The following is a 132518-nucleotide window of genomic DNA, read 5'->3' on the forward strand; positions in this document are numbered from 1 at the left end:
TTTCATTACTGACTCAAGTGAATACATTCACTTACATTCACTCATGGCTCTATACATCGCTTTGATACAATCAATCAAAAGAAGCACTCGAAGGACTCTGCTCTATTAGAGCTATGTGCGCGCGCGCGTATGTGCGAGCGTGCGCGCGTGGGCGAGCAAGCAAAGCCTATTGACGCGCTGTTCCGATATTTCATCCGTAATCCTGCCCGCCTGTCAAAAGCGCTGACTACTGGGACATGTGACGGGCCTGGTGAACATGGCGGCCTGACCCCATCATTTGTCATTAATGAGGCAGGACGGAGGTTGCTAGGCAGAGTCACCGGTTGAATTATCATATTAATTAGCCCTCGTCTGGCTAGAGAACACAGTGTTATAGGAAGACACACACACACATACACACACACACACACACACACACACACACACACACTGTTATGGCTAGCCCGTTTCACATATTCAGTGCAACACCTTTTCTTCGCTACTAGTCCTGGTGTTTTAAAATCAACAGAAACAACAGTGCCCAGTACATAAGTCATCTCTTTACAATTGGAGATGTCCTCTCAGAACCCAATAATGAGGTGACTCACATTTTCAGTGGACTTTGATGCATATGGTGATGCAGTAGGTATACTGGCTGCTCCTGTGTGATGCTGTGGTCAGCAGAAGTCCACTGAGCCCAGCAGCTGATGAGAGTTACCATGAGATGAGATGAGAGTGATGAGAATGGTTTCTAGATCTTAAGCATGCATCAAGCACTTTCCCATCTGCAGTGCAGTGACATGATGTGACCTGAAGTGGAGAGAAGAAAGTGATGTAAACACTACGTGTGGAATTCCATCCTTACAGGCATACACATTTGTAAGTGTGTGTGTGTGTGTGTGTGTGTGTGTGTGTGTGTGTGTGTGTGTGTGTGTGTGTAATCAGGTGTGTGGGAGGGGAGGATAACCTGAAACCGCGTCTACCTTAATTTACCTTAGTACCTTAGTTTTCTATCCCAGCTAATTACAAATACATTCCCTTGTTTGGGCTTAAGTTCTTTTTGAATCAATATATGACTGTCTCCCTACAGTGTCTGAAAAATTGATCTTTCTTTCTTTCTTAATGATTTTCTTTTTAATAGTTATAGCATATGGTCAGTCTATGACATCATAAACCCCCATACCTAACATGGTCAGTCTATGACATCATAAACCCCCATACCTAACATCGTCAGTCTATGACATCATAAAGCCCCATACCTAACAACGTCAGTCTGGGACATCATAAACCCCGACACCTGACATGGTCAGTCTGGGACATCATAAACCCCCACACCTAACATGGTCAGTCTATGACATCATAAACCCCCATACCTAACATCGTCAGTCTATGACATCATAAAGCCCCACACCTGACATGGTCAGTCTGGGACATCATAAACCCCCATTCCTAACATGGTCAGTCTGTGACATCATAAACCCCCATACCTAACATGGTCAGTCTATGACCTCATAAACCCCCATACCTAACATGGTCAGTCTGTGACATCATAAACCCCCATACCTAACATGGTCAGTCTGTGACATCATAAACCCTGTACTGAACATGGTCAGTCTGTGACATCAAAAACCCTGTACTGAACATGGTCAGTCTGTGACATCATATACCCTCATACCTAACATGGTCAGTCTGTGACATCATAAACCCTGTACTGAACATGGTCAGTCTGTGACATCATAAACCCCCATACCTAACATGGTCAGTCTATGACATCATAAACTCCCATACCTAACATGGTCAGTTGGGGATGAGACAGCCACTAGGGCCTGGGCAAGTGTTCCTGCGCTCATGTGCTTGAACATAGGCGCCTCTTTTGTTGCATGCAGAACTGCCTTGTTCCTGTGTGCGTGTGTGTGTGTGTATGTGCATGCGTGTGCAATAGCAGTGCAAGCTGGAGGCAGAGCCCCAGCTGCTCCTGATCCCGCTGTCACGACACCTGACATACTGCATCAGTGAACAGCAGGGAACACCGTACTTACAAACAGCTCTACCAGCGGATGTGGCGCTGCAGACAGGTTTGAGCTCTGATTTGAAGAGGATTCTGTTGTTGTTGATAATTATGGGTGAATTGCAAATACTAATACTAGATCTGATATGGAGAAAGACTGGTCTTCACTACTATGATTATAGTGGTTGGAGTTCAGTGAGCCAGGCACAAGTAAACAAGTGCCAAAGTGAATCACTTTGCAGATTTGGGCTGGTTGTAGCGTATGTGTGTACGTGTGTGTACAGTCTCTTCTGTTTGTAGTGTCTGCTTGTATGAATCTCATCCAGTTGTTCAAAATATCACACTATAAACCTCATCATGAAGCATTTCCCATTTGCTATTTTCCAACTAGTTCTTTAGCGGAATTGCTGTTTCTCATTGTTTCGTTGTTTCACTGTGCACACCTCATTCTCACTAATCGCTTTAGCACTGAGAAAAATACTGCACCCCTGCAGCTTCTCACGAGCTTGAGAACATTGCAGCGGGACGATTGTTTAAGGCTTTGAAACCCCAGATAAATCTTCCCTTTAGAAATGGACACATATTCTTCTCACAGTCTGCCATATAGTAACTCTATAGAGTCACAGTAAACTTACACATGCACACATGCATTTTACAGTATATATTGTTTTTTGTTAGAATGTGAGTTTTCTGCTTTTTAACAGGTGAAATGTGAAGAGTTTTGAAGGTTTTACCAGTGGCCCCATTGGGCTATGTTCTAACCTAGTTAGATGCGTTAGAGGCAGCATATTACTCTGTACTATAGCTGTCAGGGACGTTGTTTTGTGTGCAATTTATAAATTATGGAATGCAACTGTTTTAATAAGGTAGAAGTTAATACCACAAGCAACATATTCAAACAGAGTGAAACTCATGACAGAATCTTGCAAGGACGTGCATGTTGTCGGGTGTTGGTTTTGGGAATTTTTACAGAATTTTGTAATTTTTTTTTAACAGTCTTTTTCTGCTGCTTTCCCTGGCAATGGCATTCCCCCTCCCCATGGAGCCCTCAGAATGAACGCCTGCCCTGGTGACACGTCACCGCGCTCCCGGTTGTTTCTGCTCTCCTTGCCGCAGAACCTCCTCCGACAGGCGCCAAACTTTGCAACAGCGTGGGCCGCACGGAGGAGGAAAATGACAAATCTCCCCCGGCCGGAGGCTTTTTGATGTTCCACGGAAGGAGGCTTTCACAAGGGGGCGATGCCCTGCATCTGTCCTCTGCCTCGGGAGAGAGGGGAAAGGAACAGGATCGAGCGGGGCGCGAAAGTGCCGCGGAGAGCCCTCTCACAGGAGCGGGCTCGCACACGGCACACGGGCGGTGCGTTCAGCCACGCTCACGCTGCCCAGCCGCAGGGGCTCCGAGTCCGTCTCTGTGCCCCAGGGTGAGGTGCAGGGGAGAGGGATCAGAGAGCCGTGGCGCTTTCACGCTCCTACACTGTCGGCCTTTCAGAAAACAAAAAAAGGAAAAGAAAAACAGGCTGAGCCGCCACGTTCAGGCAAATGGATGTGTTTATTAAACAACAGACGGGGCCAGTGGAAATAAAAACTGCTTGTTTGCTGGTTATTCACCCCATATTCGCTAATTTTCTCTGCTGATTTAACTCTGCTGTAACCTTCTTTCGGCATTCTGAGGAAACAGTTCAAAAGGAGAAGACATGACAGTGACTCCATCAAAAAAAAAAAAAAAAGAAAAAACTTCTAAAGGGAAGGGGGGGGGGGGTTGAGGTGCATGCTGGTAGGGTAGAGGGGAAGACGAGGGGGTGAATGATGAAGAAGATGTGTGGCAGAGAGATCAGGCCCAGGTGTGAGTGGCAGCAGGTAGGGCTCATGGCAATGCCAAATCTGTGCTTGTAAAACATAAACACATTTGCACATAAACATATATACACTGTATATTGCAGAAACATATACATATATATAAGCCAGGTAAACATGATCGTTGACCACTGGACCAAAAATCAGCTCCCTGGCATAGCAGCCAGAACACCCATTTAACCATCTAAAGTAATGGTCTCCGTCACATATATATGCAGGGCTGGCTGTCAACAGAATTGTCTCTGTGTCCCAGTGAGGAGCCTGTGCGATCCACACCCTGCTACAGAGCCCTGTTGGCCCCTGCTACAGAGCCCTGTTGGCCCCTGCTACAGAGCCCTGTTGGCCCCTGCTACAGAGCCCTGGCTCTCCCGCCCTCTGCTCTGGGCTCCCTCTGTGTTTATGAGCTGTTGCTTTAACGGCAGGATGCCGATGCCACTGCCCCCACTCTAGTTCGCCTGCTTCCCATTTCTTACAGATATCGCATATCCTGTGAGTTATTTCGTTCCCACTGCAATCCCCCTGCCCCCCTTCTTACCCCTCTACACCCCTCCATAACCCCACCATTAGGAAGCAGCTCAATCGGTCTGTCCAACCATGTCTCATGAGTTGGGTAAACTTATTTGTTGGGCTTAATAAGAATAAAGTTAAGTATACTAAATCAGCTGCTAACCTGACTGGTGACCTCTTGTAGCCTTGTGTGTGAGTTGGCTTGTGCAAGTGTCTGAATTTGCGTAAGCTGGATGCTATAGGTTAGCAATTCATGGCCACTTGCCGTCTGCAAACTTACAAATATGAATCATGCATTTTGAAGAATGTATGAATTTATTTTAATATGCTCTAAATATCAACATATACTGCACACAAGATGGGGAGAATGTTTCGTGAAAAAAATGTTTCCCAAAAACTTTGTGCACTACATCAACCATAAATGTTACAGCAAAGGCATGTACCATATCTGTAAAATGGCAAGGATCTGGAGGCCCGCACTCTGAAGGGAGGAATGTGCAACTTCCTTTGTTTAGTTGTTTGGTTTAAATCACCTTTACGTTCAGACTTCAGAGTAAGCAGCCTCGCTGATGTCCCCAGTGATCAAAACCAGCTTCGCTCCCCTGTGTGCCTGTGGAAAAGGAAAGCAAGCTGACCTTGGGGCATTGACCTTGATCTCATAAAACACAACCCCTCCACAGTGGAGCTGTGCCCGCTGCTGTCTGAGCAAGACAGGGAATATGTGTGTGTGTGTGTAAGTCTACAAGTTCTGCAACTAAAGAGAACTGTAGTACAAACAAACTACTGTCATTATACAGCAATCCAGTACTGAATCTTTAAACTTTTTGACCAAATAATGTCAACATGCAGGTTTTTGTTCATTTAGAATCTGGGCTAGCTGTCCATGATCCTGATCTCACAGACACTGTTGAAGAGAGTGGATGAAACAGATGTTGTAACCCCAACAGACCGTTTAACAAACTGTGAAATGTATTCTGAAGAATACCAAGCTGTTGCTAAAAGACCTACCACAGGGAACCAGTGCATCTTTGCATCTCTGAAAAGACCCTTACTTCACTTTCTATGAACACTCGCTTACTTCCAGTGGTCTGTAGACACCCAGGTTTGCACAGTAACCTCCTCTTGTGAATTCTCTCTTTCCCACCAATAGCAAAAAAACAATCCTAAGATGGACGTTCGACTCCACATCCTGTAAAAAGGACCTTCAACTCCACATTCTCACAAATATGAAGCCAGTCATTCACTGTTTTGACTTAAAAGTCACTTAAAAACCATAAACAAACCACTAATGCCCATACAGAACACGGTGTATGTGGGTGGGGAGGCCCTAATGAAACCCTGTGTGCCTAAACTCACCTAGAAAGCTATCTTTGGGAAATAAATTACAGGTCTATTTAACCTACAGAGTTGAAAGTGTTGTGCAGAAGATGTGGGGCAGGCGGGGTTGGCGTCTTATCCCACATTCAGTTTTCAGCGTTTGGTCACGGCCTTTGGTTATTTTCAGGAAAGTGCCCCATTTTTGAAGCTCTGCTCCTGGTGGTGCACATTGCTGGTGGCAGGTGACGTTCAGATCTCTATCTCAGGGACTCCAGTCGTCAGGAATCTCCATGACATCTCCGTTTTGTTGTGTTTCAGTTCCTAACATGCCTAAGATAGCTAATTAGCATTCTACAGCCCTCGATTACCTGAGGTGGGAAGACAGAAAAAACGACACAGGCTGGGTGTCCCTAAGGTATGGACTGAAGAGCCCTTCACAATTTAAATTCAGCAGATTAGGCTGCTTATTAGTGCTCAGGAAAACAAAATTAAAAAAACAAAAAACAAACAAAAAACTCACTCACATAAAAACGTGCGTATTGCACGAAGACTACTGAATAATCTGACCTCCTTCATTTGCATTTAAAAAATCTCAGTCTTTGTATGGCCAGTCTAAAAAAAGCACAAGAGATATATTCAATTGTCCTTGTGGCGCTAAATGAGATTTCATGTCACTATTTTCATCTGCTTTACATTTCAAATGACAGCTGAAAAGCCAGGCGGTACGCTTTTGCCGGGCTCAAGCACCTTCATTGCGAGGACAACAGAGCCAGTGCCGTCGCCTAGCAACGGCGGAGAAGCAACTAGAGCGGGAGAGAAGAAAGGGGATCCCTCTCCGGAACGCCGCCTGCGTTCATGCTTATTCATACTGTCGGTCCGTGGGCTATTTTAAGCTCCATAGTCGGGACGTTTCTCTTTATCTCACCAATCCATTTTACTCTGAAAAGCCCAGGTCTTTTTCTTTATTTTTCTATTGCCGACCGTTTTAAACCTTCTCCGTAACCAGGGCGTCTGCTAGCACAATACTGCGTGGGTGTAGCGTGGTGTAATTTCTTGGTGCGGGTGTAAGGTAGCGACTAAAGGGGAGTGGTTTATTTGCATATGGTTTGTCTTAACTTTTCTTTTATGTTCATTGAGCTTATTAAAGGAAAAAAAATCACATGGAGACCTTTTATAAATATTGGTCTGAAGAATAAAGGAAATGATAGTTACCTTCTTACTCCTCACTGGATTTCGCAGCTTTGTATAAATGTGCACCTTCACTGGCCACCTGTTCCTGTGGAGAATACATGCCTTCTCTGGGTACCTGCATCTGCATTTCTGAGCTACACGTACCACACCCCCCCAGGGGCCGACATTTACTCCGCCCACAGTAGCCAATGAAGACCCAACATAGCTCCTCCATAACCCTGCTGAAGCTCCTCCACAGCTACTCCATAGTCCTGCTGTAGTCCCTCCATAGACCTGCAATAGCCCCTTCATAACCCTGCCATAGCCCCTCCATAGCCCTGTCATAGCCCCTCCATAATCCCTCCATAACCCCTCCATAGCCCATCCATAGCCCTGCTGTAACTCCTCCATAAGCCCTCTGTAGTCTCTCCTTAGCCCTGCCATAGCCCCTCCATAGCCCTGTCACAGCCCCTCCATAATCCCTCCATAACCCCTCCATAGCCCATCCATAGCCCTGCTGTAACTCCTCCATAAGCGCTCTGTAGTCTCTCCTTAGCCCTGCCATAGCCCCTCCATAGCCCTGTCACAGCCCTGCCATAATCCCTCCATAACCCCTCCATAGCCCATCCATAGCCCTGCTGTAACTCCTCCATAAGCCCTCTGTAGTCTCTCCTTAGCCCTGCCATAGCCCCTCCATAGCCCTGTCACAGCCCTGCCATAATCCCTCCATAACCCCTCCATAGCCCATCCATAGCCCTGCTGTAACTCCTCCATAAGCCCTCTGTAGTCTCTCCTTAGCCCTGCCATAGCCCCTCCATAGCCCTGTCACAGCCCTGCCATAATCCCTCCATAACCCCTCCATAGCCCATCCATAGCCCTGCTGTAACTCCTCCATAAGCCCTCTGTAGTCTCTCCTTAGCCCTGCCATAGCCCCTCCATAGCCCTGTCACAGCCCTGCCATAATCCCTCCATAACCCCTCCATAGCCCATCCATAGCCCTGCTGTAACTCCTCCATAAGCCCTCTGTAGTCTCTCCTTAGCCCTGCCATAGCCCCTCCATAGCCCTGTCACAGCCCTGCCATAATCCCTCCATAACCCCTCCATAGCCCATCCATAGCCCTGCTGTAACTCCTCCATAAGCCCTCTGTAGTCTCTCCTTAGCCCTGCCATAGCCCCTCCATAGCCCTGTCACAGCCCTGCCATAATCCCTCCATAACCCCTCCATAGCCCATCCATAGCCCTGCTGTAACTCCTCCATAAGCCCTCTGTAGTCTCTCCTTAGCCCTGTCATAGCCCCTCCATAGCCCTGTCACAGCCCTGCCGTAGTGGCTGCACCTCACAAGTCTACTTCATTAGTTTTCCAGGATGCTCCATTTCAGGTAAAAAGGACATGGTTCTTCTCCTGGCTCTGTGCCAGCAGAGAATGCAGACATGGAAAGGAAGCTTCTCTGGTGCCCTCATCTTGCTCCTGACCTCCTGACAGCCCGAGCAGATGATGATAAATGTAGAGGTGGAAAAGCAATTACTGCAAATAGGTGCACTTAGGCTGAAAGCCATCAGAACAAACCAGCATGGAGCTTTGACCACTAATGACCAAATGTGTTGAACTGGGAGCAGTCTGCATCAGTATCTGCCCCCAGCACCACTTTGGAGATGTTTTATGTCCAGTCATATTCGCGGACAAACTAAGTATGAGCCCTGTTATAAAGGCCTGCCCTACCTCCAGAGCTGCTGTGGTGTAGTTCACCACTCTCCGATATGGGGCTATTCATAGCCGCCTCTACACCTGTGGCACCGGTGCTGAGGCAGCCCCATCTGGTTCCGTACTCCGGTACATTTTGTCCCTGCAAGCACCCGTGACATTTCAGAATTTGATATATTTTGCTGCACTTTTATATCCGCTCCTCTTTTACACTTCTATTGAGAAAACACACACACACACACACACACACACACACACACACACACACATCGACAGTGACTGAGTGTTATTCGCAATGCTGCCAGCCCACCTCTGTCTTCTCTGTCCTCCAGTCTCCGGTTGGCCTGGCCTAAATGTGGAGGAGCTATATTGAGACGGCTGCGAGTGTGGGTGTGCGGTGCGAGAGCAGCCCAGGCGGTGAAGTTGCCTACACAGCCCTTCGTTCTGACTCATTCTGCACAGCACTAGGCTGGGAACAAGACAATAAAAAAAATATTCGAAGAGGCTGGAGAGTCAGGCTGAGAAAAACGAATTATGAGCTGTCACCCCTCCCTTCCCTGGACCAAACATTAAACCTCCACTCCAGCCCATCACACCCCTCCTTCTCCTGCTCCACCCCTCTAGATAAGCACACCTGAAACACACCTGTTCTTGTTTAGTCTGCATGGCGGTTGATTATTTTGATACAAAAGGGGAAGTCACTGACTTTTTTCCAAGCCTGACTACTTCTGAGTTTGCTGCCCTGCCTGTAATTGTCTGTTAATGTAAAATTTCATAAATATCTTTGTGTACACTTTGCTGCTCAAAACATGGTCTGAACCAGTGAGGTAACCTTTGCTGTTCTCAGATTTGCCAGTAATCAGTAGTGTTTATCTCTGCGGGACCTGTGTTTTTTTAAAGAATTATGGCAAGTTTATGCTCAATGATCCAATATGTGAATGGTATTGCCTGTGACCCCATTTCACTGGTTGTCTCCATAAAACTCAGCATATGGCGTTTTCAGCATCAAAGTTTACCCTCCCACAAAACATTTACTGATGACCTGTATTGAACCTGGAACTTGCACTGAGAAGTATGAGAAAGTGTGTTCTTTAGTCTCTCTGCCTTTAGGTGTGTGCGAAGTGAAGGTACGGTGTGTGTTTTCCTAACCTGCATGCTCCTGCCCTCTCACTGTTATTGTCAGCACTTCGTCCGTGGGCGCCAGTAAATAAAGCCCAAGCCAGCTAATTCCCTTGACATTTACACAGCTACCTCAGTGAGTCAGACTGGAGGGAGGACATGCATGTGTGTATGAGACAGAGAGACAGAGAGACAGAGAGAATAACTATTAAAATATGAATGAAGTGTTGTGCTTCCCTGTTGAAGTGCATTGGGAATGTTCTTATCCCATGTGATCTGTGTGTGTGTGTGTGTGTGTGTGTGTGTGTGTGTGTGTGTGTGTGTGTGTGATTGTTAAAATGGGGTTCTTTTCCTTGGGTTTAGTTGTCATAATCTCAGATAGAGCATCGCTGTATGAGTAAGTGCGTCATAGGGAGAGAGCAGCACCTCACGGGAGCTTGTGCTGGTATACAGAACACAGCAGTGCCATCTGTCTCACACAGGTCTCAGCAAACCGTCTCCCTGCTTCTCAATGGACTCATTCACATTTCCTTAACGGAAAAATAAATCAGTCAATCAAGATGGAAATGTGCTGGGATGCAGTGTACACTGATCAACTGGAAAATATTTTTCACACTTCCAAGAGCAAAACAGATTTTTTTTTGTCCTATTGTTCTATTCTACTTCAAGGAAACATGTTCAAACAGTCTAGAAAAAATGATTTTGGGACATTCGACGCGCACATGCACACAGAAATACAGCATAAAGACACATGGCATGTGCACATGAGAGTGTTCTGTGTGGCACGTATGAGGCTTTGTGTGTGGTACAGTCTGAAGGAGGTCATGAAGCCCCCCTGGATCCATCTGACTGCTACTGCAGCACCTCCTTCCTAACCCCCCCCCCCCCCCAACACTGACTCCTCTCCCAGCAAGGACATACAGTGCATTGTTGCACTAAAGGAGAAACACTAACAGTTTGAGGCTTGAGGCGATAGCAGACAGTTCGAATATCAGCCACCACAGAGGGTTTGCTTCCTCATTTGCAGAATTACTGCACCTATGTCAGTCTGTGGTGCCTTACTGTGTTTATATTGCGCCGCGTAATACATTTTCTGTGGCAAGCTATATGTAGGAGAATTACTGGAAGAATAATAAGTATGGTACATTCCGTTCAGACACATCATGAAAGGCGACAGCCGAGAGCTTTGCATCATGGCCTGCTGATTCACGTAGCAAACTACAATCTTCTGGTCACAGCAGGTCTATCTTAAGAACAAAACAGTCACTGATCAGTGTGTCTCCAATGAAAACCTTCCAAAACCTTCACAGCTGAGTTCAAATGAATGTCACGTGACACAATGAGAAGTCTTGACAGACTAATCGTATAATACTTTCACCTTTCTGAAATGAAATCTAATAACAACAATTAATAATCGCAATAATCAGCTCTACTGTCAGGATCTTAAAGATGTCTGAGAAACCGTGTTATGTCTAGCTCTCTGCCTTCAACGTCACCCCCAGATATTCAAATGATATTGACAGTGGAATACATTTTCCGGGTGAATTCGCACCAGCAGTGACGTGGCCACCTCCTCCATCTGTTTTCCCCTTTCCTCTCACTCAAGATGTGTTTGATAATGGCTTATTCATTTTGGCGCCTTTATTTGACAGAAAGTAATAATCTTTGACTTTCTAGGCTTGATTACTTTTAATTGCAGTCAATACACCAGCGTGGTTTGGGAGCACAGGGCCGGGGGGGGGGGGGGGGGGGGGTTCTTCACACACTCCTCTCTGCAGCTGCTGTTTATACTCGCACATCAAAGAAGATGATTGAGGCACTGCTCTGAGGTATTAGTGGACAAGGTTGAGTCTAAGAACCAGCCTTGATCCATATAAGTGATGATATACATCTTCTGTTCCGCTTCACATCTGCAGTGATGTTCTCTAAGCTTATTGGCTGTTACTGGGGCTGGATTAATTGGGCTCTGTCACAGTTCAGGCCGGTCAATATCAGGCAATTTTTGTCTGTTGCCATTCCAGCACAAATCTTACAGAAACATCAAAAATGGTTGCAGAATATTTAAACGAAATGCTAAAATGGCATGAGTTATGGGACAGATGCTGAGGCGTTTTTATCACTACAAATACTGAAGCCATTCTGAATCACTATAAATACTGAAGATTTTTTGCTAAGCCCACTATAAGCCTTCTAAGCACAACTACGTGTTCACTGTAGCACAGAGCAGGTCGCTGCCCATGAACGACCCTTCCCTGTGGTCACACAGCAGGGCCAAGTTAACCAGAGATCACGAGTACCTCCTTCTGCTGACCAACACTTACTAAATGTGCTAAGAAGCAGGTGCTCTCATGAGAGTGCCAGACAGGAAAGGTAGCAAAGGTCATTGGAAGCTGAGCTCAGGCAGCGGCGTATCAGCAGCCATCCGCGGCTTCCCCGGTCACCACAGCTGAAGGATGGAGGGTTGAAAGGAGCAGGTCAGACCCTGATGCTGAAGATAACACGGCCAGGCTCAGACAGATAGTTCCGGCTGCTGAGCTGTTTACATCCCATTTGTCATCCAATTTTTTAAGAACAATGATGACATTTAAAAACGTGACTCCAAGGACTTGGTAGCAAGAGAAGCTTAAACAAGAGAAGCTTATAAAAAGGAGATTTATTGTCTGTGTCAAGTGTTGCCTTTGGGGTCCTTGTGTTCACCCTGTTTGTTTCAGACACACCCTGAAGCAAAAACAGACACACAAAGACATACAGTCGAGTGACTGGCTATACAACAAACACTCCCATTATAGAGTATCCAGGAAGTGAACACATAGACACACACTCACAGACCTCACCCCTGACCCTGGTCAGTTTGAACTAAACCTCCCTATGTCCCCCTTCCTTGAAGCCCCGTTTGACAGCTGTGTCAACACGCACAAGGGTCCGACCCTTAAACAAAGCTTCAGGAAAGCCATTGCTCATGTATACCCCCCCTAATATACTGCCATCGTGTTTACACAGACTCTGCTCTCATGACAGCTGCTAAATCTGAAAAACACACTACACGAAGAAGGAGGCTTGCGGGCATATTTAGAGGTGTGAAATTCGTCATCGCCTTCTTTAACTGGGCCTGTCATGTTAAATATATGTGGAATTCATTATTGGTTTTAAAGAACCCGGGGTCAAAGTCATTTCTTTGTTTCAGCCATATTCGCTGAAATTTGTAACTTATTTAAATTAGATTTCCATTTAGAAAGCAAGGCAGTGCTTTCAAAAACTTTTTTTTTGGCTAAAATGTGCATCAGGCATGAAGAGTGGATCACACATTTACAAACAATCTGCATGAAAATGCATGTTGCAATGTTTTATCAATACATTCCAAAATATATATTGCAATATATTCCAACATACCAGATTTCATATGGTAGTTATTGTGTTAAAGCCACAAGATTCCACGTTTAACTTCTATTATAGTATCCATGTACAGGAGCATTCTTAAACTATCATGTTTACCTATGCATGTGACTCAACTTGCCAACTATATTTCTTTTCCTTTATTCATTATCTGGAAAAACATTTCCACTCCAAGCTTTTATTGTTAAAACAAACCTTGTATATTTGTTCGACAGCCACGGAGCCCAGGTTGTTCTAGCTGCTGGATGTTATTACTCTTTTGCGTGTACGTTTTCTCATCTCCGGTTTCTGCTTTGGTGTGTTTTTACAGCGGCGCTGTTGTTTGGTGTCATAACAGACGGGCCTGCTCTGAGGCTCGTTCCGCTCGTCCGCACTCGCTTGTGTGCGGCGCCGCTGGCTGAAGGTGACCGGCTGCGCTGCTCTCGCTCTGTTACACCGTGTTTTTCTTTGCACTGGAATTTCGTCAGGCTGAGAAGGTGTCATGGAAGACAGGGGATATATGGGCTCACTACAATGAGCCCGTATTTGAACTGTTCTGTGTTCCAGAGGCCTGTGAAGATTGATAGCAGCCCGGTTGAGCTGGTGTTAGAATGGCGTTAGAAAGGGGCGGAATGCAGATAATGTGAGGAGAAAGGTGAGGAGGATCGGACCTTCACGCTGATCCAGTGTGGCTATCATTCCCAAACTAGAAGCCCGTTAAATGGGATATTTACGTGGGAATCTTATGCTGAAAGCTCTACAGTACTTATTGCTGCTTTCCCAGGCCAGGACAATAAGGGAGGAGGCTAACGCACATATAGAGCAGCTGACATTCACATAGAAATGAGAGATCCATTTCACTTCTTTGAAAGGCTGGCCATCATTTCAGCATAATCCGCCTTTGTGTCAATTTCTTCTAGAGAGATCTGCTCAGTTACAGCTTCCTCTTGATGCAAAACTCCCATAATTCTTGGCAGGTGCTTTCCAAAATGTGTCTCCCTAACATCATCCTGTGGGATGAAGGGTCTTAGGAAGAGAGAGGGAGGGGATGAGTGGTACACTGAGCCGAGGCTCCATGTGCGCGTGTTCTCGTGCGTACGCTTCCCTGGGCGCGGCGCCGTCGCCCTGGTGATGCAGCGACGGAGGCGCAGCATGGCCGGTGACTCACGCCGTTGGCTGCCGCATTTGCGGGAATGGCGGCTGTCGCCTTGGTGCGGCTCTCTTGGCTGCCAGGCCTGGGAACCTGGCCAACAGCGGTACGGGAGGGAGCTACAGGCACGCGGGGCCTGGCACGCCGACCGTCCTGAGCGGCGTGCCCGTCTGCGTGTGCGTCCGCGCGCTCGATCGCCCGTGTGGGAAACGCTATGAGAGGCACAGCAAACAGAGAGCACCTGCAGGGCAGCTAAAGCGATTTGTGGTGAGCATAAACGGGCTTGCCAGAGAGAAGTGTGACGTAGCGCCAGCGTAAGGGTACTGCCTCCGTCCGCCAGGCTCTGGGCAGAGAAAGTACAGGCGTGTGTTAAATCTCTCCGTAGTTTCCTGACCTGCTTCTATTTTTAGCGTGCTCTAGAACAAAGAACTAGCACTGTGGCTGGATGCTACTTCCTGTTTAACCTTTTGTGTGTGTGTGCATGTGCATGCATCTCCAAGGTCTAGGCCAATAATTCTCTGACACATCAGCCCACTGAGTGTGTAAAAGGCCAGCTGAGAAAATCTCTTGGACAGAAAGAAAACGCAAACCTGATTATGCAAAAACGGGTGCTGTCCCCCAGACCAGAAGCAGAAGCCTTTTGCAGGGAACGCTGACTGAAAGCATTTGCGCTGACCACACAGTGCACGAGTGTTCGGGGCTGACCTTCACACTGTGGGCTGTTGCCTGCCTTGGATAAGCGCACTCTTCAGCCTTCTGAAAGAGCAAGCCATGCGCTGGCCCAGTTCTCAGAGTGCTGCTTTGTGGGATTTGGTGGGCTGAACGCAGAGGCGAGCAGTCAGGCGCAGAGAGGTGAGCGAACACACAGGAACCGCAGCCCTTTTAAACGCCCCTTTGACATGTGCTTGAAAAGAGCTGCACTTTTCCGAGATTTCTCTGCTTCCTGTTGTAGGTTTTGATAGGCTAAAGATGGCTCATGCTATAGCCTATTGTTAGTGTATCTAAGTTCATGGGAACCTTTTTTTTAATATGCATAAAGAGTCTCAAAGTATAATTTTGATATTTATTAAAATATTATGCTAAAATGATGTAAGATAATAAGAATGAAGACTTTTGTTTGATAAGTTAATTCAAGTCAAATTTAATTCAGATTCAATTAGTCAGTGTAATTCAGTGAACTGTACCCACCTCAGAAACCATCTGGTCTTACACTGGTCCACAGAACTAACCTTGTATAATTACAGAGCAAATTGGCGATGGCTAGATCAGCACATTTTCAAGCGTCCTGTGACCGCAACTATTTTTCACCAGATAACCCTGCCACCTCTTTCCCACAATGCACTGGGGTACAGGTCACACTGTAAGTGGGTCGCGCCAGGGAACCGCTGTGTTTACCAAACAAACGCCCCGTGCTGATTAGCTGGCAGTGGGCAGGCCTCTCTCTGTATATGTCTGCTGATGTTTTGGAGGTCCTTTGGAGCGGGTCAAAAGGGACTTTGGTGTGAAACGTAAACAGACATGCTCCCGAGGGCAGGAGTGCGGCAAATACCGACATGATGCCAACGTAAACACGCTGACGAAGCGATGGGGAGGGAGTGAAGTGACAAAACCGAGGCCAAGGAAGCCTTGAAAGGGCGGCTTCCTTAGCCAAAGGTGCAGGCCTCGGTTTAGGGTGGGTTTACTGTACTGTTACTACGCTTTGACAGAATACAGCGGGACATACGGCATTTTCCGCTGAATAAGATGCTGGCCACTAGTACACGGTTCCCAAACGGGTGTCACTTTCATGGCAAGCATGAGTGCTGCCTGACCAACCTTGTCCGCAAGATCAAGCCTTTTAATGACGGTTATCAACTTTTCAGCGTTTCAGTGCAAAACTAGCCCGGGCTCGGGCTGAATAATTAAATATGTGACGGGCACAGAACAAATACTCAGAACTTCAAAATCTCAGCGCACATAAAACCAGAACACTGCACTATATTGGGACATCTCGTTCTGTCCTCCCAAAAATGAGCGAAATGACTCAAATCTCCGAGACGTGAGGAGACGTGACGATATTAGCGCGTGACTCAGAGGATGACACCATTTTTAACAGGAACAAAAAGTTGCAAGAATGAAGACAAGGATGCAGGTTGTCCGAGTCGAGGGTATCGACACTTCGCGCACGGAATAGCCGGGATTACTCGGTACGGCACTGCTTGTTGTACGGTGGACAACAAGTGAAACCCCCCTCACCCAGTGGCGTTTACCCCGCCTTCTTCTGTGCTGTTCCTTCATGCTGCCGGGCTGATGTCCAGCGTGTATGTTCTCTCGGTGATGGGAAATGAATTTGTGTATGGGAACATTGGAGGAAATGAGCCTACTAAAACTGAGCAACTAAGGCGGATTAGCGAACCCCGCGCCTCGACTTAAAGTCCGTTCCAAAGGGTCTTGCGACTTGTAAAATGAGCTCAGCACACTCGTGGCCCGCGCTAGGGCCTGAATTATTCACGTTAGCTTCATCACCTCAATTATTGATGAAATAAATGAAAGATAAGGAAGATAAAAGAATCCTTTTGGGGGGGGGGGGGGGTGAGCAATAAAGATGCAACCTTAGAGAAAGGCACCGTGTGCAACTGTCAACTTGCCCACCCTCAAGTAAAAAGATTCCTGACTGAAAACAGGCTTTAACATAATATCAGAAGTTGTTCTCCCTGAAGATGAGTTGAAGGTCTTAAGCGTGACTTACTGCCGTGATCACCCGGTGACGGGAGCAGGAGCTGTGGAAAAGGTCATACAGGCATCCATGCTGGTCACCTACTTTGGGGCTTGCGTTAGCTGAGCCTGAAGAGATTCTTTGGAGTAGAAGCGGGTGAGTGAACGGAGGGGTCTTACCCAAACCCTCATTGTCTTCGCCTGAATTTCCCCTCTCTTCTGCTGTGCGCGCATGTGCATGTGTGCGTATGCGTGTGTCTGGGTCCAGACACTTGGAACGATTTAGTGAGTATGTCGAGTGTGGGTGGAAAGGAATGCGTGCCCAGATAAAAAAGAAAAGGAGGAGAAGAGAAGCAGATCGGAGAGAAGGGGGGCGGAGACCCGGCCGCGATGGCCACAGACGGATCACGAGAGGGCATCCGAGTGGGGGGGGGGGGGGGGAGAGAGCCGGTGGTGGTGGGTAAAAGGAGCACACGCCACCTGAGATACAGGAACACTTCAGGCTAAGGAATGCCGAGGGTGGGATGGAGCAGTGAGGGTGAACAGGGGGCCACTGAGAAGGGGGGATTGGGGGGGGGGGGGGGGGGCGGAGTAGAGAAAGAGAGAGAAGAAGCGTGAAAAGCCAACAGCCCACTCCTCTAGCTACTGTTCTCCATCAAACAGATCTCCAATGACTTTTCCAGGTCTTGCTTAGGGATAAATCTGGTGCTATTGCAATACAGGCTACACATCTCTCTCTTAAAGCAGGGGGGGGCTCCTAATGATGCAGAAGTGTAAGGTTAGCATGTGCCACATTAAATCCAACATCTCTCCTCCACCCATCTCAGAGGGCCAAGCACAGGGTTCCATTTCATTTCCCATCTCCCCCTCTCTTTCCTACTCCATCTCGCTTTCATTCTCTCCCTTCCTCCCTCCCTCCCTCCCTCCCTCTCTCCACCATTCCCCTCCTCTCCCTATTTATCTTTGTTTTTCCTCAACCCCCATTTATTGACTCCGACCCCTTGCTCTCCTTCTCCTCTCTCTGCATCGCATCGCCTCCCCCCACCTCTCGCTTTACCTCCCTCCCCCATCTTCCTGCCTGCCAAACCCCCCCCCCCTCCCCACCGCACTCACACCCACACACACACACACACACGCACGCACACACTCCGCCTAAAGCCAGTTGGCCCATGTGACTGTGCTCAGTTGGAGTGGCTGCAGTGCTGGGGCTGCCTGCACTGCCAGTGAATTCCACCCGAATACCAATGAGCTCCCAGCTTTTCCGAGGGAGTGTGGCCGTCGAGTGGGTGGACAGCTCGCACGCACACACACACACGCGCGCGCGCACACAGACACACAAGATGTGCTGCTTACTCCATGCGTGTCACAAACGCTGCCTGCATACAAAAGCGTTTTGACGAAGGTGAATGGCCAGGATAGTCCAGTGCAATTCTACGTGCAAGCTGGGATTCTGACATACAGAAATCCGACATGTTCTTCCACGTATTGATTCCAGAACTCAAGTGAGTTTGACTGTTGCACATAGGTCACCATTGATTGTTCACTATTGACTGGATGATCAACTAAAAATATTGCTTGCCTATGGTGACACCTATTTGAAATAAACACATTGCCTATGTAGTGAACCTATATCATCTATAGAAAATGTACTGCAAGCTTGAGGAAACATAACATAGACTTTTAAAGGGAGGCAATTTGAAACCAAAGCATGTTTTGCCAAAGGCAGAGCATGACAGACTGAGTCGATTCTTTAGAATTAGCTACAACCAAAAGAAGGGCAACCTTTCTCAGAGCCCCACCCGTTCAGTTGATCATGGAGGTCATGGTCTATAGTGTTTATGAAAATTGAGGGAAATAAAATTGCAGAACCTTGTCAAATGCATTCTCCAATAGGATACAGAATTGTTTAATCTGAGGTAGTGTTGCAATGGGCTGTGTGGTCTGAAGTGCCCTACCAATCAATCCATTGATTGATCGGTCTCCATGGCAATGGGCAATAAGAGTTTAAAAGGGATTATCTTTCTTTTCCAGGGAGGAATGGGAAGGACCTTTGTCTTCGTGTAAGTGAAAAAGCTCTCACCTCTTCAGAAGATACCGTATAGAGCTCAGTCATTAATCCCAAGAATATTAAACTACCACTGTTGCAGAAACAGCACTGTGGCCATTGTCCATGCTCAGAAGGTGACCGGATCATCTGATCCTCGAGTACACGGCAATGCCTTAGTTCGCTACTCTGGTAGTCTGAGCGCTCCTAACATTTTGGCTGCGATGGGGGCAGTACTGGTGCATCGTGGTGCAGGCATGGCCATAGATGGCATGGAACGACAGTGGGCATGGAGTTGGCGGAGTCGATGCCCATGTCACCGGTGGGGAGCAGCTGGCAGCGTGCTGGCCGGTGAGGGCTGTGTGAGGAAGATGTGCAGCAGGCTGGAAACGGGCTGCAGGGGAACGCGGGCGCAGCCGAACAGCTGCTAACGAGTGTGAGGTTCCAGGTTGAGCTGCAGTCTGACTCTGATGGACTGTGTGAAAAGCCCTCTCCCTGACTCTCTACCTCTCTCCCCATCTCTCTGTTTCTCCCCATCTCTCTCTCTCTCCCTCTCTTCCTCTCACTCTTTTCCTGTCTCTCTTCTACTGTCTCAATCTCTCCCTCACGCTCACTTTTTTTTTTCTCTTCCTCTTTATAGTGCTTCTTTCTCTCCCTCCGTTTCTACTTTTGCAGAGCAAAAACAAACTCGTTTCCATACGAATGGAGTGTGGGTCTGCAGCCAGTGGAATTACAAATATTTCATCTCTTACCTAGAGAGCCTGCTGCTATCTTTGGTCATAGCCCTAGACTTTGCCTCACCTCTCTCTCTCTCTCTCTCTCTCTCTCTCTCTCTCTCTCTCTCTCTCTCTCTCTCTCTCTCTCCCCCCTTCTCTGCTGTGCACACCTGACTGGACCATCCGGGACTGGCAGCTGTGAGGGTTTGAGCAGGCTCCCTGGCATAGCGTGTTCATCATTTGGCACCCCCAAATACTGTCTGCAGGGTTTGGCTAGAGAAGACTTGGGGCATTGGCTATTGCACTGAAGTGGGCACTCAAGCTATCTGTGCTCGCTCTCTCTCTCTCTCTCTCTCTCTCTCTCTCTCTCTCTCTCTCTCTCTCTCTCTCTCTCTCTCTCTCTCTCTCCCCTTCTCCAGCCGCCCACTCTGTTTTTTTCTGTCCAAGCACCTGACATCTTTTTTCTTTTTTTTTCTTTTTTTTTCTTGCATCCTCATTTTATCCCCCGCAAACAAAGCCCAGATTGTTGCTGAGAATGTCCTGTCCTCCAGCCCTGGACAGAGGCTCCAGCATGAAGCGCAACACAGGGCACGGAGAAGTGGCACAGATGGCCAGTGCATAATACAGTTAGTTACAGTTCCCGCCATCAGAGAAGCACACATTACATGATCTAATTCTCCCTTTTCCTCTCTTCCATCTTTTTCCCTCTGTCACTCTTTGTTTTCCTCCTCTCTAGATACACTACCCCCTATTCAGACCCGTTAGGACGGAAATACAAGGGCGGAAAAGACCAAGGACTGCTCCGGGTTTGACTGAGGAAGCCTTATTTTTCCACCAGGAGACTGCAATAAAAATTGAATGAGCAGGATAAATAATTCAGACTTGGTTTCCAGCGAGAAAACGGATTTTTGCAGACGAAAGTGTAGAAATCAATGCTCTCTTTCACCTCCTGTGTGCTCAGCAGAAGGAAGGTGTGTGAATGCGTGTGTGTTTTGAGGAGATTGTGCGTGTAGGTGCATGCAGATGATCGCTAGATTGGTACTGGAAGAATTTAATGGGTTAGTAATATATGTTATATGTTGACCATAGGTAAATAAGGTTTGAAATGAAGAATGTGCCATGAAATTAAGAAAAAAAAAACTTCTTCAGGAAAGCAAAGACAAACAGATATACAGTGATAATAGATCAGTTACGGGAGTATAATTAAATGAGAAAATATTTTTATTTGTATTTAAAATATAGACATTTTTGGGAAGGATTAAAATAACAAGGCATCTAACAAAGGTAGATGGGGAAAATGTGAATATCTGCTAATAACATATTAATAAAATAACATGAAGATAACATGAAATAACAATAAAATAATAAAATAACATGAAGAAAACAAGCTCGTTGATGAGGTGCAGGGTTTTTCATGTTGACTTTATAAGGCGGTAGAACATGCATGACACTGCATGTCATGGAGAAAGTAGGGACTATAGAATTTACTATAACGAGTTAAAAGTCATTGTGAATGTCAGAACACATGTGGAGAGATGAAGCAAGTTCCCACAGAGGGCAAAAACCCCACAGATCCGTGAAAAAGTGCTCCAGACGCTACCATTAGGAAGAACCATTAAAAATTCAGTGACAGCCGAAGCTTTTTCATCGCACTCTATCTTGTGTGTGTGTGTGAGTGTGTGTGAGTGTGTGTATTGGTGAGGTTATAAAAGAGAGTTAAACATTAGTCCCCATAATAGGAAACTTTAAACATTTGGGAAATATTTTGTGAGTGTTCTTTAAGAAGAATGCAACAAAAATTGAGCTTTCACTCGAAAAAGTTACAAGACGTCCTTTTGGTTAATGAGTTTTGTTTTTTTGGTATAAGCTTAGCAGCAATTATCTATAGTGATAAACCATCATAATAAAAACAGGGAGAGAGTCTGTGTGTGTGTGTGTGTGTGTGTATGGTGGGGGTGGCTTTCTGCTTTAAGGATAAGCATTGAATCAGAAAGATAAAACTAGCAGGAGATATATAGCTGTAATAAATATGTCTATCTGAGGAACCCAGGGCAAGGTAATGCAAGGTTAATGAAGCACGCCACCATTTCACTGGCAGAAGTAAACAGTCACTTCTGTTTATTTGCCTTTTTCCAGACTTCTGGGAGAGTGACACAGAACAGGACAGAGGCGTGAAGGGGGGGGGGGGGGGTTGAGAAGAAAGAGAGGACAAATGGATGATGCTCCATTCCCACTCTGACACCCACATTCCCTGTTGAGCCACCACTCCATCTACAGGGGAGAGAGGAGACTGTTGTCTTTTCTGTTGTCTCCCAATCCTTCTCTTTCTCGCTCGTTGGTTTTGTCTCTGCCACTCCACTGCCCACTCTCAGGTTCAGAGGTCATGGCTTTGCCAGAGTTTCATGGTCTAGTTTGTAATTGCAGTCTTCCAGTGATCTGCAGTTATTTTCCGCTACCCAAACCAGGCCTCCATACATTACGAGCAAACTTAGCAGCCTGGTTTCAGGAAAGCATTTTCTGGTTAGCTTCTACACACATATCGCCTGACAGTTCTTTAACTGCCTCCTCCTGTGGCTGCCACCAAAACACTGCCTGATCTGTTTCCATGAAGATTCTACCTCATACCTCCAAGGACTTACACTTCATACGTAGCTACGTCAGCATACAGCACAAATGCAACGCTCCACCATTACACCGTTAGGCATGCGCCCGACTTGGTTAGGTCCAGTAATGACTAAGCCCCCTGGGCAAGCCATATATCTGGATGAGTCATATTGCCAGGTGACTGGTTTGGCAGAGGAACACGGCAGTTTTTTTCTGCTCACATCACAGCCTTTGATCTCCGTTGGTGAAGTGATTACCTGGTAGAGGGGGTGAGCTCTGTCATGCAGTGCATTGTGGGTGCTGAGGAGGACTCTAACCAGCTTCAAAGACTCTGCCAAAGGCCAAACACCAGTTCGGGCCACTGGTGTCATCAGCTGAGAGTGAATCGCATCCCGTTCATTTTTCCTACTTCATTCTGAGTCAACATTATTGAGATGAGAACGCAAACGGCTTCACTAATGACAAAGTCCCAAAATAAGGTGCTACTCCTCTTCAGCCCCCATAGATTTCAAATCAAAAACCAAGCATGCGAGGTCTCAGTGAGACTCCTTTTTAAAAATTTTCCGCACACTCAGATGCTAACGTCTAGTCCCACTGAGGCCTGACATGTCGTAGCGTGTGCAGCAGGAGCGCAGCCCCAGAGGGGGAGTAGGGAGGGGTTAGAAACGGGCAGGTAGAGTGCAGAGCAGCGTACAGGAGGAACCATTTCTCCCACGAGTCAAGGAACCACCTTGTTCTTCCAGACTTCCAGACGCACTGGCCTTCAGCCTGTCTGCACTAACCTCACCCAGGGACTGGGACTCTCTTACTGCAAGCCCAGTCATGACCAGTTCTCCTTCCAGTAATGCATCTCCACCTAAGGCACACAAATAATGGAACGCTCTGCAAATGGGACACACTAACTAGGACGCAATTTAATTTTATGAAACACATAAAGAAGAACATGAGGTGAACTGAATTCATTTAAGGAAGCCTATAAGTAATCAAACTGCTTTCATAGGAGAAACGTGATAACAGAACCAGTCCTACATTTGTTTTGGACCCCCCCCGCCCACACTCCGCACACACTCCACACACACGCCGCACAGCCTGCTCAGATGAGTCCAAGCCCAGGAATAGAGGCCGGATGGGAATAGCGGTAGGTGTAGATCTGTCCTTTGACACCTGTCTCCCTCTCTGCTTTATTACAGGCTCTAGAGGTTTGTATAGCTGCCACTTATCTAATTTCGTCAGCATATCCCAGGATAAACAACTATTTTCACCTCCGTCAGGGAGACATGGTAACCCCACATTAGCACAGATCTCCTGCAAGTTTACACACGCTAACAGGCTTCCAAAGCAAGAGCTGATCTAATTGTGAAGTCTCTTAGAATTTTTTGCTGGTTTGTACTCCAGAACTTTATTATCTCCCAGTAAAAAATAAATAAATAAAAAGAAAGAAAGAAAGAAAGAAAGAAAGAAAGAAAGAAAGAAAGAAAGAAAGAAGAAAAAGAACATATTTCAGCTAAATTTCCTGGAGCTAATTAATACTACCACTTCTAAGAAACTCCGCTTGCAGGTGTAAACAGGCCAGTCTGCAGTGTTGAATAAGGGCCCATTCACAGAGGAAGCTCTGATATTTTCAGACTTCAGGAAAGACAGCCTGCCTATGCCTAGGCTACACATCCCTTTTACGTTAAGCCGAGTGTCATCGGTTAGTTAATCTACGATTTTAATCACTCTAAAAAACAAATATATTGATGTCAGCTCTTTGAAATTGTTTGATATCATTAACCCAAGAACACGGTAGAGCGTGCAGACTTAAAGACGCACCTCCAGTGATTCAGCCTTTATCACCTGGACGCATATTACTGACTTTTATCAGCGCTACGACGGTAGCAACTGCACAACATTTATTGTACAGTCTGATTTCAACAGGCGCAGTGGGTGACATCATGGTCAGGTGTCTTGCTGGACATGGTGTGATGAGTCACTACAAATGCTAAAGGTGAAACTTGCTAAGACGAGACACAAAGATCACCACGGTGCACCTGAGCAACTCGTTTTGCAACTCATCTAGGAATTAGCACACTATACTTCTGATGTGCCATAAGGAAGTGAGTTTTTATGTGTGTGTGTCGTAATGCAGACTTTTCTGGGTGCGAGAGGGAGGAGCGTGCACTTATCAGCGCGCGCACATCTGCTGTGCTCCACTCACTTGTTTTTGTGTCAGACAGACATGCTGAGAGTTCTTGGCACAAAGGCCTATAATAAAAAATAATAAAAAAAAAAAAAAAACCCACACCCAGAAACCCACACAGCACTCAGTAACACCCACCCACACACCGCCGCCCACACACACACACACACACACACACACACAGCCACGTGCACATCCTGTCACCCCTAAAACAGAAATGGACTGACCACAGACTCCCCTCCCCCGCGCTAATAGCTGTGCGTGCAGTTTCCAAGCTCGGAAGAAGCTCTCAGAGAGCTTTGGCTGAGATGGCGCGTGGTAACTCGAACTGCCGCCGCTCGGCCCGTTTTTTTCTTTCCCTTCTTTCTTGGAGGGCGGCCAGTCCCCCGTGCCCCGCCCCTCGTGGAAGCCCTGGATGCACAATGGAGGTGAATGCGTTTTTATTCTGTCCTTAGCCTCCCCCAACGCTGATCAGACAGGGTTACAGATCAAGGCCTCTCCTCGCTGGTGACTAATGCTATAGCAGCACACTTCCACAGTATGACTCACACACACACACACACACACACACACACACACACTTGGAACTACCACTGCCACTCTTCACTCCCTCGACACTTACACTTTTGGCAGCTTACTCACCCTCACGTTCGCCAGAGTTCCTTTTTATGTGCCGGTCTCCTTGGCCATTACCAGCTGCCTGTCATGCTTATTTTAGAGCACAAACACACAGCATGTTCTCTTTCGGTGGGGGAGGGCTTTAAGATCTCTTACATAAATTGTAGCTGAAATATTGCGGTTGAAACCATTCCAGCTGCTGAATTAACTTCACAGTTGAAGCCGATGAGGATGTTTGCTTTTTCAGCAGCCTCTGCTCGAAGTCACTGTCTTCCTGTCATAGCCACATGTGTCACGGCTCATAGTCATGATGTCATCGCCAGCATTCTGCACGGTGCACATTCCTTCAAGCCAGAAGCTTAAACAATGGCCTGTCGTACCAATGGCTGTCTTCCAATGACACGCATGAGCTCAGATATGAAGTCTGTGTTGCATTTAAGAGTATGAAGGGCATCGTTCCACCCTATGGTTGGAATCATGACTGGGCTGAAGACTGCTGACTGTAGCTGTGACCACGGTATGGGCCTGCACTTCCCAGGCGTGCCAGACTCCTCAAGCATCGTCCTTGTCTCACACGGCTTCTCGGATTCTGCCTCAAGATCGCCGAAGGACTCTGGAGGTCAGCGCTAAGTCTTTTTCCAGTAGCCTTCAGCCACTGGCCAAACATGGAATGAGAGGAGTTGGATGTCGTGCCGTCTTTGAAGTTTAAGGCCTTTCCCTCAATCCTTCTTTTCCTTTCTCCTTCATGAGACCACCTCTCCTCTCCGCTTTTCCGCCTAGATCCAGCCGTCGCCCACCCTCCACCGCAACCCCCACCCACCCCGCCCTGCTTTCTTTCCGCCCTCGTGCATCATGGCCCCACCCGTTTCACGGATTCCCTCCCACTCCGACGCCCACCAGCCATGTCCCCAGGGCTTTGAGCGGCCCTCACATTCTTTCACGTCGACGCTCGTTGTTTACACGGACATTGGACAGAGAGCATGCCGAAAACCACAGAAAGCAGCCCCTCCTTCTGCCAGACGGGCGGCACAGTCAGGGTCTTTGTAAGCCGACATTTCAGACATTATACTCCGCTATGGCACATCGCTTATTTGGGCCTGTGCATGCAGGTGAAAATGTCGTGCCTATTTGGAAATCTATACATTTGCATGTAAGCATATAAAAGTTTTTGGAACATCTGATTTATAGTGTATCACACTTTCTTCTCATCTTTAGAAGAACTTGCGTAATTATTGTTACATACTACAATTAGAGACAATTAGAGCATTTTGGTATAAGGGGAAGAAGTAAGTCTGCACAAGCATAAGCAGAGATGTAGAACATGTGAGCAGGTCCTTATTCGAGAAGGTCATCTTTTTCCAGCGCACCTCATCTGCGTACTATCTGCAAGAACACACATCAGCACATTCAAATGTCATTGTCTGGTAGCATGTTGCATAACTTTAACTCTGGCTGAAGACAGCTCAGAGGAGCCCAAGTACTGCTATTTCCTAGCCTGGCCTCGAACAGCTGTGTCCCACTCCTACCTTTACAGTTGTATTTGGATATTATTTGTGATACATCGCTTGAGTATAAAATGAGAAAAAGCTCCTATTTAGACTGTAAGACGACCACTGGCATGTTTTGGCAGACCATGGTTTGACCTACTTGAGTGTCCATATCCAATAGTCTCCAAGCCAGAGTGAGTCTGTGAATGTATTCAGAGGATAAATGTACTTAAACAAACATTCGGCTATTGAGAGGAGGATTGTAAGTACATATACATACTGCTTTGTCCATGTCTCTTTCTGAACCAGACAATCCTGTTGTAGCAGTCGCACAAACACACACACACACACACACACACACACACACACACACACACACACACACACACACTTACTTTCTGGGCTGAACAGCATGTGAATGTGGGCAGGTGGGCAGCTCAGGAGTGGGAGAGAGAAGAAGTGAACAGTCTGCTCCAAGGGGACGAGACTGGGGGTCACATGAATGGCCCTGGTACACACATTGGCTTTTACAAGGCTATGCCCCATGCATCGCCCATGTAACTGCCTGCCCACGCCCTCTGACCCGCACTGAATGCCATGACCCATGCGCCACAGCCGCCTGCCGTGAGAGGTCGTTCCTAACACCGTTGCCTGCTGGCATTGGAGAAGGCGTGGTTCTGTGTCTCAGCAGACACAAAGAGAGTGGACAAGACAGGAAAAAATGGCCATCGAGAATCTGAATTGTGTACTTGATGCTAATCGAGAGCCCAGTGCATGTTTTGTCAGTTTAGTGGAATAAACGGAGATATAAACAAAGTTACGGCAGCTTGTTATGGCAAATTTAACCAGCCATAAAACTCTTAATGGCGAAAGTAGGGAGGAAGGGAAAGTAAAGCAGGTCAACATACTGACTCATACGTGTCTCACTGACAGCGTTGTGAAGTCGGTGAATACATTCACAGGAGCATCCCTGAGAGCATCCCATACCATGAGTGGTTAGTCAGGTTGAAGTGGTCTTCCTCCGTCATGTTTTCCATCAGCAATCCCTTTTCAGCAGATCAGTTACACCTAGTCTATCAGGAACCAGCTAATCAACTAGTCTGTTTGTCTGTTTCAGGAAATCATTTGGAGGGGTGGATGGAGTTTGCAACGGCGACTCCTGGTACCTGTTTGCACAGAAAGAATGGCCTTTCGCTTACCTGTGTCAACAAATGCGTCACTAGCTATGAGGAAAGGCGAACGGCTCCCAGACAGCAGCGTGCAAAGATGGAGAAGAAGAGCGGGCAGCTGTCGGGCCGGGCTGATGTTCACACGCCAAGCAAACATAGCAGGTATGTTCAGGTGCCCTCCTGACCCTGAGAGAAACAGGGGAAAAGCTCAGACATTCATTTGGTGCGTAGATATGGCTATCTACCACTTTTCCCCCTATCTTGGTTGACGTTTGGTCAACGTTAGGCATGAGACAGTGAGTAAATATTGAAAGCTAAGGTGTGGGATGACTCATACTGATGGAAGAGGGAATAGGGTAAAAACACCATCGAAGTCTGGGATCGTAGACGGTCGAACACAATAAATGATGAAAACTCAAGCCCTACGTGGAAGCAGACACATTGGAATTGTTGCCTTTGTGCATAAGCTGCTGCGCCACCCTGTTGCCCGGGTTACCTGTGGCGGGATAGCCTGTGCTCCAGGCCAGCTGCGCGTGATGACGGGTCACTGAGTGTGCTCTGTCACCATCACCTGCCACTGCTTGTGAAAGCTGAGTTCAGATGACGCCTACGCTGAGCTAAACCCCTATATCCTGTATGTGTGGGTGTGTGAGTGTGCGCGCGTGTGTTCAAGGTACTTCCTGTTTGAAACTCACCTGGCTCAAATTCCACACATGATCATTCCTTGATAGTACGAACTCGAGGGTGACATTTACTTCATCATCATCAAAGTGATTTATGAGTACTGTGTTGTGTTATTCACTGATAGTTGCTCATAATCTATTGTTGCATAATGGCCGTATGATGAACAGTGGGTAGGATAGTTCATAGGATAGTTTAGAAAGATAGGGACAGAATAACCAGTTGCAACAATAAACCCTGAGTTACCTTGAACTGAGACTCAAAAGAAATGTTATGTGTTTACAGTGGTTACTTGATTAGTAGTCAGAAGGTTGCCTGTTCACGCCTCACTATTGCCGAGTTGCCACTGTTGGGCCCCTGAGCAAGACCCCTAACCCTCGATTGTATCAATTGTGTCATAATTGTAACTTTCTTTGGCTAAAAGTGTCGGGTAAATGAATTGTGTGATCTATCATAAATTTGGTGTAATATGTTTGCAGTCGTTAACTGTGTTTCATTAGTGACTCGATTGGTTTAGCCTCAGCCACCTCTCTTCTCCTGCTCACCGATAATGTATTGCTGTCATTTCTTGCATTGCTTAGCTATAATGGACCGACTGCTGTGTTTCTCCACTGCTGTGATTTTCAGCGAGCCTGGGACGAATACTGCAGGCCCTCGTCATGTGCGCTGAGAGCACGCGTACTTCAAAACAAAGTGCAGAGCGGGGTGCACAGCAGATATAGGAAACATTTTGTGTGTGGGCTGTCTGTATCTCCAAAACTCTCTAGAATTCCCTCCCCAGTATCCACTCTCCGTAGTCTTCCTGTCTTCGCTGACTTTTTTCTCATTTCTTTTTTCCTTGTTCTCTCTCCCAGTCTCCCTATCTGGCTGTCTATCTGTCTCTGTGTACCCCCCCACACACACACACACACAATCACACACACTCACTCTCACTCTCTCCCCCTCAGTCGCTGCCCTCTGCCCCGGTTCACCCTCCCACTCTGTATCGCATTCTTCTGTGAGTGGGCGGGAGGTCGAACGGGTATGTGGGAGCCCAAGAGAGCAGGCCTGGCTGTGTTGAACTGAGGGAGGGAGCACTCTCAGCTTGGCCAGGGAGAGCCATGTGTGGCGTCAAGGCCTTGGGATGGCAGGACACAGGAGAAATTGCGCCCAGCAGCTGGTCTTAACCAGGGTCAGTTCAAAGAAGAAGAAAAAATGCAGCAGCAGCAGCAGACGCCCGTGCCTGCACCACTCAAACCATCCGCCCCCCGCCACGCACTCCCCGACCCCCTTGGAGTTATCGACCGCTGATCGGTGGGGGACCCCTGCTGGCAGTCCTGCGCTACTGCAGCTCTTACAGAGACGCCAATAGAATGTAGACTGCTTAGACCTTTGTTAGATAATTCGATCATTTTTTAAGAACTTGAATGACCAGATTAATGTTCATTTCAATAAACAATAGACTCACTGAAACAGATCAACTAGGCAGACAGGTTTAACCCCTTGCACCCTGCCAATGTAGTTTGAGAATGAAATGTGATAATGAGGCCTACTCATTAAAGCACCTTGATTTAAAACACGTTGACTATACTGTGAATCTCTCATTTTCAGTAAGGAGATTTATATGATTGTTTGAAGTCTTATGGCCTCAGCAGGCCATATTTCACCCAGGTGCAGAAGTGTTTGTGGTATGTTATCAGTGTTAAAGCCAACTTTTTTTTTTTTTAAAGTACAGGAGGAAAAACAGTGAACAAATGTTTAAACTAAATATTGAATAGTCACAGCAATATTAAAAGAGAAACCAATGGAAAATGGTGGCTTATAGACTTGTAGTCATGTGAATTACTCAGACAGTTCAAACTTCATTGTCTGCTCTAGTAGAGATGAAACACTGACAATGAATTGTTTCCAGTCAGACCCAAGAGGGAAGGACACTATGGCTGTGCTGTTCTCATTATGCCATAATAAAAGGCTAGAAAAACAAGGCGTGATTGTTGGGGCAGACACTTTGATTGCCAAGTGAACAAGACCGTGGTGTTGACTGGTCAGAATGATCGTGTCACGCCTCCATACCTTAACGCTACTGCTGTCCCTGTATGTATAGTTTTGCTATTTGCTTTATTTTCGTTAATAAGCTGCTCTGGCCTCGATATCTGCCTCACAGTGAGCTGTTTGTCTGCGTGGCCCCTCCTCCAATCGGACAGGTTACAGAGGCAGCGCCGATCTTCGAGGATGTGCGTGAGATGGTAGGGCAGGAAAAGGGTGGGCGAGAAGAGAATTGCGTTTCCTCCCGTCTCTTCTTCACTCCCTGGCCTCGGGTCATCGATCTGTGCAGGCCGAGCTAACGCACGCCCACGTTCGCTGATGCAACACGCACGCGAGCTGTTCTTCTCTCTACCTTTGTGTCTTCTTCTAGAGAGCCTGCACCCCGGAGGCCTAGGTTTCATACCCATGACCCACATGCGCTCAGACAAATGTGAGCGTGCGCACATGAGTGCATGTCTGTCTGTCTGTCTGTCTGTCTGTCTCTGTTTTGGGCTGTTGAGTATTTCTTAATTGCTCCAAATCGTTTCGTAATCCTTTCCACCCTGGGGCTCGCTAGCGGCTGCCTCCGTTACATCCCTTGAATGCGTTTAGATAAACGCTGAAACCCATTTACTGACGTCAGACAGCATAGCGAAGAGTTTGCATCCTCTGGACATGCAGCAGGGACAGCAGTCTGTGTGTGTGTGTGGGGTGGGGGTTGATCGTCCAGAAGAAAAGCCCAGAATATTCCCGCCATGCCAATGTCTTTTTAATGGACTTGTACAAATGATGTTTTGGAGGGAGGCAGTGTGGGGAAACTTTGTTCCTCTTTTGCTTCTTGTCAGTCATGCAAGAGCTGCAGTAGGAGGAAGGAGACACTTCCGGCTCTCCACAACTGAAGGGACGGACGTGAAGCCCGTCGGTCCGGCTTCGGTTTTTATTCCTGGTCATTGCTTTTTTGTGGCACAGATTCTGCGATGCTCCTTGAGCAGTCTGTCAGAACATATGTGTGTGCCATGTAAACATGCTTGTGAGACAGATTAACATTATTCGTAATAATGATTTAGGCCTTTGTTGGTGCAATCCTTTGCCATGAAGGTATTAAACATAATCAGAAATTTTACTCTAGTGGTGAAAGGAATGTTTAACATCACTGACTTTCATGTATGTACACATTATCATGCCTGCTGGTTGCTATGGCAGCCGCGTGTCCTGTAAACAGTAGCTCACCTTGAATGAATGTACTGTAAGCCTGTGGGACTCGCAAACCCGCCCTCGGCCATGGGGGTGGAGTGGAAATGCGTCAGTCATGAAGTGTCGGTGCACGCCCATGGCAACGGGTGCTGTTTTGTGTATCAGCCTGCCAGGGCATGGAGGTCCAGGGACAGCAAACAACAGAAAGTCAGCACCTTCTCACTTGCTTCTAGTTACCTACTCCAGCAGAAGTGCTTCCACTGATAGCTCTAATATCCTTAACCCTACAGGGTCTGGTTTTCGAGTCACGTCTTGAAGAAGACATTTTCAGTGTGGATTCCTTATTTGCACTGTAATTTAAGATTAGACTTTATATGGAATGGAGAAACCAGTTGTCTGGTTGTATCTGGTGATAAATGCAGCTTTTTCCAGTCTATAAATGCAAAGCTGAGACAGGAAAGAAAAGACCTTTTCACACACTGCGCCTCACCGAGATTCACCTGCTCTCTGATTTGCACTTTACATTTGGCTGTTTGACATCAGCCCCCTCGCATGTGTGATTTGGAGACGATGTGCCCCCCTGTCCTTCTAAGACAGGTCGTGCTTTCTGGGGGAGGGGACCGTGGCCTGTCTCCATAGCAACGTGCTCATCCTCCCAGCTGGAGAGGTGGGTCTGTAGCCACGGGGCTGGCCGGCTCAGATCAGGCTCGTGGGCTCACGGAGGCCACAGCGATCTGGATTTCCAAGCCGGTTTTTGGCCGCGCTCTCTGAGTACACGCTGTACTCTGAATGCACGCTGGCCTGCAGCCAGCTGGAACGTTTGGAATGGAACAAAGGGCATTCCTCTGAGTGTAAAACACAATTATATATATTTATGTAATATTGTATTGTAGTATGTTTAGTGGCATGGTTTTGCGTGGAGGCCATTTATTTCAACCAGAGCTAAGAGGATGAGAATAATAATGAATTTTATTTATTCAATAATTATAATGACTTTATTTATACAGCACTGTCATTACAGTGGCCCTCTAGGTGCTTAATACATTAGTAAAATATAAAGAAATACAATGCAAAATGTCTAAAAATAAAATAAAACCTAAAACGCAATTACAAATGACAAAAATGCCACAACATCATGATGCTGCAAGCTGTAATGCTCATAACAATAGAGAAAAGTCGTGGATTAGGTGATGAATGCTGTATATGGATGCCAGAATGAAGAAAAGGGAGACTGAGTCACACCGTTGTTGGAACAGGTATTCATGCACACACACATGACTCACATGTAGCCGGTTATATTCTACAGCAATCGTCTTCGTTCTAGCATTACACACATACAATAGCGGATGGCTACAGTGAATAGATTCACTGAAATCACCATCCACAATTAACAGTCATTCCAATCTCCTGAACAAACTTATATTAGTCATATGTTTTGTCTTATTAATTATGTTATAAATGTACTTATATGTTATGACAATAACAGCGTTTACATAATGTGATATGAAAATACTTTTTTTGTGCTGACACTAATCTAGAATTATAATGAACATGTTACTCAAATTAAACTTTAAGCCCTATTAAAGATTTAAACCCACAGAGTGCATGCACACATACACACGCCTACACACATGCACACACGCACGCACACCTGCACGGCTAACGCTGGAAATAAGCACTATCCAGCCGCCTCCGCAGACTGCTTGTAAACACAACCAGAGTGACGATAAACCCATGCCTCGCTTCTTGGGTACTATGCCAAGGATCAATGCAATTTCAATTAACGTTGTATCAGACACAGACATGCACTCTGAGGTTTAAATGGCTGTGAGATTCACAGAGGCGAGGACTGAGCTTTCAGCCCTGCTATGCGTCCGCTGGAGGCTCCTCTGCTCTCTTTACACCAATTTAGCAAGAATCAGCTTAGCAGGTAGTTACCGATCTTTTCATGAGTCCTGTGCTAACTAAGGTATAATAATGCATGGGTGCACTGTGCTTAACAACTATTGATAATTCTTGTTAGTTGAATTGGGCCAAACCTGTTTCTAGAAAACTACATAAAATTGGTGAAAGCACTGAAAAATTACAATGATTTGTAATAGTAATCATATTGTTTTTACCCCCTTTCTATAGTTTTCAAAGAAAAGAAAAAAAGATGCAGTGTAAATAATCAAATCATTTATTTAGTTGTTTATACTCCTATAGTCTACAAGGGCATACGAACTCTTAAGGTTAACATAAAGAGTGCCGGGTTAAATTTAAACGTACTTCTCACCTATATTAAATGATGCATTCAGTACGCCCGGCCCACAGTGATCCTCGTTTATGGTGGCAAAAGAATTTAGACTGTTGTGCTCGGTGTGTGTATGTAAGACGGGCCATTGTCAGGTTTTAAGTGTGCTGTCGTTATCTGACCTGAGAACAGAAGTGGTGCCCATGCATTCAGAGTAGACATCATGACACCAGATAAAGAAATCAGAACAAATTAACCAGAAAACTGTGCAATAGACTCCACGTGATCGACACAATGCAATATACACTGTGAAACATGCATAGACACTAGTCTGTGATAGTGTGAAAATGGACACTGTGCAATACAATGTACTTAAAAGTATGATTATAGTAATAAATAAATCTGGACTGTCCGTGGGCAGCATGGGAATCTGCATGAGTAATAAATAATCGAACCTGTGCACAGGCAGCATGCTGGCAAGGTTTGCTTTACATATGAAAGTGCACCTTCCACAGAGGAGTACACGTGCAGGGGCTCACAGGGTATGGCATAACTATAGCGAACTATAGTGAAGTCTCATAAAGCAATCTAAACGCTGTTAAAATGCTATAGATTTGCTTTGGCTGGATGCATTTTAAGGATGGGTGAGACATTTATGATTCTGTACTTAAGTGCTTGAAAAAAATTAAGTACAGAGATGAGAAAGAAAATGACCCAAATTCATTACCCAAAGGTTCTGCAGCATAGTGGACATGTTTGACTGACTCACCGATGTACTGCGGCAGCAGGAATAATCCAGAATGATAAACCCACTGTGAAAATGCATTTAACCCAAAAATGACTTAATGTCTCAAAACCCAACTGGATATTTTCTCATCGTGGAACAGGACAAAGGCCTAAAACTCTTTGCCATTGTAACGAAAGGTGGGAAAACACTTGATATGTGAGGAGGTCACATGACGGAGATTGTTTGGAAGAGTTAAAACTCCTGGCCCAGGTTGCTGTGTACCTACACTCCCTGCCCCATGACACTAACATTCCATTATTGCGCCCTTTAACTTGTGACACCCAGTTTTGTACAAACAATGAATGAACCGGTGCATTAGTAGAAGGGCATTTTCTCATAGAGTCGTGATCATTTCCATTTCATCACAACATCTCAAAATCAATAAGATAAAAGCAACAGGCCTTCTTGTGAAGATGTGCTACTCTCCCTCACTGCGAAGCAAAATATCAAAACTAGCAGGCAGGCAGGCAGCACTCCCTTCATCTACTGTGAACAAGCAAACACTGTCCTCTACTGTCTGTCTGAGTGCAAGTGCAATAAAATACAATGAACCTGATATAAAATCCAACATTACAGTATGTCAGAGGTCTTAGATGGACAATCTTAGTTGTCTCACATTTTTGAGAAAAATAATCTATTTTAAAATAGTAATAATGATGGTATGTTGATCGCCCACGGTTCATCAATATAGGAGTAAGGGGCAGAGAGAGAAAGTCACCAGAATGGGCTAAATGGAAAACTGTGGTAATGTAGAGGAAGCTGATGAGCGCATGTGTGTGGGAGGTGAACACGAAGGACAGCACTCAGGTTGGTCCTGAGGTTAAGATATTTATAATCTACCGTGTGCTGCACCTCTTCCTTTGCATGCTTTCTGTTGTCTTGTGTAAGATGTGACACCTTTATTTAGGTCACTGCATAGGCTTTCTGTTGAGTGTCTCAGTTAAAGAAGAATTTAACAACAAAAACAACTATTGTGTGTGTCTCTCTCTCTGTGTGTGTGTGTGTGTGTGTGTGTGTGTGTGTGTGTACATATGAGCTGACCTAGAGAGAGCAAGATTTTGTTGTTTTGACTTTATACTTCATATTTGAAATGAAACAGTGACAATCTTTAAAGAACAAAAGCTTTAATTCAATGGTATTTGTAATCGACTCAGTTGTTTCTTGGCCAGTTGAGTGCTACTGTGTTTTCGAACTACTTCATGAACAGCAGAGTTAACAGAAGGTCTAGAACTGACTCTAGATGTGGCATTTGCATCTGAAGTCTGAAGTCTATTGCTGTGGCCTCTTAGAAAGAAGAGCAATATGGCCATGCCAAGGCCTCATGGGTCACTGTAGACATGAGAAATCAGAATCAATCAATTCAAGGCAGAGCCAAAACAATAGGTTCATTACGGTTAATGATCAGGAGCACGTAAAAATCTGGGAAGAAAATATTCTCCCCAACTTCAATGTAAAAAAATGTAATTATACACAGGATAAGATTATACACAGGATAAGAGCTTCACAGAGCGACCAGCCCACTCACTTCATACCAGCCAGCACATCACAGCTGCTGACAAGCGTCATCAGGTAGACGCTGCACTTCATCAGTGTTTAGCTGAATTAAGCCCACGACACCTGTAGAAGGTTCAGCGGAGAAGTCTATATATTTCATGAATAACATGAAGACCAGGTGATACCTGGAGATTTTGTATATCTATATATAATGCATATTCCATCCATCCATCCATCCTGGGATGTTGGAGCCACTCCTCCAGCTTAGGAGTCACAGTCCCACAGACAACCTTGCACATTATTGATCTATTAATTCATAGATAGATATATTCAATAAAATGCAAACCTGTTTGGTCTCTTTTTGACTTTATAGTTTGGATATATCAAACACTGGTCCTATAGTGCACAGACTGGTCGTTTTTGTCGAGGCCAGCACATATTTCTCAGTCCTCTTTCTCAAAGTAAACTGATTTAACTCATCAGTAAATTACCAGGTTTAATGGATGCAAGGAATTTTGTGTGTAGTTGTTACTGTTGCTGTTTACTTTGTTGTGTTTTGTTTAGATTTTTGAACAGGGGGAATCATTATAAACTGCTGGACGCTGTCCCTCTGGGGCTAGATTTTCACGTCTGTTCATTAAAGCCAAAAATGTGAGCTGGATCCTCCGTAGGCCTGCACTTTCCTTTCAACGTTCACTAGATGGCAGTATAGTGAAGGTATAGTAGCGAATGACACTCCCTTCCGTTCATATTCATGAGCGGTTCTTATAAAGTGGCTCCATTTTACATCCAAGCTCTCTCATTCACATTCAGCAGCTGCGTGTGTTGTTGGTTCTCGAGTATATCAGAAAGGTAACCGCTTTTATTTACTTGAAAACGGAGCTTTACGGAATGCGTTCTGTAATTTACATTTTTAATAATATATTTTGTTGTATGTGGATGGTTGTAGTGAGCAATGATAGTTAAAATGGCTAATGGCTTTTTAAAATTCCTAAGCTAGCTATTGCTTTACGGTTGTAGCATTAGCATTCAATGCAGGGATAGCATTGATCAGTATTGGTATAGGTATACTAGGTATACAAATATCTAGTTAACCATAAAATTAGAGATCTTTAGGTAAAGGTTTTTGTATAGAAATCGATTATGGCTATGGCGTTCCTAGATCTCGTTGGGTGGCTGGCTAGCTTGGCTGACTAACGCGAGCTAGCTTGCAGCATTCGTGCTGTGCTTTGTTCTGAAAGATTTGACGACCGATAATCTTTCGGTTTCCTATAGTCTAGTTTCCTGGACTGGGCGAGATTGCATTGAATTTGTGCAGTGTCTCTGGCTTCTTCACGCTGTTAAAATGTCGTCAATCTCGCAATATAACCACTTTTAATAGCGCATAGACGTGTTTGTTCGTCGAAACGGTGGGGCTCCTTTTTGGAAAATGGCTGCGTCACTCCTGGCTGACTAGCTAGCCGGCCTGGCTAACGCGCGTGCAGAAAATGGCGTTTCCTTACGTGGCTAGCTAGCTATGCTAACACGGTTAGCATTGCGAACGCGGGAACTTTCAGTACTCTCTTCTCCCCCTCCTCACGACTGGTTGAGATTCGTTTATTAACAAGAACGGCGTTCAAACTTGTCTAGATTTGTAGCTGCGCAAGTTCAGCGCCTTTCTGCTTTTGCCTGTGTTTTGGCTTTGGGAGCTTTGGCTAACGAATGTTTTTGTTCCCGCTGGTTGTTAAAGATGTCTGACGAGGGGAAGCTCTTCATCGGTGGCCTGAGCTATGAAACCACCGAGCAGTCATTGGAGGATGCTTTTTCCAAGTATGGAACCATCGCCAAAGGTTCGTTAGCCATCTCCAATAACACACATTCCCGTCGTTTACTACTTCATTCTGTAGTTTTTTTTTTAATTCGTTGCCACATCGCACTCTAGTCGACATCATCAGAGATCGTGAGACGGACCGGTCTAGGGGCTTCGGGTTTGTTACGTTTGAAAATCCGGATGACGCCAAGGACGCGATGGCTGCGATGAATGGGAAGGTAAGTTGCTGTGATTCTTCTCTCCGATGCTTTTAAAAAGGGAGTGAAAACCAGTTGGTCATAGACGATGCTATAACATATTTTTGTGTGTTTTGTTTTTTTTTGTACTTTCTTCACCCAGTCTGTCGATGGTCGAATGATTCGCGTTGATGAAGCTGGCAAGTCTGGAGGAAGGTCTGGTGGCTTCAGAGGGTCTGGTGGCGGCCGGGGCTTTTTCAGAGGAGGCAGAGGACGAGGTAGGATTTTCTAAGTGGAGGAACTTTAGAGCTGCGTGAGGCATCCAAAGTTAAGAACTTAAGTGTTGGTGTAGCAAGTGATTTGATTCTGTAACATTTGATGCATTTGTCACTGAGCATAATCTGACTGTTCTGCATATGAAAGTCCAATTGCAAATGCTAATTGGACATTGGTGGGCAAGATGGAGGCAGCATAACTCTGCTAGGTAGCATGGCTACTCCAAAAGGCATTCTCTTGCATCTATGAGTTATGGGGGAATTACTCTTACTCAGAACTTCATCCAGACAGGGTATCATTAGTACTGCTAGAGCCACACATTTTCCTAGAGGGTCATCAATTTAATTACATAAGTCTTTGGAGTATTTAGTTTGTTATATAGTGATTTTATGTGCTTTTATTTAGCAAGATTCCATTCCAATAAACAACAAATTTCGGGGTCGTGGTTTTTTTGGGGTTTTTTTTGTTCAATACAATACACCAAGTTAAGACAATGGGAGGATGTGGTGACTGTCACCCTGTTGAATGTGATGGGGTCACTTCAGGCAGGTTAAACGGGTGTTCTAGCTGCTATGCCAGGGAGCAGGCTTTTTGGTCGTGGTACGTTCCTCTCTGCCCTCCACCATTGCCGCAGATTTATATTGGGTTTATGCCAAGATATTGTTGTACAGAATTGGTGATGCTACATATGGTATCAATATGTGCATAATTTGATATTAATGGCCATATTACTTTGACTCAAGTTGGTATTAAGTTTGATGTCCTTTCTGTCCAGGAGGTGGATATGGCGGTGATAGAGGTTATGGAGGAGACCGTGGCTATGGAGGTGGCGACAGGAGCTATGGGAGTGGGGAAAGGAGCTATGGGAGTGGGGACAGGAGCTATGGGGGTGGCGACAGGAGCTATGGTGGTGACCGCGGCTACGGCGGTGGTGAGCGGAGCTACGGAGGTGGTGAGCGCAGCTATGGCGGTGGTGACCGCAGCTATGGTGGCGGTTACTTCAACAGAAGTGCGGGCTACTCGGGTGGTGGAGGATACAGGGACAACAGGCAAGTGATCTGTCCATTTTTAATGGGGTTGGGATTGCCATCTTCGGTGGCTAAGTGCTACTCATTGGTTTTTCTAATGTAACTTCTCCCCTCGTTCCAGGAGCCAGGGTGGTTATGAGCGATCTTCAGGCGGCTCCTACAGAGACAGCTATGACAGCTATGGTAAGTACTTACATTCTGAATTGCTTGAATCAAATTCTTGGGTCTGAATTGATTGTAATTGCAAGGAAGGGGTTGAATCCATTCTGCCTTGGTCCACATACCTGTCCATGTGAACAGACATAAAATGCCACAATATGGAATCTACTAGAATGCCTAATCACACCCTGGAATGATGTAGAAGTTTAATTCCCAGGATTTTGGTGACTACCAGTATACCTGGGGTGTGCAAGTGACAAGTATGACAATTATGAGCAGTATCCTAAAGATCCTTGAAATTGTACAAAGGACCATCCCTTAGTGGTATCAGTTCATTGTGTGGAAAAGATGTCAAAATACTCCAGTGCCTTTATTCTTGCCTGCTTCTTGTCCTCAGCTACACACGAGTAAAAAAAAATTCCTGATTCCAAGACCATCCCTACGCTGGCTGTTCTTAAAAAAGATGTGCTCTTCGAAGAATCTTTTCCTTTTGTTTTTCTTTGAGTGTTTACTAGTTTTAATACTCTCCTACTTAAAAACAAACTGGCATCTTGCAGTCTTTTTTTAAATTGTTTATTTTCATGTTCAAATTCCTGCTCTTTGAGATGCTGTCAATCTTGGCCATTTAGATACTGTAAATGTTCAAGCACACATAGATTAACTGTACAGGTACCTTTTGTAATTGGACTTCATATGGGTTTTCTTTCTTTCTTTTTTTCTTTGTTTGTTTCTGTATTTAAATCTGTGATTTTTTGACACTTACGTTAAATCTCTGACCAGTTCAGCACAGCCTGATGGCTTCTAAGACCAATTGAAGTTAAACGTTTGACCAACATGCAGTAAAAGATAAACGGCTCTGAAAGACAGTTGTCGATGGAGCAGAATATTACTTTTATAAGTGAATCACCAGATACTCAAAAGAAGCTTGCCAAGCTGTGATGTGCTCTTGGGGTTGCCTGTAGCCACTGTTCTGTAATGCATTCCTTTAGTGAAGCAAGGTAGGCTTGCTAAATAGCCCCTGGCTCTAGCAGACCACCTTGGTATTGCTAAAGATTTGTAAATATTCAGTATCCAAAGAGTGAACTACTTATTGGCTGATGCCTCAGTTTAGGAGTTAATTGATCTCATGGCCCAAGGTACTTTACTCTTTGTAACTTTTAAAAGGAAAGTGGATGCAACTTTAAAATCAATCTCTTGATGTGAAGACTTTGTTTCCTGGGAAAGAAATGTGCTGTTTGTGTACCAACACTTTTTTCTTTTTTGTAAAAATTTGGCTTCATGAAGCCCATTAAAGAAATTGATGAACATGCTTTGTTATTGTGCCTTAAAATTTTAGTTAGGCTTAACTTTGGAAAGTGAGATTAATGTTTTGGTAGCTGAATTAGACAAGGCTGAAGTACATGTACGAGTGGGTGGAATGGGAATGAATTTAATTTGGGGATTTGAGGGTTGTTGTGCTTAGCAAGATAAAGCAGAAATTGCCTGGATTTTTATAAACAATGGTAAAGAGGATGGTCTTGCATAACTATAATTTAGTATTATAGCCAGCACTGTATAATGCTTCATTGCATCCAAGAGTTCTCTGCTAGCAATTTTGGGAAATCCACAATCCCCTTGGAGAATGAAGTGTTGTGCCTACCAACTCGAGAGTCCTCTGAGATGAAAGCTGCTCTCTTGACTAGGGCAATTGTGGAGATAGGCCTGTAATGTGAGGTAACGACTTTTGCTCTCCTGTACGCATCCTTCCAACAGTTTCATTATATTGTCCATCATATTTCCTCCAACGTAATACTCCAGTGTTCTTGTCTGCTAAGACCTTGTTATGGTCCCAGTTCTTAAGCTTCTGAAGAACTGTGTGACTGGTCAGTATTGTGCCCCTTTCCAACAGTGCATCATGCTAAAATGAAGAGAATGCAGTGTCCTACTTGGAATGTATAACTTCCAGGTTTTATTTTAAATATGTACATTTGGTCCCCCTGCTCTTCCATATTTTGAGAACTCCTAAAGCCCTTTCCATCAAACGAAATGCTGTCCTCCCATTGCTTCTTTGCCTTTCAAGGCACTGATGCTTGGGCTGAAGTGTCAGCCTCAGAACCTTTTGTCCTTTTTTTATTTTAAGAATTGCATTTTTCTGGTTCCTATTGTTACTTTTAGCTAATATGCTGCAGTTAAGTTGCTAATGCATGCCATTTAATTGATTTTAATGTTTCACCTGGATGCACATGTATATTGATCTTTCCCATATTTTTCAGGTTGAGGTCACTGGATGTAGAGGTCAAGCTGAGGTTCAGACCAACAGAGACTAATGCAGGATTTAAACTTCAGGTAAGCACAAATGGGTTGTGGAGGGAGTGTTCAATTTCTTTATCATTAAAAGGTTCAAACAGTACTTGTGTCCTGTTAATTCTCCATTAAAGGAACATTTTTACGTTTGTGGAATTTAGTTGATGCGTTTATCCAAAGCAACTTACAATTATCACAGAGTACAACAGCAATTTAAGGTTAAGGTTAAGGGTCTTGCTCAAGGGCCCAACAGTGGCAACTTGGCAGCGGTGGAGTTTGAACCAGCAACCTTCCGATTACAAATGAAGCACCTTACACTTGGACTAGATGTTCACAACAGTTTAGTTGTGACTGGCTTTACAATTGCTTATTCTATCAGTTATGGAAATTTTATGCCCAGTGGTAGTTTATTGACTTTGACCCTGTCTAACGCCATAACTATTTTAAACTCAATGCTGAACATTATGGCCTTCTGACCTCCTTTTAAAATAAAAATAAGTAACTGACTGCTCTCATACCTTTTTGTCCACGTGCACACTTTTGAGCATGAAAATGAGATCTGATTTGATTGTAATGAGCCATTTAGCATGTAGGGTAATGTTTTGTGTAAATGGAGTAATTTTTTGGAGCTCATTGAAATATGATTTTAAAACTAGTTTGTCTGCCCTAATCTTAATTATTCAAAATTAATGATTAATCTGTGTTGGATGATTGGTTGCTGCTGTTCACTGCTCAGATTCTTTGTTAATTTCCTGACATGCCCTAGTAAAGCCATTAACCTTAATGAATGCATGCAAGACTACACAAATGATCTGTTAAGGTGGTTGACCACCAAAATGAGTCTAGATGCCATTTGCTAGCTCTGTAAAAAAGCTTGGTCTTTTTTGGGGGTTAGGGCCATCTGGCAGACTGATAACTGAACAAACTTTTCAGGTGTAATAATTCCATGCATGTAGCTCAATACTAAAACCTTAGCTCTGGTTTAATCAGAGCGCTTAAACACAGTACACTGCTCAAGAAGAGACCATCAAAGGCTGCTGGTGTCTGGGTGGGGTTTTAATCTAATTTTCTAATTGACCACCTGTTTCAGGATCTGGATGGGGTTTAATTTTCTGCAGTCCTCAGCTCTCCATAAGAACAGCACCCGAGAGTCTGAAGAGGCGGAGATATGGCTGTGCTGTCCCCTTTAGGTGCAGCCATGATATCTGAAAAACCGTTCTGGTCTCACGAAACCAGAGGTCCATATGGAACCATGGTGATGGAGTAGGAAGCAAGCAGAAATTATCCAAACAACAAATGTACTTGGCTGCTTTCTATCTAAAATGCACCATTTTTTGCTTCCCAAGTCAATGCATGTCCGGTTTTGGAATGCTGTTGGAGATGGTGACTGAGTAGATGGAATGTGCCCAATGTCCTTTTAATTCATAATTCTATATTCCTTATTTTAATTTTGGGTGTGAATTTATTTTACATGATCACTTCAGTTTGTTTTACGCTTATTGGAAATGTTTTTAATATTTAAAATGACTGGCTTTCTCCTCCCCCCCCTCCCCTGTGAGAGCTGAGCTTGCTAGTGAACTTCCATTTGTGCTGTAACTTGTTTGTAATGTGCAAGCTTTAAGTAGGGATGGTTTGACAGTGATGGCATCTTGCATATCTTGATCATTATTGTTTGCCTCCGTCTACTGTAGATTTTGGGGATTTCTGCTAAAATTTGACTAGCCCACCTGCAGGCATGTGCGATTCTCTATCTGCCCCTTCCATGTTCATGCCTCATCTGCATGACATTTAGGTTGTAGCCTGTTCACTGGTATGAGGGTCGGGTGTAGCAATAGTGTTAGTGTATTGCATGCCTCAAGGTAAAGAGTTGACCTGTAATGTAAAACTAAAGACTAGAGGATGGCTAGCTCACCACAAAGGCTAGTCTTAACATCCTTAGTAGTGTTATGAAGTGGATGGGGAGTGGGGTTCTGTCTGTACACTTTGGAGTGATTACCACAAGGGGGCAGTAGTGTCTTGCAGGTTTGTACATCCTGCTGAGTTAAGGAATCTCTTGGCTGCCTTTCAAAATAAATACAAGTGCATGTTTTGAGGTTCACATGTTTAATGAGTACATGGGGTACACTTTTAAACTGTTCACTTCAATTAAGGGTATATCTGAATACTTTTATCCCTTAGTGTACCTGTGAGGCTTCTTAATGACTGAATAAATCCAACCAAGGTAGTGGGAGATGCGTGTGTATCTTGCTGCGAAGGTTTTCTTGATTCGATTTGACACTATCCCCTGTGCTACATCTCCACAAATCAGTGGCCCTCCAGAGTCACCCTGTGAATAAAAACAATATCCTTTACTGTGCATCAGTAAGCATCATAATCTATGTAAACCATTTTCAAGATTGACAAGGATTTTAAAAATTGAAAAAATGGTCATACTAACAGAGCCGGGTCCTGTGAAGCCCTCGGAGCAAATAATGTGCGGTAGCGTGCAGTTTCCGGTGGTGACGTTGGCCTCTCGCAGAACCTTTGATGGACTGGTTCTGTTGGCTGTCTGGCTTCCCCAGCCCATTACCAAGCAGTTGTGTGTGAATGTTTCATTTTCATACAGGGGCAGCGCAATGGTTCTGACTCTGTTACTGAGCTCTGCTGGTTTTTGGAGCTGTGTGGGGGGGAAAGTGGGTGGAGTATGTAAATGTTAAAATGACTAAATAGTGGTAGTCATTACATGTCTGAAGGGAGTGGGCTGGGGGATTTTTCCCTTACCTTTAAAAGCATGATGTCATTTTCAAAGGTGCTGCTGTTGTATTTTGGATGTGGGAATGGTTCAACGAGGATGGCATCTCCAATTCTGAGCTCATTTTTGTTGTGCATCCCTAAAAACGCTATGACTCTGCTACAAACAATTGCAAATTATGTCATTTTTAGGCAGGATAAACAGCTGCCGTGCAGCTAAAAGTCTACATTTGGTTAAAGCTTCAGTCATATGGCCACAGTTGCATCAATTCTAGTTAATGGTCTTGCAGTCATCACCTAAAAGTTTTCAGTACTAGTACAAACACCTGTTCTCTTTGGCTTTGTTCATGACTGGACTGGTTGATTTGTGTTGAATAATTAATTTTTAATTTTATTTTTCATGCTTCACTATCAAATATGAATATCCTTTTTTGCTGCAGTTAAACCAGAGATTCCTTTAGGCCTTTTATACTGAAGGTATCAGTGAAGTAATAGATGTGATCATGTGTTAAATATTTATACAAGTAGCTCACATGCATTAATGACTTTGCATGAGTTTTTTTTTTTTTTTTTAAGCAGTCTCATGAGACAACCGTCTATGACTTGTCCATCAATCATGAAATTCACATGCTGAGTCCTTGTAGGATGAGACAGTATTCCTATAGAACTTCAATTTGGTGAGGGGTCTTTCAAAATTAATTTACATTTGGTATATATTTATTTTGCAGATTGATTCATCAACTTTCATAAAGTTTAAAAACAAACTGATTGCCTTTTAAGACTGAAAACTTGCATTCAGATGTGTCCAAAATCATTAAGTAGTCCTGTGTATTTAAGTACAGATTCATATGTTGATATGCTGATGCTAAATGGCAAAGAGCACAATTTAACCTACCGTTTACTGCAGTGAGCTGCCGTCATCACAAAGTCCTTTGTTACTAGGAAGCCATCACAGCTTTCTTGTGTCACAAGGTCCAAAGTGAAGACCATGTAAGGGCGGCTATGTGGTACTGACTCTCTCCCGCCGATAACGCCTTGACGCAAGGCGCCACCTGTCCATGAGTAACATTCTCAGCAGTTTTCCTTTAGACCTCTATCTTTACTCTACTTTTATCAGAAACTAATTTATAAGAGTATATACATAACTGAAAACTAAACATTAAGTTGGTGTTACATAATATGCAAGAGAAATTGTTTTTAATTCGGGTCAGTTTTTCACTGGATATCTGCTGAGAACGCCTATATGTATAGCGGTCCCATATTCAAATAGGGGAAAGTCTGCGGAAGTAGCAATTACCTTGTGTGAAGAGATGCAGCAACAAAAAGTAAAACTGTAAGATGCTCATGGCTAGAGCAGCTTACACTGTCTGAGTAAGCCAATAAGCTATGGCTGTTGCTTTCCTTTATATAGCCCTAGGGGGAGCAACCAGGAAGCCAAGACATGATGACTTTTAATTTGAAATGCTCTACATTTCATGGACCACTAAGAGCACAAACACTGTTTGGAGGGTACAGGATGTACAGTTGAATCTGGGGTGATGTCTTTACAACACACAATTAGCTTCTGCTAAACACTTTTTTAAGGCTTAAAAGTGAACATTTGAAGTGTTTTAGAAAAGACTTTCAGTGCCACTAGAGGGAAGATTATTAAATTCAAGATGGTTTATAAAAATGTGTTATGCCCTTATCTTAACATGCACAGCTAAGGGTATATTATATTAAGGGTATATTTTTATTTTCTATAAACTTGGGGGGAGGTCAACACCTAAAAGTCACCATCCCACCTGGCCACTCCGTTATTCTTAAAGGCCCATTATTTTTGAAGTAAACACTTAATTTCCCCCAGCCCATGCATGAAACTGAACAGCTGGGGGCTAAATGTATATACACCTTTGCAGACTACAGCAGTTTTCAGATGTGTTTCAGCCAAGTGCTTTTTGAATGAGGCACAATATAAGGTAGCCAATCAGAACAGAGCTCAGTTCTCTTCTATCTATCTTAAACGTGCAGTAACACACACAGTAAGGGAAAAAGACTATAAAGTGGTAACGTAAAAAATAATTATGACTGTTTTGGAAAACAAGACATTAAACCTAAGTGGACACCAAGGAAAAATATAAAATAAAATGTAGCACACGGGCCCTTTTAAAATTTGTATTAACCACTCCTGCCTTAATATAAGAGTTCTCTGGGTTCATGAGGTCTCTAAAAGATTTCAAATACTGTATAGCCTTGCTAGCTGTGTAATGAAAAACAATTAACCTACTGTAAATTTGAGACCTTCAAACTGTTACATTATTTGTATGTTTTAGGTATATGTGTACAATAGGTCACTTTTTGACCAAGGACATATATTCATATTTTAATTTGCTTGTTATTTGCTTAATGTTATTTACTTTATTATTTGTAGACAATAGCCTAACCGTTTCTTACCTTTTTCTTAAATGTAATATTTGGCTTTAATTTTCAAAGCAGAGCAATCTAAAATGCATAAAGTACATTCAAAGATGGTCATATTTGGAACTAAAGTAGGTTTTCAGCAGCATGGTGAACTTACCACTCATCATCATCTTCCCTTGTGGTTTTAACAGATCTCAGTTCCTGTGTTCTAAGATTTTTTTCATGTCTTCAGAAAGTATTATTTTATTAGGCTTCATTTCTGTAGCAGACCATATGTTTGAAGGGTTTTTTTTAAAAATTATTTTTAATTATTTTTTTTACCTGGGAGGTATGGAAAGCAGAGTATTGAACAGGTGTTTCTGGGTATTTGGAGAATGAGCATAGGAGTGAAAGAGAAGCCATTAAGGGAGATGGAAGTTACTTAGAAGGGATTTTTTATGTCTTAAAATAATGCAATTAAGAAAGCATAACGATAAGGCATTGTCATTCAAGAGGCCATTACGCAACTTATTTCAAGAGTGAAATGTTTGTGGATTCATGTGATGGCTTGCATCTGGGGTAGTGGCTTTATGTGTTGATGAAAAATAAAAGGTGTCAGAAGACGTCTCTGCAGCCACATGGTAAACCAAAGTGATCACTGCCACATTGTGTTATGTCTGTCTGTCCTCTGCCTCTTTTTTGTGTTTATGTTCTGGTTGTCACAGTCTGCTCCACCTACTCCTGTCCAGGTGTTCCCTGCAGCTGGTCCAACTGACGTCACCTAACCGATCACGTGATGTGGGGTATAAGAAGGGCTGCTAAGTACTTCCAAGTTGGCATTGTCCAGTTTGCTTAGTTTTGAATTGTGTGCCGTTTCTTTTCTTTCTTTTCTTGTGATTGATCGGTTAACATCTTGGATTAAGATTGACTGACGGGATTTACCCTCAGGATACCGACACCTGTACTCTTTGCAATATACCTCTGCCTCAACACTCAATTTGTGTGTATATGTATGTAAACTAATAGTGCACCATTAGGGTGGTGGATCTGGATGTCACTTAAGGTTTTTAAAATTGTTTTAAATACAGCACAATAGTGTTTGTTTTTGGAGGAGTGAGAGAGACAGACTGAGTTTGGAACCCGGAGCCAGAATTATGAATGAGATTCGCAGAAATGGACTTGGACAGGGAGTGCTGGGGGTGGGAGGTCAGCGCAGCATTTACCAGCAGCAGATCTGCAGTTTTATTGAGATCAGGGGGTTGACCATGGGATGGTTTTGCGATTGTGCATCACGACAGAACAGGAATGTAAAAGCTCCATCAATCACTGTGCAAATTACATATTTATTATGAAGAAAGGGAAGTTACAGCAATAAGAAGGACCTCAAAAAATTGAAAAATAGCTACTGTGACAAATGCACCTATGAGGTAATCATTGTTTAACTCAAATAGCACGAAAGACAAAGGACTCACAGACCAGACATGTTCTGTCCCTCTGTCTGAGAGGCATGAGGTATTCTTCAACGAACACACAAAGATGGGTGGCGACAGATGAATGTCGGTGTGGGAATTCTAAGTGATTCTAAGTTTCACAGTCACGTTGCACCATTTTCTTTCATAAAGTTACATGTTTGGAAAAAGTACCAGTTCATGATCTCAGTACCATTCTGAATCGATAAGGATCTGTCTATGACTATTTGATGGTGCCATACCCTAAAATACTCACTACCCACTTTATTAGAAAAATAATTTCATTAGAAACACCAGGTGTGCAGTTGGGTATTATAGTACATCTGTTTTGCCATGCACAGTTTAGACATCTTCCTCTGACTGCAGGGCTGCTGTTGCATATTTTTCTAGCAGCAGGCCACCCTCAGTGCTGTGGTCTGTCTGACATTACCAGTGCCATACCCATTACCTTATCCCTACCACATCAGTGTCATTGCTGTCTACCACCCAGATAGTCTGACCAGCGATGAACAGGTTGAACGGAAGGTAACATGTACTTTCTACCTCCGCAGGGGGCTATATACTATGAACACATGAATTGCACATGTTATATAGGCATATATAATGCAGGGGGCAGTACCTTTTGGTACTGCATAAATTATTTTATTAACCATGTTTTTAGTCCTACAGTACAATTATGGTTTATGCTGTAGCATATTAAAATTCATATTGTAGCACTGGTAGAGTGTCAGATAATACCATTTTTGCTCAAGAACAATGCACTAATGATTATTGCAATGGCATGATTGTAGTATGGGAAAATTGGGGGAGGGTTATTAATAAAGAAACATGCCATGATGACAGTGACATTTCAAAAACAAACACTTGACCAAAAGGGAATGATGGGCCCAAACTGCACCAAGCACACACAAATCAACAATTTAAACAGTTCATTTAAGCTAAATAAATCTGTAGCGGTACCACGTCCCTCTTTATTCACTTAACTGGCCGGCAGCCTGAAGTCTGGAGGATACCACATTGCAATAGTTGCTAGCTGAAATTTCCCACTACTTCTGTCTTATCTCAAAGATGAGACAGCCGCTAGCCAAAATGGCTGCCAAAATGGAGCATTCAGACAATGATGCCATTAGCCAAGTTCGCTATCCTATGGGAAACTGATCGTTTCTGTCACTTTTTTTAGGTAAGTGAGGTCAGTCTTCAGACATGCAGACCATGTCTATGACCTGCTTTGTGGGGCAGTGGCTTTTCTCTGGTGTAGGGGGTTGGGGGTTCTGGGACTAGTTGATACCAAACAGGAGCTCATTGGACCTCCTAAAGAAGAGAAAGGGAGAGAAAACATACCCCAGATGCAGAATGAGAACAGTGATCACACAGCCCTGCACCAATTACACCACCAAATGGTATGTAATTAGTGTGGATTTAGTCCTCTTTTAGTTGTCTCAGTAAATGAGACAATTAACACTCAAGACTTTAATTGATTGATATTTGTAGCTTTTGTTTTTTTTTTAACAGTAGTTGCAGTTATGGCTAATAATTCTGCAAACAGTGGAACCCAACAAGTTCAATTTCTTTAATATTAACTGGTTTTCCATTTGAACAAAGAAAAGTAAGTTGCACATTGTCATTTCAGCAGAAAGAATAAGACCAAAGTGAGAAGTTAATTTAAAAATAATGCTTGAGATTGTTTCATACTGTGAGGCTAATAAATGGTAATTTGTACAAATCATTCTGCAATGAAAAGCATGTGTGTTAAGGGTGTTGGAGTCCCTATTTTGATGAACTGTTTCTCCATTTTCTCTGTGGTTCTGTCTTCCTCTTAGACTGATAAGACATTCACAATGGCCAGCATTTTCTGCCTTGATGTTACTGAAGACATGACTCTCACTTATTAATGTTGGCTTCCACTGAATAAGAAGCAGGATATGATCTCATGCTTTTCTTACCACAGCCAGAAATAGGCAACCTGCTTCAGCTTGTTCTCAGCAGGGTGGGAGTCTGTGGGTTATGGTCCATGAAGTTCTGTGTATTGCTAAATGGTCTTATAGGCTCATACTGAAAGAGTTTGCCACAACTGTAACCACGGTGAAATGCAATCCCTGGCATAACGCAGTCCTGACTGGACAAGCATCCTACAGGGTGAAGATATTGAATTGCTAAGGTCTACCCTGGACAAAGGGTTGTTATACAGCCACGAATGGATTGCAATAAATGAAAATAATGACACTAAACAAGAGAAGTGGCTGCCAAAAACAACCAATAAAATGGGATCGGTAGAGGATGACCAGAGGGCTTCCTGACATGCTGAAGGTTTTACAGACATAAATTAGGCTGTGTCCAACTCATGGATGTTATGGCCCTTAAATTTTAATCTACAAAACATATGGTGTCTGTCCACTTCACACAAGGGCTTCATATTCAAACATATCAAATGATGGCCATAATAACATATTGGAAGAAAATTTGGAATGTTAATTTCCTGGAAGCACAGTCAGGGCTGAATCAGCAGGATTCAACTGCAGGCGTTCTTTATATCTGTTCTCGTCATCTTGAGCATATTTCCTTTTCCACGTAATTAAAAAGGAAGAGGTGGTGGTGTTAAACCGGGGGGGGGGTTGAGGGTTGGGGGATCAGATAAAGATCTGAGCTGCTCAACCAGCTAGCGCAGCAGAGTTTGGCTTAATGAACTAGAAAATGGGCATTAAGCCGATTACACAGGCAGCCTAAGAATGATGTTGGTATGTAACTCCAAACTAATATCTCAGAAAAACACTGACCAGATAATGGAGCTCACATTAAAAGAATACAGAGCCAAGAGGACCCCCATGATATACTTCCTTGGCAGGGTTGGGGCAGTGCTGGAACTAAAACCACTGTGATATGGGGAAGCAAAGCAGGTGTTCAGATTGGGTTCATGTAAGGTTCTTGATTGTTTATGCACTTCTTAAACTGAGTGTAGTTCTGGGCATGTAAAGTGTGAGAATCAGTTATTGTATTTTTAGCTTGTCTGCAAGAAAAAAGTAATCACTGGCAATTATCTGGTAATGTAAGCTGATATGTATTTTTAGACATCTGTGTCATCATTGTTTGGAGAAGTAAGGTAATTTCATGTCCAGATGTCTGCTCAGAATGGACAGTTAAGGTCTTAAGTCATATGGACCTGAGTTTAGGAAGACAAGCACAATGGAGAACCGAAACATTGACAATTGTTTATCTTATTTAAATGCTAAATATCAATGCCTAATAAACACTAAATAGCATATTCTGATCACCTTTCTTATATAGGATAATAAATAAAGCCTAACGATAAGTTGTATATAAACTGCTCAGTTATTGATCACCTAAAAACCTTTTTAGGTTGATATTTTTTCATATGCACTAGCATAGGAATTACATTAGGTTTTAACTCTTTGCAGTAAAAATATTTTTTGTTTTTAGTCACTCTACATTAGTGATTTTTTAATTGCAACTGTTTCTACCAAAGAACAAATATTTTGTTGTGCAGAATAACAAAAAAAAATTAATGCTGTTCATAATGAATTCTGTTTTGTTTTTTTGCAAAATAATAAGACCCACAGAGAGTATTAATGAGGTACTGAATTGATCAGCATTATTGATGAATACTAATAGTAAATAAGATGCCAATGATATACATCCTTGTTAGTGTCTCATAGAAATAAGGTAGACAAAAAGAAAATTCCTAGCATGGAATTGTCCAAGGTTGGATGCTGGTTAATAAACTGTCCCATCAAGAATTTGTGTTGTTTGGTTCAAACCCCAAACTAAGAAACTCACTAAGTGTATGATACATTAGCTATAGTGAAGAAATCAGTGGTTGTGAACAGGGTTTTTGTATGAATGCTGAAAACATCTTGGAAGTTTTTGTTTTTTTTTTCTTCTGGAATCTCGGACCTTTTAAAGGAACTCTGCAAATTTGGGAGGCCTTGCCTTACAGTAGTAGTTCACGAAGCTTAGGACTAAATTGGTCAGACCAGTCATAACATATAGCACAGTCACTGGGTGTGTTAGAAGATACATACATGGCTGGTTTAACAGTTTTCAGAATAAAGTTTTATATTATAACTTTGTTATAACTTTCAGTATACTGGTGGATGTTTGTGGAATACGTTGCTAAATTATATTATTTATATGTTTTAGGTATATGTGTACAATAGGTCACCTTTTGCCAAGGACATATTCATATTGTAATTTACTTATATTTACTTAATGTTATTATTTGTTTTATTATTTGTAGACAATAGCCTAACCTTTGTCTTTTTCTTGCCTGTCTAGGAAATGTAATATTTGGCTTTAATTTTCAAAGCAGAGCAATCAAAAATACATAAAGTACGTTCAAGAATGGTCAGATGTGGAACTAAAGTAGGTTTTCAGCAGCATGGTGAACTTACCACACCTGTCACCTTCCCTTGTGGTTTTAACAGATCTCAGTTCCTGTGTTATAAGATTTTTTTCATGTCTTCAGAAAGAAAGTATTATTTTATTAGGCTTCATTTCATAATATTTCTTTTTGGCCTTCTTTTCTACAGCAGACCATATGTTTGAGGGTTTTTCTTTTTTACCTGGGAGGTATGGAAAGCAGTATTGAACAGGTGTTCTGGGTATTTGGAGAATGAGGAGCATAGGAGTGAAAGAGAAGCCATTAAGGGAGATGGAAGGAGCAAAACAAAACAATGGCTCTACAGAAGACTTTAGTCTGGGGGGGTTGAGCAGACCGTCTGTATTGGTCATTAGAGAATGAAGAGGATGGAGAAAACAGGCTTTTGAAAAGCACATAGACTGGAAAAATGCCACGTACTTTGTTCTTAAAGCAAAGATCCTCTTTTTTTAAATTAGTCACTACTTCTGCCTTGTGCCCTGTGTGGCCGGGTTAGGCTCTACTCCCCCACCACTACCACTACCACCACCCTGAATCGCGTTATGTTTGGTTTGGTTTGTAAGATGAATGATTGAATGCTTCCTCTTCTCTCTCTGTCCTCTTTCGCTCATTCTTTCTTTAGCTGTCTTCTAAAATGGCAGACTGATATATTTGGGCTGTAAATGTAAATACGTCGTACGTTGAAAAAAATAGGAGAATGGGGAAAACCATTTTAAGCATCACCAGTGAGATCTACTTCAGGCTTGAAGCCTGGGACAGGGTGCAGCATGGTATTTTGACCATGCCTAAAATTGCACTCTTCTGGACTGAGGTCAGTGTTGTCATTTCTGGGATCTGTTGGGTCCACTCCTCCAGATTAGGGGTCACAGCCCCAAGTGAACCATGGTGTTAACCTTCCACATTCTCTTGTTTTGCTTTTTCCACATAGTGTTTCTTCAGATTATTGCATTTGGTCCTTTGATTATTTCCTTCCCTTGGGAATGCCATATCTATTACCACTGCTGTTTTCTGTATCATATCTACATTCATGATTTCGGGCTTGTTTGCCATTGTCTGTTTGAAACTGAAGGTCCCACAGGACACAGCTTTGTTGTTTTACAACACTCTTGGCTCCTGCTATATGGACTTCCACCCTCCTACTATGTGCAAGATTATCTCATTCTGCATCTTGGGTCTTGTGTTGAGACACACCCCTGCTTTGAGTGACCTAGTGCTTACTGCTTGTTCTCCTGTTGCCATTTTTAGTGCCTCTGTGCTGTCATTCAGTGCTGCCGTTTCCAACCATTGGTATCTCGGACCGGTCCATTCCATGGAGTGGCTTATCCTGTGGTGGCATCGCCACTGTTTCCATGGTATCCATGATCCATGTCTGTTTGATCAACTGCCTCATTAGCTCATCCTCAGGGGCCATTGCTTCAGTGTAGTCCTTGTTGTGTCTCATCCTGACAGTAGATTTTACACTTTGTTGACCCTTCCTTGTTCCTTCTGGCCGGTGTACAGCCATTGGATGTTGGGTCTTAGGCACTGTGCGTTGTGAGGAACGTTTTGGTCATAATGTCGGCAGCTTCTATATATATAATCTTCGCTTGACATGGGCAGGACAAGATGTAACAAGGACTGAAAACTCATAATTAATTAAATTAATGTATTGTGTAATAATAGTTAATAAAATGAATAGAAAATTGAGCTTTTCCCTTCATTTAATTTTTATTTAAATTACTTACACGGTGAACATGCTGAACATGCTAGCTGTGCTAACAAGGCTAGCATTTAATTAAAATGTAGTCCTACAACCAGGACAAAGATTAATTATATGGTCAGTTATGGTTTGTGAATGATTAAGCCAGTGAGGTAATATTGTGGCTAGACATTGGTCCGACAAGCCATCATCAGACATAAGTGTGTCAGTATTCAGTTTCAGTAGGATGTTTCTTATTCATGGATTCTAAGAAATGGATATGTTTCTTTCTCACTCATTTCATTCAGTTACTGTTGTATTTTCATATTCATACACTACTGTGAGAAACAATATCCTGTAACCTTCTCCTTTTTATCTCACAATAATTCATGCTCCAGATGTTTGGAATTCTGCAGTGTTCTTAAATATGATATTCTGCTCTCAGGCAGAGGTATTCGAATCAGACCCTAATGTAGGAACCATTCACGATCTAATGCAGACTGGGACTCCACAGAGACAGACTGGTAATATAACTGCAGGTAGGAATGGGAGAGCCATGCTGAGAGAGTCCCGATGGGAACGCTGGGTAGGCCAAGGATTGCACGGCACGGCAAGGCCTTGAGAGGTGGCACCAGGATAATGGAAATCTTCCGTTTGGTTATGTCACAGTGGCTGCTTACAACCGATGCCTGGAATGCTGCTGAGAACCATTTTCCATTCAATGAGTGGATGTTCAAATGTATTTGGACAATGGTGAGATTTGAGCAGCTTGCTACTGATATACAAAATAAGAGTCCAAAAAAAGGAGAAAAGAGAGAGAGCAAAGGAATTGTCTGTATTTGGATGTGGTTTGACTAGATGGTGGGGATGTTGTATAATTGAACCAGATGTAATTGAATAGTTGCCTCCTCGGTTGTACAGCTCCATTGCATTGAAGGGATTCTAGGTGTGGCATTTGCATTTGGAGTCTGTTGGTGTTAATTCCCAACACAAAGAACCAAAGAAGTACCAGTACTAGTGAAGGTGGCCATCGTGAGGCAGGAAAATGGGATGAACCAGTCAGAGACATTGTAGAACAATTAAGAGTTTAAGAAGGAGAACATGGAAACACTGTAACCCTGCAACACCAAACACTGCAAAACAGAAACACTGAATATTTTTAATGCTGATGAACACAACACAGTAAAATATGAGTGAAATAATGTCCATAAAGGAAAATGCATACCTTTGCTAAAATTATCACATACGCTAGTTGTGATGAAGGTCAAATTCTGGAGAAAAAGGCTTGGAAACAGATTTGGGTGGACTCTTCCGGCACTGTTTGCATGAGGTCTGTAGTTTCAGTTTCAGCCTTTAATACATTGCTACCAATAGACAAGCATCTCAGCTTTGTCTGAATGGACAACATGACAACAATGTTCAGACCACCATACAGTTTATTTTATTGCTGCAAACTTGCCTGAAGCTCTCAGAACATCTTATAGCCGCCTGAAATGGGATGTGGCCTTGTGGTGATATTTTCACCTCAAATGCAGTTTATCAGTGTATCCTGTGAAGATTATTCTGACACACACATGAGAACACAGTCCTTACACAGCAGTACTGCAAATGCATTTACAAAATAAAGGATAAGATTAATGTCAAAGTTGCATACAGAAAAGTGCAGTATTAAATTAGTCATTGTAAGTGCACTTGTAAACAAGCCAGAATAATTAAAAGCAAACCAACATACTACATCATATTTGGCTTTCTATGGGTGCCACAACATCCTGTCATACCTAACTCTTCAGAACATGTAATTAAGCGTAGTCTGTAGGGTTTTGCTTTTGGGAGTTTGTGTGTGTGTGTGTGTGTGTGTGTGTGTGTGTGTGTGTGTGTATATATATATATATATATATATATATATATATATATATATATATATATATATATATATATATATATAAAATGTAAAAAAAAATCTTTACAGAATATAATAATGATATCACTTCAAAATGTGGGCTTTTGCCTTGTAATTAATACATTAATGCACATTAATGAAGTAATGTAAAATAGCATTACTACAAATAATGAAATCAGCTGAGCAGAGTGGTCAGTATGGCATATACGATTCCATGAGATGTGTGAGTGTTACACCTCATAAGCAGGACGCGTGTGGAGCCTCAGCCAGCTGATTCAGACCAATTAAATACTTATGCTCTAACCTGCTTTCTGTGGTAAGAGTATGAGCTAGTACACAATTAAAAAGTGAAAAGTATGGTACCCATAAATAAAATTCCATTATTAAAAAAGTGACAACTATCACGAGATAATGAATAGCCTGCCAGTTCAACTCAATGTTAATACTCATAATTTTCTCAGTAATACAAATATCTCACAGTAATAAAAATGGATTTTTCCGACCAGATTTTTTGCTCACAGTCTACATGTGGCGACCCCCCCCCTCCCTCCTTTGTATGAAAAAGCATATGACCGTTACACATTCTGGTTGACAACCGCTGTTCTGGGTAATGGAAATCTTAGCGGATAGAAATTAACCCAACATGGCGTCATTTAAAAAGTACTCTGGCTGGGACTTGTCCCAGAATGGCTGAGACTACAGCACATTGGCTGCATAGAAGAACAGGAAAATGTTTTCAGTTGTCTTAGTCATTTGATAAAACGCCTCTTCCTCCAGTGGTTTCAAAGCAGCTGGGTGCCTGTGCACAGACTGTAAAAGTTTCCTTGTGCTGTTTTACTTAGTTTGTGCAGTGTAGCAGCACATAGTTTTGAGATTAAGAAGCCCAGGTGTCTAAGTGTAGCAAAGACGCAGAAACCTTTTCCCTTCCTCCGACATAAACTGAACAAACCCTGTTCTTTGTATCAACCTATAAGTTCACAGGAGCTCATTATTTGTATCATTCAGTAAGGAGCCCATTATCGGTCAGGTTTCACAAATAAGCACAGCTAAGTCTCCTTGAGCTGTACAGCCTGGTCTTTGCTCACAGTCAAGCAGAAATATCACCCTGCATTTGGATGAAACATTCCGATGAACTAAACTGACCACAGAAAATGAAGCCCCTCAGGGGCGTGGGCCAGGTGTTTGGCTTTTAAGTCAATTCAACAGTCTGGTGACAAACGGCAATGCATGAGTGTATGGTTCGGAGGGAAGGGAGGTGTATGATCACTCAAGCAGACACCGAGGCAGAGAAGCTCCGGAGTCACTCCTCTCCGCTCCTGCTCACAACCAAGCTACGCAAAAGAGTTGGGACATTCATCAGTATCCCAGCTTCCTCCGGGATGCTTATACATGCTGGCCTCATCACCGTCTCTCGGCTACAGTCTGCCGGGCACCAGCAGCTGTGGCTAATCACTCATGGCTGACAGCCTATGAAAGGGGCCTGTTGTGTCCCAAGTTTCTAACGCGGTTGTGATCCAGTTTGATCCTGAACTGTTTTCCCATTTTAAACCGATTTGTGGGTCATCTCGGAACAGTTGTTCTGTCAACCACATTTTCTCGTTTGAAAAGAAATAGATTTGTTTTTTGGATGAGACTGTCAATAGGGTGACATGAGTGTTTGAGTGTTTATTGTGTGATAAATTAACAATCCTTTTGGATATGTAGGGCCACGGTAAGGTGATACCTATTAGGTGGACCCTTCTTTCACCTTGCATTCTGAACCACGTGCACCCAGACTGAACCCTAATCAGCCCACTCTCAGAGGATTATGCGTTGTTTTCTGTGAAGCGCGAGAGAGAATTTAAAGATGGGTTACGTTTCTTGCTCAATTCCTCCCGCAATCTGATTGTTTCTGGCTGGGAGAGGCAGCAACTGAGCTGAAGGATGGATGCTACTATACATTTCCAGCTCCTAAACCATAGTAGAGAACCCACCTGTCTCCAACACAGAGCAGGCGCTGTAGTTAATCATTTGTTTTATTGAATCACCTCTTAACTGTTATCATGTTTTGCATGGAGAACAACATGGTCTTGAGTGGTTTTTGTGGATTCAACATAAAGTTTCTGCTTGTCTTAATAATAATGAAAACCGTATTGTTTAAAAGTGTGACGGTGCAGACCTTGGCTTGTGAGTTAAAGGACTTTTGAGGGTGGTTGTGGCCGAGACAGCAATATTTTTATGGGGAGTTCATGCTTGCTTGTGATAGATGAGACTTGTACATGAGGAAAAATATTGTGTCCAATGTTCCCTGTTGCATGATGGGAAGCATATTTGCTGTGGCTTAGTGTTGCGTCATCAGCCTGAACCCTTCTCCATGTCTGTTGCACTCTGTTCTGGTGTAACAGTGTTTCAATATAGAGCACATTTTTTTCTCTTTCTCACTACAAACAGCCTTTCTGAGATATAACTGATATAATATCAGTCGTCACTTAGGACATCTTTATCACAGTCCTTAGTCAATAATGGCTTGTGAAGTAATATAAAGATCTGACACAAGCACCACTCAACAGGTCATTTCATTCCAGTCCATTGTCCAAATTATTACAAGATTAATAATTTGTCATAATTTATTATTGGCTAGCATTCTATTATGATTCATGTGATGTCAAATGGTAAATAAAAGAGAGGGAAAAATTATGATCACCAAAAACCTTTACACTATGTACTTAATCCACATATTCTGTGATGTTAATGGTATTAACTCTACACAAGACACATCACACACTGTCTAAGAGCAACTATGTGCAAACGTGCATGTGCAGTGCAATATGGGCTAGACTATAGAGAAGGTTAAAGAGGGATGATTTACTCTAGGGGAATTTGTGCAAACCCAAGTATTAAGAAAAAACGACATGATTGCCTGACTGCCTGCCAATGAGCTTCTGTGGTTTATTTCAAATAGACTTAATGGAAAATCTGGGCAGACCTAATTAAATTCAAAGAACAAAGTAAATGCCTCAATTTCTTGAATTGTTTTAAAGTTTTGCCATCTGACATGTTGAGATTATAGCCAATTGTTCTTCCCTTTAAAAATAGTAAAAATGTACCTTTTATAATTTATGCAGGGTGCCTACTTGAGTAGGTTTCTAATATCAAGATGTAGCATGTGCCAAAGACTTAGCCTGCTACGGAAAGACACGCTGTAACTTTTAGTTATTCCACCTTTCATGTTCTTTTGGTGATATTCTGAGTACACAAACAAATAAGTGCACAAGCCAGCAGAAGGTTGGTACGGTTTTAAGTAAATGTGGCATTTCACAAATACTCTTTATCAGCTGAAACACATTTTAAAGGAAAAGCTGGGTAAAAAAAATCTAGTTTACACAGTTTGTTCTTTTACTCAAATGTAGTCGATCAGTCAAGATGTGTTTGGTGTCCAAATGGTCTGTTTTGCTTTACTTTTTGCTGGTGTGATGTGTGACCAGACATGCTACAGGAGTGGACACGTGGAAAAAGATATGGTGTGTTGAAAGAAACAAGGCGGGATAAGAACAAGAATCTTGAACCGGTATCAGCCCTCTATGAGGAAATATGTTCTATGAGATCTGACATAGGTCCCCAGTATACACTGTGTCAACCTATACAGGAATCTTACTGGAGTGACCGAGTGTTTTCTTTGATCTAAAGGGCAGGCATAACCTTAATGTGCTTAATATACATTTGTACTCTCACTGCACTTATGTTAATACTTTCTTAGTTATTTATACTCTAAATGCACTATGTTAATACTGATTTACATATTTATACTCTATTAAATACTCATTTATACAATATACACTGCCTGGCCAAAAAAAAGGTCACCACCTGAATTTAACTAAGGAAATAGGTAAGAGTCTCCCATTGGATAATTACTGCATGGGTGATTATGTTTCAGCTGGCAACAAGTTATTTAACCCTAACTGATGTAGTGAGTGGCTTCTCATTTGTTAAACAACCATGTCGAAAGACACATCCCGTGGTCGTGGAAAAGATGTTAATCTGTTTCAGAAGGGTCAAATTATTGGCATGCATCAAGTAGAGAAAACATCTATGGAGATTGCTGAAACTACAAAAATCGGGTTAACGCATTATTAAAAAGTGGAAGGAATGTGGTCGAAAAAAAAATATTGAATGATTGTGATCTGCGATCACTTAAACGTGTGGTGAAATCAAATCGTAGAAAAACAACAGTAGAACTCAGGGATATGTTTAATAGCAAAAGTAAGAGCATTTCCACACACACAATGTGGAGGGAACTCAAGGGATACAGCTGTGTAGCCTTAAGAAAACCACTTCAGTGAGGCTAACCAGCAAATATGGCTTAATTTTGCTAGGGAGCATAAAGATTGGACTCTGGAGCAATGGAAGGTCATGTGGTCTGATGAGTCCAGATTTACCCTGTTCCAGAGTGATTGGCGCATCAGGGTAAGAAGAGAGGCGGTTGAAGTGATGCACCCATCATGCCTAGTGCCTACCGTACAAGCACGCGGGGACAGTGCTATGATCTGGGGTTGCTACAGTTGGTCAGGTCTAGGTTCAGTAATGTTATGTGCCCAAAGAATGAGGTCAGCTGACTACCTGAATATACTGAACGACCAGGTTATTCCATCAATTGATTTTTTCTTCCCTGATGGCACGAGCATATTCCAAGATGACAATTCCAGGATTCATCGGGCTCAAATTGTGAAAGGGTGGTTCAGGGAAGCATAAGACATCATTTTCACATATGGATTGGCCACCACAGAGTCCAGACCTGAACCCCAATGAGAATCTTTGGGATGTGCTGGAGAAGACTTTGCACAGTGGTCCAAATCGTCCATCATCAAGACAAGATCTTAGGGAAAAATTAATGCAACTCTGGACAGAAATAAATGTTGTGACATTGCAGAAGCTTGTGGAAACGATGCCACAGCGAATGCATGCCGTAATCAAAGTTAAAGTCGGTCCAACGAAATATTAGAGTGTGTGACCTTTTTTTGGCCATGCAGTGTATGTATACTTTAAACACAAAATGTAAATACTGTTTATGCAAACATTTGTGAATACAACATAAACTGATATATAGCTATTTAATTATACATATAAAAACATGCAGACATCACCTGCCCTTTTAAAAACCAGGTAATTCATGAAAGAGAACACAGGAAATGGCACATGTGTTCACTGAACAAGACAAGTTACTATCAGTCACTTAAATTCTGCATACAAAAAATTCTAACTTATAGTTATAGGTGTGGTAACCTATAGGTATTGAGTTTACATCATTCAATTTTAGATGTTATAGTGTAGTTCATGAATATTTTGTATGAAGGACGTTTGGCATATAAGCATCTATAGCAAACAGATGAAGTAGTGCAATGACCCAAGGTGCAAGCATAAACAGCAGTATGCCTGACTGATGTTGAAATGAACACTTCTAATCGAAAGAGCGGAGGGCAACTGTAGTCTTTTATTCTTTATTTCAGTAAATACTGAAATACCTTAAAAAAAAAAAATTTAAGTACTGAAACAAAATTCCTTTGATTTAATTTTACATATTTGTCTTATGAGAAACCAAAAAGATTTCTTGCAAGCCTAGTGCCTTGTTACGGTACCCCATCCTTTAGAACTTTGATCCTGCAAATTTACCACCTGCCCAGTTTAGCTTCAAACCTAATAAATCAGCCTTACACTTAATGGTCAAATCAAACCCTTTAGTAGCGTGTGAGTGTTAGAGTCAGCTGTGTTGGCACTAACCTTTGCTGGGCAGGAGGGTTTGGTGTGCCTGCTGTAGGATGTGAGCCAGATTATTAAGAGAATGTGCTCATCAGTATTATTTTCAATCAATAAAAAAACTGAATTATTACATTTTAAAAAGTAAGTGTTCTAATCAGGTTATGAAGGCTGTGAGAGTCAGAAACCATAGAACTCATGCATATCCAGAAGCTGACATCTGAAGCAAAACCTTAGGCCTTAAGTTACTTCTGCAAAATCTCTCACCTCCCTCTGATTTAACATCATTTGAACCGACGACAAACCCGCATGTCCCAGATATGAAACACAACTACAGCCGTACAGACTGACGTTTCTGCTGTCATCTTCCATCACTCTCTCTCCAAATTATGTTTTTTACAGCAACAAGTATATGAATGAGAAGTATATGAATGAGGAATAACAGATGAGACAATACTCCAAGCATGCTATTGCTCTTCTTCCCACCATCACAGAGACCTGCATTCTGCACAGAATCATTGAAAGGCTCACTCCACCCTGTTCCAGACTCCTGTAGGGTTGGAGGTAATTCCATGAGAAAGAATTGCTCTGTGTAGACATTCACAAGTCACCACAATCAAATTCAGTTTGCATTTGGACTCGGTGAATGCGCTTGTAACATACTAACTGATCTCGTTAGTATGTATGACATGTAACATACTAACCAGACCAGACAAGTACATAGGACTAATTAACAAGCATTTAAAATAGATTTAAATTATGTGTCTCCAGTGTATTCTTAACATTGTAAAGCTGACTTTGTGCTGTTTGGTCAAAATATACATTATGCATTCTTAATGTTTACAATAACAGCAAAAGAGAGAATGGTGTGAAGCACCTTGTTGGCCTGGTTGTAAATCCCAGCCCCTCACGTTTAGAAGGCTGAGATGTCTCCGCTAGGAGGAGCACTCTAGTGGCTTTTTCTGCATCGAGAAAGAGAAAACTTGTGGCACGTTGCAACAGGGGCAATGTGTTCTAGTTCGGTTTCAGTTGAGATGTTTCACATATAGGTGTCCTTCAATCATCTGTAGTTCCGATCACAAGTACAGACAGCCCCAATTTATTTATTCATTCATCTGTGCAATAATTTTCTCTAGGCCAATTAGACTTACGTAAGCTCCAGTGTTGTAGAGTTGTAAACCACGGCTCTCCTGGGTCCCAATTACAGTTCCCAGTCTGATTTATCATAATAACACCCTCTCTGAGTGCATTTAGCAATCACCTGCTAGTGGAAAAAGATACTGCACTAATTTCTTCCAACTCAGATTAATAAAGAACATGTAGTACAAATCTAAATAATTGAAAGAATCTACCTGATGAAAAAAATATTTATTACTTACACAGGTAGAAAAAGAATTTATTTATTACTTTTTAAAAAAGTACATGTTACAGAAGGAATAAAATTGATCATTGCAGTTAGGCCTGGCAAAACTTTCTCCATATTTCCAAAAATCTTTTTTCCCTTTCTTTTCTTGTATCATAGGCTATTTCAGAGTATGCTCTGGGGAAGAGAAATGCATCTTTGTTATTAATTATATTTCCGCTTAAATAACTGAGTAGCATCTGCATCCAGTAATGAATTTTAGCTTGTCTACATTAAATTTGTTTCTCTAGGCTACAGTAAGTTAGCCACTCAGATCTTAAACAATTACATTTCTTATCATTACTTTATCATATGTCTCCCTTCCTCTTCTCCTTGTGGAGGGCCTACACACGACCTTTGACCTTGTCAGTGAAGAAACATGATGAGAAAATGACACAAGAATAAAAGGTCCATCATATAGGCCAGTCTAAATTATTCAGTGCTTATTACAATGTTTTATTTGACCAACTGTGAGTCAATAGTGTTGCATTTGCGAGTAAACCATTTTAGAAAGACTATCAGAGAAGCAAAACCATTATTTACACTGGGGTAAGGGCAACGTAAATGAGCAGCTCTGTTCTTAAGTCATTGCTTCTAACACACACTGGGCTTTATTACATCATTTTCAATGCTACTATGAGAGCTGGACATAACCGCTACCTAATGTATATTTGGCTTTAATACATGATGGTCATGTAGTCATAAAAGAAGTCGTCATTAGTGCAACAAACTGTCAGAACAAATGGTTTTCACATTCCCCTTCTGTGGCAAATTATTGATTTTATATACTGTTCGTTAGAAATACTGCATTAGTGTAATAGTGTAATGGAGTTTTTTCTAATTGTCTTTGTTCAAACTATGACCTTGGTTTCTGTATCTGTACCACTGCCATTGCAATGAACTCAAAGAATGACAATGAATATGTCCTCAGGGAAACCTTATTCACAGTTTACATACTTTAATATGTGATCCAAAGATGAACAATGTCATGCAATATAAGTTACGTTAAAAAATGTACAGTACATCGGAATTCTTGGGAGGGATTTCTAAAATAGAGATGCCTTCCAGAAAACAATGTCAAAGAGAAAACTTACATTACAACCTAGAAAGTATAAGGAAATTCCTGAATACTTTTTATAGCCTTCCTGAGCTCAGCCTGATTGTTGAGAATGGACGTATATGTGCACTCATAGCTCAGTGGATATTGAAATATAAATTAAGGCCAAGTAACTTCTTTTTAACTGAATGAGTTTAATTGGTCATTTTCTGCATAGCATACGTTAAGTAGAAGTGTACTGCAGTCGGTGGACAAGCAGCTGGAGTTTACCGTATACAGCTTAGCCAGGTCAATAACAATTTATTCAAGCTTGACAAAGAAATTGTATACATTTAGTTCAAAAAGTAAATAAAACACAGCTAGGTGAAATCCCTTTAGATGATCTTTATTTACTGCTTCATGGTTTGTTAACTTGTTTGTTTTTTATGATGCGAGTCTGTTCAGGCAAACAAACACTCTAAATACTGCAGATGATTCTGGTTTCTTTCATTTCAGACATTTGTTCTGGGAAATGGTGCTAACTGTGAGTTTACACATCTGTCCTTATTGAAATTAAAATGGACAAATGTGTCAAATATGTTTATTATGTCCAAGATTATAGGGCCAGGGCAAAGACCTTATTAACTCATATTAACTTCCTGCTTTGTAGACTGAGCTCTGCAGATAATAAAAATCATTTCTGTAATTTCTAAATTATGACCCTGAATCATTTTTCCCGTTTCCCTTTGTACTATCCAGAGAGAGATTTATTGGTAACAGTTTACATGACGGTGGTGTTGAAGGTATCATTGTATAGTCTTACTGCATGTTCTTCAGGGTTTTCATCCAAAGGTCTGTTTTGGAATGAGCTCATCCTTGCTGCTCTTTAATGTTCTTGTCAATTTTTCACCCTTTGCCCTAAATCATTAGACTAGTCTCACTATCACATTTCTACTATGGCATCTGGGTCTGCGAATATTTTACTTTGGAGTAAGAGCCCACATAACAGCTTACCACCCATATGTGTCCATAAAATAATCACCCGTAGAACATGGTGTTAACTAGTTAGCTAAGTGTTTAGCAAAACAAGGCTATTTTTCAACAACGTTAATGATTTTAGGGTAAATTTGAGACAGTTCTCTCTGAGATGTTTGAGATAACTCAGTACAAAACATTCAGCAGATGGGTTCTTCACATATTTCCCAATGGGCTTTGCATCCAGTTCACACTGTACCATTTGAAATGTTTTAAATTGATGTTCTTGGTAAACCAGGGGCCCTCTGTGTCATATAGGGCTTGCTCATTCATCGCATCATTTCTCTAGTCCATTGGGATTCAGACAGACAAACAACGTCCACGTCATTATCTATTCTGAGCCTTTCAAGTAATACACCCAATTAACTGTTTCCTGATTTGTCTACGTTTCGTGATTCGTCCCAGTGCAGTAAACCTTGGATGGCAAGAAAACGAGACGGTTCCCTCTCAGTAATGATAGCTAGAACACTTTATATTAAACCAAAAAAGAAATCTTTAGATTTTCAATGCTCAATACTTAGTTAACTTATACAAATGTTTCATTATACACAGTTCACTGCATCCTTTGTGGCTTTGTGTAAATAGTAGTGTGAATAGTACCTAAAAACATTTTCATACTGAAATCAACTTTGATCCTTGAAGTATTTATTCCCATAGTGACTGAACACACACAAATTGCAATAGCATAGCATTGTCTGACTAACTATGTCAGGAGATTATCACATAAGATTATATTCTTGCAACATTACTTGCTATTTGATCTATAAATTATGAATAATGTCTACTCCAGTAACACTGAATTACTGTCAACTGTCCTTAGCAGGAGGCTATGATTGCTTAGCAAGATATAGTAAGCAGATTTGCATTACATGTGGAACAGACCTCAGCTTGTGCAGGGATTTTTAACAGTCCTGTGATTGGCTGGCTCATAGTTTTTTTTTGTTCAGGGCTCTCAAGTCATTGTCAGAATTATTGCACATTAAGATACATACAGACACCCACAAGAAAAAAAAAAGGATAGGATAGCCTATATACAAACCATGGAATACAATGTGCCAATTCAACATTGTGTATAAAATTGTCATAGATTGTAAAAATTACTTTATGATTGTTATAAATCGCTTGTTCAAGAGGTAGTTTTTAAGATGTGACAAATGATGGATGTCTTAAATGCACTAAATGACATTATATCCATAGGGCTACAGGGTTATCTGTCGTAGTCTGTGCTCTCCAAATTCTCACCGTAGGTGCTGTTTAGTCTACTGGTGGGGTCGCTTTTCCTGGGACAAGTCTCCTTCGCTGGTCAAAGTGAAGAACTGCTGAACTGCATCTGGGATACTGCTGTGCTCATTCGAAAACATCCTTTCTGCTTCACTAAGGATCTGGTGCACTGCACCCCATGCATGCCCACTCCTACAGTGATAACTGACAAAAGAACAGAGACCATCTGTCATTAAATGGAAGCTCATAAGGGGGTTAATGGGATCATGGGAATTGTGAAAGCAGTCTTTAAACAAGGATTTCTTTGGATTTTTAAATGGTAGTAAATGTTTGTGGTATATAAGGAAGGTCCAAAAGACCACACACTTTAGTGAGTGCTGACCATTTATGCTAACTGTAATAAATAAATGCATCCATCCTGAAGTTATGTTGGCCATATGAATTAAAGAAATGTCTTATAATATCATGTGATATTTTTCTAGGAATGAAAAAACATGTGAATAACAATTCCCTTCCGACTCCTGGCCATACATGTCCTTGTACTTAAAACCTGGTGGGTTTGAGACAAATAAATGGGTATCCAATCTGCCCTGAATGGCCAGTTTTGTGATTCTCGTGTCTTTGTCCAGCATTTCCCGGAAGACCTTAGGATGGGAGAGAGGACAAAGTTAATTGACAGTTAGATCCAGTTATGATTGTAACTAATAGAAAAACAAAGGCCAAAATCTCACCTAAGAGCAGATCTACTGCCTTGGTTGAGTCCGTGTGGCTGGTCTCCTCCTGCTTGTAGTGCTACCTCTTCGGCCCTGAGTCCTGCCCTGTTGCTCAGATGGAAATGCCACAACTTGGGCTGAACCTCTTCTGACCTGCATGCCCTGTGATTCCCTCATCTCTCGTGCCATCTGTGCCAAAGTTTGGCGAGGATTAGTTTGTAAGCGCTGGAAAAGACTCTCACGGTTTACTGTTCTTTTGGGACAGCTGAAAGTTAGAGCCACTCCTTCATCTGCCTTCATCTCCCTGGAGAAACCATCTGAGGTACCATCAAAGCAACGACCTATGGCAATCTCTTTGGCAATGCGTGGGTTCTGGTCTGTGACAGTGTAGATTCCATAGTTATGACCCAGGGGATCCACAGGAGCCAACATGTTAAATGCATGAGACACATTGTTTTGTAGAACAGGTGGGTGTTTTGTAAGGTACTCTTGCAGGAGACTGTTGATGCCTGTTCGCCGGCAGTTGCTTTGCGGAAGGACCGTAATAAGAGATCGCTCAACATAAGCTTGGTCAAAAAGCATTCCACTGCACTTGAACTCTAGACAAGCAGCAGAGATGTTGGGATGGCTCATGTCACGAGTGCTGCGAATATCTCTAATGCCATACAATTGACCCCTTGTCTGTGGATGGGTGCCACCAAGGTTCCTTGACCTTACCATAACTTCTGCTGCACCATGGACCTTTACTTTGATATAGCAGGCCCTGAACTCCTGAGGGTTTGGCCACCAAGAGAGATAATCCCCAGTCCATGTTGTAAGATCACTTTCCTGGAAGGGTACTACATTGTACTCATATATGTCTTTCTCCACACGGAAAAAGCGAAAATGATTTGCATAAACAGGTGCATTTTCACATGCAATTAAACTTTGGTAAGGATATATCGGTCCATTAGTTTCATCCAGATTATTAGGATTAGGCTTGGCTAAATTTATTCTTAAGGCAGTTTTTTTAAGTGCTGGGTCATCGTGGTCTGACCGTTGGTAATCTAACTTGTCTAAATATGGTTGTGACACACCAATGATATTAGGATTCATTTTTGGTGTCGATGGAGCTGCCTCAAGTTCTTCACCCCCCATTATGGCAGTGATATAAGCTGTGTATGCATCAGGCTTCTGAGCATCACAGAAGGCTGGGAGACAAGCTCCATTAGGTCCTGTTATCACACTGTCAAAACGCCCCCAAGCTCTAGGATTTGATGAATAGCCTGGCTTGGGCTCCAGGTTTATAAGGTTGATCACCACTCCTTCAAGCTGCTCAGTAGGAAGGAACTTGTCACTCATGTACGCCCGCACCTTGACATAGCAGCGCCGATTTTCAGGTACATCCAAGTTGAACAACCTGCGCTCCCTGATTTCCATGTTTCCTATCAAGAAAGTGCGTTCCTCTCTTTTTGCCCTCCCATTTCCTTCCGAGTAGGTAGCCTGAGTAGTTTGGAAATCACCCTCTTCCTCCCAAATACCTGTGCTGGGATTGAGAGACCAGAGTTTCATAGTGGACATATGCTCTTGCATTTTGACATGCTCCGTGTCAAGGAGAACTTGGACTTCACCAGCTCCAAGGATTTCTTGGTTTGCCTCATCTCTGAAGTCAACAGAAAACATCCCGTATGTCCTCAGAGGCAGAATGTCTCCCTCATCACCCACGTAATTTAGGTCTCCTGGTGTAGCAGAAGCAGTTGTGATGTTGCGCGGGTCAAAGAAGGTGACACTGGCTTTGACCGTACCCTCATATGTTTCCCCGGTGGGTTTGTGAAAAGAGTTGGGAGGTATGATTAGTTGACCAATGGGTTCCTCTCCTTTTATTTCACCCAGGTAAATCGTGTTGGTCTCTCCAGCGTCGATGTCTATAGGCGGCTGCTTCCTCATGACTTTTACATCATGGTATACTGCACCACCTCTTTTGTCAAAAATAAAAACCTTGAGAGTATCTATGAATTTTTGTGCTGGGTCTACAAAGTTCACTACCAGGCGCCGGGTGTCTGAAGGGATGTGAATTGTGAACCCACCCTGATATCCCGTGATTCCTATTCGATCCTTCCCCAAGAAAATGTGTCCAAAGCGTAGGGGCTCATCATTGTCTGCAGCAGCCACCCGACCCCGGACAAGAATTTTGGGCTCCACACATTTCTGGCAACCACATTCCCTCACAACTTTTATAGGCAGAGTATAGCTGCCACAGTTTATCTCCATGGTATCCAATTTCTTCACCCCACAGCAGAAAGCAGATGCATCTCTGCAGCGTAGGTCAAAGTCCAGTGACCCAGGACATTTGTTTTGAGGACAGCGGCCAGTGTTAAAGAACTTGGATTCTGTACTTGGCTGTTTACAGTCTAATGGCAGTTTAATCAGGTGCCTCTCAGGTGTTGAATTACAGGGTGGCATTCCTTTAGCTGTAGAAGATGAAAATGCACAGAGTGAACTTGCAATATTTAGCCTCAGAAAAAGTACACAAACTTTTTACCACCTATAGCATATTCTAATTAATTCTTGAAGATATCTGTAGTGGCTGACATAATTTTCATGTCATAAATGGAAAAGTCAGACCATTCAAACATTTAAAATAATATAAACAAAGCAACAAATCAGCAACAGATACTTACATAACTGTTCAATTTATGTTCAATTTATCAATCCTGTGCATAAGCACAGGATACTTCCTGTATCAGCATAGCTTTACATGACAAATACATTATTTGCATCATTATCTAATTGCAGAAAGCTATCCCATATCAATTCAATATAAATGCTATATTCAGACAATTATGGCTTGGTTAAATCTCCATGAACTCTAATAATTTGCATATACAAAAATATATGTGCATATACAAAAAAACATGAATGCTGATTTTCCCAAAAGTTGGCAAACTGATTAAAGCTCATGATTTCACAACAGAATCAATAGTTCAGTGTCTCAAAATTAGTGACTGCAGTCAGATGGGGAAACATAATGAGCACATGAAACCATGACTGTATTAGCTATTCATTTAAGCAAAAGAAAGCTGACACCCTGTCTTACTGAGTGTGGTGGAAATGAACTTGTTGAAAAGTGTTCTGAAGCTGTAATTTAAATTCAACATTACACACATCCATTTGACTTTATTAAGCATCATTATCATGTTATTTCACTGAAGTGTATTTTCATGTAATGAGCCAGAGAGTGATCCTTCTGTAGGCTTCTGTGGCTGATGGTTTTAGCACACCAAGCAGCAGGCTTGAGCTATATCTTGGGTAACAAGCAGCATGGGAATGTGCACAATGTGTAGTTATGTGGATATGGAGAGACAGAGAAAAAAAAAAAGATTTATTGAGAGTCTTGGATTTCACTTAAATATCCAGAACTCTACAGCAGTGGGGTTTGAAGTTTTAGTATGGCCATAGTCATTTCTTGACATCGGTTTTTGAAAAATAAAATAAATATCTCTACCAACATAAACGGAAGAAAATGTTCCTTGCCCTCAGGCTGCTAGACATTGCTGACTTTAGTGCTTTATTATATTAAGCTTGACTTTTTATGCTTTAAAAAAAAAAATAAAGCATTTCAACCTGCCATTGCACACAAATATTGTAGTGATCTTCACATTCTCCTCCAAGTAGTCTGACATGTGACACTTTAACTGGTTGTCCACTTACCAAAAACACTTAGGGAGGCTGGAGTGGACTTGATGCTTCCTGTTGGGCTGCTGACTTTGCAGTGGTACTGCCCTGACTGCTCTGGCTTCAGATCACGCAGTGTCAGACCTTCATCATACTTGTATATTTTCTGGTCCAACAAGGTTCCATTGTGATACCTAGAGGCAAAAAAAAGGCCTTATTTAGACACAGCACTAAAGGTTGTGAATATATATTTAAGAATTAGAAGATTGATCAAAAACTATGATTATTTTCCTACCAGTAATGTTTGTTAGGATTTGGTGTTCCCATAGCTTTACAGCAAAGAGTGACACGTTGTCCTTCATATCGTACTTTGTCTTCAGGATGCTTTACAATATAGGGCTTTTCTGTAGGCAAAAATACCAGCTAATATGCATTAGTAATTACTGGAAAACATAATTTCTAATTAACATGTATCTCTCTCTCTCTCTCTCTCTCTCTCTGGGTGTTCACAGTCAATGCTCATTAGTGTTAATTTGGACTTTTATGAATTATGATGAAATGCTTCAGTGAGTTTACCTGAGGACCTGAGCAAAGCTCTCACCCAGAGCTGTTCGGTGCTGTTGTTGAGAATGGGCACACTGGCAGGAGTGAATTTCTCTTTGCTGATGAGGACATGTGTCCCAGGGCCTGAACACATGCCAGCGACCCTGAATCGACCCTCTGCATCCGTCCGGGCTCGGACTGGCTCTGGCTGGGCCTCCTCCGCCACGCTGGCCCCAGCCACAGGAACTCCGGTCACACTCCAAACTTCCCCATACAGTGTCCGTCCTTCGCACACACAGTGGCTGCAGTCCTCACTTGGACGTCCTTCGGGGCACATACGTTGGCACAGTACTGCGGAATGTGTGCACACAAAACACCGTTCATCTTATGATCACATTCCCTCTTATTCTCTATGTGCATACCCATGCGTTTTTAGGAGGCAGCACCTGGACACGGGGTGTTCCCACACTTCTGGACCTCTGCTGGTCTCCCGGGGCATTGCATTTTATCTGATGACCTGTTGCAAGTCCTTCGTCTGCCCCTTCGACCTTTCCCGCAAGTCCCTGAGCATGCACTCCACAACCCCCACTGACTCCACTTGGCTACAGGGACAAGATGGGAGGGTACCCCTGTGCGTTTACATCACTGACCTTTAAGCACAACCTGCCTGGATAACCAACATGGCTGACAGCCTCTTTGAAGGGGTGGCATATTGATTTCTTGATCAAAGCCTACAAAACCCTTTGTACAGGAAATGCATTATAATTAATCCAACTGACAGGATGGTAAATGTTTCTTAAAAACATCGAGAACCTGATCTCACGGTGCTCTTGAGTTTTTTATCCATATATTGTACGATGAGAAGAAAATGTTTAAAACCCTTCATGAGCAGCACACTAATGTGCTGAGGCTTCCCAGCAGAAGGGGCTAATATAAGACATATTGCAAAACTTTCTGATTTACTTGAATTTTCTTTGGCTGGCTACCTTGGCATGGTGAAGTGGAGCACTCCCTCCGCTCAGTATGAGGGCCCGTGCAGGGCGGTGCCACCAGCATCGGCACAGGCTGCGTGCTGACACATTTCCGCCTACGCACCTGGATGCCCATGTCGTTACACGCAGAGGTCGAACAAGGACCCCATGCGCCCCAGTCCGTCCAGTACGCCTGAACTGAGGCCAATGACAAAAGCAGACAGCTAAATCCAAAAGCCCCTCCAGCACAGTAATTCATCTCTGTCTCATAAAGCATGGCTCAAATGCACAGTATCCAGCAATCTGCCACACCCGATTTGGGGCGCATGACTAATAGTACCTGGAGGACATTGGAATCTGACGTGGTAATTGGAGCAGATGCGGTCGTATGGCTGTTCTTTGTTGATGCACCAGAAGCCCTTATCCAGGCTGGAGTGCACCACCTCCCCAGTGTCGGCGGCAGCAACCCAGTCAGTGGTGCGCACTTCCATGGCCACTGGCCGCACGCACACCCTTTCTCGGTAGTAGAAACGAATGGCCTCAAGTCTCTCGTAGTCCCCATTACCACCAGGATGATCAATGTTGAACCAGGACGTCCACTCTGTCAACCCTGGGTTGCCGAGAACACAAAAACCAAACAAGACGTTCTTAGGAAGTTGATCTTTTCTGGACTTGGATTTAAGTCTTGCCTTAAACTAAAAAATGCAGTTTGTGTTTTTCCCAAACCAAGTCTTGCTAACAGAATTAGGCTCACCAGGCAAAGTTAGAAAGAGCTCTTTTCAGAGTCTGGAAGGAAAAAGCCTGGAATAAAGTCTGAGTACTCATCTTGTTTTAATTAAAAATGCTTGTTAAGAGCTAGTGTGTCATTACTTCAGCATCACATTGTGCTTGTATTAGAGGGGCTCACATTCAGAGAGCTGGATTACCTCATGCGCACGCCTCTCACTTTCATATAATTCTGCGTGTTTAGACACTGGCTAAGCTGGCCACAGTTACTACTGTTAGCTCCAGCATCACAGCAGCAAATGCTCATGACATACAGATGAATTAACCACAGAACCAACACATTAATTCAGCCATAATGACCTGTGGTCTGAGGATCAGCAATACTGTTGTAGGCCAGTTTTGTGTTCCTGTTCCTTCGATTCGACCATCGTACCTCCGACTTGTTCCGGCTAGAACCTGTTGGTAGTAAGAAAGAAAATAGCACTACTACAATACAGTTCACACCACACTGGGTGTCATGTGTTCATTCTCGATGGCGCACTGCTGTTTATAGCTCTTTTTCAGAAGTTTCTTCCCAGCATGTTTCTTGGAAGGCATGTAGGTGTGGGAATGGCAGTGGAATGTTCTTCAGACTAATGGGAAGTCTGCAGAAGACACTTGATCTTTCAAGTGTCCCTTGGGTGTCTGACCTCTCAATGGTCTTTGTCTTGGTGCCAAATGGAAGCCTGTCTTAGTTTTTCTGCCCCTATATCCAGTAGTGTCATTAGCCCATCTGGATGTTCTCCAGTCAGACGCAGGTGAACTCCTGATATCTGATCCCCTGGGGTAAACGGGGTGAGTTCAATTCCCTAGACCACAGGTTCTGGAGTATAAAACGGCAAAGACCTGAAAAGGCATATGGAAAAGTACAGCAGTCGAGTCATCTGAAGTGGGCGCTCTCCTGTGTCCTCTATGACTCCTTCCTCAGCAGCTATACTTAGGACAGTGTGGTCAGATGTTTCAGATTTCTTGGGTTAATCTCTCTGGGGTCCTCATTCTATGGCATCATTGTTTGACCATAAATTACCTCTTGCTTGAAAGCATCACCTAATTTCATTAGTTATCAAGTGCTATTGTATAAACACAGCAAAGGAAAAGTGCATATAACGGCATAGTCCAGGTCCAGGAGTTGTGCTGATGAAAGCTCGTTTTTTTGCTTCGCACGTCCCAGTAAAGGAAGATGATGCTTTCCTCCGTACAGCTATTCTGAGGAGCCTGTTGTTGTGCTGTTGGTCCAGAACTGTGAAGAAACCTGAAAGGCAGATGCTTCTGGAACAGAGGCAGCGTGGAGGAGTGATGGGGGTGGGAACGTTCAACTGTGGCTTCTAAACGAGTCGTGGAGTAGACAACACACATGCACACCCCACCAGCTAGCCAGCGTGGAGCCTCCTTGTGGGTTTCACCGGGCCTCCTACCTAAATCATGACTTCCAGCTGCTACCCACAAGGCCTGTACCTATTAATAAACTGCTCTGTATATAATAACTTTTCTAGGAGAGGGATGCGAAGTGGAAAAATGTTCAGAGAAATCTGTTAACGTGGGCCATTTTCTCAGTGGCGACGTTTCCAGCAAATGTAGCCAATCCGTGCAGCGCAGCACCCTAACAGTTGATTGCTCTGCTGTTAGCCAGCACTGCCTCAGCAGGTTAGGCCCAGGGAGGTCTCCTGCTTAACTTCCCCACACCACTCCTTATATGCCACCTTCGGATATTGAGAAGGTCCTTTACACGTGTCTTATGTCCCTGACTATTGCTCTTGTTTTACTATACTTTTATTAGTGTTTGATGCCTTTGTTTATCAAATCCGAGACCCAAAGTGATTTCTGCAGACAAACGATGAGATTGAAATCATTTTTCATTCTGAGCCTTTTCGGAACTCTGAATTCGACTTTTTTAGCAGTGATATATTGGCACATGCACATTTACAAATGTGCTCATCTCAAAAGAATTTCCAGAAGCAACAGTTATAATTCAGCCACCTTCCACACTCCTCCAGTAATGTCTGACAAAACAGCTCAGTAACAGGATTCTGCGTGTCTGCTGGGGATCAAGTATGTCAGAATTTATGCTGCAGTGGAAACAATAGGTAAGTGACTGCCAAACGTATGCCAGTGTTTATGGCCAGTGCATATGTGTGCTCTCAACATAGAAAGACATGCAGTTCGCTCATAAAGTGGCTTTCACTACATTTATTTTGGGAAGTAGTGCTCTCGTAAGAGATTTAGTTCTAGTTCACTGTAGCATTTCTCTGTACTGTACTGACTTGTTCCAGTTATATTATACAAGTTCACCTTTACTGGTTGAGCTTTACTGGTGTTCTCCCAGGTCTTCTTACCTCAGCTTGTCTGTCTATACTGAGCCAGGATACAAAAGTGCAAGTACAATTAATGTGTTCACTCTAATTACAAAGTAGATGTTTTTAAAATGACTTAAGTGTTTCTTCTATAACCAGAAGCTCATAAAATAATGTCCTGTGAAAAAAGGATGCAAATATCTATGCCAAAACATCAACTGCAAATTTACTTATAAGAAGAGAATGTAAAAAAAAGACTAATAATATTTTGTTTGGCACATTATTTAAGGACTTGGACAAGCTAAGGTTTGTGGGATGGATATTGAAGCAGTGCTGGCATTACACTTAAGTGGAATAACAGGGATGTGAGGGCACTGGAAATATCTTTTCCATTTCCATGGCACATTACAACAGTCCTGTAACAAGCACATGTTTTTTGAAATCAGGAGCACTCCATTCCAGGCAGAAGTCACGGCCATCCAAACAACATTCCGCATGCCATTATGTATTAATATATGCAAATGAGGGCCAAAAAAAGGTGTGTGTGTGCGCACACAAGGTGTGTGAGAGAGTGTAAGTGTCTGTGTGCGTGTGTGAGAGAGAATGTGTGCGTGTGTGTGTGTGCGCGCGCGTGTGCGTGTGCGCGCGCAAGAGAGAGCGTGTGCGTGTGCGTGTGTTTTTTTACCCTTGGTTCACAGACATGTGGAAACAGTTTTTCCTCTCCAGCTTGTATACTGGCTGAGGTGTGCTTGCATGGAAGGCTCAGATGTTGAGGTCTGTCTGATCTGTCTGATTAGGTTTGGGACAGGACTAGGTACTGCTGCCTGAACATTCCTGAGCCTCTCCACTTTGGGCCAGAAGCATCTTCACCTCATTATCCCAAACTGAACTGTCTTGCAACGTCGAATAATGACAAACCGCCTGCCACAGTGCTTCTGAGAGTTTAAAAGGGCTGTGATGACTCTGTCCATTTTGGTCTTGCTGTCTACATGTCGGCTGGACTGGGATACGTGTACAGTGACGTAAAGATCAGATGGCACCCATTCCGTGGCTCTCAGGCAAGTCGCAACACATAACATCACAAATTTTCTTTGGTTTCACTTTTCCCTCCCTGTTTCTTTCTTCCCACATCAAAGTGCCTGGGATAGATGTTTCCCTCAAGGGAATCTTGGCAGTTAATTCCAGCAAAGGGAAAGCATCTGCAGAATTGATCGTTTAAATGCGGCAGATGAGCGAGTGGCAACATTTACTTTGGTGTGCTGAGAATGCTGTCACCTCACCATTAGACGATCCTGGCACAGCTACAGTGGCTTACAGCTCATTACAGAATGACTGAGTGCCATCTGGTTATTTAAAACTCTGATTTAAAGCCTGAGCCGAAGACGTCCACCCTTTTCCACTCCACCATTGCGGTGTGTCGGAGAACAGCTGTCTACTAACATTAGGAGACAGGTAATAAATCCCACAAGAGGCTGAGGTGGAGCGGAGACAAGCGGGAGTGACAGTGGAGCGAGGAGACGTGAGAGAAGGATGGAGGAGGAGTTTCCCAGGACGCTCCTAGACATTCCACTGGCCATGGATGAAAAATGTGAACGCAAAGCCAAAATGTATTTGTATTCTGCTAAGCATCTGTATACAGTGCCACCTTGTAAATCCATGAATATCTCTGCAATTTTACAGATTTTTTTTTAAAAGAAGAGTTTGAAGCGGTTGAGAAAGAACAAACATTTATAAAATTACACATTGTTGACTCAGTATTTTATTATTTTAAAAAGCTGTTTATGCCTAGCATACAAAAGGGTTGAGCATGTTGCATAAAGGTGTGAAATCCACACACAATAATTGACGTGTCACTTTAATCTTTAATGAAAATCTCACCCGTCAGTTACCTAAATGAAACGGGGTCACCCGAGAAGCATCTAAAAATGCACCTTAGCATCAGAGAACAAAACAAAAGTGAACAACCAAGCACTGTGTTGTTTCCATCTCTTGCAGCTCTCCATCTCTGCTGTTAAGTGCTTAATTCTTCACCTGAAGATTTTAATGAAGGCAGATGAGTGACGTACCTTGTGCCAGGGCCAGGACAGCGAGGAGACCCAGGATCAACGACCTCCGTCTCCAGCTCCACATGGTCCCACTCCCACAGCTGAGCTGAGGCAGACTCTTCTGCTGCGCAAAGTGTTGCAAAGTTGCAGACGTGCTCAAGCCCTCTGAGCGACTTGACAGGAGAACAGGATGATTACACAGGTGGGTTTCGTTTTCTCTGTCCCTCAAACCCAGACTGATGAATGCTGCACATTTCCCAGAGAACAGTTTTAAATGACAGGCGCTGTGGAGAGGGGTCCAATCCAGCCCCCTCCTGTCTGTGGAGACGGGTCCAATCCAGCCCCCTCACGTCTGTGGAGACTGGTCCAATCCAGCCCCCTCCAGTCTGCCATTGGTCACAGCACATCTGAAAAAAAAATATACAAAGTTAGAAAAGAAGAGAATGGCAGAGCATTTGTGTTGTATGACAAAAATGTTTTGTGTGTTGTCTTCATAAGAATTAAATGATTTTTATTCAGTTACATATACTGCAGGTATCCAGGTTTCAGGATATAATTTAATTTAATATATTGTCAGGTGACTTCTGATCAGTGTCAATATTAGCAGGTAAACTACAGGCTACTATGGTGATTTCTTAGTTCTGACTTCTTATTCTTTGATCAAATTTACCAGCTGCAAATGTGTTTGACAGCATCTTATTTGATGATGTTTAGTGTTGGTGTTAGTTCTGAGTCAGTTCCTGGTGTGTAATGAAGCTAATTCTTACACCAGTCATATCAGTTATATTCTCAAGTGTCCCACTCTTAGTCCAAGGACCTTAGCTGTTGGTGTGCTTGCAGGACACATTTTTTCATGACACCGTAGGACAGCTGTAAGCATGTTCAGACTGTAAGAACTGTCCTCCAAACGATCCTGGACTTCCCCGTGAAGGGATTTGGCCGACATGCAACTTCAGTGTTCCTGGACGGTAAGATAACAGATGCTCCTGTTATGGTTCAGTTTTCCAACTTTAATGACCACTGATTACATCCCCTTCCACTGCCAAAGGGCTAAGTAGTGCCATTCAGAGAAACTAGAAGCTCGTAGACTTGTCAAGCAGAGCTGTTGACGTGTAGCTAATACCCCATAATTACTGGTAATGATGTTTAGAACCACTGGTACATGCAGGATGTGCTTTCGGCAGCCCTGGATTGCGGCAGGCAAAGGAACACTGGAGCTTTTGAGATTTACTGTGCTCCTTGAGAGGAAAGGTACTTCAAGGTCTGTTTGAAGATGCTGATTAATGAGATAAAACTCACAAGATGTGTGGCAGTGACTGATTATTGAAAGCTTCTGAAAGTGGAAAGAAGAGCTTATAGAGACCTGTAGTTTAGGAGTGAACAAAGTCGAAATCCTGTTCAGTGCTAAACAGCCAAATTTCCTGTGAAAGGCTCAGAACAAAATATTCTTTCTGCCTCCTGCTCAGTCTAAACATATTCTCAGGTTTTCCGTTGTTGCCATATTGGGTGCACATGGCTTCAGATGCCAGTCATCCACACGGAGCTCCTGCTGCATGTTTAGAGATTGGGAAGAAGTCTTTTTCCATTTGAATTTCAGGGGTTGATGCAGCAAATCATTGATAAATAAATCACAGCTTGAACAATGAAAGTCTTTTAGCAAACCTACTTTCTGACTTTAAGACAATCTTTTATTGAAAAGTGTGAGAAAGGAGACACAGATGTCTTGAAATGGCCTGTATCCTATACTGGGCATCTCCTTCTGCCTTGTTTTATCTGTAACTGTTTGTAGGAAACAATGATTCATTCTTTGTACCCGGGACTCTTTCGTGACGTTCAGTAGATGTCTGTGTAAAACTAATATATGCTACAGTCTGAAGATGTTACTAAGTAGTTCTTGTTCCAAAATACAGGTGAAGTGACTGTGATTTTCAATAGTTTTCCTGTCCAACTATGCCAGTCAGTAACCATTAATATTAGGGGGTACCATCTAAGTGCACAGGAAGTTTCGAAGATAATTTATTTAAATTCAGCGTGTAAAATGACCATAAATATAACCTGTCCAAATTACAGCTACATACCCATCTATAAATGCACAACCATACAATTCATTTTTAAGCATCCAACTTTTAGATAACCTTGTGTAAAAAATAAACAAGCAACAACCAAAGCTCTGACAAACACTAGGCAGTGCAACTTTCTTCTGTGATGTAAAATTGCAGAAATGTGCCAACAGATTTTTAAGATTTTAATCATTTTCAAGCACACAAAAAAGGAAACCTTAGCTACACACTGCATCTAAGCATAGCCTCTGTATCACATTATCAAATACAACAGTCTCGGTTCACAAATGTTAAACAACAGTATACCACAATAACAATCTATAAAATACAAAATGTGTATATATATTATACATAATATTTATCCAAAATATTAACTTATTTGACGAAGAGTTACAGTTCTATAAAACACTCTGTGCCTGGAAATTCAGGCAGATTGAGTTCATATTTTTTCTGCATGTCATATGGAAGAAACCGTCCGGCCAAGAAGTGCTTCCCCGAGAAACTTGTAGCGCACTTTTTGGGAGCCATCAAAGAAATGAGAACCTCTGGGTTTATCCCGTCTGTACTCGCTTCGTCCGAGTCCCAACCTTTAGAGGGGCAAAAACAGCATTTATACAGAGACGTGTACAATAGCCCCTGGTTTAAAAGGCGTAACCTAAGCTTGAGAAGGAGCATACCTGATGGCACATCCACACTGGCAATGGGGATCTTCACCTGCTTGAGGGTGGCCAGTATTCCAGAGTAGGGCTCTTTCACATCCTGAAGGTCTGTTTCTGGGCCCAGGATGGAGTCGATCACCAGATTATAGGCATCGTTTATCAGCTGTACCTGAACAGCAGAGGCGGGCACACAGCAAGCGAGGCTTAGCACCACGTTCTGAGCCTGCGACTCCCTCCAGTTACCGATGGTGCTGATTTATTACACAGTCTGAAAAGCTCCTACCTCTGTGGGAAGATAGGAGAGGAAGGGAATGTCCATCTTCTCGCACTGGATAGTGAAGTCCTGATGCAGGCTGTGAGGGGAGCGTTTGGGATAATAGATAGTGGGCTCGTACTCCTGCGTGGGACAGGGAGACGGAGACGGGAGTCAACGAGGCCGCTGTGTCTGCAGCACCGCTTTGAACGGGCTCCTCCGAATGTCCTCGGCCGCTTAGGAAGAATATTGGGGAGCCAGGAAAAAACGCCAGGACACACACGGAGCGCAGCTTACCTTCCCTCGGTTCGGTGTTTGGTTTCTTTCCACTGACACGACGGCAGTTGCAGGGCTGTGATATGGCAATGGGGAATTGGAGGCCAAAAATCACCTCGGCTGACAAGCCCACTGGTTTAATGCAAACTTTAGACTTTTATTTATGAACTTTATTTTAATTATGCAAAGGAGGTTAAAAGGGTGAAGTTTAAACACTCAGTTGTAACACACACAAAAATATATATATAACTAATACTAGTGTGGAAGCCAAAAGCAATATATAAAAATCTTAGATTTCACTCTAAATTCCTTTGTTACATAATTTAAGATGAGCACAGATGTCCATTCATTTTCACAGTATGTAACAATGTCACATAATCTAGGAAAAGCTGGCCTGGGCCGTGCAGTAGGCCATTTTTCCTTCACAGAGGGGAATGCCAGTGTTTTATGCATTTCAGGAATGCTGCAATGTAAAAAATAGCTGCAATCTCAAGTCTCTAGCCACGCAACGGCCTTTCACATACAGCACTAGGATCTCTTTAGCAGTTTACATTAGTACGCTTCCAGTACCTGAATACACACCATACATTTTCCATCCTTAACACATATGGTAAACTTATTTAAGAGCATTATTTTCTAAACCACAGATTCTTTTAAATGTCTTTTTTCTTTTTAAATGTTTTAAACATATTTTTCCTTTTTTAAAAAAAATGTTTTAAACATACTTTCCCTTATAGGGAAAAACCTACAAATTCCATAATATTAAGCAATAAATATTTAAAACTGAATGTTGTAAATATTTATTTGTTGCAGTATCTGTAATCCCCAACATTACAATCTGCTCACCCAAGTGATGTTCCTCTGTGTTAATCACATAGTGCTCACACAGTACTTACAAATATGCGCAGATGCCGGGCACACACCAGCCCGATGGAGCCGTTCTGTTCTGGCCCACAAATAACCAACACTGTAGGCTGTTTCTTGCTCAGAGAGCTTAGAGGATAGGCCTGCAGAAAGAGACAGAGGGAGACAGAGGGAGAATGCAGTGAGACAACTCCATTATGGATGATGCAGACTTTAAATATCGCACTTTCCACTGGCTGTCTACACTGGGCTGGGTTAGCAGTCCTGTTCATATTTTCCCCTCGTTGACCCCCCCCCCCCCAGCCCCCGGCCAGACTGGAAGCCCTCCTACCGTGCATGCTGGCATCCAACCAGCCACAGCCGTGGCAGTAGGAGTTTATTCATGAGCTGTGAGCTGATCGCCGTGAGATGCCCAAATGTTAACCAGTGAAAAGCACTTCTTCCCCCCTGGAGATGATCAACTCTCATAATACACACAAAACATGGAGTTGTCTTTGTAATTGCACTGTGAAATCTGGGTGCAGCTGCCGAGTTCAGAGCTCCATAATCAGCCAACACAGATGTTCCATTAAGTCTAATCATACGGCAGGGCTTGTCTGAGACACGGGGCTAAGAACGGAGCGGACATGTGCCTTCAGCACATACATCTGAATTTTTGTAGATTTAATATTACCCCCGCAAACCCCCCCCCCCCCCCCCCCCACACACACACCCCACCCATGCATTGGCATTTGTTGTTCCTCTGATCTGGTCTCATGTTAGGAGCAGTCTATTTACAGATGTCTGACAGGTACATTTATGTAAAGGAGCAGAGGATTCAGTGGTGCATGAATGTCTTTTACTCCTAGTGCCTAATTGTCCTGCTGTGCCCTTCTGCCCTACTCCTATCAGGGTGTTGGAAACAGAGGAGAAGCAGAGAGGGGAATATGGGGAGACTCTGGGCAGCAGTGGCCCTTGGCTGTGTTTCTTTTCCACATTTACCAGCACAGGGAGTAACGCTGTGCAGGCTGCACTCCTGCCAGGGCAGACACACACACACACACACACACACACACACACACACACACAGTAACAGAGGTGTTGCTAATATGATAATGTGTAAAAAACACTGAGAAATCCAGTAGGAGTACACAGAGTGTTCCGTCGGGGCCTTGCGATGAAAGGAACTTCCGGATATCTGGAACTGGGATCGGTCACAAACACTGGCCTCAGAGAACTTCACAGAGAAAGTTCCTCGGTCCAAGGTGTATGGAAAAAGTTTGCTTTGGCATTTGGCCTCCGACTAAATAGCTGGACTGTGAAATCAGAGCGTGGTAAAAATCCGACTACCGTCACACAACACTGCTGGTGCTGCTCCAGGCACTGAGCCGCCGTCCTGAGTCTGTTTATAAGTCGCAATTTACGGCGCACTCACAAAGTCCAGTGGTGGGACTGTTAATGCTAATTGTGATGCGAGCTTGTGGCCAGAACCCCCCAGAGAAAGCAAACAGGCAGTCAGCAAATGTCCTCCAACTGGGAGAAGAACATTTACGCTTGGAGGCCATCCATTATTGAAGCGTCCCAGGGTTCATGAGGAAACAGACCCAGGGATCACACCTCACTCACTTAAGTCACAAGACGCTTTTCAGTCTGACTGCTGCCAGACGGGCCTGCCGCCCGAGGCCCGTGGGCCAATTTGGGCCTGACTGAATTGAAAGAGGCTTTGAGTCTCCTCCTCTGGTTGGCTGGCTATGGCCCTGAAATGCTTTTCAAGAGCTCTGTGGCAATGGGCGCAGTTACCAGATAAGCCCGGAGCTGTGGAGCCCAACGAGGCTCGTGCCCTTCACACACCTGCTCGGGGTGGGGACCTGCCTGTGTGTAGGGCGCCAGCGCTTGTAAGGGTTCAGAAAAGAGGAAAAAGAAGCTGAAGAACTCGAAAGTGCACTGAGCTGGGTGGCCTGTAGCGTGTGTGACCTTCAGAGCACCGGGTCATGGAGTGTAGGTCACAGTTCACGCCAGGAGATTACAGAGGGCAGATCACAGGTCACTACAGGTTTCAGAGCTGTTCTTTATTGTCTCCTGTTTGCTTCGCTTACTCCTGTTGCTGTAGTGTGTTGGCTCAGGGGTAACCACTCACTGCTCTTACGCAGAGAAACGTTAACCGCCACAGTACTTAATTCACACAGTTTAACAGGCACCGTTTAAACGTGTTACTATTCTTTTCAAAGGAGGAACCACCATTTACAGTTGAGTTTTAAATCAGTCTAGGGTCTCCAGAGTGCGGGTGTGTTTAGACAGCGTATTGGCCTTACATGTGTGTATCTGGAGATGGACAGTAACGAACACACCTTGGTGATGGCAACGGCACAGGCATGACCCCATATCTCGATCAGCTGCTGCTGGCCAAAGTGATAGTCCTTCAGTAGCTCCGTCACAAGGACTTCCATCTCCACTTTACTAGAGAGAGAGAGAGAGAGAGAGAGAGAGAGAGCGAGGGAGGACATGTGTACCTGTGAACAGTACATCGCTACAACATGACAGGTTTCAAAACAGAAGAGCTGCCATGCGCTTTGCTGTGGGCTCTGGTAAGTGAAAAGTGACATCAGCTTCCTATGTAGCAACTGAAGTCATCAGGCCTGAGTAATAGAGAAGTTATCTTGAGCTCCTGCAACAGAGAGGCACCGAGCAGACGATAATGAAACTGAAGAGGAGCGTAACACCGCAGAGCCACAAAGTATGACTGCGCCACACCCCTGAATCAGTACTTTTATACCACACCCTCTCTTTTCAGAAAGCAATGAGTCTTACAGTAAAGACTCTTACTGGAAGGCTTTAAGCAGTGGTTTTAGAGTACTGATCCCAGTTTAGGAGTTCTGGATATCTTTGTTGTAAGATGAGGGCAGGACTCTATATAAAGGTGAGGATCTTCTGTTCTGCTTGTAATATTTATTCATACACCACTTGATTAACTAAATCAGTCATGTGCCTTCGCTCCCTATCTCTCTGAAAACTGCTGTATAATGATTGTTTTGTCTACAGAGCCCAACTGTATGACAGCAGGCTGACAGCGATCTTAAACAGAGATAATCAGAGCCCATTATCTCGGCATTTATCCACTGCATTTAAAACTCCTCCAATGACAATTACTCCTTTATATGGGAGAGACATAAAATCACTGTGCAAATTCCTCATAAAGTGCCTGCACGCACAACTTAATAAACTGACTCCACGACGGGCCCCAGGTAAAAGAAAGCAGACGAAACAAGAACAAAGATCCCTGGCTTTCTCGGCTTCGCTGTGTTCAATCAGCAAATCTTCAAAGACGTAAATGACAATACAATGCAAAAAGTAAAAAATCAAGGCATGTGGACCGCAGGGCCAAACCCACCATGGTGTGAGGAGGAATCTCATCATCATGGCCGAGTCCGTCAGCTCGGGGTCGGACAGCAACTCTGTGGGGTGCGACGGTCTCCTGTAGTGGGTCTGCGCAGGTCTGCTATGAAGCATTCTATCATATTTAGCTTGCGATCGCTGAAACGCTAAAGGTCAGCTGGTGTTTATCTGAATCAGCAGAACCCTTCAGTCGTGGTGCTAGCTTGCCACACAGGACGCTCGGGCCCCGTGGCATTTGCAGACCCCGACGGAGCACACAGCTGCTTCCTGCTCCCTGTCTCACTGCCCTGCATTCACACCTGTAAAGTTCACCTCAGGCCCACTTCCAAGAGCTCATCATTCATTCCTCTGTCTGTTTGTTTATGACACATACTTTGCAGCAAAAGAAAATAAAGGATGTTTAACAAAAAACTGTAAAGAAATGACTATGCCAAAGTTATATTAAAGAAAGGGCTTGATTTCTCCTTCTAAATGGCAGCAGACTATCAAACTGGCATCTATTTACAGAGTGGTGTGAAATGATAATGAAGATTGTCTATGCACCATTGGTTTGGAAGTTAGTTTAATCAGTTTTCAAAATCTGCATCAACAATGAATGCAAAAAAGCTACTCACAAATCCTGTGTGGTTAGGATACCAAATCTAGTATGGCATCTTCATAAACAAGTATTTTTGCATAAACTAAAAATTGTGACAGATTAACTACTGATGAAATTTAGCAACGACTAAGCAATTTGGTTTCAGTGGTAAAACCACGTGCAAGTGAACCTGTATTGCAGGGATGTTCAACTTATAATTTACAAGGGTCAATTTCACATAGACACCTCACACAGAGGGCCACTAGTATTTACATGTTTTATAGACTTCCCCACATATTTCTGGGTTAAATTTCCAGTGTTCGAGATAAACTTCTTTTTTAACTCATACATGGATTTGACATAGACAGGCTACTTATGAAATAAGGTGCATGAACCTATTCCTAGCTATTGTGTTTTGGTTTTATGTTGCCTCAATGTTTGGTGATAGACAACCAAGAGAAAACAGCAGGCAGGAGAATGATTTGAAATGTTTGGAAGTAATCTCTAGCTACTGATTCGCATTTTCATTAAATTGTCACATCGAATTTGTGGTGCCTGGTATATTTATTTATGAATACATCCTTTTGATCTTTTCTTCATTGAGCCCAACTGAGAGTGCTGTGTGTCGTATGTTGTGCAATCCTGCTGTATTGTATTGGACAAGCTGCACTGAGTGCATCTCACCACTAGAGGGAGGAGGAACGCCAACAGATGAGATTAGATCTCAACTCAGCAGCAAATTCAACTCCGAACAGTTACAGACTGGCTCTGAATTATTGCATTTCTCTGTAGAATGAGTATAATTTAAATGCACAACACTTTTAGCCTGGGCATGGTGTGCAGACATATGCATGCATGAGTGCATGGCTAAAGAAGCAACAGTAACAGGCTGCATGGTCCCTGGGTGTCCCAAGATCCTCCCTTGGAGTGCCCCGTAATTTCCCCACGGGGAATCATACTCCCTGCCATATGCCGAACATAAAGATCCACTGTAATCACATGTCGGCTAATGAGGTTGTTTGCCTCCAACATGCAGCCAGCAGGCCCACTGAACCTACAGTGGAACGGAGACACTGTCTGCTGCACAGTAGCACATGTACAGGCGCACACGCACACACACACACACACACACACACACACACACACACACACACACACACCCCTTAAGGTGAATGTCTGAATGCTCTGTGTGATTACAAAACAGGCCGCTTCCCACAGGAACAGAATGTCAGGGTCAAAGGGGCTTCATGATGCAGATAAAAGATAACAATTGTGCTGTCACATAACGAGCCTTCGAGCAGGAGCGCTTGGCTCCTTTTCTCAATAATTGAGGCTTGGTGTGTTTGGAAATCTATTACTTTAGGCCACTTAAATGGGGTTTTACTTTTTTGGAGCCTCCCTTTTCCCTCTTTAAGGTCGCACCACTGTTATAATCCAGGCACCCTGCGAGGCAGCTAAATAACAGCCTCTCCATCTTCCATCGCCTCGCCTGCTGGGCACATAGCCACGGCACGCACTAGCTCAAGCTGTCGTGAACGAGGACGAGGCCCGAAGACGAGGCCCAGACTGATGTGAACTCAGCATGCAACAGCTTCATTGAGCACAACTTGCTACTGTCTACACAACACAATACGACCTCCCTTCGTGCCACATTTAAACACAAAACACATCAACGTGATGTGAAGGAGAGGCTACTGGACGTTTGCCGCTTTGCCTTCTGAAGTGTCAAGATCATAACGTTGCATGCATTTTTAAACATGGTTGTTTGAATGGAGAAAGAGTGGAGCTGCAGGCATGAATCTAAAACCTGCATGAATACGTCTAGGCCAAATTTACTGACAAAAACTATTACTGTGTAAGGGTAGTCTGACTGGTAACCACAGGGCCATCACATGCAGTGGATCATTCGTTCTTGGAAGAAAAGAGGCTTCAAAAAGAATGAGATGAATAGAATTAGATATTGTGGCATTCAGGCCCAGTGGGGGATCAACCAGCAACCTCAGTGGGGGTAAACCCCCAAAGTGAGACCCACCACCACAGGGAAAGTAGGTTCAAATGTCCATTGAGATGTTGGCACTCTACTGTCAGACAAAAATGGTTTGGAGAAGTGCTGGTCATCTGAAGACGAACAGTAGGACCACAGGTATAACACCCTGGACAAGTTATAGGGCCTTTATCTTCCATATCTGAGTGTCTCACTGCCTTTCGATGTACTAGAAGAAAGAACATGCAATGTATCACTGTGCTCAAAGCTTTGTAGGTTAGCAGAGGAGAGGTGACCAAAGTCATTCGTTAGTAATTCAGGCACAGTGAAATGTGACGGACGGGTTGCAGGCTTAACAATTTTTCATGGTACTGTGGCGAAGAGTCTAGGAATGAGGGCTTTGGGAAACCACAGAATCAAACCAAAGTGCTTAAGTGGATCAGGGTCAATTTTCTAGCCTGTGACAAGCAGAATACTATGCACGAAGAAGGAATATGATAACTAGTCTCACAGTCTCCCCTCATCATCTCCTTTGTGTTACAGTGTCATGGTAGTGTTAAATTACATTTGGGAGCTACCGGTCCAGTCCTTCAGACAGCTTGCTGCAGCTACAGAAAGTGGGAGAATATCAGTGGTCTGCATAGCTACGAGAACACACATCCCACGTTAACTTGTTTTACAGTACTAAGAAACTACCTGCTTGGATCAGAAAGAGTCTAGAAGTGGATCAACTCTGTCGGAATACAGAGGTCCATCGATGCAGGTGTTGAGCCACTCAAGAAAACAGCACCACACATTCATTACTTACTCCCTTGTTGAGCAGGAGATCACAGGAAGTGATGTCGGCAAGAAAAAGATGAATAGTGAACACTAGCGAGGGAGGGGCGAATTGGTTCATAGTGGCGTCCATCTCAGTCAGTGGAAAACTCTGGAACAGGAAGTGATTTACTAGCATCCCCACTGGGAACGATGGCCAGTGTTAGATGGAGCTGACACTCAGGACATGGACGTGCAACAGTCTCGGCGCTGAAAACCTGGGACTGGCTGACGTGTTTATGTTAGGAATTAAATATGTGTTGAACACACTTCACTTATGTCAGTCGTTTCCTCTCACGTTCAATGAAAGTCCACTGGGGGTATTTAAATACCTCCAGAGAACAAGTTCAGTCGTTAGCTGCGTTTTCCGGAGACGTGCCACCCTCTGGCTCATCCATGTGTGGCGAAAGGCACTGAACAAAAAAAGAAAGAAGAAGGAGTCTCCACTCCACTTCCATGCCTGGTTCTTGTATCCAATCCCGTCTCCTGCGTCTCTAATCTTCCTCTTTTTCATTGTATTCAGACATGAGTCCTACATTAAACCCAGTACCCTACAAACCCTTTGCATTTTCACCCATCATTAATCTCACTGCCTTAATCCCACTCTTCCTTAATCCCACTCCTCCACTTAGTTGCATCTTTATTAGGTAGCCCTGCTCTATCTTATGAACAACTCTGTGCATAGCTGTTGCAAGTTTCCAGTGACATCCTCCGTGAATTATCTATTTTGTGTCAATGGCTCACTTTGATATCAAAGGTGATGTCAGAATACAGTGTATAAGTGGTTATAAATGCATATATATCAGTTTGTGCTGTGTTCATATGTTTTTGCATAAACAGTGTTTACAAGTGCATGTACAGCATAATTGTATATTAACCACATCCACCTAACATCTGCTCTTTGGTCCAAAACAGGTCACACATGAAAGAGGAGCAACTAAAGATGACACAGTGTACAAACTGTGCACAGGATAGAGAGTTCCAATACTGTCAGTGAACTCCCCTCGGAGTAGAAGAGAGATTCTACAGCTAAGGGTGGCAACTAACAAATGACCACAGAATGTGAAAACTGAATGCTATATAACACATAAAACCCTGCGTTCACACTGTATGACCAAACCCAAGATTTACTTCAGGTTGGAGACCAGACAAGCGCGTATGCTGCGATCCAGCTGGGTGATACCTCAGCAGGGGGAGGGATGACAGACACCTGTGGACATCCCCCATACCTACAGATGCCATACCTTGCCAACGCTACAGTTGGGCACAGTGAGCAGCAGCATGCCACATAGAGTTCAAATCATTCTTCTGCTTTGCCGTTGTTTAGAGAAACTCTTCCAGTAGGCCAGAGCATGCTAAGGGCATGTTTTAGGTGCAGGGTTAAAAATCGATCCGCAGACTACAAAAGTTGTCTTGGCAGGTCCCTGTGGGATCTTGCAGATCCTATAACTCATCTATGCAACACCTCCCAAACAGCCTTTCTAACCCAATTTAGAAACTCATTAGGCAGGCTAGGGTTTAGGGGAGCTAATACAACAACCTCTCATCGGTCTTAGTTGCCAAGGAATGACAACAATACATCAACTGTTCTGTCTTGGAGACGGCTCTGCGGTGGACCTGCATGCGTCTGAAAGTCTGGCGAGGTCCAAGGGTGATGCGGAACTCTCTCCAGACTCCGGGCAGGTCCACAGCCAGATTGCTCCGGGCTATCTGCCGACTTCCATGCCACTATTTTAATGTTGCACGGATGTGTGTGTGTGTGTGTGTGGGGGGGGGGTCTTGATCAGATGATCAGCGCCTGGCTCCAGGGGAAAGCTTCAGCCAGACTTCATCTGCGCCCTCTCTCAAGCCGAGCATCATGGGGCCTGGTCATGCCCACATGCTGCAACATATGAGCTGCAACATTCTCAGCCGAACGTCCACCACGGGCTGTTCAGTTGTTTTACAGACCACTGAGTTTTCACAGACCCGACACTGGAAGCAGTATGCAGTAGTTACAACATGCCAGTGATGGAAAAACCACGTTCATTAAATGTGATTAGCAGTCATATTTCATGGATTACGCTTATTTCAGCGACATTTCATTACACATTTCATTTTTCATTTGGAGACAGCTTTTCCAATCACCCTTTGCTCATTTAATTAAATCTTAGCCTAACGTCTGTTCTGTTTGGGAGAACACAGCCGAATGGAGAGCAAGAGGACCGGGCTGGCAACTGGGGGAAACCATGGTAACGACAGAGTCATGTGTGAAGCTCACAGACTCACTGCAGAGAGAGAGAGAGAAAGGGAGCTATACTAGGAGGAGAAGCAGGTACAGGTCCTAGAAGACTGCTGCCAGGCTGTACATCTTAATGTTATATCTTAATGTTCAGCAGTGGCTCCTTGGTGATCTTACCCACTGTGACTGGCTGGAGACAAAACACAGCCTTGCCAAGCCTGTAATTACTTCAGTATGTGTCGAGTATACGTTAGTATATCAGATGGAATTTCTAATAGCACTTTCAGTGTCCAAAAACCAACCATTGTGGCATTTAACATCAGTCAAAAACAGAACAAAGTGAACTAAAGTATATTAGCCTGTAGGTAAGTTATATTAGGTAACCCTGTAGATACAGTGTGTGCTATGAGTTAATACTGTTCAATTTAACTACTTTATTGTACTTTATTGTCTGAGTTCTCAAAAAGAAAATGAAACAAATTGTGAAAAGGCTAAATACGGCTATACATGTCCAATGTTTGGTGCAGGAGAATGTGATGATATGCTGGGATGCTCTCTCTCTTTCTAACTCTCAGAAATTTCAACATTTGGCTGTCCCCTGTTGCTGAGGCCCCAAGGACTCATTCTCGGTGAGATGTCCTCAGCCAGATTCAGCATCTGAACACCCAGCCTTACTGGGGATTTAAAAAAACAAACAAAAAAACAAACAAACAAACAAACATGTATAGCATTTCTATAAACACATTGTTTTCATTTTGAGTTTGTGTCATGCATTTTACCTATACAATTCTTTAAAACTCTGGAAGAAAATTTTAGAATTATATGCCAGCTCTCATGTAGTTATTCTTAATATTTTCCAAGATATATTAAGTTGTATTTGATTCAAAGAGAACAATATACTTAAATGTGTTTTATTACAATGATGACTTGTTTCATTTAATGTATTAATTTAATTATTTATTGTAATTGTTGCTGAAAATTACACACCCATTAGATGAGATGAGTCCCACTAGTAACCCTCATCTACTGTGTATCCTCTGCCATGATGGTGGTGACACAGCAGAACCCTGAAGCTCTACAGAAGCTGAGAGACCAGCCTTTGCCCTTCAGCAAACACCCCTCTACACTGTGGTCACGAAACACTCATCAAAACTAGATTACAGAAGCACACAGGTGATGAGAGGATGGGGTTATTATCAGGGAGCATCTAACACAGGATCCGTACTGGAGTTGGAGTGGAAAGGATGATGTGCCAGGAAAAATGGAACATTTCTAAGTCTAAAATTATTATGACTTTATTTTAAGAACAAAGACGAAGACTGAAATCAGGAATTGCAGCCCTTTTGTACAAAAGCCTCCCATTAAAGTGAGCAAAAAGTGATTTTGTAATAATAACGGACAGCCAGCCGTGCTGCGCCTCACTGCAGCAGAAGTTCATAATGGACGGATGTTTTTCATCCTGAAAACTTAAATAAATTAGGTAAGCTCTCCATTATGTATTGACAGACTGGAACAAGGAGAACCACACACCTGCAGGATTCTACAGCACTGGTGTGTGTCATGAACAGACCAGACACATTAGAAAAGGCAGAGTGATCTATGCAAACCTACAGGCTAACCGTGTATTAGCCTATAGGATTTGTCATGAAATCTTTTATACAGACAAGACAAAGGTTAACCACTATTAAATCATGGAAAGAGGTGTGTGAAAAATAAAAAGAACAGACTCACAATTCAAGGTGGGGCTTCACAATTGATGCGAGCAGGTAGCATGAATTCTGAATTCCAAAGTCAACAAAGGCTTCTTACCTACTGCAGACAAACAACTCCAGACTGACTGAACAGCCTTTCAGCAGAACAGTGTGCACAGACAAACTGTTACAGAAACAACTGTGTCTCTCAGGACCAAAACACAGGCCAGCCATTAGGCAGGACCTTACTTACTGAAGACTAAGGGGAACAAAGGTACTCGAACAAGCAGAGGAAGAAAACGGCTTCACTGCCAGCCAGCCAGTCTCACCAGAGAGCATATTCAGTGCCTGGCAATGGCTTCATCTGGATTCACCAACAACTGCAAGACGTGAGTTTTAGTTCTTGGCTATATTAGCTTGCATGTCATGTTATTTAAATTGTATTACTTAGAATTCCAGAAAGAGGGTATAGTTTATATTATCAGGATATATAATCAGTTTATAGCCAATGTTCTGGAGAACAGAACCAAAACGAGAATTGTGTTACTGTCCCGTTTACAGACTGCACTGCATGTTCACTGATAAACACCATCAAAAGCACAGAATCGTTAACATCCTTTGCATTAAACAGAATGCAAATTTAAGTGAAAATTACAATTAAACTCGAATTTGTTGCTCATATATACACTTGCCTGTTATTTCCTCACAGTCCTTATCATACAGCCAGCCAGAGTGTGACTGATCAACACTGTGGGGTCGCAGCACATGCAGACTGAGAGGCTCTGTGTGGGCGTGCAATCCCAGGCTGTCCAAAAGCCTCCATAAATGCAGCTGCAAGCCATGTGAGCTCACTACAGCTAAACTGCAAACAAATTAACCAGTGTGAGCCTAACAATGACGGCCACGGTCCATAATGAAGAAGAGGTTGGAGGTTTTGGCAATTCAGCAGTGAGGGCATCACCAAGCGTCTAAGGGGCACCACTCCAAAGAGAGGTAAAAGTACTTTAGGCTGACATCACCCTGCAGAGCAGTGCCCGTGGACGCTGGCAACCAAGAAAGATGATCAGCCAACTGCCACCTCCCGCCCCCTTGACAATGATCTCAACTTCTGGCATAAAATGTAGCTAATGTTCAAAAGCATGAAGAAAATGAGCCTTAAACGCCTGTTAAAGACAGGCACTTTCCATCGGAAAAAAAACAACAAAAAAAACCCATTTGTTATTTATAAAATGGGTGTGAACAGAGGGGCCTTCTCCCGTCCCTGCTTCAGAGCGCAGGCAGCATAAGCAGCTCTGATGATCACTATTGTCTGCTACAGGCTCCTCATGCCGCTCCTCAGGCTGGTAATCGGCACGCGCGCCAGTCGAGGAGGGAGGCAGTGCGGCAGGAAGGTGAAGGAACAGCGCGGCTCCACAAACATGCCGCTTCCGTCCTCAGCCCTTCCCGTACGTGTTCGGAAAAGGGCTCGGCCGTCTCCGCTAGCCACCTCTGCCCAACGCCATCACGGCCCCGACCACAGCCAACCCTTTCCCACAGGAAGGCGGGACGGAGCGGGACGGCAGATGACAAAACAGCAGGGAGAGGCTCTCCACGCCAGGGCTAGATTAAAGCGTCAGGACCATCGCAGAAGTCCGGCCAAAATTGTCGCCAAAAGAAGAACGCGTTCTCACTTCCAGCGTGTTGTCACTCCGTTATGCCTGTGACAGGGCCTCATCCGAGACGCCCTACCGCGCGCCATCACCAGAACTAGCTCTGACTGATTTAGCGGCCATCTGGAAACGTCTCATTAGCGTTCTGTCTATACTACACTGATTGCATCTCTCTCAACAATTAAGGATTTTTTTAAAAGAGGACTTCATACATACAAATGGAAACGTTTCTTAATTGCATGTTGCTGCATTAGATATATGAAAATATTAGATGTTGGAGATGAGCCTGAAACCATGCCTTTATAAACAATTTGTGAGGAAGAGAAGCAAACATCAAAATCCAGAATGACCACTATCTCAGCTTTAACCAAAAGCAAAATGGCTTTTTAATAGGCAGGTGAATCAGTGAATCCAGTCAACCTGTTAACAAACACAGAAATAAAGATGAAGACGTACATGTGTAGTTGCACTTTTTCAGGAAGCATGGGTTCTGCTCTACTGTTTCCATGGTGACGTAGTCATATATATAAATGCTGCTGTCTGAAGTTGAAAGTCACTGAAACATGGACTTGTTCACCTTGTGTGCAGTTCTAAAATATTTATTAGAATATATAAAATGCATATAAAAATGGAACTATGAAGAGACAATAAGAGAATCTTAGCAGACATGACAAGTCCACACTCCCCTGCTTGGTGTTTTTTTCCTTTTGTACATTTCATTTGGTACCGTTGGTTAAAGAACCTTTTTTTAACTTTCAGCGTTATCCGTAAAAAGCTCATTAAAAGCACAAATGGCACACATGTCAAGCCATCCAGTATTCAGTTTAATGATGTACCTGGCAGATATCCGTGCCTCGCTCGGATCCCAAAATAACCTCCGAGCCACCCCTGCAGTCCACTTCCAGCCCTGGAATGTAGCCCTGCTGTTGTCATGGCGACAGAAAGAGTACAGGAGGAGCGTTTTTCCAAAAACCCCTCTGATCAAACTGTATCTGTCCTCCCTCCTATCTTCTCCTGTTATCCACTGTCCACCGGGCCATTAGGAGGCTCCGCCCCCCACCCTCAATCCGCTCCCGGTCCTCTGGGTCATGCAGGCCACTTTCTGCTACTGCTCACGTGGCAGGTTAGCAGTCATCAGGCTGTACTAGAACATTCTAATGGCCCATGGTCAGCTGCACTGATGGACTGCTTTTCTTCCTTGCTGCAGTGTTTTGTGTGTGGAAATAAAGTGTGTGTTGAAGTGAGTGTAACGTGAAATTTTACCTGTTGAAAGGTCAGAGGTGAAAATTCCCCAACATCTACTAGGGTACTGTAATCTAGTGCAGCTATTTTACTGATGAAGGCTACCGAGCAATAATTATGACAATATCCAAGACAGAAGTTATTTCTTTTACTTGGCATGCAAATATACATAAGGTCTTTTAAAAGTCTCAGGCAGGTCAGGCGTAAGTCTAGGGACACACTGACCCAACTATTGGCCGTCCGATAGCATCAGGCCATTGGAAAGGATCGGAGACCATCTGTCACCTGTACTTGGTTCAGTGTGTTCTGCACCATTAGATCCAACTGGTCTACATGAGTGCTGTTTTGGCCCATTGTGCACGTCGAATCGGCGTTTCAACAGCTCATTTTGCTTAAGATTAAATCCATTTTGAGGGTCGGACTTGAGCAGACAGAGTGTGAGCGTGACAGAATCAAACTGGGATAAAATGACCAAGAGCGCAGTTAAACTCACAAAGGAGTTCACAGTCCGTCACGACATCGCTGCCCCTTCCAGACAAGCTGCATGGACAAGGAGCGTCCTGCTTCACCGACAACCGCCTCCCTGGCTCCTCCTCCACCTCCTCCGCCTCTAGGGTCGCTGTGGACCACACTTGACTTCATCAGCTGGGATTCTGAGCGCAGGACCACCCCACCTGACCTGCTCCTTCTCGCTGAGTTAGCTCCACCCAGCCAAGCTAATGACTCAACTCACCAGCTGAGCCACAACCTGAAGACATCGGGGCTTAAAGAAGCAACATCTAATGTTTTTCATGTTGGGCTTGCAGGTTATAAAATCACTGGACTGTTGTTGCGAATGGCTGGGTGGCACTGTGGTTCTCCCTGGTGCTCGGGGGGGAAGGATTACCTGTAGGTCTGCAGAAAAGCCAAGCATTTGCAACAGCTCAGGCACTGCTGTGGGATTTCACCATCTGTTCCCGTAGTGGGGCTTTTCAAGTTTCTAGTTTGGTTTATTCATCACATACATAGTCATACACAGTACAACACGCAGTGAAATGGTGGAGAGTGCTCTGTCCAAACTGAGGAAGAGAACCAGGGGTGCATAGAGAAAAAAATATATATACAGATAAATATATATATTCTATGTATGTACAAAAATATATTAACAATGTATATATTGTATACGTACAATATATGTATATTATGATTATATACACAATGTACAATGTATATGGTTGAGTATATATGTACACAATCTACAGAATGTACAGATCCATTGTATAGTACCAATGATGTCCTTTGAGTCCTGCACTTACAGTTTTTTAACAATGATTGTGCAACAGCACTTAAACAACCCTTGTGCAGTCAACAATGTCCAGGAAATACAACCTGTATGATTTAAGTGCAGAGCAACCACTGGTGACTGTGCTAATCTGTTCCCTTTATAGCACTATAAATGGGACAGAGGAATGAACAGATTCAGCAGAGCTAAGCAAAAACATGGAGCCAACAGTACTGAGAGTACTTTATTGTGCAAAGCTATACAGGCACCAGGGACATGCACCGGAAATCCAGCGGCCAAGGCCTGAGTCTGGTGTCCGTTGTGTGCTTAGGGAATACACTGGCTGGTGAACTTCAATTTAGTTAGATATAAAGGGGTCAATTCCGAGAAAATGACCACATGAATTGCATGCTGTGGTGAATTTAAAGTACACAAGATTCATTGAACAGAATAACAACATATTACTCTTTAGAAATATCTGTAAAATTGTGTTTCAAAGACACGAACGTGTCGTTTCAAACTTCTAAACGGCCACCTACTACCAAATTTATCTCCTAAACTACATGAAAAAATGACAGAACCATGGTAAACTTATAATAATCAGGTATGTTAGTGTCTTCGTGCTGCAGTGGGTGGGCCCCAAGTAAAGGGCTAGCACAGTGCGAGGAAAAGGTCAAAACGACTGCTATTATGCAGTATACTTTGCTTTTGCTATCCTTCTCCTTCTCTCTCTCTCTCTCTCTCTCTCTCTCACACACACACACACACACACACACTCCTCCCTAATCTACCTTAATAATGTCCTCAGTTAGTAGCAACACATTGCCTGGTAGCAAATCGCAAACGATTTGTGGCTTCAAATTCTCTGCTGCGTCTCTTTCCATTATTACGTTTGGAGCCTTGCCTATAAATAAAACTGCCCGGGGGGGGTTGATGTGTGGAGGGGCAGGAAGAAGCAAGCATTCAAACCAACGCCTACCATATGCAGTCCTGGTGCAAGGACAGTAATAATGTGCCAAACTAGCTGCTATATATTATCCCAGAAAGATTTCAGCATCACCCTAGAGCAACTCCTATATATTATTTATATTTTTATATATATATATATATATATATATATATATATATTTGGCTTTATAGACAAATGATAACCATAAAGTCAAATCTATAGTGAAGCAATAGTGACACACAGAGAGAGGTCATGTGATGTTTAAAATGCAAATAAAGCATAATCATGAGACTAGTCTCTCGCTGACTGCCTTGTGTTTAAATGTCTGTGGGCAGACAGGATGAAAATCAAGTGCCTCTTCTGCCAGTCAAGGAGTCATTACAGAAATCAAACTGCTCATGCTCTTATTCCTGATCACAGTCAGCCTTCCCGGGAAAGCTGGGCACGGCATTTGAGAAGCCCTGCCTGCACTGAGCCGACGGTACTTCCGATTTTTTTCACAGCGCGGAATCTCCTATGGCCTCATTCTCTCACGTCGTCTCATGTTCCTTTTTATTCACCTGTGCTTGGCAGAAGGAGCTGCAAATAAACACCAGCTGCCAGGAACCACCCCTGCCAGGGGAAGGTATCCCTTATAGTCAGAGCATCTCAAACAACTGGGAAACCCAAAAGGACTCCCACATGGTTGCAAACTAGGGCCACCAGCAGCTCGGGATTGCAGCGCCACGCCGCAACAAGAGGCGTTAGAATGGGATTAATAGTTAACAGTAGGCTGCCTGTATTCAAGGATCGAGTCTCCCCACGTTACCATCACGACTGTAGCCGAAATGTCACCCCATGTCTGTTGAGACGCATTGAGGCCGGTGCGTGCGGTAAAATCCAGCCTGGAAAACAGCGTCACGTGCTGCCATTCAGACCTGTCACTTACTCCACACCACTGCCAGTGTTTGCTGAGGGACTGAATTAAACATACTCACTGTGCTGGCAGGAAAAGGGAAAAAATGTGTCACGAGAGTAAACATCCAGCACTGCCAGATCTGACTTTGTGAGGTCTCTTTTGGAATAAATCCATATTTACAAAAGGACAGTAGGAGTAAATCCACACTGACAAAAGAGCATAAAAAAGGATGTAAGCCTAGGCAAACTACAGCAACCATTAATTAAAGACACACTTTTAATGTGTGCATCTCTCAGCAGGCATCCACAGGTACAGAAATCATGTAAGAAAATACAACCCTTAACCTTGAAAGCAGTATCAGGTATAATCATTTAAATCCATCCAAGCAGAGAAATAGCAGACAATGCTGTGACTACAGTGTTTACCTGAGGTATCGCAGGGATTCTACGGTCTCAGGCTCTTTCTCACCGGAACTGTGATTCATCTTTGCCGGGCGGTGAAGATCTTGATACAGGTGATGATAATTCAGCCACAGATTCTTGTGCACCAGTCGGCCTGCTCTCGTTTTCCTTCTCCTCTCTGTCTCTCCCTTGTTCTCACTCAGCGAGCCTCTCCTCTCTATTTATCCCTCTCTTCTATGCAGGCTCAATGGCTGATAAATCGGGCTCCACGCATGGAGCAGCTGCCCTTGCTGCCAGTGTCAGCCAATTAAGAAGCAGGGAGACACGATGAGAAGAGTCTGATTGGCTGAACGCCCCGCCGCTGTGAAGCCAAAGGCTACAGCGCTTTCTGAAGCAGCAGCCTCAGTACACCGTAGCTGTTTCACCGCAGCCCAGGTACAGACCTGACAATTCTGGTTATTTTACTATACATTTGCATAACTGCAGATAATCTAGATAATAATAGCAAGGAGGGAAAATATTTAACATGTATATTATGGGGGTGGGTCCAGCAACACAACAATTGATGCTCCCTTTTTAAAAGAAAAAAGCAACTGCATTAGGTACAGTTCCCTTTAAATTAGACATATAAGAGTAATTTTAAATTAAAACATCTGAGGGAAATTCCATGTAAATCAAATTCAAAGAAACTTGTTTTTGTTTAATGGTTTGGATCGAATTTATTGCCAGGATATGCAGCTCGTTTGGACTGCTGGATCAGCCTGAGGGTAAATACTGCCCCCTTGGGCGCAAATAATGTCAGTGCAGCCTTCCACAAGGATTCGTAAAACTAACACTGTAAACGTCAGTGACGACCGGTAATGAGTAGCATTTTGCTCACTGTCACGAAAATTAACTGTATAGACACTTAAAGATGCACTTACTAATAAGGGCTGTATTTTTGATGTAGGCTTATGTTTTTGGAATCACATCTCATAAAAATCTCCCCCCCCCCCCCAAAAAAACAAAACAAAACAGTGAACGCACTAAAGTGCACGTTACGCTGGTGAGTCACATTTGTATCGATATGAGGTCACAATAGATCTTCAAACCTCATGTTTGAGTTTTGGATATGAGCCACATATTAATACGTTTTAACTTGAAGGGCAGAATGGGGGGGGGGGGGGGGGGGGGCCAAAATCCTGATCGTGATGGTTCGTTCACACTCCAAGTTATATCTGAAAATGACTACCGATAAGTTCTAAGAAGTATGGGCTACAAAGCTCGGAGTCAGCATCGGCGAAGGGAGTTATTGCAAGGTCAAACTAGTTACCTCACTGAAGCATGCCGATCAAGTAGCCGTTAAAATAGTCGACCGCAAGAAGGTGCCAAGCGAGTTCGTCTCCAAATTTTTGCCGCGGGAACTTGCCATTCTAGACTTGATATCGTTCGTGTTTACGAGCTCATTGAGATATGCAGTGGCCAGCTATACGTCATTATGGAACCTGCTACAATGGATCTCCTGCAGAAAATCCAGGAGGTGAACTGCATCTCTAATGACCAAAAGCCAGGACTTGGTTCTCTCAGATGGTTAGCGCCGTGAGCCATCTACAACAGAACGACGTTGTCCACCGCGATCTGAAGTGCGAAAACGTGCTGTTGACAGCTGACAATCAAGTCAAAAATCACGGACTTTGGTTTTGGACGCGTCGCAAGAGGAAACCCTGAACTAAGCACAACGTACTGTGGCTCTGTCGCATACGCTCCCCCCGAAGTACTTTCGGGTGTGCCCTACGATCCAAAAACGTATGACTGTTTAGCCTGGGCGTGATTCTGTACGTCATGGTCACCGGGTGCATGCCCTTCGATGATTCCACCGTGAGCGAGCCGCCCTTCCTTCAGCGAAAAGCTCTGGTGTTCCCCGAGGAGGACGCAGTCTAGGAAGCATGCCGCGCCCTCCTCTCGCGTATGCTACACTTCAGCCCCTCCTCCCAGCCGTCAATCACAAGTGTGACCCAGCAGCCTTGGTTGCAGTAACCAAGAAGAAATGCTTGAAGTAAACGACGTGTTGGAACTTGGGTCTCTTTTGCACGGGTTTTCATTTAACGCGTTGGCAACTTGTGCAAATGCTAAGTTCTTCCACTCAAATATAAATGGGAAAGGCCAAGCCAGCCATTTTTAGGCTTAGTGAGATCTATGCAAACCTGGAGTATAGCCTAGACAACGAGTTTTACTTGGTTTACCAAACACCGGTCATTGCATCCTTTTAGTGTCTGCAGGTAGTGATGTTCAGTCACCTCTACTGTAGTAGACACCCCTCATCCCCCTACCCAAGGAACATATGGTGGACTATGAATATTAACCCTGCCTGACCATGACTTATGGACAATCTCAAAATGCTCCAGCTTTTCTTCCCGATATACAAACTACAAAACTTCAGTTTGGTTCAAAATGCAATTAACCCCATTGACACCTGCACAATTTACCACAGTAAAGCATACAATAGATTAAATCCAGTTTTTATTATAATTGTTAACTAATAGACCAAAAATAAATGGAAAAGGCAAACTTTTTTTTTTGTACAACTCCTAAAAGGGAGACGGGACTGCAAATAGTTCCGGCGTCCCTGGCCAATGGAATGGTGTTCATTTTCAGCAGCAGCAGGCGGCGGCAGTAGTCAGAACAGCAGTGTGAAACAGAGCCCACCACACCCTACAGGCAGCTAGGATCCAATCAGACAGGTGCTTGTGGAAGATAAAGACCAGCAAATGGCAGCTATAATGATGAACTTGTTGGGAGGGGTAGAAGGCAGTAGCACTGTTGATCAGGGAACATCACCCCTTCCTCTAACTTAGCCCAAATCCCAGATGCTCTGCCAGCAGCCAAATTATCTTATAAATAATAGGGTAAAATGGGAATAATTTCAGAGTGGAGTTTCATCTAGTTTTTCAGTCACATGAAAGCAGTGAATCATTGTATCAAACGCCCACTGTTCCAATGAGCAAGTATTTGTGTGGTCTATGTAATGCTTTCTTTCCAGCATTAAACACACACCTGGCAGCCTAATTATTTTCTGACAGAAGTTCATATAGAGATATTCTGAGAATCTCCATTGCTAAATAGTCTTCAACTGATGATTGAAACTAATACATGGTGGGGAAAAACTAAAATAATCTTGTAGTTCAAACAAATTGAGCAACTGGAGCATCCTTCATTTAAAAGCAAATTACATAAGTGTAGATTTAAATATCCCCATGTACTGTCAGAGCCTAAAAGCAGCCAAAATTAAGGGGGGGGGGGGGGGAGAGAAAACAAAAACTGACACACAAATACCCCCACACGCCCACACACACAAACCTAACCAAACGCTTCACGAGTGCCGCACATACCCCCTGGCCTTTGCAAATCCGTGCTATCATGTCCACCTTTCACAAAAGCTAACAAGGGGGAAAAACAACCACCAAAAGTTAAGAGTTTTACTGCTGCATGTCAGTAACCCCCCATTCCCCTTACAAAACCGTGGTCACATTTTATTGGGGGGGCGGGGGGATGCATTTAAAAGTACTTAAAATACACACCAAAGTGGCAGATGTAAAACCACCTCAGCAGTATAACAATACCTTTAAAAGTTCAGCCCCCCCCAAAACAAAGGACAGCTCAAAGAAAGGGGTGGAATGAGTCCAGAAAGTAAGCAAACCCAAAATAAAAACCTTGACAACAGAATTACATACTTGCACTCCCACGTCACTGTTTCAAGGTGCTGCATGTTTGTGCCCCATTGAAAATCTAAGTTTCACAAAGCTAAAGCACTCAGACATGGTCCAAAGACTAGTATGAAAACAAAACTGCCTGGCTTCATGTGCAGTCTGGGGACCCTCCCTCTGTTAAAAGGATACAGGCATGTTTATTAAAACGGAGGGGGTCCATCAGTCACCTCGTATACCATGAGCATCCCAGCACCCGTGGGACTACAAGCAGAAGTGAAGCTGAAGGAGACAGTGGGTGGGGGGGCACCATCACCAGCATTGATGTGGCAGAACTGCTGCAGCCAGCAGAGCAGTGAATAGACTTAATACACACAAGGCCTATGCACAAGGTCCCCAGCTTTCTATTTGTTAACATTGATCCATCGTCCAGTCTCTCAGGACTGGTTCATAGTACTCTCAGACTGGACTAGAGGTCTCCACTAAGCAGAGAGAAAAGTTGTTTTTTGTTTTTTTGTTTTTTTAATTATTGCTTGATAGCTGGTCAGCTGATATCGATATCCAGTCGCTGTCTGAAGTCGACTTATAAGAAGAGATCATTTCATTAGGGAAGAGTGGTTGGGGGAGGGATCATTTCCAGGTGTTTGTGGTCTGGGAGAGAGAGCGGGAAGGAATCATGTCCAGAAGGTACTCTCGCTGCCGGTCCACTGGGGAGGTGGTCTTGTGTACAGAGAGGCTGGGGTTGACGTAGGCCATAGTGACACCTGTGTGGAGAGAGGGCACAGTACTCATTACAGCACCACCTACACCCACATACACGGTAAATCCCAAAGCATTGTAGTGAGCTGTGCAGGAGGGGAAAAACGTAACAAAGACTAAACTTTGCAGGAGTTTTAAGTTTGGCCTTAAGATTAACAAATAAGATATTAGTGTAAGGAAGAGAATGGAAAGGTTTTTTTTTCTGGTTTAGTGTTTCTTAAAACAATGATTACTCTTTTGAACAGAGAATTAGCTCACTTAGGCCAGGTGTCTTATGATTAATCATTCCATTTAGTATTCAATTTGACTGCCACAATAACCCTTCATCATCTTAGCAGCCCCGTGACATTGAAACCACCCCCCCCCCTCACACGCACACGCACGCACACACACACACACACACACACACACACACACACACACACACACACACACACACACACACACACACACACACACACACACACACACACACACACACACACACACACACACACACACACACACGATCAGAAATGGGGACAGGAGAGCAAGAGAGGAAAGATGCAGGCATCGTGCATCTGTCTGGGTTTTTTCGGACGGCATCGTCTACCTGGGGCGCTGCTGCTCTGCTTCCTCCAGGCACCGGGGGCGGGGTTACTGCCACTGCTGCCGCTCTTCGCCCCTGCCCGCACGGCGTGCTTACCTGGCCTGCTGACGAGCGCGGCGGCGGACACGGCGCTCTGCAGCTGCGAGGACGTGGTGAATCCGTGGGCGAGGGCGCGTGAGCTGGCACTGACCACCGCCGCCTGCACGCTCCGCGCCAGCTGCCCCGGACTCTGCTCACGGGACACAGGGAGGGGACGCATGAGCACACGCATGCAGACGTGCAGACGCTGCTGTGCATTTAAACGGATCAGTACAAGGGTCCTCTGGTGATTTCTCCACCATGTGGTAAGTATGCAAAATGTATGTATTTAAGGATTTCCGATCTATAGAACCAGTTGCTTAGCTACAGAGAAGCTGTCTGTACTTGTAGCCAAAAACAAAAGAAAAAGAAAAAAAAAACAAACCAAACCATGAATTAACTAGAGTCGGGCTAGATCTCTGGGACTAAAGTCTGATTTCGGTCAGTGCTACTGCCATTTTGACTGGGGGTATAAGAGTATGCACTCAGCTACCCCAGAACGTTCTGGAATGCGGTTGTGGTTGTTCACGTCCGTGTGACAGGACAGATGTACAGTTGTGGGAGCTGGCTGATACTGGGAGAATATGCTTCCGGCTTTGTGGAACAGAACATTTCACTTTATGGTTTGACACTGAACATGCTCCGGGGTTGAGGGGTGGAACCCACCTGCTTGATGGAGCTGGAGTGGTAGTGGCTGACCCTGCCGGCCTGCTGCTGGGGCAGGGCGGAGCGGACCGCTTTGTACTGCGCGGACACCAGCGCGTGCTCCGCCTTCCCCACAGGCGAGGGGACGGAGGTCGTGGGCGAAGGCGAGCTCTTGGCGCTGGGCGCGGTGGCGGCCTGCTGCAGGATGCGCTGTTCGATCTCCTGCTCCTGCTGCAGGGCCTTGACGAAGGCCGCCTTCAGCCGGCTGGTGTGCTCCGCCTTCAGCACCTTCTTCTGGTTGGAGCTCATGCACTGCTCGCACAGGATGGAGCCGCCGCTCTTCTCCTGCCGCCAGCGGGCTGTGAAGTCGGTCTGGCATTGCGCGCATGTGAACGGCTCCTTGGTGGGCGGGGCAGGCGTGGGGCTCCCCTGCTGCTGAGCCGCCTGCTGTTTGCCTGGACGTCAGGAGAGGGGGTAGTTAGCATAGCGGAAGGTACAACTCAGACTAGTGGTTCTCTCTTCAGGGAGGAGGAGAGCACTCACTCTTGGTTAAATCCAGAAGGGTCTGCACCACCATCTCCAGTCCCACCAGGTAGATGAACTCGTTGTTAGCGGCGGAGGGCAAGAAATTGAGCTCTGGCGCAGGTGGTTTTGGGGGTGGGATCTCCAGTAGAGTCTTCTCCAGCTGCTTCCGCAGGGCCAGTTTGGCAGCGGCCTGCCGGCTGGCCGGGGAGTCACTGGCGTTGCCTGAAGAGGTGTTACTGCCAGCACCTAACTGGGTGGAGCCCGAGGAACCCTTCAGCCCTGTGGGTGACCCCTGAGCAACGGGACACAGCAGTTATTAGGAGGATCCGTGGATTGCTACCAGCAAAGCAACATTCCCCCTGCCACTGTGTAAAGGTGAGACCACAAAGTACAAAACAATACTTTTACACATAAGCTAGCCACCACCATTCTACATAAGAGCACAGCAAAATGGATACCCTCTCTCTCATGGACTTGCTGCCAAAAACCAGCAATGCAAGTTCAATCTAAGCATTTGTGTAGAATGTAACTACAGTACAGAGAAAGGGGGTAGCGGTGGGGTGACTCCTAGGCCCTGCAGTACGGACATCTAACCTGCGGGATGCTGACCAGCATGTTGGAGTTGGGGACGTTGGCCACGCGGATCAGGCCCTGCTGGATGATCCTCTGGCCCTGCACCTGGACGCTGGGCACAGAGGTGCGGGGCCCCAGCAGCAAGGGCGGAGGCCCCGAGCCAGAGTGCTGCTGCCGCAACGTGGCTATCTGCTGAGGAGTTATAGCGTTGGGCTGATGCACACCCACCCACATACATCCCCAAAAACCAGACACCCACAGACGCAGACAGCCTCAAGTTAGGTGAAAGGAGAAATAACTGGCTGACCAAAGCGGCAGAATGTCTCAAGAGTTGCACAGCGTACCTGGGAGCCTCTGACTAAGGGTGGCATCACTACTGAAGCCTGCTTAGAAACCTGCGCCCCGCCCCGGACCAGAGGGGGAGGGATAACCGTGCCGGCGCTTCGACCGGACGACACCTACACACGCGCAGAGGAAGAAGAGCATGGGATCAAACGGGCAGGATGACATTTACCCACTGGTAAGAGTGCAAATTCGGCAGATGAGGATGTAGTGACCTGCAAAGGAGCTTTACTGGATGTGATGCTGCCTCGTACAAGAGGTGGAGGATTCGACAGCGAATTGGTTGCCTGTTCAACAGTGAGACAGAGAGGGGAGAAGATGGAGGAGGAAGCGGCAGAGACACAAAACAACGTGAGAGAGGGCGAGAGAGAAACAGAAAGACTGAGTTGGAGCAAAGTCGTGGGGGCCATAATTGTAGCGCACACGGGGCTGAGTGTTGTGCCGGGGTCTTGCCTTCGACACCACGCTCTCCTTCTGGATCTGGCTCTGCCGCAGTTTCTTCAGCAGCACAAGTTTGGCCTCTTGCAGACGCAGCTCCTCCCTCAGCTGGGTGATTATCTTCTGACGCTCCTCAGGACTGCTCCTCTGCAGGCGCCGCATGGAAGGAGCAGGGGGAGAGACCTCAGTACCACATCGCACAGTTCCTGCGCTGTACCTACTCAGACCAGGCGAGCAGAGCGGAAGCAGCACTGCAGAGCACTGGCAACATGCAGTACGCTTCAGACAATTTAATCCATTTCTACACTCGTGCCAGTTCTGACTGCTTTAATTTTCAGTTCACAGCCTTAATCAGTATGCTGTCTATATTCCTGCAAGTCACCCTGAAGAGCAGGTAAACCATGGTGCTAGTAACACCAAGGTCATGGGTTTCTTTCCCAGGAAGTGCATGGAATGTCACTCTAATATGGAAGTCACACTGCTTAAGTGTGTCTGCCAATATTCCATAAATGTAAATGTTCTCAGTTAGTATGGAAACAATAATCACAATATTACTTTACAGCATTTAGCTGATTAATATTATGATCATGATTATAATATTAACTATGACTGATATTAACTATTAATGCTAATATTAACAATAATAGTTAGGTATGGTTGGTGTGGGCACCATTAGAGGGTTTAAAGAAACAGTGGTGAGTGCTGTTACCATGAGCATCTCTGTGTCTGTTTTCTTGAAGCTCTGACTCATCCCATTTACACACGGACTGGAGGGTTCGTTGTCTGATAAAACAATTACATCATCTGGTGTCGGTGGCCGTTCTTTCTTTATGTCACCATGACTGGAAAAGAGACAGAAGATGCAGGAAACCAAATATAGAAAGACACTCCAATATGTGCGTGTTCTCATATGGGGTCACACAAAACAAGCTACAACAATAGCATGGAGTGGCCACAAAGGGGCAGCACAGGACTATGACCGAAATCATCTTAAGCCTTGCATGGACTGTGGTCCCAGCGAGAAAGTATTTTGTCACACGTGAACAGAATGTGCATCCACACACGAGTTTATCCAGTATATTGCCAGACAAGACCATTTGCGCTAGGGGGGGGGGCATCTTCTGAAGACCTCAGTCAGATGGACCGGATACGGCACTCCGAGCACATCTGCCTTCCCTGATCGCGCCAGGGCGGGAGAGCTACTTTGCATTTTGGCTCTTTGTCAGGCAAACCTCTCCATGCCCAGAGTGCCTCCTTGGCCCCTCCCAGAGTCCTGGGGGGGGATGGCTGGCAGCCAGGCCATTGTGTGCGCGCTCCCTGATCCTGACTCCCCCTGTGGCCAGGCCGCACACGCCACACGAGGACGGGGCCGAGCTGAGACAGGCTGGGAGCAGAATACAAGGAGACTGGCCTGAGCAGGCATCTGTCACATCACAGCACAACTGAAATAGGACTTCTGAATGTCAAATTAACCCATTCGGATACAGGGTTGACATTTTGCCATGGCTATGTGCATCACTGCCATGGAATAAATGCACCTTCAGATTAAACAGAAATGTCTGTCCAGGTGTCATTAGTGAGGGAATTAGGCTGCCTGTTCCTTGTCTCATGAGCAGGGCACCACACTAAACTGGACTCATCTCATCAGCCAGCTGGCTCATGAGATGAGCTCTCCTACACTTTAGTACATAATGCCTTGATCTGCCTGCAACAGTATTTAGCTACATTTATGCCTGGGCTTCACACGGTTGTTTGAATACTCTTTTTTTTTTTTATTAGCAGACTAAATATTACTGTAGTATTACTGGTGGCATTCCAGCAGACCAATGGCTTCAGTCTGCTCTTCCCCACTGCTGTGTAATGATGTGGCAGTCTGTTTAACCTGCAAACATGACCATTTGTGTGACTGGATGTACGGCCTTTTCAAAAGAACCTGATTAGTAAAAGAAATCTTTTCTGTTGTTTTTCCAACTGTATTGAAATTTAATTGCAGATGGATAACCATGTAAATACCCCCATTCCTCAATAAGGGTTAGAAGTTAATGATCATATGCAGTTTATTCAGTTCTGTAAATGGGAGAGTAGATCCCCACAGCCCTGTAGATACCTCAAAGCCGAACAGAAGAACACAATGCACACTTCTGAACAGCTCCTTAAGGCATCGCATCACACACACACACACACACACACACACACACACACACACACACACACACACACACACACACACACACACACACACACACACACACACACACACACACTGCTTGTTTAGTATGATACTCATCAAAAGTATTTTTTTTTTATAAAACATACGCTACATCTAAGGAGAAACAGCCTAGTGGAAACTTTTTCTCCACCCTTAAAAACAAACAAACAGCACCAGGTTATCTGAGGACCAGAAGTGGAGGGAATGGGATGGGACTTCATTGATACCCAACAGAAGTCAGGCAAACAAAGATAAAACCACCTTAACCTTCTCCTCATTAACATCACTTCCTTAGTATTAATCAGTACCTCAGGAGATCACATGACAGAAGAATTTCCCTCTGGTCACATGACACTCCATTTTCTTCAGCGGTTCCTTCCAGCATGGAAACCATAGCAACAGCCGGTTGGAACCAGTTTGTGACACGTAGGATTCATTTTGTGAAGGCAGGCAGGGTTCAGGTGCAGAAGAAAATGGAGCTGCCGAAGTTTAAGTGGAGCACGCCACTAAAGCAAGTTTGGCTCCTGGGCATTGGCGCACAGTCTGCACTCAGCGAAACTTTTAAAAGGGCCGTCAGTGACAGTCACAACGTCCGAGCTCCCTCACCCAACTCCTCCCGCCCCTCCCCCGCATGTCACTCAGTAATAAGTCATCCCTTTGTCCTGTTTTATAGGCTGCATCTTGAAGCAGCCACTTCCATGTCTCACCACTGTATGCAGCCTCCATCTCGGCTGTGATGATGATACGACTCGTGTGACTCATGACTGACTCATATTACGAGGCCACTTACAGACTTCTCACCTCAACATTTAGTCAGGACATAAATTATAATAAAAATAACTGTTTTTCAACCATAGTGTAAGACACACAAATGTCACAGACTTGGAAAGCACAGTGCTTAAGTCATGCCATGAAAATGATCCAGTACTTTGAGGGTATAACATTAGCAGTCAACACGGCATCAGATACAGCAGAAGTAAGGGGACCTGTATATGGAAGAAGCTGTCCAAGACACAGCTTAAACTCAAAATAGGAACACATGTTGGGCTGGTCTACAACAGTTTCACAGGAAAGCTCATGAGATTCAGAGAACAGCTTAAGAAAACCCAAATGCACATAATTTAAAAGAAACTGGCAAAGTATTATAATTTCTAAGAAATCGACATGCCAAATCTAGGTCGTGCTGAATTCCGAAGACTGAACACATGCTCTCATGCACATGAGAGATATTTAGAAGCAGAAAGAGCCTCCACCCCCTACATCATGGGGTTTTTTCTACACCAGAGTTATTCAACTCCAGACCTCAACTCTAGGATCAGGTCCAGTATTTTCTAATTACTATTAGCTCATTTACGTCAGAGAAGAGGTCATCACGTCCCAGCCTTTAAGGTACTAGAGACTTTCTACCCACAGTGGAAAGGATTCAAGTTTGATGACTAAGCAGCAATTCACTTACATTAATAGTTCAATTAACTACCTGCGACGACAAAAATCCAGGAGCGGAAACTGTTATTTCAAAGCTCCTCGACGCATAAGTTGTCATGCCTTGCTGAAACCAAGTCTTCCTGTTGCGCAACTATTACCTGATGACCCCATCTGACCCAACACAACAGTGAGCTGAGTAGTGCGGTTCTGGGTCCCAACACAGTGGAACAGTTTCGACATCAACTAAGCTACTCATCCCAGCGCTTGGACATTACCTGGGCTGGGCCACGCATTTGAAACCTTCCTTTTTAAAAGGTGGCAGCACAGAATGTACGAGAAAAAAAAATCCTGCGGAAATATCACCACTAGACAAGGCTAAAGAATCGGTAAATATTATGAGCAAACTATAAAAAGAACAGATGTCGTCAAAGGTTTTAAAAGAGAGGACACAGAATTTTGAATGATCACATAACACATCCGGGGTGGGGGTGGGGGGTAAAAACCTGCTTGAACACACAACAGGACTGAACATTTTTGTTGGTTACTGAACAACCAGTGAATGTGCATGATTTAAAAAAAGAAAAGGGGAAAAAAGTGTGTCCTTTTAAAAGTGCCTAACACGGTTGAAGGTGGACATGTTAACATTGACTGGAACAACCACTGTTACTGTCTGTCCAATGCTGCGCCCCAGCATACAGACTTCCACTAAAGCTGCTCTCTGGAAATGGCCCAATGTCTGTTCCAGTCCTGCGGGGTGAGGCCTACCTGCGAGATGTGCTCATGTCCACAGGCTCGTCGTGGGCCTGCACCTCCACTTTGATGGTCGCCTTCACCTCTCCGGTCTTCAGGATGCTGGCCACCTTGCCAGACACCAGCTCACCCCTGTCCAGCTTGAGCCGCTTGGGCTCTCCGTCCAGGGCCGGCACCTCCCGCTCCAGGGCCCTCTTCTGGCTGCGCGTCTGTCGCGCCACATCCTCAGACATCCTCTTGGTCTGTGCAAAAGGCGGCGGAACGCGTGAGGAGCATGGACCCATCACATCCCAATTCAGATTCTTAGATGACCTACAGATTCCTTAAGCAATCAAAAAAGAATTAAATAAATAAAACGACAGTAGAAGTCTCCTCGGACACACATTAAGAAATATTGGCAAGGGGGCAAAGACCCATAACACAAACATATTCGTATGCGCTTTTGTTCAAACCACACATTCTGAAACCATGCTGTGGGTGTATACATGGTTTCAGAATCAAGCCAGTACCACAAAGAGATGATATTAGGAACAGGAAACACCGTAAATATTACCCTAAGCACTTCAACAGGACAAGTCACTAGTGATTATGATTTTCCAGGTTATTTATGAACTTTCAGTGAAACCTTTAAACCCTGAAACTGCCACCTTCCACATTTCAAAAGAAAAATTCTGTCATGTACACATGCATGCGCACGCTCACACACACACACACACACACACACACACACACACACACACACACACACACACACACACACACACACACACACACACACACACACACACACACACACACACACACACACACACAAAAAAAAGCTGCAAATACTGTTTAAGTAAATTCTTTATGTAAACTCCCTCCCTGGTGTCCAAAGGATGTGTTCTGCAGCCTACCTGTGTTATGCATATCTGGTATCTGACCGTCAGGGGTGAAATGACAACATTGAGGCCTTCTCTCACCTCCAGTGACATCACCAGGGCTCCACATGTCCCTTCCCAAGATTCCATGGGACACACAAAGCACTTCCCCGAAAACCAGTTTAAACCGGTCTCCCGTTGCAGCTAGAGACTGAGGCGGGTTTTTAACCCCTTGAGAGACTGAATGGCAGCAAGCGCGGTCACGTACACGCCTTCGTTGGACTACGGGGAGGGGTTTCCAGCATTCCGAAACACAAGTAGGTTGAAGAGGAAGAAAAAGCATCTTCCTCTTCGCTGTTCGTTACAGAATCTTACGGACACACAGAGCTTCACGTCCCCAAGCCCTTACACAAAACAACTACGATTTAGGCCTCAGCGATTTAGGTTACACAAATCAATGAAGCAATATTCATTTACAAATAGATTTAGAAGCCACAGTCATTTTGAGCTATCAGAGAAAGCCGCAACTCTAAAGAATGTCCTTCATCTATTTCCAAGAATTTGGAACTAGAGAAACAGATGCATAATCAATATCATTAGAGAACAGGCCAGTCAAAACAAATGTTGGTTTAACAATCCTTTTGAAAAGCAGATAAAGCAGATGGCATATAAAGGCAGATTTTTCTCATTTTTCCAGTGCGGCAACATTCAAGGTGATCAAAGAACACAGGACATGGTTTATGAAACTAGGCCAACAAGTACGTTCACTTGACACCCTGAAGTCACAGAACCAGCAAACAACAGCCGTTAAACAGAATGTTATCAAAGGCCTCGGTAGAACAGGATGAACAAATGAATACCCCCCCACTGCATCAGTCTAATAAACCTGCTTCAAACTCTAAATGACACCGCATCACTGAGACAATCCATTTGCCAATAGAAGCGAAAGTGTTTTAATACTACTGTCAAAGAGAACGTGAACTGCTCGAGCTTACCTGATTTAACTCTTATTTATAAAGGACAACAACCACTTGCATTACAGCTCAGGTGTTTTCACATAACTTCAGGTTGTGTTCTGGAAAGCATGCAACTGAAGCACTGTGTCTGTCGGCATGGGAATCAGCCCACACTGGGGCAATCGCGACCAGAACAGCACCAGAAAAGGGATGGGGGGCTGAGGCACTAACTCCTCTCAGTATGGATGATTCACACCTAGGCCAGGAGTTTTCATGAGCAAAGCAGTTAAGTTGGGTGTAGATGTGCTGTTCCGGTAAGAAAATGAAGGCCCAGCACTGAGGGCAGAACATGGCTGCCTCAGCGGGGCTGGAGAACATCGGGAGAGCGCTTGCTCACCAACACACCGCTCACAGCTTCAGAGTCTGAAAAACTACCTGGGACACGAATGCGGAATGTTTAAATGTTTTAGCAAGACATGAACAGTTAGACATCTCGGCGATGACCAGAGAAGAAAAAAAAAAAAAGCACGATCGGCGTTTAGGAAAGGAAGGATTTTGGTGGTTTCTCATTTGATAGACATTTTCCACACAGCAAATTAAGTAATCCTGTTCTCATCACCAAACAGACCAGAGAAAACAACCAGCCTTTTCCAATACGGATGGTATAATCTCACCATTTTAGACACGATGCTCAAAAACAAACTAATTTCAGGAATGGGGGGGGTGTACATTGCCAAAAATAAAGTAAGCTGAAAGAGCCAGCTCAAGCGCTCGGTGTGTGTGAATGCTGCATGCAGATCTTTCCATGCTCTTCCATTCCTGAGTGCCTCTTTTGGCTTTGGCCTTGGCCCTTAACAATGTGTCAATGGGTTTGGCTCTAAAAATGTTCAAAAATAAAGTGAAAAAAGACCTTAAGACAGACACACGTACATGCGCGCACGCACACCCACACACACACACACACCAGCAGCCTGTCAGTGATGAAGTCCGAGGCACAAACAGCCTCCTAGATTGGTTTAGGTTCAGATACAGCTGGAGAAAAATGACTGTACACATGGCAAAGTGTCAGATCTTATATGCAGAAAGTAAACAAGTACTGGCATTATATATCTGAATCAATCCTGTGGGTGTATTTGAATAAAATTAATCAGAAATGACTGGTCTGCCAACGACAAAAATCAAGTCCCCACCTTAAGGCCTTTGCACATGACAATTCAATATTTTTATACAAAAACATCTGTCACTGACCATTACTGTAGACTACATGGGGAATTGCTGTAAATCTGTGGTGTGTGTTGAGACAATGTTTGAACAAAAGCTCTGTTTAATACTGACCAGAGTACAATTCACCAGTATTAAACAGAGCTTTTGTAAATACCAGTAGTGAGATTAGAGGTTGATTAAGGCCAAAAATAATTTTGACACTAAGAACACACACACACAAAAAAAAACCTCTTTATGAACACAAAAAAAACCATGCAAGATACTGCACTATAATTGACGCTGCATCTACAAGCAGCAACTTTTCAGGAGGGGTGGAGCCTGTGCACACAACCCAGACATACAGAGTTCTCTTGCCCGAGTGACGAGGCCAAGCTCCTCACTAGCCGTTTCCTAGGCGTGCTCAGTTAGAGCCAGATCACTACGCATAATGCATTGTTTTAAGCAACAGGGCCATCTGAAACAAGTCCCTGCATGCCGCAGCGAGGTGGGCTGAAAAAGTAGTTACCATTTCCTCATGGGGCCTGTACAAGATGTAATGACCGTCCATGGGGAACCCGCTGAACAACATGGTGTCATCTGCAAATCAGCACAACTGTACAACACAAAAACAGGCATCTGGCAGCTAAAGTGCGCAACTGGCCCAAACACAGCAGATGCACGTGATATTCAGCACCCCACCTCAACCCCACCGAAGCCTTATGGAACAGCCATCAGACTTTTTTCATTAACCTCATTATAAGAACTTCCTTAATATATCAGTCTATCCCTTTTCAAAAGTAAGGTCTCAATGACCAAGCTAAATAAGCACAAGAAAGGTTAGATAATCCAATTGTATCTGGGATGATAGTTTCTGTAATCTGCTTTCTTGCCCTGTAGTCAGCTGGCAGGCTAACTGAGGGTGCCCCTGCTGAATCAGTCTTGCACATCAAGGGTTAAGCCCTGCCATTTTAACACCACTGACAGATCAGGCCACGAGGGTGTTACCTAACAAAATGGACGGCTTTAACCCTGCATCTGCCACAGGCTCCACCTGGTACTAGCCCTAGCAACAGGACGACGAAGGCTGAGCTAGGACGTATAGCCTATGCCTCTTCATGTGGGCACAAAAGAATGCTCACACTCAAAGAACATCACCCCCACCCCCCTACACGTGCTCTCTCTCTCTCTCTCTCTCTCTCACTCACACACACACACACACACACACACACACACACAGGAAAGCCACCTACCCATCCCCCACATTCACTCAGACCTCAAACAGGCTACAGTGCAAACCGTGTACACACACTCACGCACACAAACACACTCACATGCATGCACGCACACACCCCACAAGCAAAATTGTAGATAAGACTCAAAATCTGCACAGGGCAGCACATGAACACGCTTTACTACTTTATTTAGCTTTAGAAAATAAAACAAATCTAATTTGAATTTCTCCAAATAATTCATTCAGTTAAAAATATGAACCAAAAAAAAAATCTTCCTAAGATATCCTCAGAGCTGGGTTGCTAAACTTAGCTATAGTTTTACATAGTTTCAAGCAGTTAGCTTGGAAAGCAAGTCTTGTGCAGCAAACCTTTGTGTACACTGGGGGTCCAGCTGGGGTGTAGTACAATGATGATTTCCCAGCTCCAACATGTACTAAATCTGGAAATGAAGGGAATTAGTTGTGTTTGATTGGCTAAATGACCAAATTGGATTCTTGACATCCCATTCTAGATGAATTGAACATGGACCATGAAGACCAGCATGGGATACACAGGCAAAACAACTCACTGACTAAACCAGTTAGTCCAAATCTATAGTAAGACATGTGTCCCAATCATTAGCGCTCAATAAGCATTCCCAGTTGATACAAAACAGTCCCAACGTCAGCACGTTTCAGACAAGACACAACTAAGCAGCTATAAAATACATGACCACCTGAGGTTATTCTCCACATAAGAGAGACAATATAATTATGTAAACTACAAGCAAACAGGCAGCTTTGTAAACTTGGTTTAAAAGGCTGGGGAAATATTCTCCTTCATGACCTTTATTTACTTTTTGGTTGTTGTCTGCCATTAGTCATATGGTCAGGTTCCCTGTCCAAGATTAAGCCTAAGTCTAGACTCAAAACAATCTACAACTGTTATTCACCATTGGCCCTGCAATTTACTCAAACCAGGTCTACATTGTGTTTGGGAAACCAGCTTGGGAGTCTAATCGTTGTTCAATAGGTTCAAACCAAATTGTAAATTTATACAATTATATCCAGAATTATAGTGTCTGCGATATTTGATATGATCCTGCTGCAAGGTTCAGAAGTACCCCATGTGAACATCACAGGACCTTTCATCGTTCCAGATGACCCTTTCATCATCATATGGCCCTTTCCTTGGAGCCGCTACGTAGGTGATCTGCTGCATCTCAGTGGGAGAGCAACAGAGAATTAAGACAATTAAGAGAATTTTTTTTTTAAATCAACATACTGGTATAACTGTAATCAACTTTTCAGGCGTTAATGTCTACAAATGTTTTTGTACTCATGACAGCAATTACAATTCAAGGGACACTGGGTAGAGACCTTGTGTTGAGAGATTTTTTTATTGTTTGTAACTCTAAACTTCTAAACAAGTTCTCCATGTCTGGATCAAACTGCCAGACTGATATCAACATCCTTCTTCTGGACAAGCATTTTTCATTTGGTTTAATTCTCCTGTACCACAGCATTCTTTGCAGGACTTGTCATTCTTTCCAAGTGACATTTTGAAAAAAAGTGTCTCTCTGTTTATAATTAGTTGGCTGCTTTGTGTTGCGTTTACCCAGGCAAAAATTAAATGTAGTCTTTTCTATTATATAGTTTTAACTAACTGCAAATCAGGTTGCTTGTACAAAGTGAACGGTTAAATAAAGGTGTAGTCATTAAAGGACTGATGTAATGGAATGCGACAGAAAGCAACAGATTAATAATTTTCTTAATTTAATTTTTTGTAGTATTTGATATCACTTATCAGACCAAAGGTTACTATTCTGGTAACAACTGTGGTAAACAGGAGATGCGACTGGCCCTCCATATCTTGACACCATTTAACCTGCCATCAATGCAGCATCACTGGAAATAATCAGAGTAAGCAACAGAAACTAATTAGCTAAAAAAAAAATAAAACAAAAACACTGTGTAAATACTTGTATATATTACAAAGTGGGCTATTACAATGACATATTGTAATATGAAATCTGTTTATTAACTCCCATACAGCACAACCCTGTTCCATCTTGGTGACTCGGTAACACTGGGCCGCTGCTATAGCACCAAAGAACACCTCTCATTTCCCTTATTATTCACATAAGTCTGCAAATAAAACAGGCATGAGGATTCACGTCCACCTCTGGAAAAGCCTTTCTCTAGGACAGTAGTAGTTAGTCCATGGTACATAGTTAGCACCATGATCTACATGTACTCAGCAAAAGTCTTGGTCACTGCCAGGCACCGCAAAAGCTTGCTCTTGCTGTGGTGTAGGAAAATGAGATCATCCTCAACTGTTTGGGACAGAGTGTGGAGCAATACATACATAAGACCAAACACCCTTTGGCCATAAAAAAGAAAGATGAGGAGTCGTTTTGACAGACACCGGACACCCGTAAGTTTTAAGTTACCACGCAAGTCAAAATGTGGGCTCCTTTTTTGGGAGAAGGGCAACTTTAAATTAAAAAAAAAAAAAAAAAAAAAAAAAAAAAAAAAAAAAATCAGAAAACAGCATAGTCTGTATATTTTTCAGTGAAGTATTAACCAAAAACGACCATTTTACCATTTTCACTTCCAGGATTCTTTACAACCAGGCGCTCCTCTGTCCATTTCAGACCAACATGTGGTTAAACCAACATGTCAATGAGCTTTGTGAGTTCATTTTCATTTATGGCACTCGGGCAACTCCTTGGCGGACTGCTGCATCTCGCACCCACAAACTTGTGCGCGTCAGTAAGTGGACTGTACCATTTCTACAAGAGGAGGGTGTGCTGCAGCACGCCCACAGGTTGCGCCCTCCTGCTGAAAGCCTTGGTGCCGCATTCATGTCACTACATCGCGCAGTGTGTTCTAGAGTTGCCTTGTCAGCAAAGCCCAATTCTATCACCCAGTGGGAACTGAGGTCACGTTCTTTCCAGAATCTCAGACACTCGCATCTTCTACAGCTCCATGCATCAAGGCAGAGCTTAAAATCATTCCTGAATTGCCTGAGACTACAAAATCTTAAATGAAGTCCAGTAGTTACGTTTACTACAACTAGACTTAAAGCACTCAGGGGGGTTCTCAGCTGAAGGTCTACTTTTGAAAAGCTTCATAACCAGCCATTCAGCATTCAATGAAACGTTATTTGATTAGCCCTCCCTTTGAACCAAACAATGGTCTTGCCAGAGCCCACGTCTTCTTGTCTACCCTGTGCATAATGCTAACCGTGCTATGTGGTTTCAGGGAAGTGGAGATGGAAGACAAAAGATCTTTCACCAAGCTTCTGTGGCCATGTGCCAATTTCTACTGTTTCCTGTTTACTACAGGACGCTATCCCTGATGCCTCACCTCTGCTAGCCTGAGCCCTCTCACACACAACTGCTTCTAGCTGGGTGTATCCACACTCTTCTAAGGCAAGGCTTCCTCCAGACAGTTGAAGAAGCACAGATTTCACCACAAAGTTAAATGACTATATTCAATAAAATAGTTCAAAATATTAACTGACAGCTAACTGCACATTAACTGTAGACATTTCCAGCAAAGAATAACTTAAGACTACTCACAACATAGGTTATTTCAGGACTTTTTATTGCCATTGTACACATTCAGTTAAAGTTTCTCATTTCCATCCTAATTTACACATGGACCGTTATGAATTTTTGTACTGCTCTACATGATTCCAATAACAAACAAAAAATATGCGCAGTCACAGTTATCAGCAGCACTACCTATGAGATACAGTGCATCATCCATACTAGATGCATTTCGTGGAAAACACTAGCTCTCAAACTATGTTAAAGTGGAGCTTTAGTCATGCCTGTCAAACCGCATTATTTTTCAATGATTTTCTCATGCATTGCTGGACCATGACTCTACATAGAGCCCTGCCCTCTACCACTCGCCAAGGTCTGGTCGCGGATACTCAACAGAAGGAAAACAGGACTCTATGTCACCTGTCTAAAACCAGTTGGAGTAGCTATTGTGGAATAAGCCAGTTTTGTGACATTTGTACACTGATGTAGGCTCATTTCTGAAAATCAATTAATTAATTAAACTATTGCTGCAAACTGTCTAATGTAGAATGTGCTGATGCAAACTAGGCCTTTCCAAAAACAGTAAGTAGACCAATATAAATGTTATATAAATAAATGGTCTTCTGAAACTGCTGAATTTTCATTACCTCAACACATCCCTTGAGATTTCAGCCACTCACTTTGTGGTAAATAAAAAGATGCTTGCCATTTGAAGAAACTCTGGGAAAATGTTACAGTGAAGCACTCAAAACGCTAGCAGCTCTATATTCTTCCAATCATATTATGTTCTGAGCAAATGACAACATTATTATCTAAAAAGCTGTCCAGGGCACAGAATAAAAGTCAACACTGAGGCAAAGGTTAGATAATGGGGTGAAATGTACAGATCGTATCTGGTTAGACTTGAATAAGTGAGTGAGTTTGGTTCAGATTTCAAGGAGATGGTCATATGATATGGCCTCTTAATGTAATAGTGATGTAAGACTAACTCATTTTTTAGGCCTCAATTCTAGGAAAGGTGAAAAGTTTATTAAAACACTGCCAACAGCCTTTTCTAAGATAAAAGTAGAACATGAGGAAATAAAACTATTCCTGCTCAATATAAAAGACCACAGTGTCCTTCACTCAGGAAAAAAACAAAAATCACATTTCTATGGGGTATTTTCTGAACTATACCTTCCCTCTAGTCCAGTCGGGTCTCTCTTAGAATGAAAAGTCAAGTAGGAAAACTAGCAATGTTCTATTAACATATACAAAATGCAGTGTTTTATGCTGTAAAAAAGATCTGTTAGTCAACTTACATGACCTGAACTGATTGCAAGTTTACGAAACGCCAGCAATAAAACGTAAGCAATAAACTACAGACTGGAAGTTAAGAAGCCTCCTGCTAAGTAGCTAGCTACAGTCTACCGGCTTCTAGGAGTGCCACCGTAAAGACCCTACCACGACACCGACATAGGCCATCTTAACTGACTTGTGCTCATTTTGAAATCGCTTTATCCCAGAATTACATTCATCATAAAAATATTAATAACGGCTGTTTTTCAATGGTCAAAAGCGACCTAAAACGGGAAACTTAATTTTGGACTCAATCTAAGTTAGCCAGCTAGCTGTAGATGTTTTATGTCAACTTTGATCATTCGAAAAGAGACCTTTCTCTCCAAGATACTGAAAAAATAGTAATTAAAGGTGTCGAGTACAAGCAAAGTTTAGTTTTCTCTCTGTTCAGTTTGCTTGAACTGCTAGCCCAGTCAACACAGCAAATCTTAATAGGGGACTAGCTAGTTAACCTAGCTAATTAACTACCAAGATAGATTAGCTAGCAAACTTGGTCATCAATAACAATATCGTATTCTGGTCAAACATTTGCTATAACGTTAATCCCACGATTACATATGTGCTAGTATGTTAACAAAACATATATAACCGGTGCTAAACTTTACCGTTGCCGGTTAAGTTTACTAGCAACAGAATGCTGTTGCCATAAATACTCTCAACTTACTGGCAAGCTAAGATAAGCTAACGAACTCGTCTGAAGTGACGCCAGCTAGCACTAGCAGACAGACAAACGGACACTGTCCAGTCACTCAAACGTTAAAACAGCTAACCTTAGCTAGCTAACTAACTTCGTTAGCTAGTCATTACATACGCTGTCAGTTCCATAATAAAGCAGACTAAAACGACTTATATGAATTACTCTTAAAATTTTCTGAATAACTAGTCAACACGCTCAACTTACCAAGTTATATTACTTTGTAACAATCCCTTATCACTTTATCATTTTTTAACATCCGAGATGATCGATTTTTAAGATACACGGATGGCTATCTTAGCTAATTACTAAGCCCCGACTCTTACTCAGCTAGCGTTAGCTAACTCCCTAGCCGTCTAGCTCAGGCTATTCCCCTCCAGCTAGCTGGTTAGCTGTTATGCTAACTAGCTTGCTTATCTTTCGATCTCGTCTTACCGTGTCCGTTAGCCTTCGAGGTGTTGTTAGCTTAGCTAGCATCAAGCTCGCTGGCCAACTTATGAAGAACTTCGAAATAATTTAAAATTACGAAAAGGTACTTCCACCTAAATCTCCCTGCACGACAACTTACCGAGAACGGGAGATGCTGTGCGCCGTTCCTGGGACCGTCACGCGTTGAGTCGTGTTTTCCCCGTATTTCGTGTAAAGAAACCCGGAGATCACCTCCTCACACAACCCGCTCGCCTCTCCGGTTGCCAAATAAGCTGTCTGGTACTTACACATGGATCGGAGGCGTCAGAGCACTACGCATGCGCATTTGATATCACTGCGAGCTCCCGGCCAAGGACTCTTTAGATTTTTTTTTTACCCAGACAACTTTAAAAGGAGGATTATAATCAACTGAACACGTAGTGTATTAGTGTATACTCCTTTGTGAGTTAGTAGCATCCCTCTGTGTCTCTCCTATCTTATCATGTGTTCATTTGCAAATATAGCCTGTTTGGTCTTTTGGACTTATTTTAATACTGGTTTATGCAAAGAACACCAGTTCCAACTCCTATGGCATAATTCTGCCTTAGCGCTTCTTCACTACTGCAGTGGTGTCAACATAACAACATAACGTTTGACAAAATTATATATAGATAGATAGATAGATAGATAGATAGATAGATAGATAGATAGATAGATAGATAGATAGAGAGAGAGAGAGAGAGAGAGAGAGAGAGAGAGAGAGAGAGAGAGAGAGAGAGAGTGAGTGAGTCACAAACAGGACGGTTCTAGATCGTGTCAAGAACATCATTAGAAACCAAGAACATCATTAGAGGTCAAAATCACCAAGCAGCGGCTCTACTATTTCGGACAATTTCCTGGAAACATCATTAATGCTTGGCATTGTCAGTGGGTCCAGAAGAAGAGGACGCCAAAGAACACGTTGGCTAGATACAATCAAAGCTGACATGAATATGCAAATGAAAGAACTGAAAGAAGCTGTCAAAGATAGGAAAGCTTGGAAAATGATGTCTCATAAAGTGTCCGAAAGTCGGGTCCGAATGATATATATATATATATATATATATATATATATATATATGTGTGTGTGTGTGTGTGTGTGTGTGTGTGTGTGTGTGTGTGTGTGTGTTTGTGTGTGTGTGTTGATTTTCTGATTTAGCATCTAATTTAGCCTTTAGCCTCTAATTGTATCCCCTGTCATGGGGATAGGTTGGGGATGGTAACACATTTCACTTTTCAGCACACTTTTAAGTACAAGAACTTTCTTAAAACCCATCTATGTGGCTCATCATTTATCTTTAAAAGTTGTATTAAACTTTTTAAGCAAATATTTAACAAAATTTAGGAGATTCCCTTATAAGATTATTTTTGCTTTAATGTAACATATATTAGTCAGAAATGTTACCCTCTTGCACTATCTGGCATAAGTTTGGTCAAGAACACATTTTCAACACAAAGAACAAATAACAATGCTGTTCCAATTTAGATGTTGCTTGTTCTTAGCAGCCTGAAATTAATTCATATATTGAACATATTTTTTTCAAATGTTCACTGTAAATGATAACAAGAGTCAGTTAAACTCAGTCCAATTCAATTACCTCAATTCGATTTAATTAGATTTATATTTATATCACTGTACTTCCCTGAACCCCCCCCCCCCAAAAAAAAAGGGCTGTGCAGAGTATCAGTCCCAACACTAACAATCTAGAAGTCTAAACAAACCTGCGAATGAATCCAGCACTATAGCGGCCGGTTAAAATCTTTGAAAAGGTTTGAAGAAAAAGAGGATGTACAGATCAGCATTAACGTTCTGGAAGTTATTTTTCGGAAACACTGTTCTGCACTGTGCATGTGAAAATGGTGACTTTACATTGTGTGACATTACTGACATCTGCTGGTCAATTAGCACGACGGCAACTCTCACTTACGGAGCAAGTTGAACTGTCGAGAACAGCTCAGGATGCAACAGAAAATCAGCCCGTCTGGTGGCAACTAAGCAAACATTAAAAAGACTAAAAGGGGGGAAAAATGTTTACTCTATTGCAGTCTATTCTATCGTAGTCTACTTTATCTATCGTTAAATACCTAGCTAATAGTCTACTCTACGTTTGCCTGTCTCCATGACAAAAGTCAATGTATTAGTATCATTTGTAATCGATACGTTTGCGAAGGCCAGGTATATTATAGGCACACAGTTAACTGAAATCATTTATCAATTTATCAATTAATCTGAAGACCAATATGCATTTTATCTTATATCCTTTTTCCACCGGATGGGTGGATTTAAGCCAGTTATCCACTGGGAATCCCTGACACATTTTTCTTTTTCACTCAAAAATGAACGTAAGAGCTTGTCTTATGATACACAAAACATTGCGTGTAAACACATCTGTTTAAACATTCATTAGAAAAGCGAGTCCTTATCTAAATATTTTTCACTTTCACTAATGTTAAAAATATCTGATTTACTGCGTTACAACAGAAACACGCATATCTAATACGCACATCTTTGGCCAATAAAAATAAATCCAAAAGAGAATTACTTTATGTTGTAAAGAGTATTATTGGTGGTAGCTTAGTTGATAGCAAGTGTAACTGTGTAATTATCAAAACGCAGATAACAGTAGACCCGTGATATCAGAAAAGCAATATAATCAAACTTAAACATGTAACCGTTATTCCAGTCAGAGAAGTAGTTGCCATTTGTTGTTGTTTCAGTCTCCTTGCATTGCAGTATTTAGCCACAAGGTGGCAACAACAGCTCAGGAATCAAAACGTTCCCCCGATCTGACAGGAATAATGTCAGGAATGTGACATTATTCCGTTACATTTAAAGCTAATTTGATCGCCGACGGGATTATGTCTAATTCTAACACCCGCGTAAATTAAAAGTGTTCTCTGGTGAAAAACAATCTACATAAGATACAGTAGTTAATAAAGTAAACTGGTAAAACGAAAGATCGACATTAGATGGCAGTCCTGTAAAGGGCTTAACTTCTGCTCGTACTCTGCCCTGAACTTGACCTTGTACAGAGCACCTACACTGTACGGTGGGAACTACGCGTTACATCATTTCTGTCATATTAACACTCATGTCCATAAAAAGCTAATTAGCTGATGGAGATCGGCTCACCAATGTCATGAATATATATCCATCCAAAATATTTATATTTTTCTTCTCAAAACTGGAATTATAAACTAGATAAAATCCCAGTTTGTTGCTAATATTGCCCTTAAGGTTATGTGTTGTTTATTTATAAATGAGATAGTAAGTGTTCCTGCTGCTAACCTCAAATATTCTTCTAAAGCTGCATCCTCTAGGAAGTGTTAGAGCTGCGGCAAGGACTTAGAAGGTAATAAGGCCTCTAGGAAGAAGTACAGTTGCCATAGGTACCTGGCACAGTGCCAGAAAGGTAAGAAAATCCATTTGCATGTATTTAAATGATCCATGAATAATTTACTACAAAGGCCTCAAACACAGCTGCCTATGGGTGTTCACACACACACACACACACACACACACACACACACACACACACACACACACACACACACACACACTCATACATACACACCACATTCTGACTGTGAAGAGGTCATTGCAGAAGGACAGAGGTAGAAATGAAATCTTTAACTTAGTTATAATGCAGCACAGGAGGAGGAATGCCACATTACTTCCTGCTACTCTACCGCCCTTTTCCATGGTTCGCATATCTCACTGGCACCTGCTAAAGACTTCAAACACTGGAAATGCTCCGATGGAAAATGCCCAAAGCCCTCGTGAATTCTGGGAAATGCCAGAAAAGCTCCGTGCCAGCTCACTGCCATCTTTGCCAAGGCAGTCCGGGTAGCCTGTGAAAGCAGCGTGAGCCCTGCGGAAGACCGCCAGCGTGGATCTGCGGATGCTGCGTGAATACCAGACCGCTGCCGTCACCACGCCAACCCTAGCCTTCATACATTAAGCTGCTTTAAATGTCCTGGATGACATTATAAGCAAGCATAAACAGCCTTGTAAAGCCAGTAAGTAAAAAATACATAAAAAGCAAAAAGTACGTAAAATGAATAATAGGTACTAGACAATAATTTCCTTGCTAAGGATAAAACTCCTTTTATGCAACCCATATTTTCACACACTTGGCTGTCTCCTTAGCCTCACCTCCCCCTTCTTAAGCTAGGGTTTCTACAGTCTGGTTAATTTTATAAGATGGAGCAGGTTGGCTCTTATTGGTTGCGGGTGCAGTCGAAGTGCCGGGCTTCAGTGCATTACTGAACTGGCATATACGCTGTCGTTAGAACTGGAGTGCAGACCAGGCTATGCGTGGACCAATCAGAGCCAGCCATTCTGCCATACTACTGTTCAAGCTGTAGGTGGGCTTCATTCTTACAGTAGCCTCCATGTTATTTGAAAATAAATGGCAGACAATTGCCAGACCCCCTCCCTAACTGACTGTCCTCAAAGAATTTGCAGATTGCAGACAATGTGAGCTTTTAGCAAGTCCTCCTTCTGCTGTGTTTGAAATGGGCTTTGCCCCGCCGCAAGACAACCAGTGCTTATACTGGGTACATTAAGTAAAAATGGGTTGCCCTATAGAACAAATCACTTAGAAGAAGGCAGTCAAAAAGAGCCTCCAATTTCTTTAATAAAAGGCTAGAAAAAGCCAGTGGAGAAAGAAAAAGAACAAAACACACGTCACATTTTTGTATAGCTTATGCAATCGTAGTGGACATCAATAATGCAGATAAATAAGCATCCAGACCAAAAAATCCAACCTTTATTACAGAGGCAGAAATTCTTTTCAAATGAATGAGTTCATAACAATGACCACTGGAGTTCTAAAGATTTTGTACAGTGATCACACGACTGGTTAAAACACATATACATGCACACACACACACACACACACACACACACACACACACACACACACACACACACACACACACACACACACGGCAAGACTTAAGTCTATCGCTCGGAGCATTAAGAGCTAAGGGTTTCCTTTAATGACATATAACTCTGACATGCTACAGAGAACCCCGCCATGCCTTCAGCACCAGAACTGAGTGAATGCAGGGCCATTTAGAGGCTCAGACACTTTTAAAGCATCCAGGGCTACCAGGTCTGTCTGGTTTAGCATGAGAAAGGCTGGGGTCCTGTGAATTCTCTGCACTCCGTGTGTGAATTCAATAGTCACAGCATGGTTAGCATGACAAACTGCACTCCAAGTTCACCCCCACCCACCCACCCCAAAAGCCCACAAGCAGTTCCACGTTCCTCCTCTAACAGACTTCCCCCATTTACCCCATGCAAACCCAGAGGGAAGTTCTTCCTTCAGGATACAGATCCTCAGAACATCTTAAAAGTTTTAATGGAATTAGCTAATGATTTTTAATTTTAAATATTCTGCAGGATGTGGAGTTTATTGAGGATGAGGTGGGAAAAAAACATTAAACTAAAAACACGAACAAAGCGTGAATGCCTTTCATGACATTCGTAAGTGAATAGTATACAATTAGTCTACAATATATAAATAAAAGCTCAAACATATATTTTATTTGCACTGCAAAATTCCCAGTGTTGAAATACCATCTATAGTGTTAATTTAAGATCAGACTGACAAAATAAACATACTAAAATTACTAAGATACTAAGATATTCAGCATTATATGTTTATTTTATTCACAAATGTATTTTTAAAGATATTTTAAAAATAACATGGCTACAATTATTGAGTATCATTAAAAAGATCATCATCATTTAAAAATAACATTACCATTTCATTAAATAAAAAATGAAACCTCTATAACATATTCAGTTAGCTACATATTGAAATTAATATAATTAATTTGTGTGATGAGTTTGTGTAACCTACTGTGTGATGAATGTGCATTTATTAGACATACAAATTAAAAAAGGTAAGGTTGACAAATTTAGGCACACAAATATTCACATTTTACTTTTGTCTGAAACCTCACTGTGCGAACTTCCGAACCTGTGATCTGTTCTCAAGTGCTTTTTCTCCTGTCTTAAAAAATGCATGAAATTGTCAAAGAAAAATATTTTCAGTTAATCAGAATACAAAAACCAGGAACATAAATACAACTGTTCATTCTATTAAGTGTATGGATTATATGGGAATGAAGAAGTCAAATAACCAATAAAAAAGAATAAATATTTCAAGATGTGATATTAAAAGATATATTCTTTATTTCAGTGAATGTTAGTTTGGTGTAATTGAGTTTATTTCTGTATATTAAAATAATTACGGTGCATATTCAACAATGGAAAATGTTATACTCTGAACATAACTGTGAGCAGTCATTAACCTTATGACTAAGTTTAACCATTAACATTGTTTACAGTTAGTACAGGCCATGCTCAAAGAATCATGATGTAGCTTAAATCAAAATATTAGATGGAATAAATCTATTAAAATTATGTCATCAGTAACATGCTTAGAAAATACATAATGCACGATAAAACTAATGTTCTTTCTTCATCTTCAACAGTTATACACAATTCCTGGTCAATTTTAATATACGCTGAGTTATACTGAATATGTCATGACTTGATGCAGTAATAACAATGAGTGTTCAATACACTATTTGTAATATTATATTATATTATTCTAAATAAAAAAAGAAAGTAAAGCATTGTGCTGAGCGCAAAGGTATGTATATAAGTATTATATTTGGTATTACAGAAGGACATCTGCAAATTCTGATTTGGAGAAGCTCACAGCAGCAGGAGAAGAACGTCACGACGAGGACCCTTGCTGCTCTGAAGATACAGTACCATGATGTGTCATTGAAGAGCTGTCTCAGACATCAATAAATCCCATAAATTGGTCCTTGTTAAAAACGATCCTCTGGTATTTGTCATCGTTACTATGTCACTATATGGAACTGCCTCCTGTTTACTGGCAACAGAACTGTGAGCTGAACCAAGAGGGTAAACACCTTCCATTGTGAATGGGTGCTAATTTGTGAGATGTTACCACTTCCCTTCAAAGAAGCAGGAATAACGAAACCCCATGGGCAGGGTCACTAAGAAGAGTCTTGCAGAAACAGTCTAGATTGAGGCAGCTCAGCAACCCCGTGTCTGTTACAGGGAGGGCCACCGGTGGACAAGTGTTTCACCCCTAATCTCCAGGCCCAAGCTGAAAAAAGCGTGTAGTATGTGGGTTCATCCTGGTGAGAGTAAGAGAATCTGCCATGCTCGGTAAGCATGTATATCGGACCATCTCACGCCCCGCTGGACTCTCCATGGGTGGCCCCTCCTGGTCAATACCCCAGCACCCTCCACCAGGCCAGCCCGGGAGAGGATAATCTCCTCTGCTCTCAGCTCCCTGGCCGGAGCCCTGATCCCAGGTCAGCCCTTGTGTTAGCGAGAGGCTGCGTGAAGCCGAGTGGGTCACTGGGGGGTTGAGGGGATGGTTGGGGTTGGAGGGTGTGTGTGTGTGTGTGTGTGTGTGTGTGTGTGTTGGGGTGGGGGGGGGTCAGTTAGAGGCCGGCTGTAAACGGAGGGACACTAAACCATCGTCTGTTCGGTCTGTAGAGGAAAACAGTAGCAGGATCTTGTCCAAGCGAGGTCACTGTGTGTGTGCATTCGTTCGTGTGTGTGTGTGTGTGTGTGTGTGTGTGTGTGTGTGTCTGTGTAGGTTTCTTTAGGCCCAGCAGTTTTTTGACACTGCTCTTACAAGGCAGACTGCACGCCTATTTAGCTGGATAATGCATCTCTTACCAAGCATCAGAATTGTTTAGGTAGAAAGAAGAGGCATTATGTTAGAATAATGAATAGCCTGATATGCAATTTGTAAAAAATAAAATAAAACAACATAAGAAGAATTCCTTTTTCATGTTTATTTTTTATCCTCTTTGATACAATAACAAAAATGCATTTAATCACTAAAAATACAGCAATGTAAAATGTGAAATATATACAAAAATGTTTTTAAAAATTTAGAAAATTAATATTTTATCAGACATAATACACATTTTCTTATATACCAATTTAAATTTAAAAAATGTCAAATTTGCATATGCAGTTTCCTTAAATAATATTATAACCAAGCAAGTACAGAAACTTACCTTCTTTAAAGATCCAAAATACTTACCCGTGCAATGCACAATCAAAATCTTCTACATTCATTCCTCTCCCCCCCCAAAAAAAATCATTGTCATAGCCATTTTCCTCTGGCAGTCTAGAGATCTAAAGCAAACCAGGCAGGGATCCTGAGGGAACTGGAACTGGATAGCATTAGAACCTAAAAGGACAAAAGGAAACACCAGACTGAGGGGCGAGATGACAAACACCGGGAAGTCATCCGTTCACATGTAAGATGACAAACACCGGGAAGTCATCCGTTCACATGTAAGATGACAAACACCGGGAAGTCATCCGTTCACATGTAAGATGACAAACACCGGGAAGTCATCCGTTCACATGTAAGATGACAAACACCGGGAAGTCATCCGTTCACATGTAAGATGACAAACACCGGGAAGTCATCCGTTCACATGTAAGATGACAAACACCGGGAAGTCATCCGTTCACATGTAAGATGACAAACACCGGGAAGTCATCCGTTCACATGTAAGATGACAAACACCGGGAAGTCATCCGTTCACATGTAAGATGACAAACACCGGGAAGTCATCCGTTCACATGTAAGATGACAAACACCGGGAAGTCATCCGTTCAAAACCATGACTGACATATAATGTGTGCACATCAGCATCCACATGTATTCATGCGCATGCATCCGCATGCATTCATTACTGACACAAATGAAGAGAAAGTCAAAAAGAGACAATATAGTAAGCACGACTGACTTTGACAGCCTAATTTCAGGAAAGCAAAGGGAAATAGCACACACTGTCTATCATACAGCCACTGTATGGCAGTGAAATAGTACTACGTATGGTGTGTAGACACGGATATTCAGGGAGAGGGAGGAGAAACTAAGGTGAGGAAGGGATGGAAAGATGACACGGGAACATGGGGGTACTCGGCGTCACGAGTGTGTTGATGATGCTCTATATGTGTGTGTCTGGGAGTGTGTATGTGTGTGGGTGTGTGTGCGCCTGTATGTGTCTTGCCTCCGCCACGCTAAACCCATGCAGATGCGCGCACGTGCGCGTTAACCCGCAGACAGGTCAAGGGTTGAGGATGCCAAATTTATCAGCTGCAAGGTTTGACCCTGAACCTAAAGCCAGACAGAGGTCAAGGGAAGGACTGTCTGGGCACTGGGTTTGACCCCCACCCAACCCCCCTGTGAAGGAAGACGTGGGGGTTGAAGTGGCCACTGGTTCTAGTCTAGGGACCTTTATGTTTCCTTTGGGGATTGTGCAAGCATGCAGCAAATGAACGAGCTAGAACCACGACCCATGTCTGCTTCGTCATGGTGCACTGTCATGACTGGACTGTTCACAACGGCAGGATTAAAATCACATATGGCTGAGTCAAATGTCAGTGTCTATAGTCCTGTCTGATCTGTTTTAACGATACACTGCCAGGTAGGCATACATAAGGAGTATATGATATCAGTGGAGCTGTTACTTCAGGCCGACCCAACAAGCTAATGGTAAACACAGAACAAATCAAACAGGGTTTCACCTTAAGCCTCAGCCCACAGTAGCAACTCCAGTGTTACTGAGAGCTTTGCAGTTCTTAACCTAAAGCTTTACTTAAACACAGAACATATTATTTTGGTTCGAAAAAAATAAAGTGTGAATTTATTTCAAACCGAGGATATTATACACACACACAGAGACAAAAAAAAATACTTCACATTTTATGTACAAGAGGTTCGTAAAAATGCAATAGGTGTGTTACAGCTTAAAAAGTTATCATCTGATGAAAGAACCACTGGTAGACATGCTCACTGCAAAACTGTTCGCTGGACCACATCTCTCTTCGTCTGCATCTGAGCATCGATAGCCGTAGTCAACAATGTTTTCCCTGCCCAGGAGATGTTAAAGTGTCTCGCCTATAAGTGGACAGCAGGGAGAGACGTCTGATGGTGGACTTAGTTAGCATGAGGCTGTGTTAGCTGCTGCAAAAGACAGTTTGGGTTGATGCGTCCCGCCCGGAGAGGCCTAATGTATGCAGGGTTTGACTGGGGGACCGGGAGCAGGGAGGCGGAGGTTGTTAGTGGGGGAGGGTGTGCACCCTGTCTGGGACCCCCTCAATAGACAGAGGACGCTTCAGAAAAGGTCTGTCTGTGGGCTGAGAGGCGGTGGTAGGCATTTTTGAAGACGAGGGGTGGTTGCTAGGCCTCAGCGCAGCCGGTGCCACCTGATGGCCCATTAAGAACTGGGACCAGGGCCAAGGGGGAACTGGTTAACCCCCCAGTACGCTGCTCCCACTCCTGGCTTCTGTTATTCAAAGCAGGCTGCATACTAATTCTGCACTGCCCAGACATGAATCGGTCTTGCAGGAGAAGTCCAGCACTTGAAATACGGGAAGCATATGTTTGAAGAAAAAGATCGAGGGTTATTTTCAGTTTAAGTGAGCAAGCACTTGCTGACCAACATCTGGCATCTTAAAGGAGCTTTGAGGAAGAGGAGGCAGGAATTCGCTTCAGCTCACTGCATCCTGCATCTCACAAATTGATCAACATAATAAGAAGCCGATTTTTGACCCCTACAGTTCAAGAAATCATCCGGGCTTCCGCTTTTACTGTAACAATAAAATGAGTTTCTGTATATTTCACATTTCAAATCAATAATATTGCCCAAGACCCAACAATGCAGCAGGATTATGTTACCATATTTAAGTATGTGCTGATTGTGTTGACCCTTGATGAGACTGCCAAATATTAGCTATTTCCCAAGGAGTGCTTTCATCAGCTGTTTCTTGTCGCTGAGCATTTCAGGAGGGCATAGATTTGTTTGGATTCCCTGAGACAGTTGGTCTGGTTGTCTGTCTGCCTGGCATTCTGTAAGGACAACAGGAGTTTCATTAAAAATGCCTGGTGCTGGATATCCTGAATTAAACGTGGAGGTCTTGTGCGCAAGTGACCATGGCTTGAATATAGTGCCATTTGATTGGTTGAATTGAATATGGTGACATTTGATTGATTGCAATGACTTCTATCGCTTGCATGCTTGTAAAACTCTTGCCTACCCTCTGTGGCTGTTCAGATCAGTTCTCAAGGAACCTCAAGTAAGCCAGCCATCACGTAAACAAGACATGTGCTTTAACACAGTACCTGTAGTTATCAAAGAGAACGAAGATCGCATTTCTTAAAGCACATCCAGTTGTGGAGTATGCCGTGCATACGTTTGCGA

General features: G+C 43.4%; 6 protein-coding genes and 2 long non-coding RNA genes across 15 annotated transcripts; 4 read left to right on the plus strand and 4 right to left on the minus strand.

Moving 5' to 3' along the window:
* Positions 1-14714: 14714 nt before the first annotated feature.
* On the plus strand, positions 14715-29904 carry LOC118240840. The gene is made up of 3 exons (XR_004775679.1): positions 14715-15030; positions 27638-27851; positions 29318-29904. It is a non-coding gene; the product is annotated as an uncharacterized LOC118240840 (long non-coding RNA).
* Positions 29905-36828: 6924 nt separating this feature from the next.
* Positions 36829-44038, plus strand: cirbpb (cold inducible RNA binding protein b). Of its 2 annotated transcripts, XR_004775676.1 has the most exons (8): positions 36829-36934; positions 37812-37911; positions 38004-38110; positions 38232-38346; positions 39120-39393; positions 39494-39555; positions 41784-41856; positions 42905-44038. XR_004775676.1 is itself a non-coding variant. In XM_027008138.2 (7 exons), exons 2-7 carry the CDS (start codon positions 37812-37814, stop codon positions 39940-39942), a joined length of 672 nt encoding a protein of 223 aa, XP_026863939.2. In that variant the 5' UTR covers positions 36829-36934; the 3' UTR covers positions 39943-40838. The 2 variants fall into 2 exon arrangements, 1 of the variants encoding a protein (XP_026863939.2); XM_027008138.2 differs by lacking the exons at positions 41784-41856; positions 42905-44038 and adding an exon at positions 39929-40838.
* On the minus strand, positions 43516-47666 carry si:ch211-212d10.1 (granzyme H). 2 transcript variants are annotated; one of them, XM_035523389.1, is made up of 5 exons: positions 45842-47666; positions 45440-45596; positions 44575-44701; positions 44252-44470; positions 43516-44140 (listed from the first exon to the last, which is right to left on the minus strand). In XM_035523389.1, the coding sequence occupies exons 1-5, from the start codon at positions 45888-45890 to the stop codon at positions 43982-43984; spliced, it is 711 nt and encodes a 236-aa protein (XP_035379282.1). In that variant the 5' UTR covers positions 45891-47666; the 3' UTR covers positions 43516-43981. The 2 variants fall into 2 exon arrangements, with proteins under 2 accessions (XP_035379282.1, XP_026863940.2); XM_027008139.2 differs by having other exon boundaries at positions 44575-44704.
* Positions 47667-66898: 19232 nt separating this feature from the next.
* cilp2 (cartilage intermediate layer protein 2) lies at positions 66899-77872 on the minus strand. Of its 3 annotated transcripts, XM_027008130.2 has the most exons (10): positions 77791-77872; positions 73755-73850; positions 73009-73278; positions 72684-72866; positions 72144-72299; positions 71731-72048; positions 71450-71558; positions 71191-71348; positions 67519-69950; positions 66899-67431 (listed from the first exon to the last, which is right to left on the minus strand). In XM_027008130.2, the coding sequence occupies exons 1-9, from the start codon at positions 77852-77854 to the stop codon at positions 67531-67533; spliced, it is 3774 nt and encodes a 1257-aa protein (XP_026863931.2). In that variant the 5' UTR covers positions 77855-77872; the 3' UTR covers positions 66899-67431; positions 67519-67530. The 3 variants fall into 3 exon arrangements, with proteins under 3 accessions (XP_026863931.2, XP_026863932.2, XP_026863933.2); XM_027008131.2 differs by lacking the exons at positions 73755-73850; positions 77791-77872 and adding an exon at positions 73595-73684; XM_027008132.2 differs by lacking the exons at positions 73755-73850; positions 77791-77872 and adding an exon at positions 73423-73500.
* Positions 77873-77883: 11 nt separating this feature from the next.
* On the plus strand, positions 77884-80124 carry LOC113576178. The gene is made up of 2 exons (XR_003410481.2): positions 77884-77971; positions 78610-80124. It is a non-coding gene; the product is annotated as an uncharacterized LOC113576178 (long non-coding RNA).
* yjefn3 (YjeF N-terminal domain containing 3) lies at positions 80002-99939 on the minus strand. The gene is made up of 6 exons (XM_027008133.2): positions 98967-99939; positions 84209-84317; positions 81914-82024; positions 80772-80885; positions 80507-80657; positions 80002-80416 (listed from the first exon to the last, which is right to left on the minus strand). Exons 1-6 carry the CDS (start codon positions 99023-99025, stop codon positions 80220-80222), a joined length of 741 nt encoding a protein of 246 aa, XP_026863934.1. The 5' UTR covers positions 99026-99939; the 3' UTR covers positions 80002-80219.
* tssk6 (testis-specific serine kinase 6) lies at positions 99646-102228 on the plus strand. Its single transcript, XM_027008169.2, is given in 6 exon segments — positions 99646-99709; positions 100191-100358; positions 100361-100485; positions 100488-100594; positions 100596-100732; positions 100735-102228. Coding segments are annotated over 6 exon segments (825 nt in total). The 3' UTR covers positions 100959-102228.
* Positions 102229-102383: 155 nt separating this feature from the next.
* On the minus strand, positions 102384-121459 carry gatad2ab (GATA zinc finger domain containing 2Ab). Of its 4 annotated transcripts, none has more exons than XM_035523367.1 (11): positions 121345-121459; positions 110974-111200; positions 107284-107416; positions 106590-106721; positions 106352-106423; positions 106139-106252; positions 105816-106007; positions 105240-105513; positions 104718-105151; positions 103977-104202; positions 102384-103389 (listed from the first exon to the last, which is right to left on the minus strand). In XM_035523367.1, exons 2-11 carry the CDS (start codon positions 111189-111191, stop codon positions 103256-103258), a joined length of 1929 nt encoding a protein of 642 aa, XP_035379260.1. In that variant the 5' UTR covers positions 111192-111200; positions 121345-121459; the 3' UTR covers positions 102384-103255. The 4 variants fall into 4 exon arrangements, with proteins under 4 accessions (XP_035379260.1, XP_035379259.1, XP_035379258.1 ...); XM_035523366.1 differs by having other exon boundaries at positions 105816-105983; positions 110974-111280; XM_035523365.1 differs by having other exon boundaries at positions 105816-105986; positions 110974-111280.
* Between the last annotated feature and the right edge of the window lie 11059 nt (positions 121460-132518).

Source organism: Electrophorus electricus, chromosome 26, assembly GCF_013358815.1.
Source record: "Electrophorus electricus isolate fEleEle1 chromosome 26, fEleEle1.pri, whole genome shotgun sequence".
Classification (NCBI taxonomy): domain Eukaryota; kingdom Metazoa; phylum Chordata; class Actinopteri; order Gymnotiformes; family Gymnotidae; genus Electrophorus; species Electrophorus electricus.

Excerpts from the sequence above, each read along its gene's own strand:
- cirbpb (XM_027008138.2), top strand. The coding sequence starts at position 37,812 with ATGTCTGACGAGGGGAAGCTCTTCATCGGTGGCCTGAGCTATGAAACC. Across the intron at positions 37,912-38,003 it reads GTATGGAACCATCGCCAAAG|TCGACATCATCAGAGATCGT; the intron begins GTTCGTTAGCCA and ends ATCGCACTCTAG. Across the intron at positions 39,394-39,493 it reads GGAGGATACAGGGACAACAG|GAGCCAGGGTGGTTATGAGC; the intron begins GCAAGTGATCTG and ends CCCTCGTTCCAG.
- yjefn3 (XM_027008133.2), bottom strand. The coding sequence starts at position 99,025 with ATGAATCACAGTTCCGGTGAGAAAGAGCCTGAGACCGTAGAATCCCTG. Across the intron at positions 80,886-81,913 it reads CCCGGCATCTGCGCATATTT|GAGTACGAGCCCACTATCTA; the intron begins GTAAGTACTGTG and ends TGTCCCACGCAG. Across the intron at positions 80,658-80,771 it reads TCTCCTATCTTCCCACAGAG|GTACAGCTGATAAACGATGC; the intron begins GTAGGAGCTTTT and ends TCTGCTGTTCAG.
- gatad2ab (XM_035523364.1), bottom strand. The coding sequence starts at position 111,242 with ATGGGTCCATGCTCCTCACGCGTTCCGCCGCCTTTTGCACAGACCAAG. Across the intron at positions 106,008-106,138 it reads CCTTAGTCAGAGGCTCCCAG|CCCAACGCTATAACTCCTCA; the intron begins GTACGCTGTGCA and ends GGTGTGCATCAG. Across the intron at positions 103,390-103,976 it reads GCAGAGCAGCAGCGCCCCAG|GTGTCACTATGGCCTACGTC; the intron begins GTAGACGATGCC and ends CTCTCCACACAG.
- si:ch211-212d10.1 (XM_027008139.2), bottom strand. The coding sequence starts at position 45,890 with ATGAGCATCTTACAGTTTTACTTTTTGTTGCTGCATCTCTTCACACAA. Across the intron at positions 44,471-44,574 it reads ATGACATCATGCTTTTAAAG|CTCCAAAAACCAGCAGAGCT; the intron begins GTAAGGGAAAAA and ends CCCCCCACACAG. Across the intron at positions 44,141-44,251 it reads GCTTCACAGGACCCGGCTCT|GGTGACTCTGGAGGGCCACT; the intron begins GTTAGTATGACC and ends TTTTATTCACAG.
- cilp2 (XM_027008130.2), bottom strand. The coding sequence starts at position 77,854 with ATGTGGAGCTGGAGACGGAGGTCGTTGATCCTGGGTCTCCTCGCTGTC. Across the intron at positions 71,559-71,730 it reads AGCTTTGCTCAGGTCCTCAG|AAAAGCCCTATATTGTAAAG; the intron begins GTAAACTCACTG and ends TTTTGCCTACAG. Across the intron at positions 71,349-71,449 it reads AATCCTAACAAACATTACTG|GTATCACAATGGAACCTTGT; the intron begins GTAGGAAAATAA and ends TTTTGCCTCTAG.